Raw genomic sequence first — 144179 nt, 5'->3', positions numbered from 1 at the left:
TCCCTCTGGAATGTATCAGCTTGTTTACAACCATAGATCCTCAGCGGTCAACATATCAGTACAAAACAAAAGATAACGGCAGCATATCCATACGAGCGTCCACCAGACAAACATAGTAATGTACAAAAAATGGTACAAAAATTTAACATTTTGGCTACATCCTAGCCTTTCTCAAGCATAGTAAGTAGTAACTATTGAGAATATTTATAGTGCTTCATGTTCCACCCACAAACATTAAAAACCAATCAGGTGCCTCAGAATGTTAGGTTCCAACTATTCATTAAAACATCTCCAATAAAACCTGACCTATTAGTAATAAGTATCAAACAACCAACATGTGTGAACTAAATAAGTGATTACCTCATAAGGTCATAGGTGTTCTCCACATGGTAAATGGCGGGCAATGGAATCCACACAACATGCACATCGGGTTCATCTCAGCATCTGTCCGATCCCCCTGCGCATGTCAGCATGTGATCACTATCACTTACGTTGTAGGCACTCAATGTCAGCTCATCATGTCTTTAATATTAGCCACATGACCTACCTGGGACTCTGCTGAATAGTAAGCATCTACATCTCCATGGAGATCGATCCACAGTGCCGCGTTGAATCGCCTGCGCAACATATGACCTCCAAGCATCACATAATCATCTCAAAGCTTGTTAGTTAAAGAAGCTCACTCTCTACCCCTGGAGATCAATCACATCATCCAGCGCAACACTCGCAAAGCCCATCAGCCCGTCACGCTATTAGCTCCCACGATCATGGCACAATGTAATATTGTTCAATCACGATCTATATAGTGGGGAATATTTTACTAAGATCATTACAACTACCTCTTACTCGTGCATGATGTGGGTCCAGCGTCAATTAAAACATTCCCATAAAATCAATGTATACCCCATACTGATGAATGATAACTAGAGACTTATTCTATACCACTTACATTGAATTCTATGTTCAACCCATGGGGTTGTAATAATCTTAGAGTTACCTTAATTCTTTTTTTCATTGAATAATTTCCCTGTCCCCTTGTTAGGGCAAAACCCCCAATGTCGGATGAGCAGTGGACTCCAAATTAGAAGTATGGATATGGATATCCATAGAGAAAAACCAACACAGGCATAGGTCTGTGTATCAAGTGTTTCTAAACTTTATTTTAAAAAAGCAGCGGTTAATAAAGCAATTTTCTGGATCATTTCCAACTGAAGACGTAGTCAAACATTTACGTCATTAACTCATTAAAAAACACAATCTGAAATGAGCATCTTCTTTGCTATACGCCTAAAATGTCTCCTTAATATTAACTGTGGGTGCTAGCCACATACTAGTACTCCTGACGCTTGTTAAGATTCCTTTCTAACAAGCGTTGGTGGGGCAAGGAATGACCTTGAAGTTACAGTAACTTTCCACAAGAAGCTCACAGTTCATTACACAAAAAATGGCAGTATGAAATACAAGCATGAAGGCTCAGGACACAACATGGAGTCTTAACCCTCACAATTCCCCCATTTTGAGATATTCACTCACCACAGGTGTCAGATACACATACTTTAGCCAAACATTCCCCTTGCTGCTGGTTTCCCAGATTCTGCATATCTGCACCTGTGTGAGGGATCATCTCAACATGTCTCATAGTCTTTTCTACCTTTGTTCCTGTTACACACTCTGCTCAAGCACATCAATGTGAGCTTAATGACAATGTAATTGAGTGCAACAATCAACAAAATCTGTATTATCCCCTGTACTATACCCATAAGCCACCCACCAACATTTTTAAACCAGTTTGCTGGATTCAAGAAAGAGAAGGTATCTGCCTACCAAGAGTCCTTGTCAGCACTATGTGCATCCAGCCATTTATCTCTCATTTCTTTCATCTTTTCGATACCTGCTCTTACTTGAAGGTTACCTTGTGGATCTATATAATGACATCAAGCAGATCCTATTATTTGACACATTCCTCCTTCCTTAGCAGAAAGATAGTCTAAAACTAGAGTATGCTGTTTAGTAACTATGATTAACTTAGATTGTACATCATTAGTTTGGTTTACAAGGCCTAACACATCCCATATTTGGTCATCTAGCTAGTTATAGGAGTTACACTTAAAACTTTCATTTTCTGGTCTTCAGATAGATAAGAAGTCTCTACAATTTATGTCAGCAAGTTCTAACCACGGTACCGGAATTGCTAAATAAGGCATAGTCTTTGAACTCACAGGACTGTGAGTATTGATCCAACAGTTTTTATAACTGTCCGCATCTTTCATATATTTTTTTTTTAACACGACCTGATTGCCTAATAAGGGCATTGTCCCAGTCACTTTATAGGTTCACATGTAGAGCTTGAATGCTCAGACCCAGGAGTAGCAGTGCAAGGATCTCCATCCTCAGGGTTGGGCACCTTTTTTGCAATGTGAGGCGTGAATCCAGTTAGGCTTTCCTTACACATTTACAGAGGATGCTGTTTTCAACAGGACTTGGAAGGAACCATCAAATCTGGGCTCAAAGGTTTTCCTCACATGCCTCTTTATCACCACCCAATCTCCAGGCTCAAGACTGTGTGTGCCTTCTACTGAATCAGGGTCTGGAATGGAAGCAAACACTTGTTAATAAGTGTGATCTAACCTTTCAGTAAGGGCCTTCATGTAACTGACTATACTATCAGTTTGCAACTGCAACTGTTGAAGAAAATACAATCCTAGCCTTGGAGCACTGCCAAACAATACCTCAAAGGGGGACAACCCTGTCTTCTTGTATGGGGTTGGTCTTATGGAATATAAGACTAGAGGCAAACATTCTGTCCATGGTCTACCTGTTTCCTGCATGGCTTTCTGAATTTTCAGATTTATTTGCCCCGTTCAAGCGTTTGACACTGCCACTCTTTTGTGGGTGGTAGCCGTATGGAAGGCTTGGGTCACCCCTAAGGCAAAATGGCACAATAGAAAACGGATCCATCCCCCATTGACTTTCAATGGTGTTCAAGACGGATCAGTTTTGGCTATGTTAAAGATAATGCAAACTGATCCGTTCTGAACAGATGCATGCGGTTGTATTATCTGAACGATGGTTCATGATGGATCCGCACCAAACGCAAGTGTAAAAGTAGCCTAAACGGTTGATCATAGTTTGGGATTCCTAATGCCGGTGCAGACTATTGCCAATTTCAGAGTGAAAAAGGACTCGATTGCATGTTCCATCAGACAAAAAGGTTCTGATGACAGGCAAACATGCAAAGGCTGTATAAGCATAGATGCATGCCTTATTTAGGGTCTGCAGTACGAGGCCAGACCCAAAAACATCCTGAGTGGTTTTGGTCCATGAGGGAGTTTTATGTCCTTCACTGCTTGTTTTCTCTACTCAGTAAGGTGCCTTGCACCCTCTGAGAGACAATGTCCCAGAAATGTGACCCTTGATTGGCAATATTGCAGCTTGTCACAGGAAACTTTGCAACCACTTTCTGGAAGAAATAACAATGACAGCGTGGCTTCCTTACAGCTTTTCCAGTTTTCTGCACACAGGAGTAGATCATCAACATATTGAAGTAACACAACATCATCAGGAATTGACAAACCAGATAAAAACTGACTGGAGAGCCTGCGTATACATAGTAGGCAAACTCTTTTGCTTCCTGGGGTAAAACTGTCCAGGCATATTGATTAGCTTTAAATGTAAACGCAAACAGATATTGACAATCAGAATGTAGGGGAACACTGAAAAATGCATTTGCTAGGTCTATCACAGTGAAACGTGTTGCAGTTGGTGGCACCTGGGACAACAAAGTGTGCGGGTTTGGCACAATGGGAGTCTGCAGCATCGTGACTTTATTGACCTCCCTAAGATCATGAACCATCCTGTATGTTACTGGTTGTCCCTTTGCTGGCTTCACCTGTAAGGCCACTGCTTGTTCTTGGGCATGACTCAGGGGGTACTGTTTAACACGGGTTGGTTGGCAACCTGGTTTGAGATGAACCATGAAAAGGGTAACATTAAGTTTCCCAATGTCCAACTTTGTGGATGCCCACAACTTGTTCGGCACCACCTGTAACTCCTCACAATCCTTGTAATGTAAATGGCATCTTGTCTCTTGGCTCTAGGTACAAAGCCATAACTTGACACAGAACCTCATTCAAGGCTCATATAGCTACCCATGTTGTACCGTCCTCATTGAAATGTATATGTGCCCCTAGAGCTTGCAACACATCAGTGCCCAACAAATTATAGGGAATATTTTCTTTGACTAACAATTGTGTTACAACTGTGCTATCTTTAATTCTCAATTATGGCACTGTTTCTTGAACAAAAATTGTCTCCCCTGTGAAACCTGCTGCAGGTACATAATCTCCACTCATCTGCCATGATTGAACATGTTTTGGATTTATCACTGTTTTGGCTGCCCCCGTGTCCACCAAGAAAGGCACTTGTTTATTCCCAACTTGTACTGGTATTTGAATTTGACACCCTTGTGTAGCTATACTCATGGCAGATAAGGACACGGGGTTGCCAGTCTCCTATTGTGAACCAGCAGAGACAGAGTTAACGTCTGAGGTTCCCTGGGTCTGTTGATTCTCCTGCTGCTAGGGAGGAGCACGGCAGTTTCTCCTAATGTGTCCTGGCTTTCCACAGCTGTAACATTTGAAATCATTCCTCCTCTGCCTTCCCTGTACCTGCAGACTTGGCCATGTTTTCTTTGGCGGGTCTGGAGTTAGACATGTCCAATTCCAGACCCTTGGCAGCAGTAACAAGTTGAGGCAGTGGTGTCACCCTCCACTCAGGCTTACAGGCTTTGAGTTTAGCCTGCAAGGCTGGTCTCAGTCCTTCCATGAAGGCAGACGTGAGAAGTTCTTCTCCCATTTGCCCCGTGGCATCCCACCCCATGTCAGTCTAAACAAACAGTTCTTAGTCTTGACTCAAAGGAGACTACATCCTCTGTAGCCTCCTGCACTACGTACTTCAGGCTCCGTGAACTCTCATCCTCCTTTGTCCTGGCCCATCTACAAAATGTCCTGCTGTACTCTCTCCCTGACTGTTCTGTCTTCTCCCCATCCCTCCAAGCCACATTTGGGTCATTTTTCACTCTGTCGCCATCTAGGGTATTCTTAACCGAGCTATACTGTGCCTCCCCTAACTTCAGTGCTACCAAGTCATTTAATAAGTCTGCCCATGTTGCTCTGTAAGTGGCCTGTATCTGTTAGTAACATTCGGGATGTGGGCATGGTTCACGTCAGTGGGTCAAGTATCCTTGGCAGTAGTCCCAGTTGGTCCTTAGGACTCCATGGAACATACTGTATAAATTGCTGTTGAAAATAATGGGGAGCCTGAGGAGGTAGTGCTGCCTGTTGGCCGTGTTGGCCATCTCCACCACCAGCTCCATCGGTGGCGGCAGGCGCCTGAGGGACCTGTGGTATCATTCCTGTTCTCAATAGCACTGGATATAATCAAGTGCTGTATCTGGGGGCACCACCCACTCTGCAGGTTTCAGTCCAATCTGGATTCTGATTCCCGCAGGTCCTGCATATCCATCCCTCCGGTCCCCGTGCAGGGGCCGTGGGAGAGGCATGCACCCTTGAAGGATTTTTAGGTGGTGGACCTCCAGATTTAACCTTTTCAGTTTCCTCTTCAGGGAGTTTGTAGTACAACTTTCCCCTGTAAACTTGTGGCTTCCAACCTTCGGTTTCTATCTCTCTTGCTACCTTAATCTAGATGTTAACGACACATCGCATACTATCTTCACATGTATGATCTTTAATCCACCCACTGTCCCAAACCTCTAAATCGAGGTTTCCATGTTTCATACCTGCTTTTTCCAACCCTTTGTCAACTTTCTTTAACGCATCTTTACCACCTGTCTTTCCTACCAGTTGTTTAGCTGTTGTTTAGTTGTTTAGCTTCGGGAATGCTGTTCTGATTACCCATTGTATATTACTCAATATGTACTATTTTCTCCAAAATAGGCTTCCCCACCCTGTCCTTCCAGGTGTACCTTCTGTGTCAAAGCCTCTCTGAGCTTCTAGCCCCTTCCCCTAGTTTCCTGCCAGATTCTACACACACAATAAACAATGACAAATACGTAAACAGTTACTCCCAGAACAATCGTAAGAAATTCCCAGCTAAAATTATGGTTTAAATCCATCCACCACTCATGTGGTTATCTGCTAGCCCTTTATCAGGGTCACAGATTCTTAAACATAAATTAGGCATGATTGTAAAATTAACTTATACTCTGCCGTACCCTCGAACAAGACAAATGCCACACAGGGAGGTACAGACTACTTGTAAGAAAAAGCTCTTACCTCAGCGCTGATTTTCGTCTGTTTGTCCCGGTATGGCACGTCCAGGCGTCGGGGGTTTCAGCAGGAAGGCATGCATGCTGGTATTTGTAGTCCCTGGATTGAATGGATTCAACCACACATATATAAACCAAAAGGGGCCCAGCATGCATGTGGGACCTACACTTCCTGAATTTCATGGTCGCTGTTATGGCACTTAACAGGTGAGTTTAGCGTTAGGACCCGTCTTATATAGATCGCCTTGGCGTGCGGCAGACGGGCTCAAAGGATGTGCACCTGCGCATTGGGATGTGTTGACCCCCCCTCTTTTTTGTTTGGGGGTCTCAGCAGGAAGGACGTGCCCCACGTGTCGGGCCCCAGTTTCTGTTAGGGCAAAAAAAACATTGTCGGATGAGTGGTGGACTCCAAATTAGAAGTTATAGATATTCATAGAGAAAAACCAAGACAGGCATAGGTCTGTGTATCAAGTGTTTCTAAACGTTATAAAAAAAAAAAGCAGTGGTTAATAAAGCAATTTTCTGGATCATTTCCAACTGAAGACGTAGTATGAAATACAGTATGAAATACAAACATGGAGGCTGAGGACACAACATGGAGTCTCAACCCTCACACACCTCCTCTCCTCACTGAATCAATTACACCAAACCTCATTTGGTTGATCGAATGGCCACACTCTACAAAATGTTTTGCAACTGGTTTGTCTAACATCTTTTATCTAATGGTGCTTTTATGTTTATTGATTCGCTCCCTAATTTCCATAGTGGTCTCACCAACGTATATAAGGCTACAAGGGCATTGAATCATGTATATTACATCCCTAGATCTACATGTATAGTAACCTCTGACGTTATATGTCTAGCCAGTGTATGGGTGTACAAAAGTGTCCCCTTTAATCAAGTTCCCACAATTGCAACACCCTAGACACGGGAAATTGCCCATTTTTGGCGGAGCTGTCTCTCAATTTGTGTGCCACCTATGTCAGTTTTAACCAATTTATCACGTAGACTGGTATTCTTTTTGTATGCCATAAGGGGAGGTACCTCAAACTCACATATCCCTGGTAGGCCTTTTTGTAGAATGTGCCATTCTTTTCTCAAAAATCTTACCACTGTATATGCCAAATGATGACACAAAGGGAATCCTACTTATCTCATTGCTGTTAGATGTCTGTCGTAGAGTGACCTCTCTACTTATCGCTGATATCCTATCTCGAGATCTTCCCAATAATCTGCAGGGATACCCACGTTTAGAGAATCTGTTACTCATCTCCTCCACCCTATTGTCAAAATTATTGTCATTGGAGACCGCTCTTCTAACCCTCAACAATTGGCTCCACAGTAATGACTCAATCATACATTGAGTAGCCTGTAGATGGAAAGCAGGCACATTTAAATTGGAGTTTATACACTCCCAGGCATATCTATATATACAAACTGAAAAGAATGGCGTGGTATTAAACAGACAGGAAGTGCTCAAACCCACATGCAGTTGTGCATATATATACAGGGGAACAAATCCTGCTCTTGTGGCCCGTTGCTAAGGTCCACAAGTGCAGGATTTGCTCCCCTGTATATATATGCACAACTGCATGTGGGTTTGAGCACTTTCTGCCTGTTTAACCTCCTCAGGACCGCCGCACGCAGGGATGCATCTTTGCGGCAGCCCTGTAATTCCTCCTGGAAGCACCGGCGCGTCATCTCGCGAGACGCGAGATTTCGGTCAGAGCCGGCCCTCGCATGCACATTGCGGGCCAGCAAAAGTTAAAGGACTATTTCGTCACCAGCCTGCCAGTCAATGATCATCGCTGGCAGGCTGGTGATTTAAAAAAAACAAATCACAAGCCATATAACACCTTATATTTATAAATATAAGGTGTTAAATGGCTGCTGTGCTCCTCTGCTGGTTCTTTTCGTCGGTTGGTTCCAGCAGAGGAGCACAGTTCACAGTTAGTACACCAAACAGCACACTTAGCCCCCAGATCACCCCCCATCACCCCAATTAACCCCTTGATCGCCCCTGTCAATCACCTAGTGAAAGGGAAAAAAGTGATCAGTGTAAACCGTCACTTTTTTTCCCCACTAGTATTGACGGTTAGGTTTAGGATAGTTTAAGCACAAGGTAAAAGAGAAGCTCCAGCACCCGAATAGATGTGATAAAAAATCCCGGTCTTTATTTGTCACCAAAAATACGTGTAAATTCAGCAAACAGTGAACTGACTCCCATTTTATCCCCAAGATCTACGCGTTTCGAACGATGTTGTTCTTAGTCAGATCATGACTAAGAACAACATCATTCGAAACGCGTAGATCTTGGGGATAAAGTGGGAGTCAGTTCACTGTTTGCTGTATTCACCTGTATTTTTGGTGACAAATAAAGACCGGGATTTTTTATCACATCTATTCGGGTGCTGGAGCTTCTCTTTTACCTTGTGCATTATCTTTGAGGACTGGCTTGGGTCCGCCCCGTGCACCGATACACAGGATGAGAAGGTGAGCTGGCTGTAATCCTTTTTCTCGTTGGGATAGTTTAGGCCCCTTTGTTAGGCAGTTAGCGTCGGTTAGCACCCAGCCCACTGCACCGCAGTCACTGATTCGCTGATTAGCGTATCACTAATCAGCATTTGTACTGTACTGTACTGTATATAGTATCTGTAAGTGATCAGAACTGATCACAGTCAGATCTATAATAGTATTAGTGTCACCTTAGCTCGCCCTCCACCCAAAACGCAGTGTTTGCCCGATCAGGCCTGATCGGTCGCCCACACGTGCGTTCACCAATGCCCGCCCCGCCGCAGTGACAAAAAATTTATTTATTTTGATCAGACAGGTTTGCTTTTTTTCTTGGGTAGTCTCAGGGAATTCCCCCTAAATTTAGTAGTCCAAATGGCAAATAAGGAGTATTCTTCTGAAGAGGCCTACAGGCTTCTGACCCAGTCACATGAGGAATGGGAACCCTCATCTGACGAATCCAGCGGGTCAGAATACGAACCTGTAGAAAGCAGTAGCAGTCTGACCCAAAGTTCGGACGACCCGGCCCAGTGTTGCTAGACCACAGGTTGCGCAGGATCCGCTTCAAGGGCAGCAGAGTGGGGCTGGCGCTGTCGAATTACGAGGTGAGGCATACACCAGCAGCGCAGCCCATCCTGGACCTAGTACCAGCACTGCCGTACAACATGGTGAAGTGGCGAGCACCAGAAGGGCAGTTGAAGCTGGTACCGTGGCACGTGCATTAGTTCCCCCGTCGCAGCCACCGCACAGACAGGCCCGTACAGCCCCTAGAGTCCCTGAGGTGCTGGCAAACCCTGATTGGCAGCCCTCAACTTCAGCTGCACCAGTAGTTCCCCCTTTCGCCGCCCAGTCTGGAGTTCGGGTTGAGACAGCTCAGATCGGTTCGGCACTGGGGTTTTTGAGCTGTTCTTGACTGCGGAGCTGTTGGACTTAGTTGTGGCAGAAACAAATCGATATGCCACTCAATTTATAGCCGCCAACCCGGGAAGCTTTTATGCCCAGTCTTTCCGGTGGAAACCCATCCAAGTTTCCGAAATTAAAACTTTTCTGGGCCTTCTCCTCAACATGGGCCTAACAAAAAAGCATGAATTGCGGTCATATTGGTCCACAAACCCAATTCATCACATGCCCATGTTCTCTGCTGCCATGTCCAGGACACGATTTGAGACCATCCTGCGTTTCCTGCACTTTAGCGACAACAGCACCTCCCGTCCCAGAGTCCACCCAGCTTTTGACTGGCACCACTAAATTCGGCCCCTCATAGACCACTTTAACACCAAATTTGCAGATTTGTATACCCCTGAGCAAAACATCTGCGTAGACGAGTCCCTTATACATTTTACCGGGCGCCTTGGCTTCAAACAATACATCCCAAGCAAGCGCGCCGGTATGGGGTCAAATTGTATAAGCTCTGTGAAAGGGCCACAGGCTATACCCACACATTTCGGATCTATGAGGTTAAAGATCAGACCCTGGAACCCCGGTTGCCCTGACTACCCGGGGAGCAGTGGGAAGACAGTCTGGGACTTGGTGTCACCCTTATTTGGCAAGGGGTACCATCTTTATGTGGACAATTTTTACACAAGTGTGCCCCTCTTCAGGCATTTGTTCCTAGAACAGATTGGCTGCTGTGGCACCACGCGACCTAGTCGCCGGGGCTTCCCCCAATGGCTCGTTACCACCCATCTTGCAAGTGGGGAAAGGGCTGCCTTGTGTAACGAAGAACTGCTCGTGGTGAAATGGAGAGACAAGCGTGACGTTTACATGCTCTCCTCCATTCACGCAGACACGACAATCCAAATTGAACGAGCAACCAGTGTCATTGAAAAGCCCCTCTGTGTCCACGACTATAATTCGCTCATGGGAGGGGTGGACTTCAATGACCAGATGTTGGCTCCCTATTTACTTTCCCGCAGAACCAGACGCTGGTATAAGAAGGTGTCTGTATATTTGATTCGATTGGCTGTATATAATAGTTTTGTTCTCTACAGTAAGGCTGGGAGAACAAGATCCTTCCTCAAATTTCAGGAAGAGATCATCGAGAACCTCCTGTATCCAGGAGGTTCCATGGCCCCAACCACCAGTGTAGTGAGCCGTCTACACGAGCGACATTTCGTTGCCGGTACCTCAAACCAACCGCCACCCTGAAAAAAATGTGTCTGTAGCAGAAGTGGAATAAGGCTTGACACCCGCTATTTCTGTCCTGACTGCCCTTACCACCCTGCCCTATGCTTAGGGGAGTGTTTCCGGAAGTACCACACACAGGTACACTTAGCATAGGGATTGCATCTCACAGGACAGGCACACAGGGCTATTAGGGCCCATTCACACATAGTTGCTGCAAACCTCTCCTTTCACCTGGGACAAAGTGCATAATGTACTTCGCCATATCTCTGGGCGATTTGCGCTTTGCACATTGTCCCATGGGGAAGGAGAGGTTTGTCCTATAAAAGGCAAAAAAAGCAAAACAAAAAAATAATCACCGGTAAGCAAAAAAGTTAATGTTCTGTTTCCAAAGTTCATAAAAGTTAATGTTCTGTTCAAATGTTATTATAAAGTTCATGTTAATAAATTTATTGCGTTGCGGCCTGGTTTTATCTTTTTTGTTTAGTTTTTTTTACCTTCAAGGTGGACCAACCGATCGACCAGCTGCAGCACTGATGTGCATTCTGACAGAAGCATTGCGCTGCTGTCAGATTACACAAAAGTCGGTGTATGCGGCGCTGCAAGACGAGATTTCTCCTCTGCAGTAAAAAATATATATTTGCCGAGGCTTATGAGCTGAGGGGGCGGTGGTGTTCATATGCTTTGACAAACACTTTGTATATAAAAAACAAAACAAAAAAACCCGGCAATGATTTATTCATCCACATCGATCGATGTGAATGGAGAAATCGCGTTTGCCAGGGCATACGAGCTAAGTGGGTATGGATGTTGGGCGGAGCTCCTATGTCCTGGCAGACACCTTTCCCCTCCTTTTTTTTTTGGCAGAGATTTTTTCATCCACATTGATCGATGCGAATGAAGAAATCTGTGCCGTTCAGTTTTTCTTTCAGCCCAGAGGCTGAACGGAAAAAATAAATCTCATGACCTGTATGCTCAATATAAGGAGAGTAGCAGAAACTCCTAATGCTGGCCATACATGTAATGATTGCGGAGACCCTCAAATGCCAGGGCAGTACAAACACCCCACAAATGACCCCATTTTGGAAAGAAGACACCCTAATGTCTTCGCTGATGGGCATAGTGAGTTCATAGAAGTTTTTATTTTTTGTCACCAAGTTAGCGGAAAATGTATTTTTTTTTTCTTACAAAGTCTCATATTCCACTAACTTGTGACAAGAAATAAAAACTTCCATGAACTCACTATGCCCATCACGAAATACCTTGGGGTGTCTTCTTTCAAAAATGGGGTCACATGTGGGGTATTTATACTGCCCTGGCATTTTAGGGGCCCTAATGCATGAGAAGAAGTCTGGAATCCAAATGTCTAAAAATGCCCTCCTAAAAGGAATTTGTGCCCCTTCGCGCACCTAGGCTGCAAAAAAGTGTCACACATGTGGTATCGCCATACTCAGGAGAAGTTGGGCAATTTGTTTTGGGGTGTCTTTTTACATATACCCATGCTGGGTGAGAGAAATATCTCTCTAAAAGTCAACTTTTCACATTTTTTTATACAAAGTTGTCATTTTAGAAAGATATTTCTCTCACCCAGCATGGGTATATGTAAAAATACACCCCAAAACACGTTGCCCTACTTCTTCTGAGTACGGTGATACCACATGTGTGACACTTTTTTGCAGCCTAGGCGGGCAAAGGGGCACAAATTCTAAAGAGCACCTTTAGGATTTCACAGGGCATTTTTTACACATTTGGATTTCAAACTACTTCTCACGCATTAGGGCCCCTAAAATGCCAAGGCAGTATAAATACCCCACAAGTGACCCCATTTTGGAAAGAAGACACCCCAAGGTATTTCGTGATGGGCATAGTGAGTTCATGAAAGTTTTTATTTTTTTGTCACAAGTTAGTGGAATATGAGACTTTATAAGAAAAAAAAAATCATCATCTTCCGCTAACTTGTGACAAAAAAATAAAAACTTCTATGAACTCACTATGCCCATCAGCGAATACCTTAGGGTGTCTTCTTTCCAAAATGGGGTCACTTGTAGGGTAGTTATACTACCCTGGCATTTTAGGGGCCCTAATGCGTGAGAAGTAGTTTGAAATCCAAATGTGTAAAAAATGCCCTGTTAAATCCTAAAGGTGCTCTTTAGAATTTGTGCCCCATTTCGTTATGTGTGTAGTGAGTTCATGGAAGTTTTCATTTTTTGTCAGAAGTTAGTGGAATATGAGACTTTGTAAGAAAAAAATAAAATAAAATAAAAATCATAATTTTCCACTAATTTGTGACAAAAAATAAAAGGTTCTATGAACTCACTATGCCCATCAGTGAATACCTTAGGGTGTCTACTTTCCGAAATGGGGTCATTTGTTTCTACTGTCTGGGCATTGTAGAACCTCAGGAAACATGACAGGTGCTCAGAAAGTCAGAGCTGCTTCAAAATGCGGAAATTCACATTTTTGTACCATAGTTTGTAAATGCTATAACTTTTACCCAAACCATTTTTTTTTTTTACCCAAACCATTTTTTTTAATCAAAGACATGTAGAACAATAAATTTTGAGAAAAATTTATATAGAAATTTATTTTTTTTGGGAAAAATTTTACAACTGAAAGTGAAAAATGTCAATATTTAGCAAAAAAAATAAATCTGTAAATTTCGATTAATAACAAAAAAAAGTTAAAATGTCAGCAGCAATGAAATACCACCAAATGAGAGCTCTATTAGTGAGACAAAAAGGAGGTAAAATTCATTTGGGTGGTAAGTTGTATGACCGAGCAATAAACTGTGAAAGTAGTGTAGTGCAGAATTGTAAAAAGTGGTCTGGTCATTAAGGGTGTTTAAGCTAGGGGAGCTGAGGTGGTTAATACCACGCCATTCTTTTCAGTTTGAACATCTATAAGTAATCAGTAGGCAAACGGTGTATATAGAGAGGCTTTCCATGGCGACTGACACACCCCTGCTTAGTATTGGTCGGACCCTGGTCAGGTGACTCGCCCCCTCCCTCTGACGTAGATGGCGTTCACTCGTCAGCATGTCCTCAAGCCTTGGGGGCGGAGCTGGGGAGGGACGCCGCTGTGTCCGTGGCAGGTGAGCGATTCATCTGACTTTGCGCCTGCGCAGTTGCTGCAGGGGAACGCCGTCTTCATGCCGATTCCATGTATAGGTCAGCTGTGTGAGAGCAGCTGGGCCTCTCTTGTTTTTAACCCTTCACTCGCTGTATGCACTGGCACTTTATATTATCTATGTATATATAGATTGATATCATGTATTAAAAAAAATATGTATGATTGTAATCATGGAAACACTGTAATTATTCAATGTAATTATGCACGCACTATATTGATTGTGTTATATTTGTCTTTGTAAACTTATGTTGTAACCACTTGGGACTTTGAATGGTTAACTGTTCACCCCTATCACATGACTTGATTCGGGTATATATACCCATGTGTGACACTATTGTAATGCTTGACAAAGGCCCCATTGTGTGGGCTGAAACATTGCCAGGGAATAAATGGGTCATCACCTTTCACCACAGTTGGAGTGCTGTCTTTTCTTTGGATACACTATACTTGAGGAAAGGTTGTCCACCTTTCCATAGGATTTGCACCCAAACCTATTTTTCACTGTGCTGCTGTTATTTATTTTTATTCTCAATAGTCACTATTTATTATGCTTGAGAAAGGCTAGTATGTAGCCAAAATGTTGTGTTTTTGTACATTACTCATGGATGTCTGGTGTATAAAGGACCCTCGTATGGATATGCTGCCGTCATCTTTTGGTTTTTACTGATCTGTTGACCGCTTAGGATCTATGCTTGTGGACGAGCTGATGCATTCCTGAGGGAGTCTGTGTGGTACTGGTGCTGCTCTACATTGCTGTTATTGTACCTTGTGGATCCGAGGACTGAGCACGGGTGACCCAATAGTCATTATGATGGAGGATACCCCAGGACTCAGTAAGACTAAAGAGACTATGAACATGAATATGTACTTATACACTGATTAAGATATAAACAGATTGATTAATGATGAAAGTGATGTGACCTTTTTAAGAACACCCTCAATAGATCTGTTGGAAAATAAATTTAAACAAGAAGCTAAGAGACTCACCACAATTGAGTTACACCTGAAAACGTTGATTGAATACTATGAAATGCAATCACATTTACACCCCAATCTCTTCCCTAATAATGAAGTTTCAATTTTGAAAAGAACTTGAACTAGTCAGCAATAAATACTCGTTTGAAATAATGTTGCTAAACATAGAGTATCTACATAAAGAAGCTGATGCCATTAAGCATGTTATTTCAACACTAGATGCCCAGATACAGGAGCTACTCGAAGCTGATGAGTTGACCACTCATAAAGAGAGAAAGGCATAATACGTACAACGCCACAAAGCAGAAGTGGAAAGGACGAAACGTGACAAATGACATAGAGCAGGGATGGCCAACCTGAGGCTCTCCAGCTGTTGCAAAACTACAACTCCCAGCATGCAAAGACTGCCTACAGCTATAAGCCTACAACAGAGCATGGTGGGAATTGTAGTTTTACAGCAGCTGGACAGCCACAGGTTGGCCATCCCTGAAATTGAGATTTGGAAGATTATCAGACTGGTAAGGTCTATAATTGGCAAAATCAACAGATACAAGGGAGACCCAAGAAGAGAAAAGGAAAGAGATTTGACAAAGCAATTTTGGATTCACCACATGTGATTTGGAATCTACAGATGAATCGAGTAAATCGTCTTTTTTAGGCACAACCAAAATGAGAGGAAGAGGAAATAGACGGGGCGGCAGGAAACACCAGAGGTCCCAGAAAAAAGTGAGACCGAGATGCAATCCGAGGAATTGAATCAGCTAGTAGTGAATATCTCCTCCATGGAGTGGACTATGGACCAGATTAAAGTTCTAAGTCGTGAATTAACATTTTGCCCTACAAAACCATATGATTGATTTGAGGTTGAACTAGATCTACAACGATTCTTTAGAAGAATACGACTAAGGGTTTATTCTTAAAAGACAGACCTATAAGTACAAAATTGAATAATAATGAAACTAATAAAGATATGCTATGTTTAAAGGATTTAGATCTGAAAAAAAACAAAAACTTTTCTCCTCCACATAATAACTACGTGATAGAATCATATGTGGAGATAGTCTCTAAACAGATTGGGAAATTAAGGGAACAATGTAGGGAGGAACACAAATATAATATGTCCAAACAGGAAAGAAATGCGTTAAAATCTTTGGAAGAGAATAATAGGATTACGATAAAACCCGCTGACAAAAGGGGAGCAGTGGTAGTTATGGACTCTGACAAATACATCAATGAGATACATAGACAACTCGAGGATGAGGAATTCTACAAGGTATTAAAGGCGGATCTGAAATTTGAGATAATGAATATCTTGAAAGAGATATTAGATAAAGCTGTGGATGAGCTATGGCATACAAAAAGAATACCAGTCTACGTGATAAATTGGTTAAAACTGACATAGGTGGCACACAAATTGAGAGACAGTGATACCTAGCTCCGCGAAAAATGGGCAACTTCACGTGTCTGCGGTGTTTCAATTGTGGGAACCTGATTAAAGGGGACACTTTTGTACACCCATACACTAGATATACATATAACATCAAAGGTCACTATACGTGTAGATCTAGGGATGTAATATACATGATTCAATGCCCTTGTAGCCTTATATACGTTGGTGAGACCACTATGGAAATTAGGGAGCAAATCAATAAACATAAATGCACTATTAGAAAAAAGATGTTAGGCAAACTAGTTGCAAAACATTTTGTAGAGTGTGGCCATTTGATCGACCGATTGAGGTTCCGTGTATTTGTTTCGGAGGGGACATTGAGGAGAGGAGGGGACAGGGAAATTAATCTACGAAAAAAAGAATTAAGGTGGATTTTTACTCTAAGATCATTGTGACGAGACCAATCTCGCTACATTGCGTTGGAGATGCCTGGTTGCCCGCCTGCTTCTTTTAGACTATGGCCCTATGTTGAAATGCTAGATTTTCCCCTGCAAAGACTATGTGAAAGAATTTGGCTCCATGGCAATTGAACTGTATTTGTGTAGCCTGAGTGCCATTCACCTAATATTTATGTGCTCAGACCTGGGCTATCTGGGGATATGTTAAATGTCTATGTTTTATGCAATAGCTGCACAGTTAAATATTCTTATGTCTTTTATTGTCTTTAGCTACCATGTGGCTAATGGAGTTTTGCCTCTGCCCTTGGAGATAAATTGGGTTACTTCCCAATTGTCTCCAGGACAGAAGACATTGTGTAAAACTGTATTTTCCTGCCCTTGATAATTACATTAACCTATTGTGTAAGGTAATTGTATCACAGGCAGAGGGGAGGATTTTGTATGGGAGTGTTTTACTGTATTGTACGTGTTTATTGGTTGTTTTTACAAAACCCTGTTGGTGGTACTAATGTGTATATAAGAACAACAAACCCACAGCTCTGGCTGTCCACTGCTTTACCCTCAACACAGAGCTTGGTCTCGTTCTTGGGGAATTGTATGCTGTCCAGTCCGACTGCTAGGAGTGTAAACCTTTCATATGGTTTTTCCTATTTGGCTGTATGCAGCATTCATATGGTCTCCAGTTCGGGAGATTGGTGTCTTTAGTAGCTGCCTGTGCATCTGGAATGGGAATATCTCTTAAACGGCTTTTATCCCCTTTTATGCCCGGGGTGCCGTTACAATCATTACAACCCCATGTGTTGAACACAGAATTCAATGTAAGTGGTATAGAATAAGTCTCTAGTTATCATTTATCATTATGGAGTATACATTGATTTTATGGGAATGTTTTAATTGTGTTTTTGTTTTTGGTTATAGATGGATAAGTAGCGGACGCTGGACCCATATCATGCACGAGTAAGTGGTAGTTGTAATGATCTTAGTAAAATATTCCCCACTATATAGATCATGATTGATCAATATTACATTGTGCCATGATCGTGGGACCTAATAGCACGACAGGATGATGGGCTTTGTGAGTGTTGCGCTGGATGATGAGATTGATCTCCAGGGGTAGAGAGTAAGCTTCTCTAGCTGACAAGCTTTGAGATGATTATGTGATGCTTGGAGGTCATATGATGCGCAGACGATTCAATGCGGCGCTGTGGATCGATCTCTATGGAGATGTAGATACTTACTATCCAGCAGAGTCCCAGGTAGATCATGTGACTAATATTAATCACATGATGAGCTGACGTTGAGCGTCTACAACGGAAGTGATAGTGATCACATGCTGACATGCGCAGGGGGATTGGACAGACGCTGAGATGTCATGTTCTGTGGATTCCATTGCCCGCCATTTACCACGTGGAGAACACCTATGACCTTATGAGGTAATCACTTATTTAGTTCACATGTATGTTGGTTGAGTGATACTTATTACTAATAGATCAGGTTTCATTGGAGATGTTTTAATGAATAGTTAGAACCTAACATTCTGAGGCACCTTGTTTTTTAATGTTTGTGGGTGGAACATGAAGCACTATAAATATTCTGAATAATTACTACTTACTATGCTTGAGAAAGGCTAGGATGTATCCAAAATGTTACATTTTTGTATGCTTTTTTGTACATTACCCATGGATGTCTGGTGAATAAAGGACCCTCGTATGGATATGCTGCAGTCATCTTTTGGTTTTTACCAATATACAGTGATGTCACTGGCCTAGGAAGAGGCTGGCGCTCTTCTAACAGCTGATCAGGGACTTCCGGGTGTTGCACTCCAGAAGATCTGATAATGATGACTAGTGTTGAGTGAATCGAGCTTCGGATCACAGATCTCAAGCCATTTTGTTCAAACACCGTTTTAATGCTATAACGTACAGCATTAAAATCTATTGCCTCCATGGAGGCAAAATTCGTTCCACCTGAAGTCATGCGAGACTTCAGTGAATGAATTCAGTGTTCATTTCTGCATCTTTAAAAACAGGAATCTGAAGTCGGGTTTGGTATCGAGGTACCAGCTGGTACAAAACACAACTTCGGGTCCTAATTTTAAATGTTTTAAAAATGCAGAAATTAATACCAAATTCATTCACAAATTAGAAACAAATTTTGCCTCCGTGGAAGGCAAACATTTTAAAACTAAGTGTTTGAATGAATCGACTTCAGATCGCCTACTAATGACCAATCCTGAGGCTACATCATTAATATCATTTCCTGGATAACCCCTTTATTGCAACCACTAACCTAGTAGAAATGATTAATTCCATGTCAAAGTTGTCCATAGCCTTAAAAAAGGACCTTTCACCGTAATAACAATCCTGCAGCATCTAATCTTATGGCTCTATGTTGTGCCATTCCTTTATTATATCTATTACAAGTTATGAATGAATTGCTGGCAGTCTGCAGTAAGGGTACAGAGGGGTGGTAACAAGTTTGGGGTGTGTACCTGCACAGTCTAAAAATGGCAGCACTGATTGGCTAGAGTGAGTCTGTGCAGGTACACACCCCCAACTGGTTACAACTCCTTTGTACCCTTACTGCAGACTTCTAGCAATTCATTAATAACTTCTAGTAGAAATAATAAAGGGATGGCTCAACATAGAGCAGTGTTCCCCAACCAGTGTGCCTCAGCTGTTGCAAAACTACAACTCCCAGCATGCCCGCACAGCCAAAGGCTGTCCAGGCATGCTGGGAGTTGTAGTTTTGCAACAGCTGGAGGCACGGCACACTGGTTGGGAAACACTGACATAGAGCCATCAGAATAGTTGATCCAGAATTGTTATTACATGGGGAATGCATGAAGCTATTATAACAGGCATGTCAGGAGCGGTGACAGGTCCTCTTCAAAGGGACACTGCAATATTCATAAAAAAATTGCCAGTTTTGTTTTTTATTTGACAGTACTATACCATTGAAAATGAAAAAGAAAATATTGTCCTTCTTTAGCAGTCAGCACAGGAAGATAAAAACTATACGGATAGGGACCCATTGTTTAGTGTACAACTGCTGTAAGGAAAATATGTTAGCTGCTAACACAATAGTAGATTAGTAGAACAGATATAGCAGTATGGCAGTACTATTCTTCCCTTAAAGGGATACTGTCATCAGATTTGTGCCCTATAAGCTAAACATATGGCCATGTCGGTGCTAATAACATGAATCCTAAACTGCCCTTATTAAACCTGCTTGTGGCTCTATTAGCCCAAAAAACAGGTTTTTATAAGCTGTCACTCACCTACCTAAGGTGCCCAAGGGGTTTTACGTTAATCCATGGTCCCCGTCCGGACCCCTCGCCGTCTGGTGCCCAGCACCGCCTTCCTCACCTCAGCGCAGCCTCCTCAATCCACCCGTCCCTCTGCCAGATCCGGCGCCTGCGCACTAGGCTCAGCCTTATGCGCCGCGGACTCCTGGCAGCGGCTTCGTTGAGCGAAGTGCGCATGCGCATCAGGCCGGCACATGCACACTTCGCTCAACGAAGCCGCTGCCAGGAGTCCGCGGCGCATCAGGCTCAGCCTAGTGCGCAGGCGCCGGATCTGGCAGAGGGACGGGTGGATTGAGGAGGCGGCGCTGAGGTGAGAAAGGCGGCGCTGGGCACCAGACGGCGAGGGGTCCGGGCAGGCACCATGGATTAACGTAAAACCCCTTGGGCACCTTAAGTAGGCGAGTGACAGCTTATAGAAACCTGTTTTTGGGGCTAATAGAGCCACAAGCAGGTTTAATAAGTGCAGTTTAGGATTCATGTTATTAGCACCGACATGGCCATATGTTTAGCTTATAGGGCACAAATCTGAAAACAGAATCCCTTTAATAGGCCCAGATAAAGATGCCCACAGAAGAGTATTGCACTATTCAGTGTCACTCATGCTCCTTCCCTCTCTGGCCACAGAGAAAGGCCTCACTGAGAAAGTCAAGGAAGGCTGTTTGCTGGGCCAAAGTTCCAAACAAAGGAAAGAAAGGAAGTAGAAAACATGGAGCGACTTCAAAACATTATATCCAGAAAACCATCCATAAGTTTTCTTGCTAAAAAAAAACAACCCATAGAATATTTACATTTAAGCTGCTACCCACTCCTCCTTTTCTCGCCACTCGGGAAAATTGGGGTGAGTAGGGAAAAGTCGCAGATTTTGCCACAAAAATCCTGTGTGACAAAATCTGCAACTTTTTGCCAAAAAGGGTGTATATGTGATAATAAATGACCCTCAAAATGTTCATTGTTCTTACTATAAGGTATTGAGAATTATGTGGTTTGTATCACTTAGGGTACTTTCACACTAGCGGCAGAACGGATCCGACAGGCTGTTCACCCTGTCGGATCCGTCCTGCCGCTATTTCTCCGTGCCGCTGGACTGCCGCTCCGTTGACTATAATGGGGACGGGGCGGAGCTCCGGCGCAGTACGACAGTGCACGGCGAGAGGCCGCCGGACTAAAAGTACTGCATGTCCGACTTTTTAGTCCGGCGGCCTCTCACCGCGCACTGCCGTGCTGCGCTGGAGCTCCGCCCCGTCCCCATTATAGTCAACGGAGCGGCAGTCCGGCGGCATGGCAAAATAGCGGCAGGACGGATCCGACATGGTGAACAGCCTGTCGGATCCGTCCTGCCGCTAGTGTGAAAGTAGCCTTTGTTCAGGTCAATCTTTTCTGCTGTGATCCACTTCCACAGTAGAATAAGGACCCTTTCACACGGGCGAGATTTCCTCGCGGGTGCAATGCGTGAGGTGAGGTGCATTGCACCCGCACTGAATCCGGACCCATTCATTTCTTTGGGGCTGTGCACATGAGCAGTGATTTTCACGCACCACTTGTGCGTTGAGTGAAAATCGCAAGCATCCGCAAGCAAGTGTGGATGCGGTGCGATTTTCACGCATGGTTGCTAGGAGACAATCGGAATGGAGACCCGGTCATCATTATTTTCCCTTATAATATGGTTATAAGGGAAAATAATAGCATTCCTAATACAGAATGCATAGTACAATAGGGCTGAAGGGGTTAAAAAAATATTTTTCTCTTCTGTCTTCACCCGTGAGGAAAATTACCTTTGATGATGTCACTGCGTTCATCACATGGTCCATCACATGATGCTGCACCATGGTGATGGATCATGTGATGAGCACAGTGACATCATTAAAGGTCCTTTACCCAGCTCCTGAAGAAAGAAGACAGAAGAGAAGTCGGGCTGCGCGAACAAGTGCATTAAGGTGAGTTAATATTTATTTATTTAATTTAATTTATTTTATTTATTTAACCCCTCCAGCCCTATTGTACTAAGCATTCTGTATTAGGAATAACCATGTTATAAGGGAAAATAATACAATCTACACAACACCGATCCTAAACCCGAACTTCTGTGAAGAAGTCCAGGTACGGGTCTAGGCACCAAACATGTTGATTTTTCTCACACGCGTGCAAAACGCATTAAAATGTTTTGCACTCACTCTGAAAAATCACGCATTTTCCCGCAACGCATCTGGACCTAATCCGGACACGCTTGTCTGCAAGGGGCCTAACTTTGGTATTTGATTTTTAAAGTGGAAAAAACTGAACTCGGTTTTGGTTCCAAAGTAACAGTCAGAACTGAAGCCAAGTTCGGATCCAAGTTTAAAAAGTGGTTTTCCATTTTAAAAATCAAATACCAAAGTTATTCAATGAAGTCTTCGCTTCATTGGAGGCCATGCATTTTAATGATGTATGGACACGGATCTCGGTGCAGTATTAATCCGAAGTTTTGAGCAAAGTGCATTCAGATCTAGGATCCGAAGCTCGCTTCGCACATCACTACCCTACAGGGTTCAAAGGGTTAATATAAAACCGGTGCTTTAAACAATAGTTCATTTTCTGGTGACTCATTCACTTTTAGACAACAGAGATTAAAAAATGTACTTCAAAACTTGGCAAACTAAAAGTATTTCAAAATGTATGAACAGGCAGTGTAAATCACCAAAAACTTCAATGGAGAGAAACACACCAGAGGACCTTCATCTCTGTCCAGACTGTTCCATTAGGTGTGTAGTAGCACTGAAGATAATACAGTCCTGATCAAAAGTTTAAGACCACTTGAAAAATTGCAAAAAAATCTTATTTAGCATGGCTGGATGTTAACAAGGTTCCAAGTAGAGCTTCAACATGCAACAAGAAGAAATGGGAGGGAGACAAAACATTTTTTGAGCATTCAATTTAATGAAAACAAAGAATAAACTGAAACAGGCTGTTTTTCAGCTGATCACAAGTTTAGGACCACACCTCCAAAAAAAAACTAACCCCCCCAAAACAGAAATCCAACTTCCAAACATGAACTCAGTGAGGCTACTTTCACACTAGCGTTCGGGCGGATCCGTTCTGAACGGATCCGCTCATAATAATGCAGACGGAGGCTCCGTTCAGAACGGATCCGTCTGCATTATTTTTAGCATAGAACAGCTAAGTGTGAAAATAGCCTAGTACGGATCCGTCCAGACTTTCAATGTAAAGTCAATGGGGGACGGATCCGCTTGAAGATTGAGCCACATTGTGGCATCTTCAAACGGATCCGTCCCCATTGACTTACATTGAAAGTCTGGACGGATCCGCACGGATCCGCACGCCTCCGCACGGCCAGGCGGACACCCGAACGCTGCAAGCAGCGTTCAGCTGTCCGCCTGTCCGTGCGGAGGTGAGCGGAGCGGAGGCTGAACGCCGCCAGACTGATGCAGTCTGAGCGGATCCGCCTCCATTCAGACTGCATCAGGGCTGGACGGCTGCGTTCGGGTCCGCTCGTGAGCTCCTTCAAACGGAGCTCACGAGCGGAAACCCGAACGCTAGTGTGAAAGTAGCCTTATGAGTAGCTCCACCGTTATTGTTTATCACTTCAAAAATTTGTTTCGGCATGCTTGATGCAAGCGTTTCCATGAGGTGAGTGGGAACATTTCTCCAAGTGGTAAAGACAGCCGCACGAAGGCCATCTACTGTCTGGAACTGTTGTCCATTTTTGTAAACGTCCCTTGCCATCCATCCCCAAAGGTTCTCAATTGGATTTAGGTCAGGGGAACACACAGGATGGGCCAAAAGAGTGATGTTATTCTCCTGGAAGAAGTCCCTTGTCCTGCGGGCATTGTGTACTGTAGCGTTGTCCTGTTGAAAAACCCAGTCGTTACCACACAGACGAGGGCCCTCAGTCATGAGGAATGCTCTCTGCAACATCTGGACATAGTCAGCGGCCGTTTGACGCCCCTGCCTTTCCTGAAGCTCCATTGTTCCACTGAAGGAAAAAGCACCCTAGACCATTATGGCGCCCCCTCCACTGTGGCGCGTAGAAAACATCTTAGGTGGGATCTGCTTGTCATGCCAGTAACGTTGGAAACCATCAGGACCATCAAGGTTACATTTTTTCTCATCAGAGAATAAAACTTTCTTCCACCTTTGAATGTCCAATGTTTGGTGCTCTCTTGCAAAGTCCAATTGAGCAGTATCGTCTAGTGTCTTGACGGACAGCCAATTGGATCCTCTGGCTCAGTGCTGATGAAATTTTTGGGGGTCTTCCACTTGACTTTTTTGTTCCATAACCCTCAGGATCATTTAAGACATTCCAAATGACTGTCTAAGGCCTCATGCACACGACAGTTTTTTTTCACGGTCCGCAAAAACGGGGTCCGTGGGTCCGTGATCCGTGACCGTTTTTTCGTCCGTGGGTCTTCCTTGATTTTTGGAGGATCCACGGACATGAAAAAAAGTTGTTTTGGTGTCCGCCTGGCCGTGCGGAGCCAAACGGATCCGTCCTGAATTACAATGCAAGTCAATGGGGACGGATCCGTTTGATGTTGACACAATATGGTGCCATTTCAAACGGATCCGTCCCCATTGACTTTCAATGTAAAGTCTGGAGTTCTTTTATACCATCGGATTGGAGTTTTCTCCAATCCGATGGTATATTTTAACTTGAAGCGTCCCCATCACCATGGGAACGCCTCTATGTTAGAATATACTGTCGGATATGAGCTACTTCGTGAACCTCAGATCCGACAGTATATTCTAACACAGAGGCGTTCCCATGGTGATGGGGACGCTTCAGGTTAGAATACACTACAAACTTTGTACAAGACTGCCCCCTGCTGCCTGGCAGCACCCGATCTCTTACTGGGGGATATGATAGCACAATTAACCCTTTTAGGTGCGGCACCTAAAGGGGTTAATTGTACTATCATATTCCCCTGTAAGAGATCAGGGCTGCCAGGCAGCAGGGGGCAGCCCCCCCCCCCTCCCCAGTTTGAATATCGTTGGTGGCACAGTGTGCCCCCACCATCGCCCCCCCTCCCTCCCTCTATTGTATTAAATCGTTGGTGGCCCAGTGTGCCAACCACCATCGGCCCCCCCCTCCCTCCCTCTATTGTATTAAATCGTTGGTGGCACAGTGTGCCAACCACCATCGGCCCCCCTCCCTCCCTCTATTGTATTAAATCGTTGGTGGCACAGTGTGCCAACCACCATCGGCCCCCCTCCCTCCCTCTATTGTATTAAATCGTTGGTGGCACAGTGTGCCAACCACCATCGCCCCCCCTCCCTCTATAGCAGTAACATTGGTGGCAGTGTGCGGTCTCAACAGTAGAAGATTCATAGTTACCTGCTTGCTGCTGCGATGTCTGTGTCCGGCCGGGAGCTCCTCCTACTGGTAAGTGAAAGGTCTGTGCGGCGCATTGCTAAAGAACTGTCACTTACCAGTAGGAGGAGCTCCCGGCCGTTCACAGACATCGCAGCAGCAAGCAGGTAAGTATGAATCTTCTACTGTTGAGACCGCACACTGCCACCAATGTTACTGCTATAGAGGGAGGGGGGGGGCGATGGTGGTTGGCACACTGTGCCACCAACGATTTAATACAATAGAGGGAGGGAGGGGGGCCGATGGTGGTTGGCACACTGTGCCACCAACGATTTAATACAATAGAGGGAGGGAGGGGGGGCGATGGTGGGGGCACACTGTGCCACCAACGATATTCAAACTGGGGAGGGGGGGGTCTGCCCCCTGCTGCCTGGCAGCCCTGATCTCTTACAGGGGAATATGATAGTACAATTAACCCCTTTAGGTGCCGCACCTGAAGGGGTTAATTGTGCTATCATATCCCCCTGTAAGAGATCGGGTGCTGCCAGGCAGCAGGGGGCAGTCTTGTACAAAGTTTGCAGTGTATTCTAACTAGAAGCGTCCCCATCACCATGGGAACGCTTCTGTGTTAGAATATACTGTCGGAAATGAGTTTTCACGAAGTGAAAACTTAGATCAGAAAAAGCTTTTATGCAGACGGATCTTCGGATCCGTCTGTATGAAAGCAACCTACGGCCACGGATCACGGACACGGATGCCAATCTTGTGTGCATCCGTGTTCTTTCACGGACCCATTGACTTGAATGGGTCCGTGAACCGTTGTCCGTCAAAAAAATAGGACAGGTCATATTTTTTTGACGGACAGGATACACGGATCACGGCCTCGGCTGCAAAACGGTGCATTTTCCGATTTTTCCACGGACCCATTTAAAGTCAATGGGTCCGCGAAAAAAAACGGAAAACGGCACAACGGCCACGGATGCACACAACGGTCGTGTGCATGAGGCCTTACTGTGTCCCACCTCAGCAGCGATGGTGCACTGTGAGAGACCCTGCTTATGCAGTTCAACAACCCGACCACGTTCAAAAAGGGAGAGTTTTTTGCCTTTGCCATCACAACGTGTGACTACCTGACAGAAAATGACAATGAATCCACATCTTTGCACAGATTTGGCCTTTTAAGGGCATGTGGTCCTAAACTTTGGATCAGCTGAAAAACAGCCTGTTTCAGTTTAATCGTTATTTTCAATTAATTGAATGCTCAAAAAAATGTTTTGTCTCACTCTCATTTCTTCTTGTTGCATGTTGAAGCTCTACTTGGAACCTTGTTAAGATCCAACAATGTAAAATAAGATTTTTTGCCATTTTTCAAGTGGTCTTAAACTTTTGATCAGGACTGTATATATTGGGTCATTTATCAAACTGGTATAAGGTAGAACTGGCTTAGATGCCCATAGCAACCAATCAGATTCCACCTTTCATTTTTGACAGATCCTTTGGAAAATGAAAGGAGAAATCTGATTGGTTGCTATGGGCATCTAAGCCAGTTCTGCTTTACACTAGTTTGATAAATGACTCCATGGGCAAGATTTATCATTAGCTCGTCAGAATAATGGAGTGAAAAAGTCTAAAATTTTTGCGCAATAGCTTAAACTTTTATTGGCTCTGCACTATGCTCGCCAGTTTTCTAAAAGTGGGCGTGTTTTCTTATGTAAATGAATCTGTAGACAGATTTACTATCGTGGCAATTTAACCACCTCCAGGACCGCCTAACGCAGGATCGCGTTCCGGAGGCGGCAGCTCTGCGCACAGTCACGCATATACGCGTCATCTCGCGAGACGCGAGATTTCCTGCGAACGCGTGCACACAGGCGCGCGCGTTCACAGGATCGGAAGGTAAGCGAGTGGATCTCCAGCCTGCCAGCGGCGATCGTTCGCTGGCAAGCTGTAGATGCGATTTTTTTTTTAACCCCTAACAGGTATATTAGACGCTGTTTTGATAACAGCGTCTAATATACCTGCTACCTGGTCCTCTGGTGGTTCCCTTTTGCTTGGATCGACCACCAGAGCACACAGGCAGCTCAGTAATAAGTAGCACCAGACACCACTACACTACCCCCCCCCCTGTCACTTATTAACCCCTGATCACCCCATATAGACTCCCTGATCACCCCCCTGTCATTGATCACCCCCCTGTCATTGATCACCCCCCTGTAAGGCTCCATTCAGACGTCCGTATGATTTTTACAGATCCACGGATACATGGATCGGATCCGCAAAACACATACGGACATCTGAATGGAGCCTTACAGGGGGGTGATTAATGACAGGGGGGTGATCACCCATATAGACTCCCTGATCACCCCCCTGTCATTGATCACCCCCCTATTAGGCTCCATTCAGAGGTCCGTATGTGTTTTGCGGATGTCCGTATGTGTTTTGCGGATCCGATCCGTGGATCCGTAAAACACATACGGATGTCTGAATGGAGCCTTACAGGGGGGTGATCAATGACAGGGTGGTGATCAGGGAGTCTATATGGGGTGATCACCCCCCTGTCATTGATCACCCCCCTGTAAGGCTCCATTCAGACATCCGTATGTGTTTTGCGGATCCGATCCATGGATCCGTTGATCCGTAAAACACATACGGACGTCTGAATGGAGCCTTACATGGGGGTGATCATCAATATAGACTCCCTGATCACCCCTCTGTCATTGATCACCCCCCTGTAAGGCTCCATTCAGACGTCCGTATGATTTTTACGGATCCACGGATACATGGATCGGATCCGCAAAACACATACGGACGTCTGAATGGAGCCTTACCGGGGGGTGATCAATGACAGGGGGTGATCAGGGAGTCTATATGGGGTGATCACCCCCTTGTCATTGATCACCCCCCTGTAAGGCTCCATTCAGACGTCCGTATGTGTTTTTGCGGATCCGATCCATGTATCCGTGGATCCGTAAAAATCATACGGACGTCTGAATGGAGCCTTACAGGGGGGGTGATCAATGACAGAGGGGTGTAAGGCTCCATTCAGACATTTTTTTGGCCCAAGTTAGCGGAAATAGTTTTTTTCTTTTTTTTTTCTTACAAAGTCTCATATTCCACTAACTTGTGTCAAAAAAAAAAATCTCACATGAACTCACCATACCCCTCACGGAATCCAAATGCGTAAAATTTTTTAGACATTTATATTCCAGACTTCTTCTCACGCTTTAGGGCTCCTAAAATGCCAGGGCAGTATAAATACCCCACCTGTGACCCCATTTCGGAAAGAAGACACCCCAAGGTATTCCGTGAGGGGCATATTGAGTCCATGAAAGATTTAAATTTTTGTCCCAAGTTAGCGGAAAGGGAGACTTTGTGAGAAAATACAAAAAAAATCAATTTCCGCTAACTTGTGCCAAAAAAAAATAATTCTATGAACTCGCCATGCCCCTCATTGAATACCTTGGGGTGTCTTCTTTCCAAAATGGGGTCACATGTGGGGTATTTTTACTGCCCTGGCATTTTAGGGGCCCGAAAGCGTGAGAAGAAGTCTGGGATCCAAATGCCTAAAAATGCCCTCATAAAAGGAATTTGGGCCCCTTTGCCCACCTAGGCTGCAAAAAAGTGTCACACATGTGGTATCGCCGTACTCAGGAGAAGTTGGGCAATGTGTTTTGGGGTGTCATTTTACATATACCCATGCTGGGTGAGATAAATATCATGCCAACTTTGTATAAAAAAATGGGAAAAGTTGTCTTTTGCCGAGATATTTCTCTCACCCAGCATGGGTATATGTAAAAAGACACACCAAAACACATTGCCCAACTTCTCCTGAGTACGGTGATACCAGATGTGTGACACTTTTTTGCAGTCTAGGTGGGCAAAGGGGCCCACATTCAAAAGAGCACCTTTAGGATTTCACAGGTCATTTTTTACACATTTTGATTTCAAACTACTTACCACACATTAGGGCCCCTAGAATGCCAGGGCAGTATAACTACCCCACAAGTGACCCCATTTTGGAAAGAAGACACCCCAAGGTATTCCGTGAGGGGCATGGCGAGTTCCTAGAATTTTATTTTTTTGTCACAAGTTAGCGGAAAATGATTTTTTTTTTTTCTTACAAAGTTTTTTTTTCCGCCCTATAAGACTTATAGGGCGAAAAGAAAAACTTTGTAAGAAAAAAAAATATATCATTTTCCGCTAACTTGTGACAAAAAATAGACCAGTTTCTGAGGTCTCCGAGGGTCAATACGAGGGGTGGACAAAAGGAACTTGCCACAAAAAAAAATGATGACCCAGAGTTGTTGGAGCTAGACCCACAAAAAGCTTCTAGATACTCAGAAGTGGAAGATGGTATAATGGGAGAAGTTATCCCTAACGACAACTCCTCTCCGCTAGAAGAAATATTGCTAGCGGTTAAACAAAATGGGGATTTAATACAGGCTGTTACAACCCAACTTGGGTTTATCCAAGTTGATGTGGGGCTAATAAAAGATGATTTCTCAAAAATGAGAGACAGAGTTAACAACATAGAGAGCTCTGTTACCCTGATGCAGAATGAATCCCAAAAAATAAAAACTGAAGTCTCCACACTTAAATCAGAGTATAACCTTCTGAAGAAAAAGGTGGCGGACCTTGAGGATAGGTCACGAAGATACAACGTGAGAATAATAGGGATCCCAGAGGGTGCGGAAGAGAAGAACTCAACCCAATTCATACAGAAGCTAATCCTTGAAAATTTTGGGAAGGACTCGTTTTCCCCCTTTTTTATGATAGAAAGAGCTCATCGGGTCCCAGGGGGTAAACCAATTCCAGGGAGACAACCGCGGACATTTCTTGTTAAGTTATTGGCCACAGGGGATAAAGATATCCTTTTAAGAAGAGCGAGGGAATGTCCACCGGTTGTATATAATGGGAACAGACTGGCTTTCTTTCCAGATTTTTCAAAAGACATACAAGAAAAGAGACGCACATTTATGATTGCCAAAAAGAGGCTAAGAGAAAGGGATATTAAATATTCTCTTATATTCCCAGCAAAACTACGGATTATCTTCAACGATAAAACACTATTTTTCGATACTTCGGAAGAAGTTACGGATTGGCTTGATTGAAATAATCTTTGATTTAATGTCCTTTAGGATGTGTTGGGAATTGTAATTACTAGAAGGGGTTTATACCCCTAAATTTCCTTTTCTTTACTTCAGAATGGGGGCGGCCGAGTGGGGGGGAGTGTGGGAGGGATGGTCATAGGAGAGAAATCTACTACAATATGTGGTGGATTATCTGTACGGGGGGTAGGGGTTCGGGGTAGGGGGGGTGGGGGGTTGTGATTGGGCTGTGGTGCGTCAAAATGTATCCTTGTTTTTTTTTCTTTCTTTTTCCTCTTTTCCCCATCTAACCACTGTTGATAATGCTGACTAGAATTGTTACCTGGAATATACGTGGTTTGGGGGATAGAGGTAAGAGACAAGCAGTTTTTGATTTTACTCGGGTCCACCTACCTGCAATAGTATGTTTGTTGGAGACCCACCTCACTGAAGAGACCTCTAGGGTGGTCAACAGGGGATGGGCTGCGCATACGTATCATTCTACTTTCTCTAATCACTCGAGAGGTGTTACCGTCTTGATACATAGACTTATTGATTTTGTTTGTATGGCATCCTCTGTTGATCAACAGGGGAGATTTATATTTTTATACTGTAGGTTAAGGGGGGAAATATGCATTCTCGCCTTTGTCTACATTCCACCGCCATTTTCTTTCTCGGTTCTTAATTCTTTGGTATTGTTCATGGAGAAATGGCCTGAGTGCCCAACACTGATCATTGGCGATTTCAACTGTGTCATGGATCCTTTACGTGATAGGGTCTCTACGAGCAACAGGAGTGATAGCCCGGTTCAGGGGTCTCCCCTGGCACGGTTTTGCCTCGAGGCTGGTTTTGAAGATGTTTGGGACTATTTAGGACAGGGGAAAAGGGTTTTTTCATGTTTTAGTAAAGCAGGTAAATCAATGTCTAGAATAGATCTTGCACTGATAAGTAGTAAACATGTGAAATTGGTAAATCGAATGAAATACGAAACGAGGTCAATATCGGACCATTCTCCGCTATTACTAGAACTCTGTTTAACTCAGGAAAGATACACACAAAAACCTCCCTTTAGATTAAATCCTTATTGGTTATCAGTTATAAAGACACATGAAATAATCCAAAACGAAATTGGCCTCTTTTGGGATAATAACTATGGCTCAGCAAAAATTCAAGTTGTATGGGATACCTTTAAGGCGTACATGAGGGGATTGCTGGTTAGTAACATCGCAAATCTTAGAAAGGAGTACGGGAAAAAACAAAAAAATCTAGAAGAACGTGCAGCACTGGCGACAGAATCCTTTTATATGAATAAGACGAAGGAGAATAGGGAAAATATGCAAAGAACCACGCAAATATACTCTAATTTTTTATTGGATGAGGCCCAACAGAGCCTTTTTTATAAGGGGCAAAAATACTTTACGGAGTCAGGGCGACCTGGTAAACTTTTGTCCAGAGTAATATCAAGTCAACAATCCAAAAAATTTATAGATAAGGTTCGATTGAGTGATGGCAAGATGGTCACTGGACAGGGTCCGGTAGAGAAGGCCTTTGTTGACTATTTCCTGGAATTGTATAAGGCTGAAACTAACATCACAGACGATAAGATAGATCTCTATCTTGACAGGATTACCTTCCCCTCTATTACTGAGACGCAAAAGAAAGCACTCGAATTGGAGGTCTCAATTCAGGAACTCGAGGGAGCTATTAAATTATGTTCGGCCAACTCTACTCCTGGTTCAGATGGGCTTCCATACAAATTTTATAGTAAATATAGGGAGTGTATTCTCCCCAGACTGCTGGAGGTCTTTTCTGAAGCAATGGAGTATGGGAAGTTGCCAGATTCAATGATGGAAGCTGTAATAATATTAATTCCAAAAAAAGGCAAGGACCCCCTAGATCTAGAATCTTATAGACCAATCTCACTTCTTAATGCAGATGTAAAGCTTCTTGCGAGGGTCTTGGCTACAAGGCTTTCTAGGGTCATTTCCTCCATTGTCCACCCGGATCAGAGTGGCTTTATTCAGAACAAGGGTACACATCATAATTTACATCGGCTCTTTTCTAATATTCAGGCCCCTGGGGGGACTGCTCGCTCCATCCTGTCATTGGATGCCTCTAAGGCCTTTGACAGGGTGGAGTGGCGCTTCCTCTGGAAGGTTCTGGCAAGGATGGGCTTTGGAGAAAGGTTCATAGGTACTCTTAAGCTACTATATGGATCTCCAAGGGCAAAATTGAGTCTCAATGGAATTTTGAGTAGCAGTATTGATTTAAATAGGGGCACGCGGCAGGGCTGTCCATTATCCCCATTGTTATTTGATATTTATATCGAACCCCTTGCGATGGCCATTAGACAGGATGATCAGCTTAAAGGATTTGGTACGCTAGGAACACAAGACCGCATCTCATTATATGCGGATGATGTTCTTTTCTTTATAGATCATACAGAATCTACTCTCCCTAGGATTATTCAAATGGTTAAAGCATTTGGTGAGGTGTCTGGTTTTCTTATAAACTGGGCTAAGACCAGTTTGATGCCAGTGGACCCCCTGCCACGGGAGGAGGCCTCTGTGACACAGTTGAATATCGTTGATACCTTTCAATACTTGGGTTTGATTATATCACCTCGGGTTGAAAACTTTATACAACTTAATTTGATCCCCATAATGGTAAGCAGTAGAGCTAAAATAGGGATCTGGCTGAGACTCCCGCTATCTAGAGCCGATCGAGTCTCATTAGTTAAAATGGTGATACTACCACAATTCTTATATGTGCTCAGGAATACACCTATTTGGATACAAGATAAATATTTTAAACTTATGGAAAGGATAATTAATGATTTAATATGGGGAAGGAAGCGAGTTCGAATAAAGCTGGAATATTTGTATAAATCAGTGGAGTGCGGGGGTTTAAACCTCCCTTACTTTAAAGGGTACTTTATTGCAGCCCAGCTATTGAGGTGCTACGAATCAGAGAACAGTGCACTGTTGGGGAAGTTGGTAACTAGCCACGCCCATAATAATATTTTTACCTTGTTGGAATCCGGGCTATTGAAGGGTTATGAGCGAGGCTATAGAGAGACTATAAAATTACTCCTGAAAGTGTGGGCTACAACTAGGACATGGTTGAAGATTAAGGGTTCATTTACATTCACGCCTCTTTGGCATAATGTGCACTTACAAAGGCTGGATGATATTGCAGCCGACACATTTTGGCAGAAGAATAAAATTTTATACATTTCACAGGTAGTTAAGGATAGAGATATTAAACCATTTATAGAGATGACACATAATATAAAAAAAATTTCATGGTTTAGGTATCTTCAATTGCGTTCGGTACTATCTAGTCTGGATGACAAACTGGTGTTGAATATAGATAATTCATCTTTTTTGAATGATTGGGTAGGGGGTACAATGTCTAGAATAAAAATTTCATATATATATAAGCTATTACTTAAGGCACGGTTTAATGATACATATTCACCAGGACAAAGAGCGTGGGAGCTGGATTGTCCGAACTTACAAATAGAAGGTTGGGAGAATATTTTGGGGAATTTAGGTTCACTGTCACAGAACTTCAACCACGTTCTAGTACAATTCTACATTTGTCATAGATTATACAGACGTGGACAAAATTGTTGGTACCCTTTGGTCAATGAAAGAAAAAGTCACAATGGTCACAGAAATAACTTTAATCTGACAAAAGTAATAATAAATTAAAATTCTATAAATGTTAACCAATGAAAGTCAGACATTGTTTTTCAACCATGCTTCAACAGAATTATGTAAAAAAATAAACTCATGAAACAGGCATGGACAAAAATGATGGTACCCCTAACTTAATATTTTGTTGCGCAACCTTTTGAGGCAATCACTGCAATCAAACGCTTCCTGTAACTGTCAATGAGACATCTGCACCTCTCAGCAGGTATTTTGGCCCACTCCTCATGAGCAAACTGCTCCAGTTGTGTCCGGTTTGAAGGGTGCCTTTTCCAGACTGCATGTTTCAGCTCCTTCCAAAGATGCTCAATAGGATTGAGGTCAGGGCTCATAGAAGGCCACTTTAGAATAGTCCAATTTTTTCCTCTTAGCCATTCTTGGGTGTTTTTAGCGGTGTGTTTTGGGTCATTGTCCTGTTGCAAGACCCATGACCTGCGACTGAGACCAAGCTTTCTGACACTGGCTAGTACATTTCTCTCTAGAATTCCTTGATAGTCTTGAGATTTCATTGTACCCTGCACAGATTCAAGACACCCTGTGCCAGACGCAGCAAAGCAGCCCCAGAACATAACAGAGCCTCCTCCATGTTTCACAGTAGGGACAGTGTTCTTTTCTTGATATGCTTCATTTTTTCGTCTGTGAACATACAGCTGATGTGCCTTGGCAAAAACTTCGATTTTTGTCTCATCTGTCCACAGGACATTCTCCCAGAAGCTTTGTGGCTTGTCAACATGTAGTTTGGCATATTCCAGTCTTGCTTTTTTATGATTCGTTTTCAACAATGGTGTCCTCCTTGGTCGTCTCCCATGTAGTCCACTTTGGCTCAAACAACGACGGATGGTGCGATCTGACACTGATGTTCCTTGAGCATGAAGTTCACCTTGAATCTCTTTAGAAGTCTTTCTAGGCTCTTTTGTTACCATTCGGATTATCCGTCTCTTAGATTTGTCATCAATTTTCCTCCTGCGGCCACGTCCAGGGAGGTTGGCTACAGTCCCATGGATCTTAAACTTATGAATAATATGTGCAACTGTACTCACAGGAACATCTAGTTGCTTGGAGATGGTCTTATAGCCTTTACCTTTAACATGCTTGTCTATAATTTTCTTTCTGATCTCTTGAGACAGCTCTTTCCTTTGCTTCCTCTGGTCCATGTCGAGTGTGGTACACACCATATCACCAAACAACACAGTGATTACCTGGAGCCATATATATAGGCCCAATGGCTGATTACAAGGTTGTAGACACCTGTGATGCTAATTAGTGGACACACCTTGAATTAACATGTCCCTTTGGTCACATTATGTTCTGTGTTTTCTAGGGGTACCATCATTTTTGTCCATGCCTGTTTCATGAGTTTATTTTTTTACATAATTCTGTTGAAGCATGGTTGAAAAACAATGTCTGACTTTCATTGGTTAACATTTATAGAATTTTAATTTATTATTACTTTTGTCAGATTAAAGTTATTTCTGTGACCATTGTGACTTTTTCTTTCATTGACCAAAGGGTACCAACAATTTTGTCCACGTCTGTATATTACTCCACTCTGGATGAATAAATGTGGATTAAGAGACACGTCAAACTGCCCCAAATGTGACACTGTAGGAGCGGATTTTCTCCATATGATATGGACTTGTCCAGAAATTATAAATTATTGGAACACTATTAATAGTTGTATTAAGTATAAACTAAAAATTCGAATCCCTTTTGAACCACAAGTATTTGTGCTTAATGATCTTTCCAAATTAAATAATCACAAGTATCAAAAGATTTTCCTGAGCAGAATATTGATGCTGGCTAGAGTCTTGGTCAGTCGGACCTGGTTTGCTCGATTTACTTCAGATATAAATACATGGATAAATTTAGTTGTTAAGGTAAAAAACTATGAGAAAATTTTGTACAAACAGAGGGAAGCTGAGGACAAGTGGATTAAGATATGGGGTGGCTGGAGGACGGATTAGTTGAGGTCAAATTGTTTTATTTTTTTTTTTTTTTTTTTTTTTTGGGGTTGTTTTTTGACGCACCACAGGTAGGGGGGGGAGGGGGGATTGGGGGGGGGGGAACTGTATCTTCTTTTTCTAATCTGTAATGTTTTGCTATATTATTTAATAAAGACAATTTAAATTTTAAAAAAAACTTGTGACAAAAAATAAAAAATTCTAGGAACTTGCCATGCCCCTCACGGAATACCTTGGGGTGTCTTCTTTCCAAAATGGGGTCACTTGTGGGGTAGTTATACTGCCCTGACATTCTAGGGGCCCTAATGTGTGGTAAGTAGTTTGAAATCAAAATGTGTAAAAAATGACCTGTGAAATCCTAAAGGTGCTCTTTGGAATGTGGGCCCCTTTGCCCACCTAGGCTGCAAAAAAGTGTCACACATCTGGTATCGCCGTACTCAGGAGTAGTTGGGCAATGTGTTTTGGTGTGTCTGGGCACCTCCTCAAAAACCTAGGTGCGTCTTAAGGGCCGGTGCGGCCCTTAAGACTCACCTAGGTTTTTGAGGAGGAAAATAAGAAAAAAAATATTTTGAACCAAAAGGTGTGCTTTTGGTGGGTTTTGAACTAATTGTGGTCTGTGGGTGGCACTGTTATGGGGGATCTGTGGATGGCACTGTTATGGGGGATCTGTGGATGGCACTGTTATGGGGGATCTGTGGATGGCACTGTTATGGGGGATCTGTGGATGGCACTGTTATGGGGGATCTGTGGATGGCACTGTTATGGGGGATCTGTGGGTGACACTTATGGGGAATCTGTGGGTGACACTTATGGGGGATCTGTGGGTGACACTTATGGGGGATCTGTGGGTGACACTTATGGGGGATCTGTGGGTGACACTTATGGGGGATCTGTGGGTGACACTTATGGGGGATCTGTGGGTGACACTTATGGGGGATCTGTGGGTGACACTTATGGGGGATCTGTGGGTGACACTTATGGGGGATCTGTGGGTGACACTTATGGGGGATCTGTGGGTGACACTTATAGGGGATCTGTGGGTGGCTCTTATGGGGGATCTGTGTATGACAGTTATGTCATCCACAGATCCCCTCCATAAGTGTCCCTGTAGTAGTGAATGACCCTCAATACACGGGCTAGGGGCCAGCATCTGCTTTTATAATGACAGCGGGGTCCGTGCAGTGACTATTCTACTACACGGGCCCCACTCACTGTATAATCGTATCTCTAATAGTTAATGGTTACCGTATGTATATAATCGCATAAGGAGCTCTGTGTATTACCGGTACTTACAACTACAAGCGCTCGCCGAGAGGAGGGAGGAGGCAGGAGGCAGGCCGGGAGGACAGGCGCTGGCAGCGTGAGTCATACGTCATGCGCCCACGCCGCCTGCTTCATTCATAAAGTGGGCGGCGCAGGCGCGTGACGTATGACTCACACTGCCAGCGCCCATCCTCCCAGCCTGCCTCCTCCCTCCTCTCGGCGAGCGCTTGTAGTTGTAAGTACCAGTAATACACAGCGCTCCTTATGCGATTTATTATCACTTCCTGCAGGGGCCGCCTGCAGGAAGTGATAATAAAAGGTGAAGGCTGGCGGGCCTTGTGTTTGACACCCGTGCCTTAGTGTGTCTACTTTCCGAAATGGGGTCATTTGTGGGGTGTTTGTACTGTCTGGCCATTGTAGAACCTCAGGAAACATGACAGGTGCTTAGAAAGTCAGAGCTGCTTCAAAAAGCGGAAATTCACATTTTTGTACCATAGTTTGTAAACGCTATAACTTTTACCCAAACCATTTTTTTTTTTACCCAAACATTTTTTTTTATCAAAGACATGTAGAACAATAAATTTAGAGAAAAATTGATATATGGATGTCGTTTTAAAAAAAAAAAATGTCAGCAGCAATGAAATACCACCAAATGAGAGCTCTATTAGTGAGAAGAAAAGGAGGTAAAATTCATTTGGTTGGTAAGTTGCATGACCGAGCGATAAACGGTGAAAGTAGTGTAGTGCAGAAGTGTAAAAAGTGGCCTGGTCATTAAGGGTGTTTCAGCTAGGGGGGCTGAGGTGCTTAAAAAGTCACAAAAAAAAAGGCGCAATTTCACTCCAGTGTGGACCATGCTTATCTTATGGGACTTTTTAAAAGAACATGCGACTTTTTCGTACAGACGTGCGACTTTTGTAAAGCCACTTACCGTCAAACCACATTTATCACAGTCTTAAAGGGCTGATCATAAATCTGACTTAGCTAAAACTGACTTTAGCCATATGTGAAAGTGGAGTGAGCTGTCATAATGATAAATCAGCCTTATTATGTTTGCATCTTTTCTCTTTTTTTTCACACAATAATAAACAATATAAAACTATAAATTTAACATTTATAAATTCTATATTAGGGCACAGAAGAAGAAACCAATTGAAGACCACTTATCACATATTATATGTGTTTTGTAAAATATAACGGCGGGGTGTAGTAGCATTGTGCCAACTCAAAAATGCGCGGTAAGATTTGTACTTTCCATAAAAAGCAGCTGTTGAACATCATATAACGATATGTAAAACACAAACTGGGAACAATGCAGAAATACCAATCCGTAGTTTCAGGTGCTGTACAGCATATGCTGTGAAGATACGAGATGTGCAGCACCTGAAACTATGGGTACTGGAAGCCTGTGCTAGCATTTCTCCTGCGGTGTTGCTATCAGTGTGTGAAGAGTGGGAGAAGAGGGTTGCATTAAGGTGTAGAATGGAGATTGCAAGACAGCCCCACTCAACTGACATCATTGTCTGACCATACAAATGCTCTATTTGATAAATGGGCAAAAAATATTATAGACACACTTCACAATTTTGATGAAATCCATTCCTGAAGAACAAAAGCTGGTTTAGTTCCAAAGGAGGGAATAACTGCACATTAATGCCTATGGATTTAGAATCAGATGTAATAAAAACTCCTGTAGGCCCAATATGGAGGTACTGCGATACTTTTGTCCATATAGTGTATCTTATGAGAGAAAAATGTTTCTTTCTCCCCATTATCAACAAATATTCCCTGCTAAATCTTTCTTTAGAGACAAGACAGACTGTCAAATTACTGAATTATCACTTTATGTGTTGCCCATATAATGCTATGGCAAGGGGAGAGGGAAGAAGAACAGAAAGACACACATATAGACATGCTGCCTACAGTCATCTATGGAGAAGTGAGGAGTAAGCTGCTAGAGGATATAAAAGGCATTTTTCTCTGATAAGTTATATTACAGTGTTTCTTATATTCACCTGTACTATTGATATGTATTAAGGCAATTTGCCTGGATTTGTGGGAGGGGCTGAGTTCCGCCTCCAGCCTATTTAAAGCACTCCCCTTACCTGGCTCCTGCACCGTCTGAGGTCTGAGCTTTTGGAGAGAGTCATGCCTTTCTAGGATCATGCATAAGAATACGACTGCACAGGAGCTCCGCTCCATTTACTAACCCAGCAGCAAGCCACCACAGGTGTATTGTGTTCAGTATGTAATTACCACCCATTCCAGTCCTCATTCAGTCCACTAACCTGCAAACTCACACACATCTATGCCCCTTTTTCTTGATAAGCTAGTACCATGATCTGGAAGTTATACGCTTGTACACATGCCCATCGGTTGCTCAATGTAACATGTCACACTGCAATACACCCTTCCTTTTTCCATGGACTTCACCACTCGGCATGCGCCGCTGACACAGGGCCCCTCTGCCTCCGGTCCCGGATCCTCCGCCCTCCTGTCACGCTGCCGATGGCGGCCGGCCGCGTCTCCATGGCTGGTCTGCGAACGCGCGGCCCGGCGTTACTGCGCATGCGCGGTGGATTCCGTCAGCACATGCGCAGTGTCCCGACAGGCGTCCGCCGCCGCAGCTAGTACAGGGAGCCGCCGGCGGCTCTGTCCGGCCTCCCGGCTAGCCGGCGGAGCTCCGGAGCCGGCGATCAGCCGACCTACCCCCACCCACATAGGCAGCATGGTTCGTGGGGGCATGCAATTTATGGTTGCTTCCAGGAACCACTTCATATTAAAGCTTACCGCCATCAGGTCAAGCAGCTCTCATGGGGGACCGCATACCCAGCTGACTTGCACCCCAGTTGTCAGGCCAGGTCCTGGTATAAGGAAAAAATAAAAAATAAACCCGCCATATAGTCCTCGTGGTTACACGTTCCACGTCGGGAATTTACAAACAAAAAAAAAGCCACATAATCCTCGTGGTCACACGTTCTACTTCGGAATACAAAAAAAAAAAACGCCATATAGTCCTCACGGTCACACGTTCCACAACGGTAATTCAAGCCACGGCACAGGCCTCATTTCGCACGTCATCCGCCGGTCACCCGCACAGGCATGGCATTGTTTCATACTCACGTTATGATCCTCTCAAGGTCATGCTGCTGTTCGTACCACAGTCCACTCTCGTCATACTACTTTCTGTCTACCCCCTTTTGGCGGTCAAGCTTAGACATATTTGCGCTACACGTGTGTCCTGTGACTTTTTCTTGCTACCAGGTACGTACACCTGCTCGTAAACAATTGTTCTCCTTACATTTCGGATGGTCCAGTTAGGGTTAGTGTGCTGGCATTAGGGGCACAGTAAACCCACTAGGTTACCCCCTCTTGGCTTCGCCATCAGTTAGTGGTCCCGCGAGGCCAACACCCCGCCTCAAACGTTCAGAGGCAGCCGCCCATCGAGCCACACGTTAGTAAGCTGCCTCGCATGTTGCATAGAGAGGGCCTCACCTGTCACTCCCTTCCCCTAGTTCTGTCTTACAGTCACCGAGAGGCCTCACACTCCTGCCACTACGACAAGTGGCCTCATTAACCCCTCGCGCTAACACATAGATAGAGCCTCTCAAGCCGCTTGGCAATTAGCAGGGCCTCATCTGTCACCATGCAAGTATAATATTTTCGCCGTCCGGCCTAGCTAGCTTGCCAACACAATCCTTTGTTTCCCAACACTAATCAACTGTTTTGTTTTAGTATGTCTCTGGAAGGGGTAGAGAACTTCTCCCTACCTGGCACCCCTGCTAGATCCGTCACTTCAGCCCAGGGAGACGGTCTAGCCAGTCCAGCATCCATCAGATCCTGGACAATCCCGCGCATAACAACGGAGTTGAGGAGACGGCAAATCCCCTTCCCCGCCACGGCAAGGAAAGCAGAGCTTTTCCGGCTACTGCGCACGTCAACTAATAACGTGGATGCAGGGGAAGGACCTAGCCAGTCCAGTGCATCTGGCCAGTCCTCTCTAATGACATCCATGACCAAGGTCAACGCCAGGTTGGAGAGGCTGGAGTCGGTCACCACGACATTCTCCTTGGCAGGGCCACCACCGGCGGCGTCACCGGCACCATCCGGATTGCCAGTGATCACGCCAACCGTTAACCTGGATGACCAAGAAGTCAGCCCGGCGCACATGATACCGGAGCACATAAAAAGAGATATCCTGGAAGGTAAGGATGTAAACCTGGCTTCCCTTCTGATTGCCTCCCAGGATGTGGTCGAGAACAAAACCTATGCCTACGACGATGTTTCAGTTGTGGTCAAGTCCAGGGATGCCCCCCTTAATAGGAAACTGACTATTCCCGAATTTGTTTTGGCCTTTGGCATCTATAGGGATGTCATCTGTGCGGTCTACCCCAACAGAAGGGAGGAGTTCGACCTCTACATGCACAAACTGGTAGACCTGGGCAACAAATAGGGGGGGTCAGCCTTCTATGATTATCATAGATCTTTTTCGGCGAAAGTGGCGGGCGCCTTCTCCCAGTACGGAGTCCGCTCCAACTGGGCAAGGATCGACACCGTCATATTTTGCCGACACTTCGCAGGCCTGAGGACACCAGCCTGTGCATACTGCGCCTCCACAGCCCACACCACCAATTTCTGTCCAAACACGGCAGACATACATGCCCTCTCGCAAGGGGCCGGTCCCTTTGGGGTTTCGGACAAATCAGCCCGGGACAAACTGGGATGGCCAATCAAGTTTCTGGGCAAATCCCAGATTTGCAACAATTTCAACGAGGGGTCCTGCAATTACAGCGGGTGTAGATTACTGCATATATGTACCAAATGTTTCAGGGCACATGCCAAGTCCATGTGTCCGAATAAAATGTTTGCAAAGCCGTATCTAACGACCATCAATATGCCAGTTTTCACCACGTTCATGTCACAACACCCATCCAGGCATCTCACAGATTTCCTCGTTTCAGGGTTGACAGAAGGCTTCCACACGGGTATCCTGCACATGCCAACTGGCACCCTGGAATGTCCCAATCTTCAATCCGCCCCCCAACACAACCCCACTGCAATTGACGCCCTCATAACCCAAGAAGTAACAGAGGGCTTCGTGTTAGGGCCTTTCAAAACTTCCCCTTTCGCCACATGGCGCACCAACCCCATTGGCATCGTCACTGGGAAATCTTCCCTGAAACAGAGGCTCATCGTCGACTTGTCGGCACCCCATGGTTCAGCCAACCCCAGTCTCAACTCCCTCATTCCCTCTGAGGAATTCCCCCTGCAATACACCACCATAGATCACGCCATCAACGCCATCATACAAGCGGGGGTTGGAGCATGGCTCAGCAAAACTGACATCGCCAACGCCTTCAAATTACTACCAATACACCCTACACTGTGGCACCTTCACGGCATCAAGTGGTCCGGAGACTACTATTTTTTCTCCCGGTTGACGTTTGGATCCAAGAGTAGCCCGGCCATTTTTGACACATTTGCAGAAGCATTATGCTGGTTGCTTTTAAACATAGCAAGGTGCCGATGGTATTACATTACCTTGATGATTTCCTTCTGGTGGAAGAAAACACTTCCCCCCCTCCAGCCTCAGAGCCACCATCAAGCTGTTCAAGGAACTTGGGGTACCCATCTTCACCAAGAAAACAGAGGGGCCAGACACAGTCATCACCTTCTTGGGTATTCAGTTGGATTCAGCCACAATGCAAGCCAGTTTGCCATCCGGGAAGATTCAGGACATTCTCGCCCACATAGACAACTACCTTCAACTCGGCACCTGCAACCGCAAAGAACTACAGTCCCTGCTGGGCTCCCTGAACTTTGCCATGCTTATCATACCTCAGGGTCGTTCATTTATATCACGACTTCTGCACCTCTTCCCTTTTTTCCTACATGACTCGCACAGGTTGTCCCTGGATGCCCACGCTACGGCAGATCTGGGCATGTGGAAGAGATTTCTATCCACCTGGAATGGCAGGAGCATGTTCCTCCCCCAGCTATCGGACTCTTCCCCCTCTGTCTGGTCAGATGCGGCATCTTCCACAGACTTCGCGGCCATTTTTGGGAACGATTGGCTGTGGGGCAGCTGGCCTTCTGCAGTCCAGGATCTGGAAGGATTTTCCACTACCTCAGCTCTCTTCGAGATCTATCCCATCGTGGCGGCTGCCGTGGCGTGGGGTCATTTATGGGCAAACATGTCGGTCCGGTGCTATTCAGACAACCAGGCGACCTATCAGATCATCAACAAAGTTCCTGCGGAAACTCACTTGGTTGGCAGCTGGCAACAATTTTTTCTTACATTGCTTCCATGTCCCAGGGGTGTGCAATACGGCAGCTGACAATCTGTCTCGCTTCAAATTTCAGGCATTTCATCAGGCTCTCCCGTCAGCGACGCCCACGGCCACCATCACTCCATCGTTTCCACAGCTCATTCTGGACTAGAAGTCATCATGCGGCATAGCCAGACTTTGTCCTGATTAGCACTATCAGACAATACGCATAGAACATACAACAGAGCGTTCACACTATTCAACAGGTTCCTATTGGAACACAACATCACGCACCCTTTTGTCATGACTTCTCTTCTGGGGTTTGCTTCTTTCTGCCACCTTAAACTCAAAATGTCATACAACACCATCAAACTATATCTCACCGGCATTCAACACCATATGCTAATCTTACACCCCAATAACATCAGTTTCATGGCCTCGCACCAAATCAAAACCATACTCAGAGGTATTCAGAAAGCGGAACCCGCACGTTCAGCCCAGAGGCTACCCATAAACAATCATATTTTCAAGGCATTATCCGACTTACTAGACGCCAAGCCTTTTGAAGCAGATACCAACTCCATCATCAAAACAGCAATTTACTTGGCCTTCTACAGATTCCCCAGAGGCCCGGGGAATTCACTACAACCTCCACGACCCAAACCACACTTTGTCTCCTTTTCTCCCACTTGGCGAAACACATGGATCATTACATCCTGACCTTACCTCACTCCAAGAACAGTCAGCATATACCCGTCAACATTCCGTATTACCCCACGCACAACAGATGGTGTCCAGTCAGGGTTCTGGATGCTTACATGCAACGTCACAAGTTTCTACCCTCTCAACCGCTACTTCAACTACATGGTTCGGTACTCACCACCACCACCTTCATGACTCATGTCAGGTCATCGCTCACACAACTGGGCCTCAACGCAGCCAACTACTTAGGGCACTCCTTTTGCATAGGAGCCGCGTCCACAGCCTCCAGTGCCAACATCCCTACTCATGTCATCAAAAAATTAGGGCGCTGGAAATCATCCGCTTACTCGCGATACATTCCCAATCCAGTACAAGAGTTAAGAGATGCTTTCCAAAACATGTTGGGTTGAGCTATTCATGTATTAATTGGCTACAATAAACTGGTTACTTCAATTTTTCCCCTCTTCTTTCTCAGGCCTACCTCATCCTCGGTTTCGGCACACCACAACCGACTGCGCTTATTCCCTGCTTTCCTAGGGCTCTTCACTGTACTATTGTAAGCGCCTAACACAAGTATTAAGGCAATTTGCCTGGATTTGTGGGAGGGGCTGAGTTCCGCCTCCAGCCTATTTAAAGCACTCCCCTTAGGCTACTTTCACACTAGCGTTCGATCGGATCCGTTCTGAACGGATCTGCTCATATTAATGCAGACGGTGGCTCCGTTCAGAACGGATCCGTCTGCATTATAACTTAGAAAAATTTTCTAAGTGTGAAAGTAGCCTGAGCGGATCCGTTCAGACTTTACATTGAAAGACAATGGGGGACGGATCCGCTTGAAGATTGAGCCATATGGTGTCATCTTCAAGCGGATCCGTCCCCATTGACTTACATTGTAAGTCGGAACGGATCCGCTCGCCTCCGCACGGCCAGGCGGACACCTGAACGCTGCTTGCAGCGTTCAGGTGTCTGCTCACTGAGCGGAGCGGAGGCTGAGCGCTGGCAGGCGGATGCATTCTCAGTGGATCCGCCTCCACTGAGAATGCATTAGGGCCAGACGGCTGCGTTCAGGGCCGCTTGTGAGCCCCTTCAAACGGAGCTCACGAGCGGACACCTGAACACAGGTGTGAAAGGAGCCTTACCTGGCTCCTGCACCGTCTGAGGTCTGAGCTTTTGACCCTCCCACCACTCCACTCATTCACACTCATTTCTTCCATATCTTTTTCCTTGGGTAGGCCCTCTTCTTTCTCAGGCCTACCTCATCCTCGGTTTCGGCACACCACAACCGACTGCGCTTATTTCCCTGCTTTCCTAGGGCTCTTCACTGTACTATTGTAAGCGCCTAACACAAATATATAAAGTTTGTTGAAAGTCTTGTAACCATTTAGGCAGATGTAGCAACCACTTAACTTGCTGATATATTCACTTACTGGTGAAATTTGAATATCGTGCAAAAGTTAATTTATTTCAGTAATGCAACATAAAAGGAGTTGCATTAATGCAGCTTAAAATTAGAATATTGTGAAAAGGCTCAAAGTGTCCCACTCTAGTCAGCTAATCCATACCCCCTCAGCAAACCTGAGATTGTGACTTTGGGGTTTTCATAAGCTGTAAGCCATAATCATCCAAATTATAACAAATAAAGGCTTGAAAGATCTCACTTTGCATGTAATGAGTCATTAGTTTCACCTTTTAAGTTGCATTACTGAAATAAATGAACTTTGCACGATATTCTAATTTTTCGAGCTTCACCTGTGTTTATTCCACTGCTCCCTTATGATGCATGTAAACAACATAGCTTTTATGTCTAATATCATGCACATAGTCACAGTATTCAATAGTCCATGGGACTTGGTACAGCATTAGCCTCTATGGGTCATGTGACCACACTGACGTGATGTCAAGAGGATCTTTAGCCAAAAACTATATGGCTGACAGCTTTGAACAGCAGAAATAAATTACTTATTACCGCATTTATTTTCGGGACTCCTGTATTAAAGACCCATTATCAGGATAGGTCATCAATATCTAACTGTTGGGTGTCTGACACCCGGCACCCAGACTGATCAGCTGTTTGAAGAGGCCACTGCGCTCCAGCTAACCAAGTACAGCACTGTACATTGTATAATGGCAATCCTTGGTATTGCAGCTCAAGCCCATTCACTTGAAGAGGAGCGAGCTGCACACAGGTCATGTGACCAATGAACGTGATGTCAGTGGCCCAGGAAGATGGAGCAGAGCTCACCGCTGCGCCACAGCCTCTTTAAACAGCTGCTTGTCGGGGGCTCTGGGAGTTGGACCACAACTGATCAGATATTGATTACCTCTCCGGAAGATAGGTCATCAAGATATGAATCCTGGAAAACCCCTTTAACTCATTTCTGCCTCAGAGAACACATTAATGGGTGCGCGCAAGAAGAACCTCAGAAACTGGAGACTGCTTTCCATAATTTATTACAAAATAACAAGATGTGTTTTCCTACTGTCTACTCAGACATTCATCACTGGTTTACTGCATTAAGTGGTGACAATTACATCAAAACATAATACTATAAATCACTATGTCACCGATAAATAAACCTTTATGATATCTCATAAATACCTAAATATGTGTATTCCCCTATCAAAAATACAATAGTTCATATATTAGTACATGACAAAAATATCCTGGACAAGTAAATATTATCCAGGCACACTGTCCCTTTACAGATGATTTATTAGTGATCAATAATGGAGATTCCTGACCTACAGAACTAAACACCAACCTTGTGTCTGGTTTGCAAAAACTGCCCGTGTTTGATCTACGGGTAAATTCATCCAGCTGTAGTTTAGTTCATTTTCCACATCATTTTCATTCTTCTTATTTAGATTATAAACACTTAATGACAAAAAAGTAACACACCCAGATAGATATCAGATTGATCCAAAACTCGGCATGCAGTTATTTCTCGGGCAAATACGTACAGTACATTATTACAGGTGTGGTCTGCTTAGACACTGGCTTGTCACGAGAGGGCATAAAAGTGCTTCCCCTGATGCTCTATAAAAAGGCTTTCAGAGGCCACTTTTGGGTAGTGTACCTCTTGGTGAAAAATGCTAGACATGCTTCTACGACACACTCAAAGACACTTTGTGCAGTTGACCGACTTTGAGAGGGTGGCATCATTGGACTGAGAGAAGCAGGATGTTTGATTCAACGAATTTCCCTCTATCTAGGCCATTGTGACCTAGCTGTTAGGAGAAGTGGTTATATGAGGGTATGCACACATGGCAAACAGGCTTCAGAGAGAACAGCTCCCAGTTTCACTGTCCACCATCCAGACACAGGTGGCACTTTGAATGCACACCGCTGTCTCTTCCCTGGACCATTTCCAGGCGCTTAGGATGGGGAGCTATCATATATGACAGTTGGTCACCCCAACTGGCATTTTTTAGCAGGATAATGCTTGCACACACAGCAAGGGTTTCTCAGGACTGTCTCTCCCAGATTGTAACACTTCCTCTGCCTGACCGGTCACCAGCTTGGAGGCCGGCTTTGGCAGCCCATGAGTGCAGGACCTACAGGCCCAGCTGCAACATCTGTGGGCAAATGTGCCGCAGGATACCATAGAGAATCTCTATGCCTACATGCCCAACCATAGCTCTTCTTGTATCCAGGCTCGAGGCTGCCCAACAGGCCTGACACCCTCTTGGTGCGTTATTTTTTTTTGTCAATGAGTATATAAACTTTAAAAGTGTTCAATGATAATACCGTATTATGTAACTGTCTTTTCATAATAAGTAAATAAACATATCAGGACATTTATTGGAAGAAGGGGGAAAATGTCAAAATCTGTGGGCATATATAGCTAACATAAAATCTTGATGAAAACAATAGGTTTTTATGATGATACGTTCCCTTTTAATATAATCCGCCAGTACCTAGTTTCTATATACCGCCAGTACCTAGCAGGCTAGTTTCACACATATCATTAAGGCCTTTTTCACAGATCTGTGCTATGTGTGTTCTTCACAGACAGCACATGGATCCATCAGTGGTTTTCTAGTGACTGTGGCTGTCTGTGGAAAAACAATGGAAACGCACTACTTAGGTGTGTGATGCGGACCAAACATGCTCATTGAAGTCTATGAGGGACATTTATCAAGACTGGCGTTCCCATATGTTAGTCTTGGCCGGAGTGAGATGCACCTAATTTATTAATCTTTTTCAATTAGGAGCATCTTTGGCAGTCCATGCTCCAGACACTGAAATCTACGCCAGATAGGGGCTGGCTTATAGTTCAGCTATAACCACGGCAGTCTCCGGAGTAAGGTATAGTAAATCTGGTGAGCCGTGCTAAGCCCCCCTTTTCTCGCAACTTTAGAAAAGTGGCAAGAAGCTTCAAAAGTAAAAAATGATTGCACATATATGACGTGAACCATAATTTTAGATTTTCTTACACCACTATTTAGGCATAACGACAAATGGGTCCTTGAAAACCACTTAGAGAATACTGACGGCATTCAAGTTCTGTCATTGGTAGGAGATGCGCTAGAGATCCCTTTGTCAGCCTAGCAGTGCACACAGAATACAGATGACACACAGAAGGCAAAAATGGACCCATGGACCAAACACAGACCCTTCAAGGACATCTTAAAACAGATGAAACACTGACCGTCTTGTCACGGACATCATCACTGTCAGGGATGTGTGAAAAGAGGCCTTGCCCGGTTTTCAGTGATGTTTTATGCTTTATATTTTTGGAGGTTTTTTTTCCCCTCAAAAATACTGTGTCCAAATGTTACTCAAGTTTATAGCAACATAATTGACAAAGTTTACGTACATTTGTTTGCTGTTTTTTAGCACAATACAGCATGCTATAGGTATGGCAGTTTTTCTCCACAGGCTTCTCTATGTGACTTTCTAAATGGCAGGAGAAATGCATGTACAAAATAAACAGTACTAGCAAAAATGTATGGTTCTTTTCACATGCACTTGAAAACACACAAATTATTAATGTTTGTGAAGTAGTCATTTTAACGGAGGAACCAAGGTTAACTGATATACTGTGTAACAGTGTGTATCAGTTTTGCCTTAAAGGGGTCTTCCAACCCCTATAATGAACCCTCCAATGCCTGGGCCCCTCGTATACATTACACTTACCTGCTCCCCGGCACCCGCATCGCTCCGGATGCCTGCATGACCACCACTACATCATCCTGTCGTGCAGATCAAAACATCTGGAGATGTAGGGAGCAGCCAATAGCAGTCTGCCCCCCCCCAGCGTCACCCGCGATGCTAGGGATGCTCGTCCTTGTCACGGCCTGCTATTGGCTACTCCCCCCTTTTGCCGGATGTTTTGACCCGCACAACGAGGAGGTGCGAGGTAGCCTTGCAGGGATCTGAAGCGACACAGGTGTCGGGGAGCAGGTAATTATGATGTATACAGGGGTCATTATAGGGGTTGGATAACTCCTCTAACCTGTTAACAACCTGCCTTCTTTTGTCCGAGTTCAATAAAAACCCTGGCAGCCCCTGTGAATGTGTAAAATAACAAAAGAAGAGATATGTCCCCTTTTTTCCATGCCGCTTCCATCGATGAGCTCCAGTACTTCCCTCTGCTGTTTGTTTCCCTGGCTGCAGCGGTGATGTTCTGTACACACAGGTCACTGTGCACCAATCATTGGCCTCACCGATACAAGGGATGTGATCATGTGACTGCTGACGTCAATGATTGGCTGTAGTGGTGACCTGTGTGTGCACAACGTCACAGCTTCCAGGAAAACAAACAGCAGTGGGCAGAACCACAGCTCATCGCTGTAACAGCAGGGAAAAAGGGGTATCTCTTATTTTGTTATTTTTGTCCCATTTACAAGGGTTGCCTAACTTTTTATTGAACTTTTTTTTTCTGTCAATGCAGCTGTATTATGGCTTTTTTTTTTTGCAGGAAAAGTTGTATGGCAGCATTTTGGGGTATATATCATTTATAAACTTTTTGTGGGGAGGGTAATTCCACAATTTTTTGCTTTGATTTTTGTGTTTCATTTTTACAGCTTTCACAGCTTTGTGTGGTTTAATGAACATGTTAAGTTAATTATGCTGGTTAGTACAATTACAGTGGTTCAAATATGTTTTCCTACTATTGCACAATAGAAACACAAAAATGAGTCCTTTGATTTTTTTGCTGTACATGTTCCTTTTTTCCATCAATGGAGCTGTGTGAGGGTTTATATTTTTTGTAGGATAAGTTGACCTTTCACTGGTATCAGTTTGGGGTACATATTACTTTTTGATTGCTTTTTATTCCATTTTTGAGTGGTGAGGTGATCAATTACAGAATTGCTGCAGAGTTTAATAGGCATGTTTACATGGCAGACCTCTGGGTCACTGTTAGGGCTCATGCACACAAATACAATAGTATTGGGCCGCAAAAAACACGGATGACGTCCAGCTGGACCCTAATAGAACCTGTACTATCCTTGTCTGTAATGCAGACAATAATAGGACATGTTCTATCCTTTTGTGGAATGGACATACGGAAACGGAATGCACACTGAGTAACTTCCGTTTTTTTGCGGACCTATTGAAATGAATGGTTCTGTATATGGTCAGCAGAAAGAAAATACGTTCATCTGCATGAGCCCTTAGGCCACCCAAGTGCCACAGCAACCATCAGCACCCCACCTCAACCAATGACATGACAGAGGAAGCACCAGCCCTCCATCTAGCCACTTATAGGCCGCAGTTGCTATTGAACGTGGCATCTAAGGGGTTAAAATGCTATAATCGGAAGGATTGAAGTAATCTCCAATCTCAGCAGTTGCAGCAAAAGCCCTGCTCCTGATCTCACGGGTGCAATTATAGTGCCTGCGAGATCACCATGCTGAAGAGATATATCACAGTGCAGGAATTAGCACCTAACCATGACATAACATTTTCATCATACAGGAAGGGGTTAAATAGCTGCTGTATTGTTTATAGGAATCACCAAATATCACAAGATTCTGATAAAAAATGGTAACTTATACAGTTTTTTCCTCATACATCTAGTTTTAGTGCGTTACGACACGTAGTTACCACTATGGTAAGTACAGTGGAGGAAATAATTATTTGACCCCTCACTGATTTTGTAAGTTTGTCCAATGACAAAGAAATGAAAAGTCTCAGAACAGTATCATTTCAATGGTAGGTTTATTGTAACAGTGGCAGATAGCACATCAAAAGGAAAATCGAAAAAATAACTTTAAATAAAAGATAGCAACTGATTTGCATTTCATTGAGTGAAATAAGTATTTGAACCCCTACCAACCATTAAGAGTTCTGGCTCCCACAGAGTGGTTAGACACTTCTACTCAATTAGTCACCCTCATTAAGGACACCTGTCTTAACTAGTCACCTGTATAAAAGACACCTGTCCACAGAATCAATCAATCAAGCAGACTCCAAACTCTCCAACATGGGAAAGACCAAAGAGCTGTCCAAGGATGTCAGAGACAAAATTGTAGACCTGCACAAGGCTGGAATGGGCTACAAAACCATTAGCAAGAAGCTGGGAGAGAAGGTGACAACTGTTGGTGCGATTGTTCGAAAATGGAAGGAGCACAAAATGACCATCAATCGACCTCGCTCTGGGGCTCCACGCAAGATCTCACCTCGTGGGGTGTCAATGGTTCTGAGAAAGGTGAAAAAGCATCCTAGAACTACACGGGAGGAGTTAGTTAATGACCTCAAATTAGCAGGGACCACAGTCACCAAGAAAACCATTGGAAACACATTACACCGCAATGGATTAAAATCCTGCAGGGCTCGCAAGGTCCCCCTGCTCAGGAAGGCACATGTGCAGGCCCGTCTGAAGTTTGCCAATGAACACCTGAATGATTCAGAGAGTGACTGGGAGAAGGTGCTGTGGTCTGATGAGACCAAAATAGAGCTCTTTGGCATTAACTCAACTCGCTGTGTTTGGAGGAAGAAAAATGCTGCCTATGACCCCCAAAACACCGTCCCCACCGTCAAGCATGGGGGTGGAAACATTTTGCTTTGGGGGTGTTTTTCTGCTAAGGGCACAGGACAACTTATTCGCATAAACGGGAAAATGGACGGAGCCATGTATCGTGAAATCCTGAGCGACAACCTCCTTCCCTCTGCCAGGAAACTGAAAATGGGTCGTGGATGGGTGTTCCAGCACGACAATGACCCAAAACATACAGCAAAGGCAACAAAGGAGTGGCTCAAGAAGAAGCACATTAAGGTCATGGAGTGGCCTAGTCAGTCTCCGGACCTTAATCCAATCGAAAACCTATGGAGGGAGCTCAAGCTCAGAGACAGCCTCGAAACCTTAGGGATTTAGAGATGATCTGCAAAGAGGAGTGGACCAACATTCCTCCTAAAATGTGCGCAAACTTGGTCATCAATTACAAGAAACGTTTGACCTCTGTGCTTGCAAACAAGGGTTTTTCCACCAAGTATTAAGTCTTTTTTTGTTAGAGGGTTCAAATACTTATTTCACTCAATGAAATGCAAATCAGTTGCTATCTTTTATTTAAAGTTATTTTTTCGATTTTCCTTTTGATGTGCTATCTGCCACTGTTACAATAAACCTACCATTGAAATGATACTGTTCTGAGACTTTTCATTTCTTTGTCATTGGACAAACTTACAAAATCAGTGAGGGGTCAAATAATTATTTCCTCCACTGTATATGTTCATTTTAGTATCTGACCAAAGTTCATGGGTTCACACCCAACCAGGATTATGCCTATAGAGGCATTTTATACGTTCTGATAGTTCTCCCAGAGCATGTCCGCAATATACCTTTGTTATTGATATGAATGATTTCATCATACAGTATTCGGTCAGTATTCGGCGCAGGTGCGGTGAGGGAAAGACGCTTGCAGGCTGCCAGCTTCCTCACTGCGCCTGAACCGAATACTGAATGGTGCAAGATTTCACCAGAGCACAGGGCTGGCAGACAGATGCGAGCGCTGCCTGGCCCTGTCAATCAGGACTTGGAGGGAGGCGACAAAGGTGCGAGAACGGAGCCTCTAGGAGCAAGAACAACGCCCCCCCCCCCCCTAGAGGCTAATTAGCATATTATAAAAGTTAGATTTCTGCAGTAACGGGGGCATAGATAAAAGTAGGAATTAGGCTAGTTAGGTTTAGCTGACATTAGCGCATCGCTAGTAGCAGCTAGCTTAATAGGGTTAAATCTCGTGACAGAATCCCTTTAAGAAAATGGAAGGAACCATCTTATTAAAACAAATACTCTTCAGATTACCCAACAAATATAGTGCAATTCTGTAGAAAATCACATTGTGATTTATAAACCATCTTTTTGTATCTAAAATATATAACTGTAGTGTTAGTGTAACTTGGAAGCCTGTGACAAGACTCCATAAGGTTTCCAATACATATTAGGTAGTCACTGTCCATGAACAGGACCACAGTTCCCCTGCTGCTACCCTAGTGGTGAGGCTGTAACAGTAGTCCAGTCCGTACTAGAAAACCCAGCTATATAGCATGTAGCTTACACGTACTAAATGTTATCTGTCTTTGTAGGAGGACGAGTTGCTGTATAGTCTCATGGCCCTTCGGCAAATAAGCCAAAACCAATATATCTGTGGGGCCATGATGGTGGCAATTGTAATGTTGCAATGCAGAGGAATGTTGAAAGGCACTTTGTAGAGTGGGATCCCAAACTGCTTCCCGTAGGCGTGGTACATGAAAGGGAACAGCAGGATACGGCAGGCAAAAAATGTGAGCAGGACAAAAGCACCGTTCACTTTGTGCAATAAGGAGTTCTGCAGATTTATCTGTTGGGAAAAACAGTGCACTGTATTAGTATGGATGCCAATGTGATACCAGTCACAATGAACTACTTGTTTATGGGGTCACTCTTCCTACAAGTTTATAGCATATTCATTTTACGGAATAAATAAAGGAGTATATTCTGGGACTTTACTACTGATGAACTTTTTTAGGTCACCTATAACAAATTGGTGGAAGTCCAATTCCCGGCACTCTCACTAATCAGCAGATTGAAAAGGCTGCGGCACGGCCACAAGCACTGCAGCCTCTTCACTGATTAGCAGGCACAGCGCTGTGCATTGTGCCGTGGCTGTGCCCGGTATTGCAGCTCAGTCCCATATTCATATGAGCTGCAGTCCCAGGCAGCCACAACACAACGTATGGTGCTGTGCTTGGTACACAATGAAGAGGCCTCAGAGTCAAACCCACACCAATACACAATAATCGGAACGTCCTTCTCCATGATAGAAATGCCTATTCTTGTCCACAAATACGGACAAGAATAGGACATGATCTATCTTTTTTGCTGGGCCATGGAACAGAAGCGCAGATGCAGACAGCACACAGTGTGCTGTCCACATCTTTTGCGGCCCCATTGAAATTAATGGGTTTGCACCCGATCCGAAAAATTGCGGAACTGACGCAGACAGTAAAATATGGTGGTGGGAATGGGCCCTTTGATCACATAATCCCTGATCAGACTCTCTGGATTCCACAGTCAGTTTCTCTATTCAGTCCTATGAGACTGGCATCGAGTGAAGTCATTTTCTTCCCTGCAATGGTCACAGATATCAAAGAAGGACTTGGACAATTAATGTGAGCACCCACTAATGACTGACCACATGCCGTAGAGAGCTCATGTGTATATCTTTCATGTCACTGGAGTAGAGAGGAGCGTCAAGGCAAGCATTTACTAATGATGCTCTGTGTAAATGGTACTGTTATGGAGGGCAGTGCATGGCTGTCATTGTTATGGAGGCACAGTGTGACTGTTACTGTTATGGGGGAAACTGTGAGGCTGTAGCGCTAGCTCTCTGGCAGGCTGCTCCGGCAGAGAACAACCTATTGGAGTTCTTTGGGTCTGGCACTGCCAGATACTGCTGCCTGCCCACCGGACCCCATTTATTATAAGGGGTCCAGCAGACATACGGCCGCAACTGGCAAATATGCAGGGATTTGGCGGTCAAAAACGCTGCATCCAACAGTTTCTGTCCAGCCTATTCCCGGCATTCTATGTCGGAGTTCACAGCAGCAGATGTGAATAAAGCCTTAGTTTTCTATTCTAAGTAACTTAAAAGGGGTTATCCCAAGAGCTTATCACCTATCCCACTGCTGGGATCCGCAACGGTCACAAGAACTGGGGACCTGTGCTCCACAAGACTGACAGAGATAGCTAAGCACTGTATTCAGCTATTTCTTTGGCAGTCCCTTAAAGATGAATGTACGGTCAGCATGCATGCTCCAGCAGTACCCCAATGATTTAGGAGGACACAGAACCGCCGTTCCCATGGTCATTGGGGGTCTAAATGGTTGGATCCCCACCAATCACTCATATTTTAAATCTTGGAATAACCCCTTTAAGGAAGCAACCTAGACAATTTTTTCACTTATGTCTATGCAGCCCATGACTGGTAGTATCATTGGTGCGCTTTAAATCCCTGTGTCATGGACCATTTCCTCAGGACCTGCACTAGGTATAACACAGTGCCTCCAGCCAAGCTAGGAACGCATCCACCTACCCAATACTGCGGCCAGACCTGCTAAAAGGAAGCATACTTATCTGATCCCCACCAATGGGTCTGGCATCTTCGCTAACCATCCTTGGCTGTCTTGTTCATCTCTACAGCTGTCAACATTCTCTTTGACACCGCTGCAAATCACTGGCCGCAGTAATGTGAAGAATTAACCTGACACAAGGGCCGGTTACCACTGCAACCAGTGATTAGCTGCAGCGGTGTCAAAGCAGATGTGGACAGCGGGGGACCAGTGAAGGTAGCCAAGACCCATCGGTAGAGGGCCAGATAAGTATGCTTTCCTTTTGCAGGTCTGGCCAGGGAAGGGGATTGCCAAAACTCCCCAAAAGGTGGCCAACCCCTTTAATGTCCTGGACAACCTGTTTAATTGTCTTTCCAGTTTTTACAAAAGTGACAAGAGGAAGTGCAGTCATATTGATTCTAAGAGGAGGTCATGCAGTATATGCATTACTGTAGATCACTGCAAAGAGACAAAATGATGTGCCTAAACTTTATAGCAATGCTTTTATATAAATAACTCACTGAAGCCTGACACATACCTGTATAAAAATTTTGCCCAGTGATACAAATGGAGTGCTCATTTCTGCTACTAAGAGACAGCCGACATAAAAATCTCCAATATCGCCTCTTATAAACTGCAAAATAAAAGGAAAAGAGTAAGGGCTTGTTCACACAACCATGTAAAGCCTGTGCTGTGGACCGCAAATTTGCGGTCCGCAATGCACGGGCACCGACCGTGGCCCAGCCGCATGGAGATTGCGGACCCATTCACTTGAATGGGTCCGCGATCCGTCCATTCGGCAAAAAGATAGAACTTGCGCTATCTTTTTGCGCTGCAGAGGCACGGAACGGAACCCCAGGAAGCACTCCGTTCCATACCGCTCCGCATCTCCGAATTTGCGGACCCATTGAAGTGAAGTGATGCGGAATGCACACGAAACGGTGCCCGTGTATTGCGGATCCGCAAATCCGGTCCGCAATATGGCAACGGACAGCACGTGTGAATGAGCCCTAAGAATGTTAAAATCAGCATATCCTAGCGAGAAGACCTTGCAGGAAGAAGTGCATGGTATGACGGCACATGCTGATACAAGTATTATGCTGAACTTGGTGTACCGTAATTAATGCAGCTGACATGTACATGGTGACCTGGAAACCTGTTATTACATCAGATGTATTCAGGTGCAAACGCTACCATTACTACTACTGACTACAGCGGAGTTAAATGTTAAAAAATCAGGTTTCTGTGATGTAAAAAAATGAGACAAAGAAATCATTTCAGAACTTTTTCCACCTTTAATGTGACCTATAAACTGTACAACTCAATTGAAAAACAAACTGAAATCTTTTAGGTAAAGGGAAGAAAAAATATAAAAATCAAATAATATGGTTGCATAAGTGTATTTGTTGAAGCACCTTTTCATTTTATTACAGCACTCAGTCTATTTGGGTATGAGTCTATGAGCATGGCACATTTTGACTTGGCAAGAGTTGCATACTCTTCTTTGCAAAAACACTCAAAATCTGTCCGATTGCGAGGGCATCTCCTGTGCACAGCCCTCTTCACATCACCCCACAGATTTTCAACAATTCCACAACTTTAATCTTCTTCTGGTGAAACCATTCCTTTGTTGATTTGGATGTATGCTTTGGGTCGTTGTCATGCTGAAAGATGAAGTTCCTCTTCATGTTCAGCTTTCTAGCAGAAGCTTGAAGGTTTTGTGCCAATATTGACTGGTATTTGGAACTGTTCATAATTCCCTCTAGCTTAACTAAGGCCCCAGTTCAAACTAAAGAAAAGCACCCCCAAAGCATGATGCTGCCACCACCATGCTTCATTGTGGGTATGGTGATCTTTTGGTGATGTGCAATGTTGTTTTTGCACCAAACATATCTTTTGGAATTATGGCCAAAAAGTTCAACCTTGGTTTCATCAGACCATAACGCCTTTTCCCACATGCTTTTGGGAGACTAGGGATGTGACCTGGCTTGGATGTTTTTCTTCGTAAGAAAAGGCTTTCATCTTGCCACTCTACCCCCATAGCCCAGACATATGAAGAATACGGGAGATTGTTGTCACATGTACCACACAGCCAGTACTTGCCAGATATTCCTGTAGCTCCTTTAATGTTGCTGTAAGCCTCTTGGTAGCCTCCCAGACCAGTTTTCTTCTCGTCTTTTCATCAATTTTGGAGGGACGTCCAGTTCTTGGTAATGTCACTGTTGTGCCATATTTTCTCCACTTGATGATGACTGTCTTCACTGTGTTCCATGGTATATCTAATGCCTTGGAAATTCTTTTGTACCCTTCTCCTGACTGATACCTTTTACCAAAGAGATCCCTCTGAAGCTTTGGAAGCTCTCTGTGGACCATGGCTTTTGCTGTGGGATGCGACTAAGAACATTTCAGGAAAGACCAACTAGAGCAGCTGAACTTAATTTGGGGTTAATTAGAGGCACTGTAAATGATGGCAGGTGTATGCTGACTCCTATGTAACATGATTTTGATTGTGATTGCTTAATTCTGAACACAGCTACATCCCCAGTTATACCACATTATTTTAGTTTTTTTTGTTTTCTTCCCTCCACCTAAAAGATTTCAGTTTGTTTTTCAAATGAATGGTACAGTTTATAGGTCACATTAAAGGTGACAAAAAGTTCTGAAATGATTTATCATTTGTCTCATTTTTTTTACAGCACAGAAACCTGACATTTAAACAGGGGTGTGTAGACTTTTTATATCCACTGTTTATACAGCAGTGTCCTTATATGCAAATTTATAAAACATTACGTATCCAAGAATAGCTACACCTATGTACACTAATCTCACTAGCATGTAGTGTAAGAAGCACGATTAACCCTTTAATGACCAGTCTATTTTGGGCCTTAAAGGGGTATTTCAGAATTTTTTTTAAAAAAGGGCCCCAAATACAGTGAAAAAAAATAACAAAGCTTAGGGTAGGTTCATATCTGTTGGACAAACTCCAGCAGAGGAAGAGACTACTGGAGTTTATTGTATCCAGCATAGGCAGATACCACTGCACACCATTGGACCCCATTGACTATAAGGGCATCCGATGGCTTTCTTGCATAAATGCAGGCTTTCGGCTGGAAAAATACTAGCAGCATTTGTACAGCCTAAAGCCGGCATTTATACCGGAAAGCAGCTGGATCCCCATTGGATCTCATTATAGTCAAAGGGTATCCGGTGGTTTACTGCATCCGGCTATGCTAAATGCGGTAAACTCCGGGAGTCTGTTTCTCTGCTGGTACAGCCTACTGGATTTGCACCGCAGATATGAACCTACCCTTATACTCACCTAGCGGATCGCCACTACTGCTGGTCTGCACTCCTCCCGACACAGCAGGAAATGGCTGTCACCACTGGCTGAGGTGAACCATCACTGGGCTAACTGGTATTCACTGCCATTTTCTGCCGGGAGAGAGGAGCAGAAAATGGTGCTCAGTGGAGACCCGGCACCAATGGAATGGCAGCAGTGAGGGATCAGTGAGGTATGAGGTTTGATATTTTTTACTGCATTTGTAGCCCATTACAAACCCCACCCTGTAATAACCCTTTCGCTGCCAGGATTTGTTTGGACATTTTGCTCCTCTGGTAGCCAGAACATGTTTCACAGTTTTGACATGTACAAATACAGCCTAAATTATGAAATAAATAAAAAATCTGATAAACCTGCCATACCCATATATTTTCTGAAAGCAGACTCCCGGCACATTGTCAAAATGTCACTCAGCACTTTATACACACAGACAACTTTATGCAATTCTGTGTAAAAATGTCATTTTTCAGAACAAATTCATAAAAGTTGATAGGGTAAAACTGTGACCACGCCAAAGGTTTATATGGACAACACCTCTACAAAATAAAATGTTAACATGTGCAGAGTTCACACATATAACTTAGGCCAAATTTGACATGCACATATCTTCATAAAATCACCAGAACTGAAAAGACCCCAAAATCTGGATTTAAAGGGACACTGACAGGCCCAATTAGCATATTTAGGTATATATATGTCAGTACAGGTCTTCTAAAGTCTATAAAAATCATCTAAGTATCCCCCCTGTCCACCTTATAAATACCGAAATATAAAGTTTTATAACCTGCTTGTCCTGTCATCAATCTGCCCAAGGGGCGGCGTTTCATGTCAAAATGCACCCAGCCAGCCGCTCCCAACTGCCGTTCTGAAGCCCCGCCCAGCTCATCAATATTCACTTAGCTGGGCGGCGGCTACAACTCTCCCGACTCACGATCCTGCGCATGGCCCATTCAATCCTCTGGGCACGTCCTCCATCCAATCTTCAGCGCATGCGCCCGGCCGGGGTCACATCGCGCCTGCGTACAGAGCGCTGCAGCCTCTGCTTTATGCGCATGTGCCGGGCACTTGAGTCGGGAGAGTTGTAGCCGCCGCCCAGCTAAGTGAATATTGATGAGCTGGGCGGGGCTTCAGAACGGCAATTGGGAGCGGCTGGCTGGGCGCATTTTGACATGAAACGCCGCCCCTTGGGAAGATTGGTGACCAGACAAGCAGGTTATAAAACTTTATATTTCGGTATTTATAAGGTGGACAGGGGGGCTACTTAGATGATTTTAATAGACTTTAGAAGACCTGTACTGACATATATATACCTAAATATGCTTATTGGGCCTGTCAGTGTCCCTTTAAGATGGAAATTTAAAAAAAGTAACAACCCGTAAAATACAGGGATTATAGTCCTGGAAAACCTATATAGGTATATCCTGAAAGCAGAGTACTTCCTACTGTACAGTACATAAAACATTCAGCCCCACTGCTGGCCCACTTACCAGTCCAATTGGCACAAGGATGGTCAGGATGGATATGTGATGAACAAGCATTAGAAACTCTTTCTGCAGAAGGCTGTTCATTGCAGCGGAGAAGTGATCTTTCCCATTTAAGACTTTGCTGTCTCTACACTTATACCAATGGCGAAGATACATAGCATACATGTCATACACCATGTATGGGATTATTAACCATAAATACGCTGTAGCCAGCCAGTGTCTGTGGGGAAAGATATAGCATTAGTATACCTAGTTTAATGCTTTGCAGCATATTGTATGCCATTACCACTTTGCTTTCCTATAAATGAATATTATATTATTATTATACCATATTATAATATCTTGCAGTTCTCTGGACAAAATCTAATTGCTGGATTATCAGAAGTTCTTGATATTTTGAATAAAGGCACTGTACGTTATCATTTTAATGGCATTCCATTTCCTGCACCCTTGTGTCTTACAGGGTCGCGTAACTTCTTGGTGTGATGTCTAATATTCTACATTTATTGATACATTTTCATTATGTATTTCTTCTTGCGGTAAAATAACTCCCTGGAACAATGGGGGTCACTTATCAAACTGGTGTAAAGTAGACCTGGCTTAGTCGCCCATAGCAACCAATCAGATTCCATCTTTCATTTTGGACATCTCCTTCGCAAAATAAAAGGAGGAATCTGATTGGTTGCTATGGGCACCTAAGCCAGTTCTACTTTACACCAGTTTGATAAATGACCCCCAATATCTCAAGAAATCAAGTAACTATAACCTGTAATATTATTGCTCTCCAGAAATAAAAACAAGGCCCCTCTTGAACTCTTTTAGTGAATTCACCATCACCACCTCCCATAGTCTCACTGCTCTTACTGTAAAGTGTCCTCTTCTATGTTGATGTAGAAACCTTCTTCCCTCCAGACGTAGAGGATGTCCCCTTGTCACAGTCCAGCGTATAAAGCTACTTTCACACTGGTGTTTCTGGGTTCCGCCTGTGACATCCGTTTCAGGGCTCTCAAAACCGCCCAAAATGGATCAGTTCAGCCCCAATGCATTCTGAATGGATAAGGATCCGTTCAGAATGCATCAGTTTGGCTGTGTTTGGGCTCTGTTGCGTTTTTTAGATGGTCACTAAAACGCAGCTCGCAGCGTTTTGGTGACCATCTGACGATGTGGAGCCAAACGGATCCATCATGACTTACAATGTAAGTCAATGGGGACCGATCCGTTTTTCACTGACACAATATGGTTCAATTGAAAACGGATCGCACCAAACGCTAGTGTGAAAGTAGCCTAAACAAACCTCTGTATTGACCTTTAATATATTTACATATTCAATGACCGCAAGAGGAGACTTGAAAACTAATAAGTATTGATTTGCAAAGTATATAAAAAAAAAGTAGTATAATACATAAATGTAATGAAAAAGCTTTAACTTCTCAAACCAGAAAAACCCTATTTTTAAGTGTAACTGCCATTTTTTATTGAATGTGTAAGGCAATTGAGAAAGATTTTTTTCAATACAATTTATTTATTGATTTGACATGTTTTAATGAAAAAACTGATCCCCAAAGTTGAATTTTGGCAGTGTGATGCATGTCCTCATTCTTCAGAGCAGTACTGAATAGTGAAGAGGTGCCGCACTCGCTGCACTGATCTCCCCTCACTGTCTCCCTCATATATTCAATTGCCCTACACATTTAACAAAAAACAAAATGGCAGTCAAAGGCTTTTTCCCCATCTCAGACATTGGGGGCATATCGCTAGGACATGTCTGATGTCCCACCTCTGGGACATGCACCTATACTTTCAACAGAGTCCATAAAGTGCCAAGGGCGCCCAGCGCAAGCGTGGCCGCCCTCCATTCATTACTATGGGAGCGCTAAAAATAGCCGAGTGTATTTTCAGAAGTCCCGTTGAAATGATTGGGAGGCACACCACGCACCGCTCCATTTATTTCTATGGGGCTGAAGGAAATAACCGAGCCAGTGCTCAGCTATTTTCAGCATTCTCATAGGAATAAATGGACATGCAGTGTGCCCTCCAGGACTTAGCGGGCATTGGGACCCGCACCTATCAGACATTGGGGGTATAGCCTAGCGATATGCCCCCAATGTCTGAAATGGGAATACAGTATTTTTTACTGTACAAAATAATGCAATAAAATTTGAACAAAGATGGCTGAAACAGACACCTCGTAGAACATTTGTTCTCTCTACTCTTTTCTGAATTTCTCTAGGCCACTGTTTGGTTATGGCAGTGTTGGCACTACCAGGAATAATGCAGGACCAATGATGTCTGAAACTGTCATAAGATGCTGGTTAGAAAACAATTCTAACATCCAAAATGAGACATGAAAATAACCCTCTACCCTCTCTACCTGAAACAAGGCGCCTCTGCATGATTTTGTGGCCTACATTCTTTTAAAGCTGACTATGACACATACATTATTTAGTTACAGTACATTCCATCTCAGGAAACACCTTGGCCAGGTATCTATTCCATTGTGCGTATCCATCTAATAGTCATATTAAAGGGGTTGTCCAGGACTATAAAAAACCATGTCTGCTACCTTCCACAAACAATGTCACCCCTGTCCATGGGGTTGTGTCTGGTTTTGCAGCTCCGCTCTATTTGAGTTAATGAGCCAGAGCTATAATAACACATACAACCTATGGGCAGGGGTGGTGCTGTTTTTGGAAGAAAGCAGCCATGTGTTCCTAATCCTGGGCAACCCTTTTAAAACGGAAAAAATAAATAAATAAGAAACTCCAGAAAATGTCACTTTTTATTGTCGATTTTGAATGTCTCTAAAGTATAGTTGGCACCAGCCCAGGTGCCTCCAATGCACTCTAAGCCTATAGTGACCTAACTGTAGTGTTAAGGCGTATTCCAGGAAAAAGAGGGTCCTACAAACCCACCTTAATTACACATAACTAGCCTGTAAAAGAAATCTTGTAATATACTTACCTCTCCAAAGTTACTTGGAACAACCTCTTCATAAACCCAGTCAAGCAACGCTCCTCTTCTGCCAACGTCCCATCCTTTGCCTGGGCTATGGACGTTTACACTGCCTGGCCCTGCCACTCAAAGTGCAGAGGGCACGGCAGTTGCAGGGAGAACGGAGCCTCTCGGTGTAACAGCAAGGCCCACGTTGCTCCTAGAGGCTCATTTGCATAAATTTAAAGTACATTTTTCTCTGAAATGCCAGCACATATGGGGATGGGAAGAGGATTGATAGCTTCTACTGAACAGCGCACATGTCTCAGGTCAGCCTGTTTTACTGCTATAAATCTGCTGGTAGAAGACCTTTCAAGGGTTCTCCAGGAATCGTTTAAAAAGACCACCAGCAATCTGTCCTAGAATATGAGCAACAGCAGAGCAGTCTAGGGGGTGAGGGGGCTCTACAATAGATGGTAATCATGTGATCCTGCCTATGATATGCCATCATTGCTGGGCAGCCTGACAGGAACACTCACTCATATGTAGTACAGATGTAGTAGAGTTAACACACATGCTTTATGAGAAGTGTTACCTAAACTAAATGCGTTAAGCAAACACCTTCAATTGCTTTTCAATGGCTTTTGTTTCAAGATAACGCGATGAGTTAAGAAATTTGAGTGAGGGGTTTGAGTGTTAACCCTGCTACATCTGTATATGCAAGTGCCAGAGTGTAGTGTGTAGTACTGCCCCTCACCACCCTAGGCAGCTCTGCAAGTGGAGGTAACCAGTCCTGCTCACGTTCTAGAACAGGTTGCTGTCAGCCATTTTAAATTATTCCTGGAGAACCCCTTTAAGTAAACAATGGCAAGAAAATGTTAATTGACTTTTTCAATGGCTTTTGTGAGGTGAGATGTGATATCACAAGTTGATTTGACGGATCCGTCTTCAAATGCTTTCAGTTCACTTGCGTTTTTTTTCCAGATCCGGCATGTAATTCCGGCAAGTGGACTACACGCCGGATCTGGACAACGCAAGTGTGAAAGAGGCCTTAAAGGGGTTTTCCATGTTCAGGGGCCTTTCAGCTAGTCCCCCAATGTCCATATACTTGCTGAAGTAAGCATACATACCTCCCCCCCCCCCCCCCCCCCCCCCCATTGCTGGGTGCCACCTCCTTCGGTCCCTCTCTGCCACTGGTGCATTCCAGTTCCACGTGTAAACATCTGGTTTGACAGAGGTCATATGTGCTACTGCAGACAATGACTGGTAGCAGTAGTGACGTGTTCCCTGTGCATCACATGAACCATTAATGCGACGCAGACACATCACTGGCTGCAGGATAATCTATGACCCCTATCAAACTGGATGCTGACACGCAGGAAAAGAGTGTGGTAGTGGCAGTGGGAGACCGAAGGAGATGAAGCCCAGCTATGGAGGGCACATAATTGTGGTTCCCTCTGGAGATCCGCAAAGTGGCTGGGTCAGGCTCAAAGGCCTCCGAACGTGGACAACCCCTTGAATTTGATATAAATATTAAAATGATAAATTAATCTGCACACATGAAAGGTTATGTGTCCCTGTTCTCTTGCACTTACCTGCCATACTTCACATCTTTGCAGGAGGTTATAACAATTATCCCAGACACAGCAGCAATAACTCCATGAATAGAGGAAACAATTCTGAAAACAAAAAATAAAAGAAATGCTGAAATATGTCTATCCTGTGGCTAAGTTGTACTAGGTTCTAAGGGGTCACAATAAGGAACCACTAACAGCCTATGGGATCATGCTGATTTCACAAAGAAGCATATGGAGGTCTTTCTGTGGCTTCCTTCAGAATGACACCTGAATGTGGTTGCCATACATTGCCAGTGTACCTGTGGCTCCTTGGCACTGAAGTGTCAGGACAAGCTCAGATCATTCCTAGTACACTCTACAACTACATTGTACTACTTAAAACCTACAAATTCAGCTGTGCCGATAACATCAATACACTCTGCACCCGCTCCCAACACAGAAAGCCATGATATGGTATGGGAAATTGTTTAGTGGGGTCCTCATGCTGTAGAGCTGCTTTAGCGGTCCCTGTGCCTACCAGTGTATTAGCGGTATTACTATGGTTACTGTTGGATTTCATTCCCTGACTATAAAATCACCGGCTGTGAAGAGTCTAAGACTAATTCTGAAGTTAGGCTACTTTCACACTAGCGTTCGATCGGATCCGTTCTGAACGGATCCGATCATATTAATGCAGACGGAGGCTCCGTTCAGAACGGATCCGTCTGCATTATATTGGCAAAAAAAAAGTGTGAAATTTGCCTGAGCGGATCCGTCCAGACTTACAAGTCAAATGGGGGACGGATCCGCTTGAAGATTGAGCCATTTTGTGGCATCTTCAAACGGATCCGTCCCCATTGACTTACATTGTAAGTCTGGATGGATCCGCACGCCTCCGCACGGCCAGGCGGACACCCGAACGCTGCAAGCAGCGTTCAGGTGTCCGCCTGCTGAGTGGAGCGGAGGCTGAACGCCGCCAGACTGATGCAGTCTGAGCGGATCCGCATCCATTCAGACTACATCAGGGCTGGACGGAAGCGTTCGGGTCCGCTCGTGAGCTCCTTCAAACGGAGCTCACGAGCGGACAGCCGAACGCTAGTGTGAAACTAGCCTTAAAGGGGTTCACCCATCTCATACATTGGTGGCATATCGCTAGGATAAGCAGCAAACTCAGGTTTTTTCAGAAGTCCCATAGAAATGAATGCGAAGAGCAGCCAGCGCTATATTAACTTCTATGGGATTGATGGAAATGGCCAAGTCAGCTCGACTATTTTCAGCAGTCCCATAGAAATGAATGCGAAGAGCAGCCAGCGCTATATTAACTTCTATGAAATTGATGGAAATGGCCAAGTCAGCTCGACTATTTTCAGCAGTCCCATAGAAATTAAATTAATGGAGGGCGGCCGTGGCATGCGCAGTCCTTCTCTTTGCGGGCTCTGTATTCCACCTTCTACACCTCCGGGACCCGCATCTATCAGATATTGTTGCGATATACCCCCAATGTATGAGATGGACCATACCGTACAGCACAGCGGGACGTGACTTGCCACCCAGCGCCGTACTATTACGGCGCGCTGATCGAGTGGGTGCAGGAGCTGCGCCTGCCCGATCAGCGGTGGGGTCCGGCAGTCACTGATAGCTGGACCCCTGCTGTATAAACCGGCATCGGTGAAAACACTGATACTGGCGCATTAACCCTTGATGTGCCGCGGTCAGGGCTGACCGTGGCACGCGCGATGTCCGTGCGGGGATCAGAGCAGCCATCGGGTCCCCGCGCTGCTGTGACGGGGACCCGATGGCAGAGAAGGCAGCCCAATGCCTTCCTTAGGCATCATGGCTGCCTTCCATGTAACCCTGTGAGATCCAGCCCCCTGGATCTCTAAGGAAGCAGGCTGTTAGTGTATTACTCTGGTAATACACTTACAGCCAATACATTACAATACAGAAGTACCGTATTGTGATGCATTGTAAAGGGCATCAGACCCCCAAAAGTTGAAGTCCTAGAGTGGGACAAAAAAAAAAGTGGAAAAAAAAAGTTAACGTTTGCATTTATACAAGCAGGCAAATAATGCGAGTTTGTGAGCGTTCACGTGTTAGATTTTTAAGTGTGTGCTTGTATTAAGTGTGTGACTAGATTACGTGACTTGAGATTCAAGGACTTTAGGAGGGGACTACAGTTAGATTCTTATCACTGCACTAGATTGTATTTTTCTCTTTTATTGCGTAATCCCCCCTTAGTATGTGTTCCATTATTGACAGCTCAGTCCAGTGCACATCTTGTCTGATGCATGCAGTCCTGGAATAGCCGTTTGAGGGTGCATATCTTTGTTCAAAATGTGAGCAAATTGCCCGTTTGGAATCGCACATCGAGTATCTAACAGAGCGAATTTCAACACTGAGAAGCGTTGACAATTTGGAAAAGAGTTTGCTGCTCACTGAGCAGGCACTCTATGGGGTAGATGTGGGGTAGGGTGGTAGCGAGGAGGCTCAGGAAAGTGAGGCTGCAAACTGGGTAACAGTTAGAAAGCGGGGTAGAGGGAAGAGTGCCAGGGAGGCTAGCCCTGATCTGACACACCCCAACAAGTTTGCACGTTTGGCAGATAAGGGGGGATGTCGGTTCAGGGAGAGCACTGCTGCAGCCAGACACTTCCTCTGCCAGTCAGGGGAATGTCCGCTCCAGTAAGCAGGGGACATGGAGAGCAGGCCAGGCCAGACAGGTGCTGGTAGTGGGGGACTCAATTATTTGGGGTACAGATAGACCGGGATCGTCAAATGGTAGGTTGTCTTCCTGGCGCCTCGAGTTCGACACATCGCAAATCTGGTTGACAGATTACTGGAAGGGGCTGGAGAAGATCCAGCGGCCAAGTTAAAGGCAGGTGGAGCGTCCTTAAAAATTATTAATTCCGAAATACTACTGGTACCACAAGCCACACAAGAAAGGCAGCGGAAGATTAGGGAGGTTAACAAGTGGCTTAAGAACTGGTGTAGTAAGGAGGGGTTTGGGTTCCTGGAGAACTGGGCCAACTTCTCTGTTGGCTACAGGCTCTATCGTAGGGGTGGGCTGCACCTCAATGGGGAAGGGGCAGTTGTGTTGGGGGAGAAGATGGCTAGAAGGTTGGAGGAGTGTTTAAACTAGGGACTGGGGGGGGAGGGAAATTACATTATAGGAGGGGAAGATAGTGCGGATAGAGACCGGGGGCAGGGTAATGGGACTGGGGGAGGAATGGAAGGAGGGACTAGAACAGTTCAGAAGGAAAAGTGTAGCGTAAAAAATATACATAAACCTCTTAAATGTATGTATACTAATACCAGAAGCCTGACTAATAAAACTGGGGAACTGCAATTAGTGATGTGTGAGGAGGACTATGACATAGTCGGAATAACAGAGACATGGCGGGATGATAGCTATGACTGGGCGGTTTATGTACAGAGTTACAGTCTGTTTAGAAAGGATCACCAAAACCGGAGAGGGGGAGGGTTCGGCCTTTATATAAAGTCCTGTCTAAGGCTCCATTCACACATCCGCAATTCCATTCCGCATTTTGCGGAACGGAATTGCGGACCCATACATTTCTATGGGGCCGCACGAAGTGCGGCCCCGATCCGGAATTGCGGACCAGCACTTCCGGGTCCGCAATTCCGATCCTGAAAAAAATAGAACATGTCCTATTCTTGTCCGCAATAGCGGACAAGAATAGGCATATTCTCTTAGTGCCGGCAATGTGCGGTCCGCAAAATGCTGAATGCACATTGCCGCTGTCCGTGTTTTGCGGATCCGCAAAACACACGCGGATGTGTGAATGGACCCTACAGCCCACAGTCCGAGAAGATATAAGTGAGGGACATGAACATGTGGAGTCACTGTGGGTAGAAATACATGGAGGCAAAAGCAATAATAAAATATTAATTCGGAGTTTACTATAAACCACCTAATATACCAAAGTCCACAGAAAATCTACTACTAAACGAGATAAACGAGGCGGCAAATCATAATGAGGTGGTTATTATGGGGGACTTCAACTACCCAGGTATAGACTGGGAAACTGAAACTTGTATATCTAATAAGGGTCCATTCACACGTCCGTTGTTTCTTTCCTGATCTGTTCCTTTTTTTGCGGAACAGATCTGGACCCATTCATTTTCAATGGGTCCTGAAAAAAATCGGACAGCACAATGTCTGACTTTTTTTCAGGACCCATTGAAAATGAATGGGTCCAGATCTGGTCCAGATCTGTTCCGCAAAAAACGGAACAGATCAGGAAAGAAACAACGGACGTGTGAATGGACCCTAAAGGAGACAGGTTCTTGGCAATAACCAAAGACAATTACCTCTCCCAAATGGTTAAGGACCCGACTAGAGAGGCAGCCATACTGGGCTTAGTATTAACCAATAGACCTGACAGAACAGATGTGCAGGTCCGGGGACACCTGGGAAATAGTGACCATAAAGTAATAACCTTCCAGTTATCATGCAAAAGAGTGTTTCTTAGGGGGAGGAACAAAAAATACCAAACTTCAAAAAAGCTAAATGTAGCTAAGAGAGGCCATAGTCCTAACTAACTTGGACAAAGTCCTCAAAAATAAAAATACAGCCACAAAATGGGATATTTTTAAAAGCATCCTAAAATCTAATTGTGATTGGTACATACCTTATGGGAATAAAAGGTTAAGTAACAGGAAGAAACCAATGTGGATAAATAGAACTGTAAAGAAAGCAACAAATGCCCCAAAAAAAGCATTTAAATCACTAAAACAGGAGGGTAGCGAGGAAGCACTGAAAAACTGTAAGGAAAAGAATTGAGCTCTATAGTGCCGGCCAGCTTGAAGTCAAGGTAACCATGCCCCCTAACCGTCCCCTCTTGCCTGAGAGTGACAGCCTGCAGTGCAGCCGTGATTCCCCAAGTCTTGCGCATGCGCACTGTGCCACTGAAACCCAGCTAACAGCGACAGCAGGAGATGGGATAGTGCATTACTACAGAGCACACCGCGCATGCGCGAGACTAGTTGTCTTTTTTCTAAAGTGAATAACCCTAAAGTTGATAATCTTTCAGGGTACTGTATCCAACCATTCCAGTTATTACTTTAGTTGCCCTCCTCTGAACCCTCTCCAGCTCTGCTATGTCTGCCTTGTTCACAGGAGCCCAGAACTGTACACAGTACTCCATGTGTGGTCTGACTAGTGATTTGTGGTAGGACTATGTTCTCATCATGGGCATCTATGCCCCTTTTGATGCAACCCATTATCTTATTGGCCTTGCCAGCAGCTGCCTGACACTGGTTTTTACAGCTGAGCATACTTTCACACTGGCGTTTTGGCTTTCCGTTTGTGAGATCCGTTTCAGGGCTCTCACAAGCGGTCCAAAACGGATCAGTTTTGCCCTAATGCATTCTGAATGGAAAAGGATCCGCTCAGAATGCATCAGTTTGCCTCCGATCAGTCTCCATTCCGTAAATAGGATACAGCGGCTCACTGCTACTTCGTATGGATAGGTGCTCCATTCCGCTCTGGCCTGCAGCGTTTTGCCGTCCGCTTGACGAAACTGAGCCAAACTGATCCGTCCTGACACACAATGTAAGTCAATGGGGACAGATCCGTTTTCTCTGACACAATCTGGCACAATAGAAAACGGATCCGTCTCCCATTGACTTTCAATGGAGTTCATGACGGATACGTCTTGGCTATGTTACAGATAATACAAACGGATCCGTTCATGATGGATGCATGTGATTGTATTATTGTAAAACTCGAGTGTGAAAGTAGCCTTAGTTTGCTGTTTACTAAATTCCTAGGTCCTTTGCCATGTCAGTGTTACCGAGTGTTTTACCATTTAGTATGTACACACTCAGTGTTAGGCCGAATGCACACGGCCGTTGTTCACGGCCGTGAGCGGTCCGTGGAACCGCGGCCTGGATTCCTCCTGAGAGCAGTATAGATCATACCAGTGTATCACTGTATTGCGGCGGCAGCAGGGAGCGCACGGGGTCATAGCAACCCATGACGCCGTGCGCTCCTGCTCTCAGGAGGAATCCAGGCCGCGGTTCCACGGACCGCTCACGGCCGTGAACAACGGCCGTGTGCATTCGGCCTTAAACCTCATCTGCCACTTATCTGCCCAAGCCTCCAATCTATCCAGATCCCTGTGTAGCATTATACTGTCCTCTTCCATGTTAATTACTTTACACAGTTTAGTGTAATTTGCATGCTGCAGTTTGCTCTCCGGTATGAGAACAGAACAGAATGCATTTTGGAGCATTCCATTCTGTTCAGTTACGTTTTGTCCCCATTGACAATTAATGGGGACAAAACGGAAGCTTTTTTTTCCGGTATTGAGCCCCTATGACGGATCTCAATACAGAAAAAACATTAATGCTAGTGTGAAAGTAGCCTTACAAGGTCATATTGATAACATGTTTATATACGGTGAATGAATGAACAGTGAGTTAGCATGTAAAGTCAAGAAAGTCCTACTCACAGTCACAAGTTCCTACTGCCCTTCTAACAAGGCTCAAGACCAATGCAATTCAAATATAGTTTGACCTTACAATGACTACCCATATCTGTGCGTTATCATGGCAGCAACAGCCTGAAAGACCAGATAACAGTCCAGGAGCAAAGACATTCTTTAGCAACGTGGAAGCATGATCTACTACACTACAAATCACAACTGAGACCACCCATACACAGCATGCAGGGCCATCTCCAAATAAAGTGTTCTCTAGGCTAGGTTTCAAAGCTACCTACGCAGCATAGGAAAATCTAAAAACGTACAGTAAAATGAGGTCTGAATACATGGAGCAGCTGTAGCGGCTAGGCTTGCAGATATTTTTGCCTTGCAAATGCCCTGATTAAAGAACATAGAACTTCTAGCCTGCACAAGCACATTGACAATGCTTCCTTTTTGTGCAGCTCATGCTTTTATTTGGTTGCAATGAGCAATTTGATCTCCATTTTATAAGCAAATTTATAATAATGAGATTTTCCTATTCAAGTCTAGGATAGGAATACCCATCGGAATGTAGTGCCAGAGGTGTCTAGTGTTTAGGGATTCTGTCACCAGTTTTTGACCCCCCATTCAAAAATATGGTTCTGTGCATGGAGCTCTTGTGATTCCTAATGTGGTCTTATAACCTAAATCTGTAGGCTCATTTTGTGTAAAAAACGTTTTATCTAACCTGTCATTCATCTCACTAAGGTGCCCAGGGGGATGCTCATGTCTTCCAGATGCCGCCCGCACCCGCCGCCGTTCGTGCCCAGCTCCTCCTTTGCTGTCATCAGCGCCGCCTCAGAATCCTTTGCTACGCCTCCGGCTCTCCCTCACTCCCCCCTTCTTCTTCAGGTCATCGGGAGGTTGAGCGAAGTGCTGGCGCATGCGCACTTCGCTCCATGAAGCCGAACGGAGAAGTCCGCACGGGCGCATCAGGCACAGGCCTGTGCGCATGCACGGGATGTTAGAGAAGAAGGAGGGGGGAGTGAGGGAGAGCCGGAGGCGTGGCAAAGGATTCTGAGGCGGCGCTGATGACAGCAAAGAAGGAGCTGGGCACGAAAGGCGGCGGGTGCGGGCAGCATCTGGAAGACATGAGCATCCCCTTGGGTACCTTAGTGAGATGAATGACAGGTTAGATAAAACGTTTTTTACACAAAATGAGCCTACAGATTTAGGTTATAAGACCACATTAGGAATCACAAGAGCTCCATGCACATAACCATTTTTTTGAATGGGGGGGTCAAAAACTGGTGACAGAATCCCTTTAAGAGAACCTGTCACCATGAAATAGAGTGCAATCTGCAGGCAGCATGTTATAGAGCAGGAGGAGCTGAGCAGATTGATAAATGGGGGTCATTTACTAACCAGAAATACGACTTCATTAGGCGTATTTTTGGCCCAGATTGTAGTACAAAGGTCTTTTGCTCCGCAATCTGCGACTTCTCCCCACTTACGCCAGGTCTAAAAAAGTGGGCGTGGGTGGGGAAGGGGATGGGCCGGCAGGCCCGTATGATTTACCATTTTCTACTCCACGTTTATACGTAGACAATGGTCTAAATGTAAGAGCTAGGAAGCTGTCTTACATTTAGAAGCAGCGGTGGATCCACTGAAGCTATGGAGAGGCCGGCGCCTCTACATAACTCTGGCAGATCCACCGCCAGCTATAGGGGATATTAAGACCAGCTTCTAAAACGCCAGTATTAAAAAATAACACCCATAGTAATGTGGGAAAATCAAGAAACAACTTAAGTGACCACGCAAATTTTTTCATCATCGCTTTCCAAGAGCTATAACTTAGTTTTTTCACGAATGTACATTTTTGCAGGGGGGTCATTTACTATGCTGAAATACGCCTAAGTTAGGTGTATTTCAGGCACAGATGACGGCGCAGCGGTTAGTTGTGCCGCTATCTGCGACTTTTCCCCGCTCACACCAGGTCTAAAATTGTGGGAGTGGCGTGGGCGGGGCAGGCCTGTTTTAGGTGTAGAAAATGGACTAAATGTAAGAAAGCTTGGAAGCTGTCTTACATTTAGAACTGGCGCTGGATGCGCCAAAGTTATGGAGAGGCCTGCGCCACTTCATAACTTCGACAGATTCACTGCCAGCGATGGGGCTTTATTAAGACCGAAGTCTAAAATGCCGGTCTTAAAGGAGTTGTCCGGGTTCAGAGCTGAACCCAGACATACCCTTATTTTCACCCAGGCAGCCCCCCTGAAGTTGGCATCGGAGCATCTCATGCTTCGATGTGCTCCCTTGCCCTGCGCTCTGATAGGTGGGCTTTACCGCTGCCCTAGCCATTTTACTGGGCCTCCAGGCAGCCCCATGGAGAGCCCGGTTCGTCACCGGAACTCCTAAAAATTTATTTGCCCTGCGCGATTTATAGCAGGGCAAAGGAGAGCATCGGAGCATGAACTGCTCTGAACCTGGACAACCCCTTTAATAAATTTATACCATGTGCACCATTTGGGGTACATATAATCATTGATTAAAGCGAACTGTCTAGCCTAAACCCCCTTTGCATACATTCGTAAAAAAGGTGTATTTGTGGTCACTAAGGGGTAAAACCTCTGTTCTTTCCACACTTAGGAGTCATGTGGGCAGTCTTACACACTGACGGCAGCTATCTCTCTTTCCTTCAGTTAGTTGTCACTGAGTAGGACTGGCCACATTACTCTTAGGCCTCTTTCACACTACCGTTTTTCTTTTCCGTTTTCCGACCGTTTTTTGCGCTCTGTATACGGAACCATTCATTTCAATGGTTCCGCAAAAAAACGGAATGTACTCCGTATGCATTCCGTTTCCATATTTCCGATTTTCCAATCAGTTGAAAGATAGAACATGTCCTATTATTGCAAATCACGTTCCGTGGCTCCATTCAAATCAATGGGTCCGCAAAAAAAAAAACGAACACATACGGAAATGTATCCATATGTCTTCCGTATCCGTTCCGTTTTTTCGGAACTATCCATTGAACATGTTATGCCCAGCCCAATTTTTTCTATGTAATTACTGTATACTGTATATGGCATACGGAAAAACGGAACGGAAACACAACGGACCGCAAAACACTGAAATAGCCATACGGTAGTGTGAAAGAGGCCTTAAGCAAAGAAAGGGCAGTGGGTTATAATATGCCTGCAGATTGCACTGCATTTTCATAGTGACAGGTTCACTTTAGAGGGAAGTGTCACCAGAAAATACTGTTTAAATCCCATTTTTATGTTAATGTTTTTATTTTTTTATTTTAGGTGATTTTTGTTTTAAAGAGGTTGTGCAGGGGTTCTATATTGATGACCTCTCCACACAGCTGAATGGCAGGGTGTTCCAGGAGTCGGACCCCCTCCTGAGGATAGGCCATCGATATAAAAATCCCAGAACCCCCACTTATTTTATTATAATTGAATAATTTCCAGCTATGCAAGGGGAGATACTATTCAGGCGCTGTTCTGCGAGAAAGTACATTTCCTGACAACTGTACTCCCGTGAAAACTTCTTCTTAAAAAAAAAATTCAAAACGAGTATTCAGCTTCAAGTAAAGAAATAATATTTGGTCATTTTTAGAAAAGCGGGGCGATCATCATCAGTACTAGTGCCTGTATATCTCCTACAGGGTGTTTTTTAACCCAGTCTGCCAAGACACAGACATAACAGAATACAAGATTTACCAGATTGGCAGAAGAGGGCAGCTGTAGAACTAGAGAGTTTTCTGGCCAGTAGAGCCAAGTATGAAAAGTACAGAACGTTGCTTATTGCTATAAACAACTTTGATGGGTATCTGAGAAGGGAATTTATTTTAAAAGGGTTCTCTGGGACTGCAAATTACATAGGTGTTCTCAATTTCAACACTCAGTACTTTTTCCCTGTGGATAAGTAGCCGCTGAAGGGGTCTGACCGAGACTCTCTCGGCACTGAAAACACGTAACCATTGGCCAAGCGTGTATGTGTATGGGGGAGTCAGAAAAGATAGTTAAGCTTCTGACTGATACCTATGGATGGTGTGTGGCTGATCTCCCGTTGGTGCCTTCCTTACTTTCACACTTGCGTTAGGAGCGGATCCCTCTGGTGTCTGCACAGACGGATCCGCTCCTATAATGCAAACGCTTGCATCCGTTCAGAACGGATCCGTTTGCATAACTTTATTTCAGATCTGATTTTTCACTTCGGAAAACTCAGATCCGACAGTATATTCTAAACACAGAAGCGTTCCCATGGTGATGGGGAAGCTTCAAGTTAGAATATACTGAGAACTGTGTACATGACTGCCCCCTGCTGCCTGGCAGATGCTGCCAGGCAGCAGGGGGCAGACCCCCCCCCCCCCCCCCTCCTGTATTTAACTTATTGGTGGCCAGTGCGGCCCCCCCCTCCCTCCCCAGTATTAATTGTAACCAGTGCGGCCCCCCTCCCTCTATATTCATCGGTGGCCAGTGCGGATTCCCAGTATTAAATATGGCCAGTGCGGCCCCCCTCCCTCTATATTCATTGGTGGCCGGCCAGTGCGGATTCCAAGTATTGTGACCAGTGCGGCCTCCCTTTTCCCCCCCCCCCCCTAATTAAAATCACCCCCCCCCCCCCCCCATCATTGGTGGCAGCGGAGAGTACCGATCGGAGTCCCAGTTTAAATCGCTGGGGCTCCGATCGGTTACCATGGCAGCCAAGACTCTATTGCAGTCTTGGCTGCCATGGTTACTTAGCAATAAATACAAGCATTATACTTACCTGAAGAGCTGCGATGTCTGTGTCCGGCCGGGAGCTCCTCCTACTGGTAAGTGAAAGGTCTGTGCGGCGCATTGCCTATAGCACAGACCTGTCACTTACCAGTAGGAGGAGCGCCCGGCCGGTCAGACATCGCAGCTCTTCAGGTAAGTATAAGGTTTGTATTTATTGCTAAGTAACCATGGCAGCCAAGACTGCAATAGCGTCTTGGTTGCCATGGTAACCGATCGGAGCCCCAGCGATTTAAACTGGGACTCCGATCGGTACTCTCCGTTGCCACCAATGATGGGGGAGGGTGATTTTTATTAGGGGGGGGGGGAGAGGGGAGGCCGCACTGGTCATAATACTTGGAATCCGCACTGGCCACCAATAAATATAGAGGGAGGGGGAGGCCGCACTGGTCATATTTAATACTGGGGAGGGAGGGAGGGGGAGGCCGCACTGGTCATATTTAATACTGGGAATCCGCACTGGCCACCGATGAATATAGAGGGAGGGGGGCCGCACTGGCTACAATTAATACTGGGGAGGGAGGGGGGGCCGCACTGGCCACCAATAAGTTAATTACAGGAGGAGGGGGGGGTCTGCCCCCTGCTGCCTGGCAGCATCTGGGGGCAGTCATGTACACAGTTCTCAGTATATTCTAACATGAAGCGCCCCCATGGTGATGGGGACGCTTCAAGTTAAAATATACCATCGGAATGGAGAAAACTCCGATCTGATGGTATATTAATAGGGACTCCTGACTTTACATTGAAAGTCAATGGGGGACGGATCCGTTTGAAATTGCACCATATTGTGTCAACGTCAAACGGATCCGTCCCCATTGACTTGCATTGTAAGTCTGGATGGGTCCGTTTGGCTCCGCACGGCCAGGCGGACACGAAAACGCTGCAAGCTGCGTTCGGGTGTCCGCCTGCTGAGCGGAGGCCAAACTGATGCATTCTGAGAGGATCCGCATCCACTCAGAATGCATTGGGGCTGTACGGATCCGTTCGGGGCCGCTAGTGAGAGCCTTCAAACGGAACTCACAAGCGGAGCCCCGAACGCTAGTTTGTACTATCAAGCCATACAGCCTGCTGCCCAAATAACAGTACCATACATTGGTCAAATAACAATGCTATACAGTGCTCCACCACTATATACTACACATATGCTTAAATATTATCAACAGACACAAAGTAGCCTAATAACAGTGCCAAAAGGCCTTAATAAAACTGCTGTAAGAATTTAGATGAATATTTATATGGTGATCTTGGGCCTCAGCCAGCAATTCATCTATGGCTATTCCTTTAGTATGAGGGTGACTAACACACGGGTCATGCGTCATATAGGCATATTAAAGTGGCACCCTTATTGTCAATTACAGTCTACACTGGATTGTGTTCCTTTAGGTATCACTGGAGCTGATGAATTTCCCAGGAAGGTCACACATGCCTTAGGCCCCTTTCACACGAGCGAGTTTTCCACGCGGGTGGAATGCGTGACGCGAACGCATAGCACCCGCACTGAATCCTGACCCATTTATTTTAATGGGTCTGTGTACATGAGGGTTTATTTTCATGCATCAGTTCTGCGTTGTGTGAAAAAAAAGCAGCATGTTCTGTATTCTGCATTTTTCACGCAGCCCTGGCCCCATAGAAGTGAATGGGGCTTCAGTGAAAAACGCATTGCATCCGCAAGCAAGTCCAGGGTGCGATGCGTTTTTCACTGATGGTTGCTAAGAGATGTTGTTTGTAAACCTTCAGTTTTTTATCAAAACGCATGAAAACACATTACACAGGCGTGGTTTGGAGGCCAGCGTTGGAATATACCGTAACTGTTAACAGTAATGACAAAGTACAGTGGTCTAATAAAACATGCCAACACTGTAACCAGGAATGCACAAGAACAGCAGAGGATTAATAAGGCGAGCCGTACTCCTTTTATTTTTACATTGTAAGCTTTTTGTAAAAAAATAAAAATAAATAAACTCATGGGGTTGGACAACCCCTTTACCTTCCAAAATGTAGCTCTACCGTATCTGTTTTACAGACCGCAAATTGTGGATCTGCAAAATACGGATGCGGTCTGAGTTGCATCATCAATCTTTGCGGACTCATCAACTTCATGGTCTGCATTTTTCACCCCAGAATAGGACATGTTCAATCTTTTACGGAACAGACATATGGATGCAGAAAGTACACAGATAATCTGTGTGCTTTCCGCATTCATATGTCCGTTCCACAAAAAGATAGAGAACATGTCCTATACTTGGCCAATCAATGAAAAGTGCGACAAAAAGTCTAGGTGTATACCCAGCCTAACAGAATGCTGATCCCAGAATTAATTAATGTAGCTCAGGGATGCTCAACTTGCGACCCTCACTACAACTCCCAGCATGCCTGGACAGCCTACAGGTATCAGCCTACAGCAGGGCATGGTGGGAGTTGTAGTTTTACAACAGCTGGAGGGCCACAGGTAGAGCATCCCTGGTAGCTGATAGCCAGGCAGTGATGGGTGGAATGTGACAAGTTTGTACGCTATAAATCTGGCACAAAAGTGGTAAATTCTGATAAAACTGCTGTTTTGCTTCATAAATCATAATTCTAGTCTATGGGTCAATGGCTGGCTTCAGCGGTGACATGGCCACAAGAAGCATGTCACCGATGGAGCCAGTTATTGGCTGCAGCGGAGCAGATGACCATACATACCCATGCCGGAGCGGTGGGGAGCAGATCAGTATGAATCTTCTGTTTAGAGAGGCAGGTTGCTAAAAACGTATTTGGGGAGATTTATCAAAACTGGTGCAAAAGAAAATTGGCTTAGTAGCCCATATCAACCAATCAGATTCCATCTTTCAGGTTTTAAGAGTTAAAGATGCACCAAATGTATCAAACACTGTGTGACTAAAACCCAAATACTTACTTCAGAAATCCCACCTGGCTACTTAAAGGGTCATCAATATCAGATCGGCGGGGATCCAACTATTGGTACCCTCACCAAACAGCTGTTTGAAGGGGCTGTGCAAGCGCTGTCTCCTCTTCGATGTTTGCTTGGCGGCGGTGCAGAGTGATTACAGCCTCTTCTCCCATGCACTTGAATGGGATGAACAGCTGTATTAAGGCCTCATGCACACGACAGTTGTTTTTCGCGGCCTCCGTTCTGTTCTTTTTTGCGGATAGGATGGGGACCCATTGATTTCAATGGGTCAGCAAAAAAAACGCTGATAGTTCATCCGTTTGTGTTCCGTGTCCGTTGCCCGTGTTTCCCTTCAGCAAAAAAAATTGTGCATGTCCTACTTTTTTCACATTTGCGGACAGGGATAGGTATTTATTATAAGGGATCTGTGGGGGAAAAAACGGATTCTCCCCCAAAAAACGGATGCCACCTCCCTTTTTTTTTTGCGGACGCATGAGGCCTTACCCTGCATCACCACTACAATATCAGGACACTGCACAACCCCTTCCGGATCCGTCTAATAAAGTCTATAGTAAAATACTAATAACTCATTTCCATAGTTTTAGGCTTCTTATGTGGCAGTGCCCTTTTTCCAATGTTTTGACATTATCTTCTCCACAGAGGTAACACAATGATCGATTCATATCTGCATAGTGAACAAAGGAAGCAAATGAAAAGTGCTGCTCTGGCTTCTTTTACTGCATGGCTCATTTACATGGCAGCCTTTATGTAACAGTAACCCTGCTGATCAGATTCATAGTCTGGTGGGAAAAGCTTCAAATTCAACGAGTTAGATCTCTGCTCCCTCGGGGCTTATGAATCTAATGGGCGGTCTCACTCAATGACTGACAGTATTCCCTGTGTGAAAATGCCTGGATCCTGTCGCCTGTCGCCTCTTTGTTTACCTGGCAGCAGTGACGACGTGTCAGTCTACACATGTGACTGCTGAAGCCAACCACTGGCCACGGTGTGAGGCTGCTTTTGTCCAAATGTTTGGGACAAGACACTACAACGATTGTCATCACATTGGTTAGTCCCCCAGTGCCAGGCTGCAGACAAGTATACAGACACTTCCTTTTATTCTAGTTCCTCCTCATCTCACTCCTGACAGACAATCCCTTAAGGCCTCTTTCACACGACCGTATGGCTTTTTCAGTGTTTTGCGGTCCGTTTTTCACGGATCCATTGTACAGTTTTTTTTTTGTTTCCGTTCTGTTTCTGTTCCGTTTTTCTGTATGGCATACACAGTATACAGTAATTACATAGAAAAAATTTGGCTGGGCAATAGATGGTTCCGCAAAAACGGAATGGATACGGAAGACATACGGATGCATTTCCGTATGTGTTAAAATTCTTTGCTGACCCATTGACTTGAATGGAGCCACAGAACGTGATTTGTGGGCAATAATAGGACATGTTCTATCTTTCAACGGTACAGGAAAAACGGAAACGGAATGCATACGGAGTACATTCCGTTTTTTTTGCAGAACCATTGAAATGAATAGTTCAGTATACGAACCGTATACAGAACGCAAAAAAAACGGCCCGTAAACAAAAAAAAAAAAAAAAAAAAACGTTGTGTGAAAGAGGCCTTAATGTGAGAGCTGAAAGTTTAGCACCCGCGACCCCCGGCTATTGGCATATTTTACCAGGTGGGAACATCGGGTGACATGCATTTCACCTGCAGCATCCACTAGTGCTCATATATTGTATTACATAGCACCCATTCGGACAAATGGCCATCCAGGTAATATATGCCGGACGCTTTCCACTTTGGCATATCGAGAAGGACGTGAGCTGCGGACCACCCTTTACGACAGCCATATGCTATTACAGGATATACAGAGACAGCTTGTCCCTTCAATGAATATATCAGAAAGCTGTTTGATAAAGAAGGCCCTAATATAACCGTATAGTTACTGCAGCCATTTGAGCAATCTGATTCTAACCTGCATGGACGTATTAGTTCTCCATGTTTGCCAAGCAGACCTGATAGCCGAATACTGACTGCTCGAAACAACAGCTTGTTGATTATTCTAGAGTTGTTTCCATACCAAAATTTTGATTCGGTTTTGATACCATAAAAAAGTATTGCAATACTCGATACCACGCGAAAAAAATAAAACACCAAAAAAGACGCGTCCATTCCGCATTTTATGGAACGCCCGGCCCATAATTCAACAGTTCTATCTTATTTTTTGGGGGGGCAAGGTGACTAAAAAATTGCATCCCTTGTCCTATTCACTCTAATAGATCTCTATCAGGGTTATTAGGACCTCACACTCTCTCTGCTGCCCTGTGCATAGTGCACACAGCAGCAGGGAGATTACCATGGAAGCCAGGGCTTGGGGATCCGATCAGAAGCTGCCACTGTACCACCAATGAGAAGGGGAGGGGACCCTGTGGCCACTGCCACCAATGATTTTATTACTGGGGGGAGAGGGCACACTGCGCCACCAATGATAATTAACCTTTAATACAGATACAGGAGGCGGGTTAATTATCATTGGGGGCACAGTGGCCAGGCACCTGCTATGCTTGACTGGGGAGGACACTCAGGAGGAGGAGGCTGCTGCCGTTCGCCGAGCTCACTAGCTCAGACGGCGCAGCAGTGTATTCCCTCCCCTGTCCCGCCTCCTGCTTTAATTAATAGCGGCACATTCAGTGGTGGCAGTGGTGCGTGCAGCTTCAGAGCCCGCTCACTTCATTGGGCTTAGCGAGGCTGCGTCATAGGAGGGAGGGCCGTAAGAGGAGAGTCCAGTATCGAACAAAAAATTTACATCCTGATACCGAATAAATACTGGAAACAACAAACTAAATTCTGACTACAAAACCATTAAAGGCACCTGTCAGCAGATTTGTACCTATGAAACCAGCTGACCTGTTACATGTGCGCTTGGCAGCTGAAGGCATCTGTGTTGGTCCCATGTTCATACGTGTCCGCATTGCTGAGAAAAATGAAGTTTTCACAAATGCAAATGAGCCTCTAGGACCAACAGGGGTGTTGCCCTTGCTCCTAGAGGCTCAGCTCTCTCTGCAACTACTGCACCCTCTCCACTTTGATTGACAGGCAGGCAGGCATGATCACGGTTTCACTGTCTGGCCCTGTGGAACCCCCCTCCATATACATGCATGCTCAACTTGACACAACATGGATGTGTCCTCAGTAGGAAAAAGGAAAGTAGCTGCTGCCAGACTTCAGGCAGCATCTTATTTCCTGGAGAACAAAAGGATTAGGCATCTGAAATCCAACGTGCACAGGAGATGGTCAGCTAGTCCTGCCGAAAAATGTAATGTGCATGGCCAGCAATGGATTTTCCCATCTCATAATTTATGGCATATTGTGATGATATACCGCAAATATCAGATAGGGGTGGATCCCACCTCTGGAACCTGCTCCTATCTCCAGAACGGCCCCAAAGTGAAGGAGGGAAGCAGGGCTGTGGAGTCGGTAGATAAATGCTCCGACTCCGACTCCTCAGTTTTTTGTACTTCCGACTCCCGACTCCTCTGTATTTAATATGCGAATGTATTTTATACATTCCTTGAAGGAAAGAAAGAAGTTCTTCTAAGCTCTTCTAGCACAGAGAGGTAGTTGGGCAGAAGCTGCTGCCTTCTCCTTTGTGTGCTGATCTTCTGCTGAAGATAGGGCAGTGGGAGGATCCAGGAAGGGACATTTATTTTAAAACATGATTTCCCTAGTAAAATCCCATAGTCATGTTTAAAGTTTAAGATAACATTCTGAGTTTACACGTTTTATAGCCTTAGCTGAATGACAGCAGTTTTTCCAATGGTTTACAGCTTCAGTCTTGTACTATTGACTATCCATTCCCGTCACTTATACAAGTGTCTCTTGTCCTGCAAAACACATATTTACTTAATCCCTTATCAGTGAGAGGCTAGGTAAACCATGGGCATTGTGTTCCCTGTAACATCAGAACACAACACAATGGAAAGTATATGTATTGCCACTCCTAATTGTGCATTGCGTGCCATATAGTGAAGCATATGAAAAGCATGCTTCTTCACATCACTGAACGCGTTTGTTTTGCGGTTATGTGAGGCACTGCATGCATTGGCCTTTATTCTTACAGTAGAGAAGTCATTAATTATAACTGTTTATGAATTCGGACATTTAAACTTGCTTTTTTTTTTTTATTCCAATTTAAATTTAGTAGGAGTCGGAGTCGGTTCATTTTTTGCCGACTCCGACTCCAGGTACCCAAAATTGGCTCCGACTCCGACTCCTCGACTCCACAGCCCTGGAGGGAAGACTGCGCATGCACAGCGTCCTCTCCACTTACTGCTATAGCTTACTACTACTGCTGAGCCAGGGCATGGCTATTTGCAGAACTCCGCTATTTGCGCAAGCTGCGCTCCATTTACTTTGGGGGTCCTGTTCTGGAGATAGGAGCGGATCCCAGAGCTGAGACCTGCACCTATCATATATTTTTGGCATATCCTAGTGATATGCCATAAATGCTTAGGTGGCACAACCCCTGCAAGAGTCCTAATTTCTTAAATAATGTATGTTACAGTTCTGTTAATTGCACTTTGTGCCTAGAAAACATCACTATTTGCTAGCTTTATCTTCTCCATATAAATGCACATATATACCAATGACGTAAAGCTCAGCCACACAAAGTGACATATCAGGTGACAATTCCCAGTGACAAAGGCACTGGATCTAGCTTTAACCTTCATATTTTCCTGCATTCAAGCTTGGCATCTATGGGAAAGGAAGTACAATTGTCTTCAGCAATGTACGACACAAATACATTGTGACTGATAGTCCTGTGAGTTAGCCTTCTGCCTCGTTCTCTGCGTATCTGCTCCTAACACATCTCTAATGGCCCACTGAAGTCTATTGGTAACCTGTCTTTTTGGTCTGCTTACCTAAACATCTGCCCTACTTCTTGAAATCCTCATGGATATACTGGATGTGCAGTCTACCCTGCTTTTTCTTGCATATGTGTGTTGCATAATGTTTTAGAGTCACAGTTTTAGATATTGATGACCTGTCCTTCGTATAATTCATTGCTATCAGATCAGTGAATATCCAACGCACACCCGCCATTCAGCTGTCCTCAGCAGTTGCCGGCGCCGTTCATAACAGTGGACTGCACCGTCCACTGTGTACTGGCTTACTGTCACTTGACCAACTGATGGCTGGGGGTGCTGGGTGTCAGATCCTCCCCAATCTGATACTGATAACCTAATTTAAGATTGGAGTGGTTCCCTCTACTTGTAGAGTTGCCTAAAGGGGCACATTACACTGCTCTACAGTAGATGGTAATGATGTGATCCTGCCTATGATATGCCATCATGGCTGAGCAGCCTGACATACGCCAGAGTGTAATTTTGTAGTGAGGCCCCTTGACCCGCTAGGCAGCTCTTCAAGTGGAGGCAACCAGTCCTGCTCACATTCTAGGAAAAGTTGCTGGTGGCCATTTTAAATCCTTCCCGGAGGACCCCTTTAAGAGATGGCACCAAGAAACACTATGGGAAGAAGACAAGCTAGTGTAGGCAGTACATTGCTCTAGCCATTTTTCTGCTAGGAAACCTTGGGTCCTGGAATTAATGTCAATGCTTCTTTGACATGTACCACCTACCTAAACATTGCTGCGGACAAGTAAACCCTTCATCAGCAGTAGCATCTTTGAGCAGGACAATGGGTTGCTTAGGAATGGTTTGAGGAAATAATAAAGAGGTCAAGGTTTTGATGTGGCCTCTAAATTCTCCAGATCTCAATCTGATTAAGCATCTGTGGGATGTGCTAGAAAAACACGTCTGATCCATGGAGGCCACACTTCACAAGTTACAGGATTTAAAGTATCTGCTGCTAATGTTAGTGCCAGATAGCACAGGATGCCTTCAGAGGTCTTGTAGAGTTCATGTCTTCATGGGTCAGAGCTATTTTGGTGTATGAGGGTGACCTACACAATATTAGGCTAATTTAACACAAGCACTTAGTTTCCGACAGGCTGTTCTGGCAGGGAGCAGCCGGCAGGATCTCTGTATTTGGCAGTGCCGGAAGCTTGTCTTCATCGCCGTCCGGCCCCATTAACTTTAATAGGGACTGGGAGAGATCTGGCCGCAATCCGGCAAATACGCTGAGAATTGCTTCGCACAGTGGTTCTCTTCCGGCTGATTCTCGGCATATTTGCCGGGTTGCGGATTGATGTCTGCCGGTCCTCATTATACTTAATGGGGCTGGAGGGTGAGGTTTAAGCTTCTGGCAATGCCGGAAAGCAGAGAGATCCGGCAGGCTGATCAAAACGCGTCAGCAAAATGTTCACTGTGAGTAGCACAAATGCATTGCTGTTCCAAAATTGATGGGGCACAGGATTAGGCATCTTCCTTGCTCTTATGGCTGTATGTCGAAGAGATTTAACAGCAGGGTACGTTCTACTGACTCCTGTCCCAGAAACGTACGTGTCAGTGTACTCAGAACATCTATAACACTTCGGACACCAGGCTCAATGTGACAGCTTCCCTCTAAAGGGTTTATGAGCTAATCGAACACAAATCCCATCCAGAACAGCCCACCTTGGTGAACTAAAAGTGCTGATTAAGGGTATGTCCACACATTTTGAAAATCCACCTACAAAATTCTTTTTTGCACAGTGTGACGCATTTTTGATGCAGTTTGTCAACCTTTTTAACCAATGGGTGTTTACTTCAGTTTAAAACTGCATTTTCAGCTTGTGATTTTTGTACGCCCAAAAACGTGCAGAAAACACGTGGACACATACTGAGCAGTTTTTTTTTTTTTTTACACTTTTCATTCATTTCATTGGGAGATTCAGAGCAGATTCCACCCCAAAATTAGGCATGCTGGCAGTTTTTTCCACATGCTTTTCCAAGTGCTGCCTCCTATTGAAATGAATGGGAGACCGTTTGAGGCATTTTGGGAGCATTTCTGGATGATTTTGAGGCGGAAACACAATCCCATTGGTCCCAATGCTCTGCTTACATCAGTTTATTGCCAGGAAGGGACAATTGTCTGCTCAGCAGTGTAAAGGGCCCTTAGATTTGTGGTCCGCAAATCATGGATCGGCAAAATATGGATGCGGTCCATGCGCCCTCTGCATTTTTTTTAGCAGAACCATTGACTTCAATGGGTCTGTGGTCTGTATTTTGTGGACATATTCTATCTATTTGCAGAACAGACAGTAAGATGGGGAAAGTACACAGTTAATAAAGATGGAGACATACTTGCCCTCATATGTAAGTCTGTATCATACCCATTATGATTTTTGTGTTATGTATCAATATACGTCTACATATTACAACTACCAATAAAAAGTGGTCACGTTTCTTCAGGCTCCACTGACTTCAATAGAGAAAATACGGTACAAGTGTACACCGCAAAATAGCATTGACCAACATAACTTCTGTATATGACACAGTTGTATAAAGAGGTGTGCTGTGCGATGATATTATTATCCAAAAGCCCCATATCACAGCTCCATATCACAGCTCCATATCCCAGCCCCATATCACAGCTTGATATCACAGCTCCATATCACAGCTCCATATCACAGCCCCATATCACAGCTCCATATCACAGCTCCATATCACAGCTCCATATCACAGCTCCATATCACAGCTCCATATCACAGCTCCATATCACAGCTTCATATCACAGCTCCATATCACAGCTCCATATCACAGCTTCATATCACAGCTCCATATCACAGCCCCATATCACAGCTCCATATCCCAGCCCCATATCACAGCCTCATATCACAGCCCCATATCACAGCTCCATAACACAGCTCCATATCACAGCTCCATATCCCAGCCCCATATCACAGCTTGATATCACAGCTCCATATCACAGCCCCATATCACAGCTCCATATCACAGCTCCATATCACAGCCCCATATCACAGCCCCATATCACAGCCCCATATCACAGCTCCATATCACAGCTCCATATCACAGCTTCATATCACAGCCCCATATCCCAGCTCCATATCCCAGCCCCATATCACAGCTCCATATCACAGCCCCATATCACAGCCCTGTACGTTCAATCATTTAAAAAAAAAAAAAAACGTTCAGATGGGTAATGAGTCCCAGATAATTACGGTCAATCCTCCATCTTCCCTCCTTCAAAATCCACGACTAGGGTCTGGTGCCAAGTTGGTGGAAGCATACCACCTGTCTTCTACTGACTGGCCAGTGCCACTGAGGAAAAGATAAGTTATCTCGAAACGCGCCTGGGCGGAATACCTGTGTGTAAAACAAGTACACAATATACATGGCCATGTATTAAATTTTACCATCAATAAAGTTATTTTCCCTTTACTTACGAAGCGCATAGACGGACGAAATCTCACGAGAATTGGGACGAGATCCCGAAAGACGCTGCAAACCGAAACCAACGAGGTTGGAGCGTGGTGGAGCTGTGGGACGCCACTGAAAGTATCACTACAAGTAAAAAAGCTTCACCTAATCAGCGCAATGTACCGTGAGTACTAAATGTGTACATTATATCCCCTTTAGACTGGTGAACTTACCAACCTTAAAAGTTTGGGACTACGTAGAAACTGTGTCCCCTTATACAGAGACCAGAAGCTCTACATGTATGGACTGACTATATGTCAATTACTACCGGAATTCTACCTATGCAAACATGTCTCTACACAAATAGAGAATTTGAATAGTATTCCTGCTATAGTGTGAATAATTGATGTGTTTTTACATTTTTAGTGAAAAGTTTTATTAACGATGTACATGAACAGGGTGTATACTGCTTAGGCATACTGCGGTTTTATTGTATAATACATTTGTATGGTTCCACATATCCTCAATATGTTTTCAGTGCCAGGTTAATTCTCCAATAATAATTGTAACATACAGCTGAAACTCGAAAAATTTGAATATCGTGCAAACCTCATTTATTTCAGTAATGCAACTTAAAAGGTGACACTAACATATGAGAGAGACTCATTACATGCAAAGCAAGATATTCCAAGCCTTTATTTGTTATAATTTGGATGATTATGGCTTACAGCTTATGAAACCCCAAAGTCACAATCTCAGGTACCCTTTGGTCAGGGGGTATGGATTATAGCTGACTAGAGTGGGACACTGAGCCTAGAATATTGAACCTTTTCACAATATTCTAATTTTAAGTTGCATTAATGTTTCATCTGTAAACTGCCCCTATTCCTCAACAGAATCCCATAAGTGTCTGATATACATACATCTACTACAGTTATACTTAAAGTCTAACTAATCTTTCAACAAACTCTGCATTAACCAGTAGTACAGTGTGTGTACACGAGGAATAACACTATTTCTGCCACTATATGACTTGTATCTGGCATTTTTAGCAGATTTCCTCTGTGCATCCTGAATTACTAGTTTGAAGTTCTCCCAGAGATAAGTGGAGGAGACTAGCTGCCATCTATTGCACAAAGAAAGTAAAGGAGAATCTGCTTCCCAAGCTTCTCTTAGGCTTTCACACATCTGGTGTGAAACTCCGGCATGGCCATTCCAGCAGTCAAGCGAAGGAATGGCCTGACAAAATTGCAGCATGCAGTGGTTTGTGTCCAGCCAGTTCTGCTTGTATGCCGGAATGCGTCCAGATTTTGCCAGACCCCATTATACTTAAAAGGACTGGTGGACATTCCGTCCCCATCCAGCAACGCCGGATCCTGGCAATTCCAGCAGGCTGTTCTGTGCTGGAACAGCCTGCCGGAATCCAAACTGTAGGTGTGAAAGTAGCTTTACTTGCTAAGAAGCAGCCCCAAGATCATGGAGGACATTACAGAGAGGTCACAACGTGTGTATATATGTGACTATAGCACTTGTGCTCCTATGTAATGGTGCAGTCTCTTTAGTGTCTCTCTTTGCATCCCATCTTACTCATTCTGCTGCTCACTCCTCCCCTCCCCTCTCCATATACTTGTATTGACATGTGTAATACAATTCTCCTGAGAAGCTGCTCTGCCTTGAGACTGAATTCAAAGCATTTTATTTTCAAGGTGAAAAGCAATTAGCAAGGAGGAGGGAGAGGTAAACAGCTGATAACATGAGAACTAGACATTTCTCACTGATAAAACATATTGCAAATTTTCTTGTGGTCATTTGTACTATTGATTTACGTAAAGTCATGTGAAAGTACAGTGACTCCGTAAAGGAATTATGATGGGCAAATGTCAGACCCCTCCAGGAGCAGGTGTAAAGAGGACTTGTTACCATGAAATTATGGCGATCTGTAGACAGCATGTTATAGAGCAGGAGAAGCTGAGCAGACTGATATAGTTTTACAGAATAAGGGCTCATGCCTACAAATGTAAGGGCCCCGTGCCCATGCTGCGGACCGCAAATTGCGGTCCGCAATGCACGGGCACCGATTGTGGGGCAGCCGCATGCGGATCACAGACCCATTGGGGTCCGCGATCCGCATCCGACGGTTCGAATTGCAAAATAGTAGTGCATACACTACTTTTTTGCGGTGCGGAGGCACGGCCAGAAACACTACGGAAGCACTCTGTAGTGCTTCCGTGGGGTTCCGATCCATGCCTCCGTTCCACATCTCCGTGATTGTGGACCCATTGAAGTGAATGGGTCCGCGATCCGTGGTGCACAAGGCCGAAGCCCATGTATTGCGGACCCCCTGTATGTGGGCTACAATACAGCCACGGTGGGGCAACGGCCGTGTGCATGAGCTCTGAGAATCAGTAAAACTTGTCATTTATTCATAAACCTCAGCTTTTTTCAGTCATGTGGGTGGTGATCCTGCTCAGTGACTGATAGCCTTCCAGTATCGCTGTGCACATAGATATAGGACTCAGTAGGACCACCTACTGGACTCCTGAGCCTAGAATGACCAGTTTGCCAGGTTCACTTTAATATTACTGTACGAGCTAGAAAATAGGCTACTAGAGATACATCAGCAGAGGACAGCCCATAAAGTTACGAAGGCATCAGCAGAAAATTGCTATGTATATTGTCACGCGCAGATAAAAGTGTTTTTTCTACGGGAGTTTTTATCACTTGTTTAATAAAGGCCATCATTTTTATTAGGAAGCTGGAATTTGTTCCTCTTTTTTTGATTTAATTATGGTGATGCCACACAGGGAATAGTCATGCAGATCACATGACCTATTTCAGGCGTATATGTGATGTAACTGCTTCTATGCTGCTACAACAGCTTACTTTCTCCGACATCAGTCTCCTCAATACAAGGATCCGATAGTTATCTAAGTGGCTATACATGTGGGGACAGGTATGTCGCATTGTTCTGCCATCTGTTGGTGTCACGATCAGTGTGGGGGAAAAACTCCACACTAAACACAGGAGGGACGGGGAACAGTAACTGGGCCTGGAAACTAGGGAAGGAACAGGTCACCTCCTCAACAACCCTAATCCGGGCCCTAACTACCTATCAAATATGAATTGACCTTGAAGGTAGGAATATTCATATGCTGGATACCTAGGCCCTTATATCCCTATAAGGCCCTGGAATGAGGTTAGGACCAGAGACAACCCATTCCTCCCCAGATGGACGAATGGAAGTCTCTGTCTAAGGCCCAGATACAAACAACAGGGAATATAACAAACACAAAACAATAACTCCAGATAAGCCAGATTTTTGTAATAAGTGAATACCGCGATCGGATGAATCGCCCCTTCCAACCAATGACGCCATTCCTAAAAAGCAAATTTAATGGCCAGCAACTCTCTCTTACCCACATCATAATTTTTCTCAGCGGAGAATAGTTTTTTCGAGAAAAATGCACATGGTCACCATTTACCAGGTAATGGGCCCTGTAACAAAACTGCTCCTACCTCCACCTCGGATGCGTCCACTTCCATAATAAACGGTTGTGACACATCTGACTGCACCATTATGGGAGCCGAAGAGAAGCATTCCTTAATCGCAGAAAAGGCTTGCAACGCCGAATCAGACCATACAGAGACATTTGTCCCTTTCTTAGTCATGTCCGTTAAGGGTTTTACTATTGTCGAATAACTCTTAATACATTTTCGGTAATATTTGGTGAATCCTAAAAACCGAGCCCTTTCTTCAAACTCTCGGCAATATATTCTCTCATGGCCTGCCTTTTAGGTTCAGAAAGATTATACAACCTAGATTTAGGCAATTTAGCCCCGGGAATAAGCTTGACAACTAAATAATCACACCCACTCTCTGGCTCTTGTCCCCAGAGGAGTGTGGACGCAACTTAAAGTACCATTTGCACGCTCACCAGAACCGAATAAAATTATCACTCCCATCCGGGAGAGCAACTTTAGGTTCAGAACAGGTCAGGTAACCACTACTAGGATCAGCCAACAGTGGTCTCTGCATCTGTGAGACGGTCGTGCGGAGGTCATCCACCTCCAGAGACAGCCCCTGTAGCTGTCTGGTCAGTGCAGCGATAACATCCATGGCTGAACTGATACAGACAACAAAATGACGGTTATTTGGCGGTTTATAATGTCACGATCAGTGTGGGTGGGGGATAAACTCCACACTAAACACAGGATGTAAGGGGAACAGTAATTGGGCCTGAAAACTAGGGAAGGAACAGGTCACCTCCTAAACAACCCTAATCCAGGCCCTAACTACCTATCAATATGAATAGACCTTGAAGGTAGGAATATTCATATGCTGTATACCTTGGCCCTTATATCCCTATAAGGCCCTAGAATGAGGTTAGGACCAGAGACAACCCATTCCTCCCCAGATGGACGAATGGAAGTCTCTGTCTCAGGCCCATATACAAACAACAGGGAATATAACAAACACAAAACAATAAGAAAAGACAAGACTTATCTGAAAGTAGAAAACTGGCAACTCCAGAAGCACCACAGAGTACAACCGACCAGCTAGTTAGAAGGCAAGAAGAAAATCTATAAACCGCACCTCCAAGAGTGAGAAGCGGCTACTTATGGGAAAGGCAAATCACCAACAAGCAAGACTTGAAGCAAGGGGTGTGGCATTCACCAAAACACAGACACAATAAGATCCACAGGGAACTTGTCAATTTAACCCACGAGTTGCCAGTCTCTCCGATCTCTTGGTACCTGCCACGGAAACATCCGTGACAGTTGGCATTCCTGTCGCATTTTAGTATATAATGTTCTTAATGTCATTAACAGAGTATTGCCGTCAGTGTACTATATGCTTATTGGATCTTACCCCTAATTAAAAATTACATACATGTACACCACCTGCCACAGAATCACCTACATCACTGTGACAGCCATGTCTGTGCAATCACGCTGGTGCCTGACCAGCTGGGATCAGAGAGGAAGCCAATCCTGATTGTTTAACCCCTTAGATATCACAGAGAGGAGAGACCATGACATCTAAGAGGTTTGACACAGTGGTTGGTACCAATGAAAACATCAACTCATCCTACACAAAAGAAAAACGTCACACAGCTTCAGCGGTGAAAAAATAAAACCGCTCACCCTTTTCAAGTTGTCTATACAGTTGGATCTGGTGTTGGGGAAGACTGTATTTTTATTTTAACTAAGCAACATTTCCATTCAATAAGGGAACAACGCTGGATGACACCCTCTCTCGGAGATCTAATGATGTCACCCTTTAATAAAAGGGCTATGTTTAATTTGAGGGGAAGGGGGATTTTTTGTAACAGTCTAGAATGAATAACTAAGATATACAGGTGGTGTATATGAATGACCATGATGTACAGGCGGTGTATATAAATGAACCTGATGTACAGGCGATGTCTATGAATGACCATTACAGACAGTGTATATAAATGAACATGATGTACAGGCGATGTCTATGAATGACCATGACATATAGGCAGTGTATATAAATGAACATGATGTACAGGCGATGTCTATGAATGACCATGACATACAGGCAGTGTAAATAAATGAACATGATGTACAGGCGATGTCTATGAATGACTATGACATACAGGAGGTGTATATGAATGAACAAGATGTACAGGCAGTGTAGTGTATATGAATAAAAGTGCCATATAGGCGGTGTATTTGAATGACCGTGACATACAGGAGGCGTATATCAATGAACGTGACGTACAGGTGGCGTCTTATTAATAACACATTACAGTAACATAAATCTATTTAATAGGATACAATAACATATAGTTTAAAAAATATAAATTCATAAAAAAGGATCACAAATTCATTGTCTTAATGTTGCATGCGTGAGCTCCGCATGTTAATGCGATAAAAAAAAAAAAAAAAAAGATGGCATCTATGAATGAATGACCGTACAGGTGGTGTATATGAATGAATGTGACAGGCGGTGTATATGAATTAACGTAACGTACAGGCGGTGTATATGAATGTGACATACAGGCGGTGTATATGAATGAACATGACCTACAAGCAGTGGATATAAATGAACCTGATGTACAGGCGATGTCTATGAATGACCATGACATACAGGCAGTATATATAAATGAACATGATGTACAGGCGATGTCTACGAATGACCATGACATACAGGAGGTGTATATAAATGAACATGATGTACAGGAGATGTCTATGAATGGCCATGACATACAGGAGGTGTATATAAATGAACATGATGTACAGGCAGTGTAGTGTATATGAATAAACGTGCCATACAGGCGGTGTATTTGAATGACAGTGACATTCAAGAGGCGTATATGAATGAACGTGAAGTACAGGTGGCATCTAGGAATGAACGTGACGTACAGGTGAGGTCTTATTAATAACACATTACAGTAACATAAATCTATTTAATAGGATACAATAACATATAGTTTAAAAAATATAAATTCATAAAAAAGGATCACTAATTCATTGTCTTAATGTTGCATGCGTGAGCTCCGCATGTTAATGCGATAAAAAAAAAAAAAAAAAAGATGGCATCTATGAATGAATGACCGTACAGGTGGTGTATATGAATGAATGTGACAGGCGGTGTATATGAATTAACGTAACGTACAGGCGGTGTATATGAATGTGACATACAGGCGGTGTATATGAATGAACATGACCTACAAGCAGTGTATATAAATGAACCTGATGTACAGGCGATGTCTATGAATGACCATGACATACAAGCAGTGTATATAAATGAACATGATGTACAGGCGATGTCTATGAATGGCCATGACATACAGGAGGTGTATATAAATGAACATGATGTACAGGCAGTGTAGTGTATATGAATAAACGTGCCATACAGGCGGTGTATTTGAATGACAGTGACATTCAAGAGGCGTATATGAATGAACGTGAAGTACAGGTGGCATCTAGGAATGAACGTGACGTACAGGTGGCGTCTTATTAATAACACATTACAGTAACATAAATCTATTTAATAGGATACAATAACATATAGTTAAAAAAAATATAAATTCATAAAAAAGGATCACTAATTCATTGTCTTAATGTTGCATGCGTGAGCTCCGCATGTTAATGCAATAAAAATAAGACGGCATCTATGAATGAATGACCGTACAGGTGGTGCATATGAATGAATGTGACGTACAGGCGGTGAATATGAATTAACGGGACGTACAGGCGGTGTACATGAATGAATGTGATGTACAGGCGGCATACATGAATGAATGTGACATAAAGGTGGCATACATGAATGAACTTGACGTACAGGCACATTTATTCATATACACCGCCTGTACGTCAAGTTCATTCATGTATGCTGCCAGTACATCACATTCATTCATATACACTGCCTGTTACATCAACCTCATTCATATACACCGCCTGTATGTTACCTTCATTCATATACACCGCCTGTATGTCACATTCATTCATATACACCGCCTGTATGTTACATTTATTCATATACAGCGGTGTATATGAATTAATGTGATGTACAGGCGGTGTATATGAATGAATGTGACATACAGGCGGTGTATATGAATGAACGTGACATACAGGTGGTGTATATGAATGAATGTGACATACAGGAGGTGTATATGAATGAACGTGACGTACAGGCGGTGTATATGAATTAACGTAACGTACAGGCGGTGTATATGAATGAACGTAACGTACAGGCGGTGTATATGAATGAATGTGACATACAGGCAGTGTATATGAATGAACGTGACGTACAGGCGGTGTATATGAATGAAGGTGACGTACAGGCGGTGTATATGAATGAATGTGATGTACAGGCGGTGTATATGAATGAACGTGACGTACAGGCGGTGTATATGAATGAACGTGACGTACAGGCGGTGTATATGAATGAACGTGACATACAGGTGGTGTATATGAATGAATGTGACATACAGGTGGTGTATATGAATGAACGTGACGTAAAGGCGGTGTATATGAATGAATGTGATGTACAGGCGGTGTATATGAATGAACATAACGTACAGGCGGTGTATATGAATGAACGTGGTGTACAGGCGGTGTATATGAATGAATGTGACGTACAGGCAGTGTATATGAATGAACGTAACGTACAGACGGTGTATATGAATGAACGTGACGTACAGGCGGCATACATGAATGAACTTGACGTACAGGCGGTGTATATGAATGAACGTAATGTACAGGCGGTGTATATGAATGAACGTAATGTACAGGTGGTGTATATGAATGAATGTGACATACAGGCGGTGTATATGAATGAACGTGATGTACAGGCGGTGCATATTAATAAATGTGACATATAGGCGGTGTATATGAATGAATGTGACATACAGGTGGCATACATTAATGAATGTGACATACAGGCGGTGTATATGAATGAACGTGATGTACTGGCGTGTATATGAATGAACGTGACATACAGGTGGTGTATATGAATGAACGTGACGTACAGGCGGTGTATATGAATGAACGTAACGTACAGGCGGTGTATATGAATGAATGTAACGTACAGGCGGTGTATATGAATGAATGTGACATACCGCCTGTACGTTACGTTCATTCATATACACCGCCTGTACGTCAAGTTCATTCATGTATGCCGCCTGTATGTCACATTCATTTATATACACCGCCTGTATGTCATATTCATTCATATATGCCGCCTGTATGTCACATTCATTCATATACACCGCCTGTATGTCACATTCATTCATATACACCGCCTGTACGTCACGTTTATTCATATACACCGCCTGTATGTCACATTCATTCATATACACCGCCTGTATGTCACGTTCATTCATGTATGCCGCCTGTACGTCACCACCTGAACGTGACATACAGGTGGTGTATATGAATGAAGGTGACGTACAGGCGGTGTATATGAATGAACGTGACGTACAGGCGGTGTATATGAATGAACGTCACGTACAGGCGGTGTATATGAATGAATGTGACGTACAGGCGGTGTATATGAATGAATGTGACGTACAGGCGGTGTATATGAATGAACGTGATGTACAGGCGGTGTATATGAATGAACGTGATGTACAGGCGGTGTATATGAATGAACGTGATGTACAGGCGGCATACCTGAATGAACGTGACGTACAGGTGGTGTATATGAATTAACGTGACGTACAGGCGGTGTATATGAATGAATGTGACATACAGGCAGTGTATATGAATGAATGTGACATACAGGCGGCATATATGAATGAATGTGACATACAGGCGGCATACATGAATGAACTTGACGTACAGGCGGTGTATATGAATGAACGTAACATACAGGCGGTGTATATGAATGAATGTGACGTATAGGCGGTGCATATGAATGAATGTGACGTACAGGCGGTGTATATGAATTAACGGGACGTACAGGCGGTGTACATGAATGAATGTGATGTACAGGTGGCATACATGAATGAATGTGACATAAAGGTGGCATACATGAATGAACTTGACGTACAGGCACATTTATTCATATACACCGCCTGTACGTCAAGTTCATTCATGTATGCTGCCAGTACATCACATTCATTCATATACACTGCCTGTTACATCAACTTCATTCATATACACCGCCTGTATGTTACCTTCATTCATATACACCGCCTGTACGTCACGTTCATTCATATACACCGCCTGTACGTCACCTTCATTCATATACACCACCTGTATGTCACGTTCATTCATGTATGCCGCCTGTACGTCACCACCTGAACGTGACATACAGGTGGTGTATATGAATGAAGGTGACGTACAGGCGGTGTATATGAATGAACGTGACGTACAGGCGGTGTATATGAATGAATGTGACATACAGGCCGTGTATATGAATGAATGTGACATACAGGCGGTGTATATGAATGAATGTGACATACAGGCGGTGTATATGAATGAACGTCACGTACAGGCGGTGTATATGAATGAATGTGACGTACAGGCGGTGTATATGAATGAATGTGACATACAGGCGGTGTATATGAATGAATGTGACATACAGGCGGTGTATATGAATGAATGTGACATACAGGCGGTGTATATGAATGAATGTGACATACAGGCGGTGTATATGAATGAATGTGACATACAGGCGGTGTATATGAATGAATGTGACATACAGGCGGTGTATATGAATGAACGTGACATACAGGAGGTGTATATGAATGAACGTGACGTACAGGCGGTGTATATGAACTAACGTAACGTACAGGCGGTGTATATGAATGAACGTGACGTACATGCGGTGTATATGAATGAACGTGACGTACAGGCGGTGTACATGAATGAACGTAACGTACAGGCAGTGTATATGAATGAATGTGACGTACAGGCGGCATACATGAATGAACTTGACGTACAGGCAGTGTACACGGATGAACGTGATGTACAGGCGGTGTATATGAATGAATGACATACAGGCGGTGTATATGAATGAATGTGACATACAGGCGGTGTATATGAATGAATGTGACATACAGGCGGTGTATATGAATGAACGTCACGTACAGGCGGTGTATATGAATGAACGTCACGTACAGGCGGTGTATATGAATGAATGTGACATACAGGCGGTGTATATGAATGAATGTGACATACAGGCGGTGTATATGAATGAATGTGACATACAGGCGGTGTATATAAATGAATGTGACATACAGGCGGCATACATGAATGAACTTGACGTACAGGCGGTGTATATGAATGAACGTAACGTACAGGTGGTGTATATGAATGAATGTGACGTACAGGCGGTGTTTATGAATGAACGTGATGTACAGGCGGTGTATATGAATGAACGTGATGTACAGGCGGTGTATATGAATGAACGTGATGTACAGGCGGCATACCTGAATGAACGTGACGTACAGGCGGTGTATATGAATGAACGTGACGTACAGGCGGTGTATATGAATGAATGTGACATACAGGCGGTGTATATGAATGAATGTGACATACAGGCGGCATATATGAATGAATGTGACATACAGGCGGCATACATGAATGAACTTGACGTACAGGCGGTGTATATGAATGAACGTAACATACAGGCGGTGTACATGAATGAATGTGACATACAGGCGGTGTATATGAATGAATGTGACGTACAGGCGGTGTATATGAATGAACGTAACGTACAGGCGGTGTATATGAATGAATGTGACGTACAGGTGGTGTATATGAATGAATGTGGCGTACAGGCGGTGTATATGAATGAATGTGACATACAGGCGGCATACATGAATGAACTTGACGTACAGGCAGTGTATATGAATGAACGTGACGTACAGGCGGTGTATATGAATGAATGTGACATACAGGCGGTGTATATGAATGAATGTGACATACAGGCGGTGTATATGAATGAATGTGACGTACAGGCGGCATACATGAATGAACTTGACGTACAGGCGGTGGTGTACGCGGATGAACATTCTGAGTTATGTGGGTATGTGTGCAGCGCTGTGTCCTGGGAAATGAAGCAGGATGAGCAGCAGTGTGACAGGCCCTCCTCCATCTCTTCCATGTCCCAGCTGAATAACATTACAAGCTCCAGATGTGTAGCCACTGGGGAGACAGATGTTTTGTCACAGTCCCTTACCTGGAGCTGAAGAGCGAGTATTCCGCCTCTACCCACCCCGGCAGGACCCTGCGGGCACAGCGGATACATAGCTGGTAAAGTCCGGGGAAGAAGAGGAACCCGGCAGCCAAGACGTGCCACATCGTGCCCACTATCACCTCGACTAATGCCCAAGTCCGGGAGCCGCCTGCCAACACTAAAGCCCGCCCATATTACGTCACTAGCGTCTAACACCGCTCATTTGGCACGCCCCAAAGATGTGATTGGCCAACCTCCGGCCTCAGTCACGAAGGCCACGCCCTCTCGCCGAATTCACTGTGATCCGAAGCATCGTTTCACGGCGCTGGGGAATGGAAGTAGTTAATGATGGTAAAGGGCTTCAGGCTGTAGTCTGGAGGCTTTATACAGAGGCGAGAGCTATACCGCCACACATGAACTCGGTGTAATCCAGTGTAGCGTGCGTCACATTCTGTAGGGTAGAGGGATTATGCAGGAGTAGTGGGTTCGCTTCAGGGTAGAAACTATAGCCCCAAGAATGACAAGCCCCATAATCTGCACATGATCAGATTTTTAAGCACCTAGCTCCAGTCTGTGGTATGTGGGAAGGACATAAAAGACTCAAAACAAATATTGTTTAGCCACATAAAACCTGAAAAATCCGATCAAGTTGCATAGCATAATTGTGTGATGCCTACAGTTTGTCGAGGTTCCAGTTATTGCCACTTGGGCAGAATCCTTGAACTGAGAGACCTTGGTCATCACTCTGGCAGATCACTGTGGGCCTAGGCTGAGATGCACTCTTCAACGCTACGTGTCCCAGTGTTTGGAAGAACAAAGACTAACTGAAATGACAGCAAGAGGTGCAACGAGGTGAACGTCTGCATGGATGGATCATCTGGTTAGAAGAATGCCTTGTAGTGATGTATTCTGTACTGCAAGTGAAATGGGGCGTCACATCACAAGTCGTCGGTGGCAAATACTGTCTACACAAACCATCAGAAGGTGTGTAAGGCTGAGTTCTCATCAGCGTTCAGCCTTTCCGTTCTCCTGCTCCTATACGGACCCTATAGACTATAATGGGGTCCGTTAGGAAGATTTTTGAAGTGGAGACAAACGTCCTGCGCGCACAACTTTTATAGCCGCTTCAAAAATCTTCCTCTGAGCGGAAACCTAACAAACTCCATTATAGTCTATGGGGTCCTTAGGTTCCGTCGGGCTCAGTTATGTGCCGAATCCGTCCTTTCCTACAACGGAGCAGGAGAACGGAAAGGCGGAACTCAGCCTTAGGCCTATTGCACACGACTGTATGGCTTTTTCAGTATTTTGCGGTCCGCACAAAACAGTTCCGCAAAAAATACGGATGACGCCCGTGTGCATTCCGTTTTTTGCAGAACGGAACAGCAGCTGGCCCCTGATAGAACAGCACTATCCTTGTCCGTTATACAGACAATAATAGCATATGTTCTATCTTTGAACGGAACGGAAATACTGAAAAGGAAGGCATACGGAGCACCTTCCGTTTTTTTTTTTTTGCGGATCCATTGAAATGAATGGTTCCGTATACGGAACGCCAAAAAACGAACGTAAACGGGGGAAAAAACAGTCCTTAGTGCGTGTATGTCTGTGTGGTGCTCATCTTCAGTACTAACTATACCAAGATATTTAGAATATTTTCTTACCGTTTGTATTATAATTGGCATATCATTACCGTGTCCATCCACCCCGTGATCTCTGTATTTCCACAGCCTTTCCTTCTTGGTGTTGCAGTTTCAATGCTGAGGAGCGTACATATATCTGAGACATTGGTGGCCCGTCTCCAGAAGAGAGCTGAGAGCCGGCCATGTGGGCTTGTTTAGCAATGTTGTGTGAAAACAAAGCCGGCAGAGAAATAATACCGTGCGGCTTGTCTGCGACAAGGATTGAATAACAGCGCGGCTAATCTTTATGCAGATCAGCCATGCATGAGCTTGTGGGCATAGACTCCGTCCTCACACCTTGGTTTTGGAGGAGCTGTTTTTATTTTATTTTTTTACTATATATCACGCACTTGGATATGTCTAACCATTGGCTATCATTGTCACAGAGAGTGCATACCCTCTTGTATTTATAGCAGGCTTTGATTAATATGCTGGATGTTAACGCAGTGCCCATCGGCCCCCCATTGACTGTGCAGCGTTTTTTGTCCAGTGAACACTTGGATATTTGCTGGGTAGCTGCCAGCTCTCTGCCAGACCTCATTATAGTCGATGGGTCCGACAGGTATTGCGTTAACATCCGGCAATGCTTGCCAACACGGTGCCGGGAGGTACGCCATTTGCATGCCAGACTAGGCAAATGGTGTGCATGGAATAGGAATTTTCCTCCTTAGCCAGAATCAATGTTGCTCCTGATAAAATGTGGCATGAAACGTGTTGAGGACACACATAGGAGGGACACAAGGACAGGGACTTAGAAATAAGAGGTCTCTGTAGTACACAGGCTGATACTGTGTCTGTGTAGAGCTGTACAAGCGTATGACACCGACCCTGAGGGGTGTCTTGAGCCTGCACTGAAATCTGTGCTGGTGTATGTATAAGGCCTCTTTCACACTTGCGTTGTCCGGATCCGGCGTGTACTCCACTTGCCGGAATTACACGCCGGATCCGGAAAAACGCAAGTGTACTGAAAGCATTTGAAGACGGATCCGTCTTCAAAATGCTTTCAGTGTTACTATGGCAGCCAGGACGCTATTAAAGTCCTGGTTGCCATAGTAGTAGTGGGGAGCGGGGGAGCGGTATACTTACAGTCCGCACGGCTCCCGGGGCGCTCCAGAATGACGTCAGAGCGCCCCATGCGCATGGATGACGTGCCATGCGATCACATGATCCATGCGCTTGGGGCGCCCTGACGTCACTCTGGAGCGCCCCGGGAGCCGCACGGATGGTAAGTATACGGCTCCCCGCTCCCCACTACACTTTACCATGGCTGCCAGGACTTTAGCGTCCCGGCAGCCATGGAATCGGCAATGCACCGAAACGACGTTTAGCTTAAGGCCGGATCCGGATCAATGCCTTTCAATGGGCATTAATTCCGGATCCGGCCTTGCGGCAAGTCTTCAGGATTTTTGGCCGGAGCAAAAAGCGCAGCATGCGGCGGTATTTTCTCCGGCCAAAAAACGTTCCGTTCCGGAACTGAAGACATCCTGATGCATCCTGAACGGATTTCACTCCATTCAGAATGCATGGGGATAATCCTGATCAGGATTCTTCAGGCATAGAGCCCCGACGACGGAACTCTATGCCGGAAGACAAGAATGCAGGTGTGAAAGAGCCCTAAGTGGCATTTATCACTGCTTATTAGCACTAGCCATACCTCCTTGTACACTTATTGGGAATATTGCTCCTATACAGTGATTTATCTAATCAGGGTGTTGTGTATACATGAGGCTATCTGGTGATATCACTGCGTATTCATAGAGGTGTGTGCAGGTCAAACAATCGATACAGGCCTCTCACCTCTGACTGATACACCCTGTTGCCTGATTTGATGTTGGACTGAGTGGGCTAAGGCCCCAGTTTTATGATACCACTTACCAATAAGTATATTTCTTGTTTTCTTTTAACATTCAATGCAGGCTTGGTTTACTATAAGAAAAATATCCCAAGCTCTGAACATCTCAACACTTTTCAATCCATCATCCGAAAATGAAGGGAGTATGGCAGAACTGCAAACCTATCAAGACTTGGCCGTTCACTGGCAGCCCAGACAAGAAAACATTAATTAGAGAAGCAGCCAAGAGGTTCATGGTCATTCTGGAGGAGCTGCAGGGTCAGTGGGGGGGGGGGGGGGGGGGGTGAAGGTTAAGAGGTTGGCAAACTGTTTGGTTCGTCTGGCCAGGATGTGAGGGGTAGGGTGACTGGGTGGTGGGTTGGTTGGGGTGGGCAGATGGTATCTCGGTCGACGCTGTGGTGTGCTCTCTCTCTTTCCCCCCTCCTCAACACGCCTTGGCAGTGGGCGTTGAAGGCTCTACTAAGGTGCTTGATAATAAATGAATAAAATCTTGACATGGAACATACGTGGAATGGCCTAGACTACCATGCTTACTGCTCGGCATATTCCCGGGGCGTTAGTGTCTATGTCTATAGAAATATGGATTATACTCCAATCGCCCATAGAATCGACAAAGAGGGAAGATTTTTCTTTTTGCATTGTTATGTTCCTCCCCCCCCCCCCTTTTCCATGTGTGTCATGTCATTTTTGGCAGATTTCATTAGTTAATTAGAACATAAGAGCACGATGCCCAGTTTTGGTAATCAGTGATTTTAATGATGTCATGGATTTGGAGGAGAACAGATACTCTAAGGATCACCCTAATAAAGTAGATAAGGGGAAACTAACACCGTTAAGTAGGGTCTCCCGAGAAATGGCATTGACAGACATTTGGCGATACGGGAACAAAAAAGCATTTTTTTGTTTTAGCCGGGCAAATACTGTTATGTCCAGAATAGATTTAGCCTTGGCTAACTTTGATCTCCTAGATTGTGTAACAAAAATGAAATATGAAATCCATACGATATCTGACCACTCTCCAATAGTGGTTACAATAGAAATGGGGAATATTATTAAGAAAACAGGAGTTTTAGATTAAATCCCCATTGGATTAAGCTGGTTAAGGACCAGGAAAATATAACAAGAGAGATCCAAGAATTTTGCCTATTGAACGCCCCTTCAGAACCTATTCATATAGCATGGGACTCTCTCAAAGCGTTCCTGTGTGGGGTGTACATAGCCAAGATTAATTGGAAAAAGAAAGAATTTGCCATAAAAGAATAAGCCCGTAAGAAAAGGGTCCAGAGCCTACAGGGAGACTTACCTCAAAGTATAGGAGTTACTGTGCAATCACAGTTTGAAGAGGCAACATTGGAGTATAAAAAATTTTTACTTGAAAAAGCACAACATAGGGTCTTCTTCACAGGAGCTAAATATTTCTCGCAGGCAGGGAAACTAGGAAATCTTTTGTCATCTTTGATCCAAAATCAAAAAAATATTAATAGAATAAAAAATATTAAACTGGCAAATGGAAAGATTATCACCCAAGAGACTAGTGCAATCTATTATCCGTAGAGCCTTTTTGAATACGCAGGTTGAGCAGGGGGGTGGTTCCCGCCCATCCTGTCATTAGACGCCGAAAAGGCGTTTGATAGGGTGGAGTGGGAATACCTCTGGAAGGTAATGTATAGGATGAATATGGGCCAATTTTTCATTAAATGGGTCCAGATCCTATACAATCACCCCAAAGCTAAAATTAATATTAACCCCTTAGGGGCACATGACGTACCGTTACGGCATGTTTCCCGAGTCCTTAAGGACCCATGACGTACCGGTACGTCATGGGTTTAAAATGCGATTGCGGCGCAGCGGGGGTTAATCGGAACAGGATGCCCGCTGAAATCATTCAGCGGGCATCCAGTCACAACGCCGGGGGGGGTCATGTGACCCCCGCGTATCGGCGATCACAGAAAACCGCAGGTCAATTCAGACCTGCGGTTTGCTGCGTTTCCGGTCCATTCGGGTCTCCAGTGACCCGATGAACCGGAAAAAGACTGTGATCGGTGGTGTGATTACACACCACCAATCACAGTCCGTGCATTTGGGAGAGGCGGTGCTGGCCGTGGTGCTGATGCCTGCTGTCCAGGGTGCTGATTGGTGCGGGGAGAGAGGCGCGAGATTCAAACTTCCTGCGCTCCTCTCTCCCCTCCTCTTCCTGTTCAGCACCTGCACCGTGCAGCACAGTCCTCACCAGGCTCCTGCGATCCCCCCATCAGCACCCATCACCCTCCAGGTAGGTTAGGGTCAGTGAGGGAGAGGCACCGTTAGGCAGGGATAGAAGGGAAAAGTTAGTTAGGAAAAAAACAAAAAAAACTTTTATCTAAAAGACCCTAGACCCCCCCTGCCACGTGCTGCCCATGGGTCTAGTGCAAAAACCCAGTGTCGGGCAATACTGGAGTGGGGACGTCCTCTACCAGACCCCGCTCTACAGTATGGTCATGACACGTCCCCTGTTTAAGGCCATCCGGAAATGTCTGCATTATTCAGATAATGCAGCATGTCCTCCCCCCGAGGTGATCCTGCCCATGACCGTCTGTATAAGATACGGCCGGTCATCGATCACTTCGGGGACAGATTTGCGCAGGCCTACGTACCTGGAAGGGAGGTCGCAGTTGATGAGTCTCTCATTGCGTTCAAGGGGAGACTCAGTTTCCGCCAATACATTCCCACTAAGCCAGCGAGGTATGGCGTGAAGCTATACAAAATTTATGAGAGTACCTCAGGGTACCTCATGTGTACGAGGGCCGAGATTCCCGTATTCAACCCCCAGAATGTCCCCCCACTCTGGGTGTTAGCGGGAAACTCGTGTGGGACCTTATGTACCCACTGCTAGATAAGGGGTTACCACTTGTACGTGGATAACTTTTATACTAGCATTCCCTTGTTCCAGTCCCTTGCCGCCAGATCCACGTTCGCTTGTGGGACCGTGCGGAAAAATCAGCCTCCCTGCCCACCCCCTCCAGGTACCTATCCCCAGGGGTGAGACCTGTGCCCTTACCAGTGGAAACCTGTTGCTGGTCAGGTATAAGGACAAGAAGGATGTCCTTGTACTGTCCACAATCCACGGTAACAGCACCACCCCCATCTCTGTCAGAGGTACTGCGGCAACGGTCCTCAAGCCCGATTGTATCGTCGATTGGCAGCACAGAGACATTCCTCCAATTCTATGAAGCAGTCCTCAAGGACCTGATTTTTTCCGACCGAGAAAGAGCAGGCCGGAGTACCTTGGGAATTGGAGGCGCCCGGATCGTCCCTGGCCAACATTTTCCAGGTGTGGTCCCCCATACTGGAAAGAAGGGACGGACCCAAAAAAGATGCAGAATGTGTCACAAGAGGGGGATACGGAAGGACACCACCACTCAGTACTAAATTTTTATAATCCCCAACAGTCCCCTAGAGAACATAAAAAACTATGGCTCTCAGACTTTGGAGACACGGAACCATTTTTTTCCCCAAAAAATATTCGTTTTAGTGCAGGCATCCTCAAACTGCGGCCCTCCAGATGTTGTAAAACTATAACTCCCAGCATGCCCAGACAACCTACAGCCATCAGCAGGGACATGGTGGGAATTGTAGTTTTACAACATCTGGAGGGCCGCAGTTTGAGGATGCCTGCTTAGTGTCTCCAAAGTCTGAGAGCCATACATATTGGGCATCGCCGCATCCGTAAAAATATTCTCAATAAAAATAACATGTAACCCCCGGATGAACAGCGTTAAAAATATAAAATAAGAACGGTGCCAAAATTTCCATTTGAATCCTTTTTTTCCGGTAATAAAGCAAGGGTTAACAGCCAAACAAAACTAAATATTTATTGCCCTGATTCTGTAGTTTGCAGAAACACCCCATATGTGGTCGTAAATGGCTATATAGCCACACGGCGGGGCATAGAACGAAGGGAGCGCAATATGGTTTCTGGAATTTTGATGGACTGGTTTATTTACACCATGTCCCATTAGAAGCCCCCCCTGTTGTAGCCTAGACTAGAAACTCCCAAAAAGTGACCCCATCTAAGAAACTACACCCCTCAAGGTATTTAAAAGTCACTTTACAAACTTTGTTAACCCTTTAGGTGTTCCACAAAACGAAATAGCGAATGTAGAAACAATTTTAGAATTCAAAATTTTTGTTACCTTGCCTCAAAAAAGTGTAATATAGAGCAACCAAAAATCATATTTACCCTAAAATAGTCCCAAAACAACAACTACCTTATCCCGTAGTTTCCTAGATGGGGTCACTTTTATGGAGTTTCTACTCTAGGGGTGCAGCAGGGAGCTTGAAAGGGTACATGGTGTAAATAAACCAGTCCAGCAAAATCTGCCTTCCAAAAAACATATGGCGTTCCGCTTCTTCTATGTCCTGTCGTTTAGCCAAATAGTAGTTTACGACCACATATGGGGTGATTCTGCAAACTACAGAATCAGGGCAACCCATATTGAGTTTTGTTTGGCTGTTAACCTATTTTTTCCAGTAATAAAGTAAGGGTTAAAATGGAAAATTTTCAAAAAAAATAGAAATTCCAAAATTGTTTCTCCATCTGCCATTAACTCTTGTGGAACACCTAAAGGGTTAACAAAGTTTGTAAACCCAGTTTTCAATAACTTGAGGGGTGTACTTTCTTAGATGGAATCACTTTTTTGGAATTTCTATTCTAGGGGTGCAACAGGGGGCTTCAAATGGGACATGGTATAAACAAAACCAGTCCTGCCAAATCTGCCTTCCAAAACCCATATGGCGTTCCCCTCTTTCTACGTGCTCCCGTTTGGCCAAACAGTAGTTTAGGACCACATATGGGGTGTTTTTGCAAACTACAGAATCAGGGCAACCCATATTGAGTTTTTTCTTTTTTGGCAGTTAACCCTTACTTTATTACGGGAAAAAATGGGTTAAAATGGAAAATTTTCAAAAAAATTTAAATTCCAAAATTGTTTCTCCATCTGCCATTAACTCTTGTGGAACACCTAAAGGGTTAACAAAGTTTGTAAACCCAGTTTTCAATACCTTGAGGGGTGTACTTTCTTAGATGGAGTCACTTTTTTGGAATTTCTATTCTAGGGGTGCAACGGGGGGCTTGAAATGGGACATGGTATAAACAAAACCAGTCCTGCAAAATCTGCCTTCCAAAACCCATATGGCGTTCCCCTCCTTCTATGTCCTCCCGTTTGGCCAAACAGTAGTTTACGACCACATATGGGGTGTTTCTGCAAACTACAGAATCAGAGCAACCCATATTGAGTTTTGTTTGGCAGTTAACCCTTGCTTTGTTCCTGGAAAAAATTGATTATATTGGAAAATTTTCAAAAAAATATAAATTCTTAAATTTGATGTCCATTTGCCATGAAGTCTTGTGGAAGACCTAAAGGGTTCACAAAGTTTGTAAATTCAGTTTTGAATACCTTGAGGGGTGTAGTTTCTAGAATGGAAACATTTTTGGGTGGTTTCTATTACATAAGCCTCATAAAGTGACTTCAGACCTGAACTGGTCCATAAAAAGTGGGATTTGGAAAATTTCTGAAAAATTTCAAAATTTGCTTCTAAACTTCTAAGCTATGTAACATCCCCAAAAAATTAAATATCATTCCCAAAATGATACAAACATGAAGTAGACATATGGAGAATGTAAAGTCATCACAATTTTTGGGGGTATTACTATGTATTACAGAAGTAGAGAAACTGAAACTTTGAAATTTGCTAATTTTAAAAAATTTGGGGTAAATTAGGCATTTTTTAATGCAAAAAAATTAACTTTTTTGACCCAATTGTAGCAGTGTCGTGAAGTACAATATGTGACGAAAAAGCAATCTCAGAACGGCCTGGGTAAGTAAAAGCGTTTTAAAGTTATCAGCACTTAAAGTGACACTGGTCAGATTTCCAAAAAACGGCCAAGTCCTTAAGGTGAAATAGGGCTGAGGGTTAATAGGAGTATGGTCTGAACAAATAGAGTTGTATAGAGGAACAAGACAGGGATGTCCCCTCTCTCCTTTATTGTTTGCAGTATTTATAGAACCACTGGCAGCTAAAATTAGATCGGATGAGGGGATCTCCGGTTTTGGTATGAAGGGGACCTCTGACAAGATAAGTATGTATGCAGATGACATCCTTATTTTTTTGGAGAACCCAACATTACAGCTGTCTCATCTTATGGAACTAATAAATAACTTTAGTGATATCTCGGGATATAAAGTTAATTGGGCAAAGTCAGTATTATTACCACTTGATCAGGAAAAAACGCTGAATTCCCCGGGAATAAGGGTATTAAAAACAACAGAATCTATGGAATACTTGGGTATAAAGTTGAGTGTAAGCATATTAGACTTTGTGAGATTGAATGTTACTCCCCTGCTGACTAGATGTAAAAGTAAAATCGGCATCTGGCAGAAGCTATCAATTGGGCAGGCGGATAGAATTGCCTTAATAAAAATGGTTTTGCACCCCAGATTTTGTATATTCTAGCGGCTTGTCCAGTCTGGATAGAGGATCGTTTCTTTAATCATTTGGAACGATTGTTGAATGACTTAATCTGGGGAAGAAAAAGGGTAAAACTCAAACAAAAATATCTCTGGTTAACGGAAGAGGATGGAGGATTATCGGTTCCTTTTTTTCAGGGATATTACTTAGCCTCCTAAGTGCAATGGATAAAATCAGGGGGAAACAATATAATAGACTACTTGGAACGGGGCTTTAGTGGCCCTAAATATGGTATATTCAATATACTCGAGACGGAATTAATCAAAAACAAAGGGAAAAAATGCCTAATATGGCGAATGGTTGACCTTTCGTGGGGTAAGATAAAAAAATATTAGGAATCTCGAACACCCCATACCTCTCACCGTTGTGGTGTAATAGTAACATTGTAGAGTTTCAACTAATCACAGATTTTAAACACTGGGTAAACAACGGTATAATATATGTATCACAGTTAGTAAAGACTGGGATAATAAGAGCACTTACAGAACTATGTCCTGGTGAAAATATAGACTTAATGAGTCAATACCGCTATTATCAATTAAAACACGCATTTGATGCTACACAAAATAGGAAATATTTTACCACAATAAAACAAGAGTTTATAGATTTCTGTCACCAACACACTACAACACCGGTGACCATCTCTCAAGTTTATAGGATAATAAGGAAGGGAATGGGGAAAATACTAAAATGTAAGTGAGGAAAAATTGGTAAAGGATATTGGACTAAACACAATTGAATGGGGGAATATATATATAAATGGGGGAATATATATAAAAAAGACAACGATTTCTAGTAATTTTAGGATTATTTGTCTCAATATTATTCATAGAATACATTTGACCCCAATATTGCTAAGTAAGATTTATAAGGAACGAGAACCAAAATGCTGGAGATACAGTGAAGAGTCTCCCAATTATATTCACATGATATGGACCTGTTCAAGTATGCAATCGTATTGGCAAGAGGTTTTTGGAGCTCTAAGTGCAGAGTCTTTCATATCCCTTCCATATATACCGGAAGTGGCTCTCCTTGGTTGTTTCCTGTCGCCAATTAGGGATAGAGAGAAGAAAAGAGTTTGGATAAGAGGCCTTATGGCGGCAAAAGTGATTATAGCAAGAGAATGGGGATCAAAAAGAGTACCGAATATTAGGCAATGGAAAAATCTTCTTGCATTGATTGAGAGGTATGAGGAATATGTGGTACGTCCTGAATGAGTATTATCTTTGTCCTCGGGTGGGGTGGGGGGGAGAGAGGGACCGGAGTGGCTATCGGCGAAGTTTACCGAGATGACCATCGGGGGGGGGGGGGGGGGAGAGGGAGATAGGTGATAAGGATGGATAGACAGAAGACGATCCGAGACAAAAGTAATATGGAAGCGATTGGGAAGTTGTGAAACCCCCCTAAAACAGTGTAGATTCTGCACTAGATTTGTATGTTTCTGTCTGTTCAATGTGTTATAATTCTTTACATCTGTAATGTTGGCAGATCGTGCATTGGTGTACTCGGACTCAGCACTGTTACATTTTATTCCAATTTTGTATTGTAAGAAAAAACTTAATAAACAAACTTTAAAAAAATATATATATATTTGAAAACCATGTATCATTTTCTTTTCACTTTACACGTAGTTGTTACTTTTATTGGTCTATCACATAAAATCCCAATATAATAAATGTAAGTTTGTGGGTGTAATGTGAAAAAATGTGGAAAAGTTCAAGGGGTATGAATACTTTTTCAAGGCACTGTGTAATGGGTTGAGGCACATACGTACATTATAAATATAGTGGAAGCTCTCCATTGAGCCCATATTTGTTTTGGTAGTGCCCATTGCTGGTCTGTGCCTTGTTCCTCCCTCTAATGTGCTATGGATGCAGACACAATTGAGTGCAAGGGCCCCAGAAATGGGGTGAATTGACCCGGTGACCTGAGGGGCCTGGAGCAAGTGCTCCAACTGCACCAATGATGATACAGTCCTGCCTCTGGCACCTCTGCAACCAATCAATGGCCACTGGATGAACTCTGGATCGCATAGCCAGAAACTGCTATATAGGCACTGTTGACATTTGTTGTATTCCAGTTAAGAATCAATTGTGCACCTGGGATTACCGGTGGGACAAGGGTACCATTGGTTGCCTGCCCCACCATTCTGGCACTTTTCTGTGACCTTGGCGGTGTGATGACATTATCGCGCCCCTGCAATGTTACAGAAGAGCAGACCCGGCTACAAGAAGCCAGGCCTGCATTGCTGCCTAATGAGACTGGGGACGGATAAGTATAATACAGTGTGTATGTACTGTATTCAGGGGGCACAGAGAAGAGGCACTAAATATAAAGAGGGCACAGACAAGAGGCACTAATGCAGCAGGCACCAGATTAGCCGATGCAAGAGGATGGAAGTGGTGGTGGCCCTGATGAGCTGTTCTGTCACAGTGTACTCCCTCAGGCCATCACTCCTTGGGGTTCGGTGCAGTGAAAGGACGAGGCAGATGGATAAGAACAACAAATGTTTTTCTTTACTGAGTGCAAGTTTCTAATCGCCAGGAGTTTGTTTCCAATAACCAGGTCATGTCTTAGTACTGTAGAACCAAACAAGAAAGAGGCCTCATTTATAAGATCATAGTCGAGGGCAAGCAAGAAAACCAACTATATAAACCTAAAGTGTCGTTCAACAAACAACAAATGGATGCCCAATATATTAAAAATATATATTTTATTTCATAATAATAGACAATACATGATTATTAGAATATTAGGGATAACAAAAAAGAAATTTGAAGAGTCAGCAGAAAAACTCCGGATGCCGCAGTCCCCCAGCCGGTGTCTCTATAACCCACCACAAGATGGAACACATGTAGGGCATGTATAAAGTACGCAATGTGGTGATTCACAGAAAGAAAGGGGTTATGTGATATGCAAACCCTAGAAAATAATACTACCTGTGATCACCTGAGTGCATAGCCGCAGGATGAGGCTCAAGCGCTGGATCCTAATATATCACAGATAAGGACATGGACAAAAAATAATGCCCATATGGGATACTCAAAATACATAAATAAATGAGACCCCATACGCCAGACTTACTAGAGAGCTGTAAGCAAAAAACTCAACCATAGGTATCAGATGGAAAATCACAACATACCATGAGACATGATGGAGGGCAGAGACAACAGGCACAGGACAGGCAAAGGACCGCGACGTGCGTTTCGCCTCAGCTTCATCAGGAGGGTTTGCATATCACATAACCCCTTCCTTTCTGTGAATCACCACATTGTGTACTTTATACATGCCCTACATGTGTTCCATCTTGTGGTGGGTTATAGAGACACCGGCCGGGGGACTGCAGCATCCGGAGTTTTTCTGCTGACTCTTCAAATTAATTTTTTGTTATCCCTAATATTCTAATAATCATGTATTGTCTATTATTATGAAATAAAATACATATTTTTAATATATTGAGCATCCATTTGTTGTTTGTTGAACGACACTTTAGGTTTATACATGTCTTAGTACTGCCTAATTTTTCTTCAGCATCCCCTCAATTCTTTTGTGTTCTGAGCTATATTGCGTAAAAAAATGCAAGCCCAAAAACTTGCTCTAGGCAGAGATTCGGAGTGTCTGAAGCACTGGAGATGCCGAATGCAGTGATTACCTGTGGATTCACTTGCAGAACAACTAGAGCTCCTTTCCTTCACTGGATTTCTTTCTTGGAAATTAAAGGCAACACAGATCATTTTAAAGCAACTTTTCTACAGGTTATACCTCTAGCTATACAGCCAAGTGTCCAACTTGCTTTCCCTACTGCCCCATTTTGTTTTAAAAATAGTTTTTATTGGTTTTAAACAACAATAAGGTACATAAGTTGTTTGCCCAACCAGGTACTGCCCCATTTTGAAGCTGTCTGATATCCGGTTGCCTAAATCCTTCTCTTCTGAAGTTGTTGCTAACACAGTGCTGTCAATACTATACTCAGACTGGGGGTTCCTTCTCCCCAAGTGAATTATTTTACTTTTGGAAACACTGAACTACCATTGTTTGGACCATTTATCCAGAAAAGTTAAATCTTTTTCCATGTTATAAACCCATTCAGAAATGTCAACCCTGTTATACACTTTTGTGTCATTGGCAAACAGGCAAACCTTACATACTAATCCTTCTCGTAAGTCACCTACAAAAATATTAAAAACAATAGGACCCAGGACAGATACTTGAGGTATACCACAGAATGCACCCCATTAACAACAACACTCATTATGTAGTGTACAAAATTGCAAATACCCTATCTGGGGTATTACACTAAATCTAAAGGGGGCACAGACAAGAAACACTATATATAAAAGGACACAGACAAGAGGCACTATATAAAAATGGGGGCACCGACAAGAGGCACTATATATAAATGGGGGCACCGACAAGAGACACTATATATAAAAGTACACAGACAAGAGACACTATATATTAAGGAGACACTGACAAGAGGCACTATATACAGCGGAAAAGACAAGAGGCGCTATACTGTATATAAATGAGGCATAGACAAGAGGCACTATATATAAATGGGGCACAGGCAAGAGACACTATATATGAGTTTCACAGAGTGTGGCAATTTTTTTTCCAGGCGACATAGTACATGGTTGTATTCATGGTTGTATATGTGGTAGCATATATGTTGTGTTGGTTAAGCAAGAAGCTGAAGACATCGTCTCAGCAAAATCTGCAAATCATCATAGAGGTCTGAACTGGATGGTGAATAACTCTTGGAGAGACATCACCTGTAAGCAGGGCCGGCGCTACCATAAGGACGACTAAGCGGCTGCCTTAGGGCGCACCCTGGGGGAGGGAGGAAAAATTTACCTTTTTTTTTTTTTTTTAAATCACTTACTTGTGAGTTGCTTGCGCCGTGCGGCCCCGGCCCTCACTCACAGAGCGGCACGGGCACGGCAACACGGTCACGGGGTCAGGCCAGGGGGGTGTGACTGGCAAGTGGCGCAGCGGCGGCGGGGACATTGAGGGGGTGAAATGTTACATGGGGAGAAATGTGAAATGGAGGGCTAATGGCTGACATAGGGGCATGATGGCTTACATGGGGGGCTGATGGCTGACATGGGGGGCTAATGTCTGACATGGGGGGCTAATGGCTGACATAGGGGCATAATGGCTTACATGGGGGGCTGATGGCTGACATGGGGGGCTAATGGCTGACATGGGGGCATGATGGCTGACATGAGGGGCTCATGGATGGTGGCTGATGTCTTATCTGAGGCATTGGGGGTCTGATTAACATTGGGGGTCTGATTGTTGGTCTTTTTATCCTCCTCTAAATGTAGCTTCGCTTGTGTTGGCAAAAATCATTGCATCGGCCCTGCCTGTAAGTCACTTAATGCAAATTTTTGTTCTGCCACTGATGTGTATCTGTACTGTGCTTCATTCTGGGGCTGTATTTGTGTAACATGCTTAGTTCTAGTGCTGTATATATGTACTGAGGTTAACTATTGCACTGTATTTATGGTATGAGCTTGGTTCTGGTGCGGCATTAGACTTAGAAGTTTGCTTCTGGAACTGTATTTATGGTATGAGCTTGGTTCTGGTACAGTATTTGACTTATGGGCTTGGTTTTGGTGTTGTGTTTATGTACTGAGCCTGGATCTGGTGCTGTATTTATGTGCAATGCTTATTTCTAGTGTTGCATTTATATACTGTTCTTGCTTCTGGCACTGAATTTGTTTGTTATTCTTGGATCTGATGCTATGCCCAGTAAAAAAGCAGCATTCTGAACAGTTCTTATTGTAGTCAATGGAGTCTCTTTAGCTCAGTTTGTTTTTGTTATGTACTGAATCAGGGACATCTGATATTTGAATTGTTCTTTCATAGTTTCATTGGATTGTGAGATTGGCTGAGTGATGGATATGCCCCAAGGAATAAGCTTTGGGCGAAAAGTACGTTGGGGTGACAATACTGCTGTCCCTTGGATCCTTTGGTCTGGTATACTTGCTTTATTTTGTATTTTGCTGTGGATATTGGCAAAAATATTGTCTTTTTTAGTAAGACCTCCCTACAGTTGTTTCTGTTATACCATTTGGGTTGATATGTTATGCTACAATAGTCAAGGCAATTAACCACAGTAACAATAATATAGTTAGCAGTGGGGAAGGGGGGAGGGCATCCTTCTACAATGTAATATCTGATCCATTAGACCATTATTAGGATCTCAGGGACATGTTTGGTGACATGTGGAGTTCATCCAGGACTGTGGATTTTTAATATAGTAAGAAAAGACCGGCACTCACTGTAGCTTGAAGAAAAGGAAATCTTTATTGTCACATATAATCCGTGACGCGTTGCGACTCACATCTGGAGCCTTCCTCAGACGTATAGGATATGGTACAAACAGAGATAAGCACACAACATTTAAGTAACCCGCCCAGGCGGAAATGACATCATAATACCATGGTGACGATATCAACAAAACAATTAAACAATTAAGGTGTAGCAGGTGAAGAAAATGAAGAGAGGATCCCAGCCGCAATCAATTGCAATTCAAATAGTAAGTATTCCATAATGGCAGTGATAGGGTTAAATGAAGTTTCAAAATAATGATGCCGCTGGGATGTCTTCAAGTTTTCTAAAAGTAAAGAGAAAACAAATTATTTGATACATTGGTTTGCAACCATGGTACATGTTATTCTATACAAAAGGGTTATACAACAAAAAATATATATATATCTCACGTGAGATATTTTCTTCACCTGCTACACCTTAATTGTTTAATTGTTTTGTTGATATCGTCACCATGGTATTATGATGTCATTTCCGCCTGGGCGGGTTACTTAAATGCTGTGTGCTTATCTCTGTTTGTACCATATCCTATACGTCTGAGGAAGGCTCCAGATGTGAGTCGCAACGCGTCACGGATTATATGTGACAATAAAGATTTCCTTTTCTTCAAGCTACAGTGAGTGCCGGTCTTTTCTTACTATATTTATGAGATCGTGATCTCGGACGCGAGCACCACGCCATTTGTTACGGAGTGCCAGCTGATCATCATTTTCATTGTGGATTTTTAATGTGATTATTATCATTTTTTTTATTGATCATGTTCTAATAAAGATGTACTATTTATGCATACTGTGTGACATTGTGTTTGTTGGTGTTAGCATGCTGTTACACAGTTAATATTTACATTAATGTAGATGGGAAGTTATATAGTTTATTATTTGAACCATTTCTCATGGATATTTCTATGGTTAGTTATATGCTGCCATCTAGTGGCCTTTTTTTTTTTGTAATACACTTGTTTCTTCTATGTCCCCTTCCCTGAGATCTATGACTCATTTCCTTTGTTTGCAATGCTCCACCCTTTTTCTGGAGTACAGCACTTCCTGTATCATATTCTTCATGGTACGCTAAAGGAAGTATCATCTTTTGACCGCATAATACTGAGATCCATTCATTCTGCTGTATCCTGTTGTCTGATGTACAGAATAAAGCAACTTTGTGCATGAACACGGTATTGGTGAGTTCAGCTATCTGATGAGGATTGTCCGCAGTAATTATATCTGCTTATGCAGGCCAGGCATAGAGGTCTTACAAGGGATAAATCTCTATCATAACAATCAGAGTCAGAATAGTTAGCAATTGTGAGTCCACACAGAACAGTAATTATTATAGGTGTTATATTGTTCTGTTCCTATAACAGAGCAGAAAAATGAAGAGTGTTAAAGGGGTTGTCTCACTTCAGCAAGTGACACTTATCATGTAGAGAAAGTTAATACAAGGCACTTACTAATGTATTGTTATTATCCATATTGCTTCCTTTGCTGGCTGGATTCAATTTGTCTATCACATTATACACTGCTTGTTTCCATGGTTACGACCAGTGGTGGTAAAAATACATTAGTAAGTGGCTTGCATTATCTTTCTCTACATAATAAGTGCTATTTTCGGAAGTGACACAACCCTTTTAACAGTCTTGTGAATCAAGACTAACAGTAAAACCTGTAATTAAGTTATGCAGGTAGTGAGTGTTTGTGAGTAGGTACAGTATGTGTGTAAATGTTTATTATATCTATAGTACAAACTTGCCATCTCACTTGGAACATCCTGGAGGTTACCGAAAAAAGGAGAGACTCCCCAAACTCCCACTGGAGTTGGCTAATCCTCCATACAGCACGAGGACATGTCATCAGAAGGATTGGGGGCGGGGGGGGGGGGGCGAGATATACAAAAGGGTGTGAGGTTTTATGAAAAGGGGCATGTCCACACCTGGAAAAAAAAAATTGCGGTATGCAAAGCGTGCCACTCTCACCTAACGAGAGGTCAAAAAGGCTGTGGGCATGTTCAACTGCTCTGATACCCAGGGAATGTGGAATACTAGAGTACAATGCTTCAACATCGATGCTAGCTAGCATGCTGTCATCCTCGATATGAATCCCTTGCAATTGTTTTAGCAAGTACGTGGTGTCTCGGGTATATGAGGGGAGTGCCGTAACAAAAGGGGCCAGAACCCGATCAACATAAATCCCCACATTTTGGCAGAGATTCCCTACTCCAGATACAATGGGACGCCCTTTAAGAGGGTGGGTCCCCTTGTGTAGCTTGGGAAGACAGTAGAACGTTGCCATAAAGGGATGGGTAGGTAGCAGAAACGTATATTCATTGTCTGTAATAATCCGTGACAAGCTTCATCCAGAATGATCTTCAATTGCATTCTGTACTCCTCAGAGGGGTCACGTGCCAAAACTTTGTATGTGGAAGAGTCCCTCAACACAGACTCACACATAGCTCTATATTGACCATGGTCCATAACCACCGTATTGCCTCCTTTATCTGAGGGTTTAATAACTATCGAATGATCACTTTCTAAGTCAGAAATAACAGTGGCATGGGCCCGGTCAAGGTTAGAACAATAAGAAGGATGTAGACCCTCAATCTTTTGCGAAACCAAGCTGAGGAAAACATCCACACACGACAGTTCGCCAGAACTACGTGGCATTTTATTGCTTTTAAGCTTTAAGTTAGTAAACTGACCCAAACCCTCTTGCTGCTTAAATTCCCTATCGAGACCGTGCAGTAAACATACGTCCGAGAGGATGTCTAAAGGAATGCCTAGCTGGCAGCACTGTTTTTTCTCTTGCAGTTTATAAAATTTGTGCCAGCAGAGCTTGCGAACAAAGAGATTAAGGTCCTTGATAATGTCAAACTGATTGAAATTGGGGGTCGGTACAAAAGAGAGGCCGAGGTGAATAACCTCGGTCTCAACCGTACTAAGAGAGCGGGGACGCTCCTTGCGGGGCAAGTACCTCGTATAGGCAGGTAGGGTAATTTAGTCCCTGCCCCTTCACCAGGGTGTACTAGGGATTTCTTGTTCCTGTCTCCTGCCTTTGCTGAGGTTTTTACGTTGGCATCATCTCCGTATGGTAACACATCACCCTAATCTATCATACGGGAGGCTGCATCCATCCAAGTTATAAAGTAATTCATGGCACTCAGGATTGATATGAATGAAATAAACTGTTTTTTATTTGAATTTTATATACATGGATCCATCGATTTCTTACATCTCTATTTCTAGTGTGGATCGGACATTCCGATCTTTCTTGATCAGATTTTCCGATTATTTCGGATTCTCCGATCTTTTGGATCGGATGTTGCAATTTTTTTAAAATGAAACGTTGAATGTCACGGTATAGTCATGTGACATTATTATAGTCACATGATCGGATCTCCGCTACTACAATTGCGCATGCGGACAGCATGATAATGAGGTTGCTCAAAACATCGCGAGATCAGCCTCTGCATAAATACCGGACATGCGCATGTTACTTAGCGCAACTGCCACTTTTCTTCAGTCAGGACTACTTGGAGGTATGTACATGATACTAGTATCTATATGCTTTATATTCGATTTGTCCTCTATATATGTGCTGCAAATACTCCATTATCTGGACCCATTATTGCTGCGATACTTTGAAGTTAAATAGAAGGATAGTCAATTGATATATCACATGGAGCATGGCCCATATATAGATGCATCAAATTTTGGTTGATTTAACCTCTTGTGATCTGTATACATATTGTTTTTTTTTATTAATCTCAGTAGAGGTTTATCTGATATTTTCCTGTTTTCCACCTTTATTACAGAGGTCATAATCCAGTTATAAAAACCTTTTGAAAACTGTTTGATAAATTTAGATAGGCTTTGATTTTCCCTGATGCTCTTCGATTATTTCCTGATAACCCTAAAGCTTTTTCATGGCTGTTCATGTTTTTGATCTCATATTTCGCTACCTTTATAGTTATGTCTGCGATGATTGTCCCATGATCAGAATATGTATAATTTCTTTATACATGTATGCAGACTACAGTATAATATAGTACATTGTGTATATATATGTATATATTTATAGATTTGCCTCTATATGGTTATGTTTTTGTTTATGTATCTTATTGTCATATATTGATTTGATGTCATTATAATTAACAGGCCGTGAACAAGGTCCGGGAGGACCGAAACGTTGGCCTAAATAACTGATAACCACCAGTGGCAATTCAAATAAAAAACTGTTTATTTCATTCATATCAATCCTGAGTGCCCTGAATTACTTTATAACATTGATTTGGATTCAACTTCCATCATTGAGCACCGAACCAATACTACATTTAGTAGAGTGCCAGCCAATGGACTTCGAATTGTTTGGAAATGGCCTTATAACCCTTCCCAGATTGATTGGCAGCAACAATTGCTTCTCTGAGATCATTGCCGATGTCATTCCTCCTTGACTTTGCGTTAATACACACCTGAACGCTCCAGACCAGCATACTGCCAAAATGTCTGCTTTTATAAATGTGGTCACACTTTCTGATGATCAGTTATCCAGTGGCATTAGATCAGTAGCGCCTGCATGCCACTTACCCTCTTAATTCCTATGGAAGCATTAAGGGTGTACTTAATTTTTTACATACAACTTCTGCATTTTGGCCTAGTTTTTTCTTCAATGTTTTTTATTAGGCTTTTTTAACACATACATGTAAGCATAGTAAAATTACAATGATCCCATATGTGTCAATAACAGTACAATAAAGGAATATAACAGAATAACAGGAAAAACAGAATGACCGTATTAGAGCAGTGTAGTGTAACTGCTGGTATACATTCAGTGCCACAATGATCTCATATATGGTAACCGAGGCTGAAAATGGAACCTGTTAGAGTACCGTAATTCAAAAGAGGGACAGGAAAGAGAAACAAACAAAATTGGCCACAGAAGTATACTTGAAACAATATCACTGCCAGTGTACATTCACAGTCTCACTATAAAGTGGCTCTAACCTGGCGAGAAAGCTTTATGTGACGGCCATGGGCTCCAAACTCTTTCAAATTTGGGATAATTGGATTGGCCAATAGCTATCAATTTTTCGTAGGAGCATGTGGTATTATTTATTTCTGAGATGACCTCTCCTAAAGATGGTGTTATCTGGCTCTTCCAATGTCTCATCACTATGATTTTGGAGATGATAAGGATTTTACATATTAAAGGGAGTCTGTCACCAGTGATGGCCAGTTCGCCGTGTTCGCCTGCGAACACATGCGGGCTGCCATCTTAACTCACAAGTCCGGCGAGGCACAGGTAAGCCCTTACCTGTGGCTGTACCGCGAGCCGGTTTCAAACAAATGCGGTCAGCGGGAGCAGGCATTTCCGAGAACAGCCGCCGGGGGCCTTCATTGGGCTGTTCTCAGAACTGCCTGCTCCCGCTGACCGCATTTGTTTCAGACCGGAGATTTCACGCTGGAGGTAACCAGGGAGCTGTTTGCTGTGTATCGGACTTTATGCCCCTGTAATTGCTCATATGGCCCCTGTAATTGCCCACTGGCACAGGTAGGTTAGGTCCTGTGCCACTATGAGAGAGCTTGACGAGGTGCACGGGCTCCGGTATGTTCTTGATATAAGAATATATTGGCGAAAGTCTCATTTTTTATATCAGTGTGAGGGTTTAGCCATATATTGTCAATTGCATTTACCAGTGTAGTGCACCAATGTTTATAATGTTTTGTTCTATATAATCCATCACATCCGCACATTAGGCTATCCTGTTTTGGATGTCTTTGTGGTACATGTGGTCCGTTGTAGGCATCCTCCATTGTATGCATTTTTGCTGGGGATTGCTGTTAGCAATGGATCATATGTACAGTATCTGCTCCCCCAGTTAGAAATGCGCAACAGTATTTGGGGCTTTGAGCATTTTCTGCTTCTTAAGACCTGTGTAGGATGTTTTTGTGGTACATGTGATCCGTTGCTGGCATTCTCCATTGTATGCATTTTTGCTGGGGATTACTGTTAGCAACGGTTCATGCATAACAGCATTTGGGGCTTTGAGCATTTTTCTGCCCTTCTGTCCATGTGCAAACATCTCAATTAACTGTCCTGTCCCACCTGATGGATGTGTCAGGAGTCAAAGTTCGGCGCTATGCAAAAAAAAATGGCGTGTGTGAATATCGCCATATGTTTACATGTTTGGTGAATCGCAAATGAGCAAAGTTCGCCGCGAAACGACGACCTGGGCGAACCACAAGGCCATCCCTTGGGGGTGGCCTTGTGGTTTGGGGATCTTAAAACTGGCTGTGCTGTTTGTTAACAGAAGGTACCTCTCTGTCTCAAGCCACAGGAGAGACCTGAATGAAAAACTGAAAAGGCACAGGGGATTTCTATAGCTAGTAAACAGTTTTGTGGCAGTCTGTAGCCTCCAGTTCATAGAAAACCCAAAGCTTGCAATGACACCACCAGAAAATGAAAAAAGAACACCTAAGGATTTAAGATAAAAGGCCTCTTTTACAATATGGCAACACTGGAGGAACTTACGTGTAGTGATCAAAGTTGCAAGATCCTTACTTTACCTACAGATGCTCTGCAGAATTTATGTCTGGCATTACTGTTGTTTTTTGTCTGACAGCACTGTTTTTAATCTTCTCTGTTAGAGGACTGTTGATTGGTTGAGAAATACCACCCAGTATTAATGTGACCCACTCTCAACATATACCATACTACGGAACACAAAATAAAGGCTGCACCACCTTGGCTGTGTGATTATTGAGCTGAGATTTACAAAGTATAAACTGCTAGGAGTGTTTGGTCAATCACATTAAGTTTTCCAGCTGTTCTTTTTCATTTTCTGATAGTGTAGCAGATTCCAGGACAAAAATGCCTAAATTGTAAAAAGCCATGTGTCGAATACATCCTGTTTTGGTGCAATTAGAAGGACGCTTTTAGAGCACCCTACCTTTATGCTCCTTGGTCTCCTGAGTCATCAAAGAGGTTGTCTCATCTTTCTGTTACTAAGGCGAGATGAGACACAGTCCCGACCATCGGCCAGCCAGGAACAGAAGAACGCTCCGGCACTCGCTCTTTCAGTAGCTCCCATTGAGTTCATGAGAGCTACGGGAACAGCATAGCACAGCTAGTTACACTATTTCTGGGGAACAGCATAACTTGCTGTGCTACGCTGTTTCCGTAGCTCTCATGAACCGCAATGTTTGCTACTGAAACAGCGAGTGACGGGACACTAGCTGGTGGTCGGTAGCGGTGAGCAAATCGAGCTTTGGATCGAAGATCCGAAGTCAGTTCGTTTCTAAACTTCGTTTAAACGCTGTATGTAGTCAGGCAAGACTTTGGTGAATAACTTCGGGCTTCGATTTTACAACTTTAAAAACATTTTAAAACATGAATCTGAAGTTGGCTTTGGTACTCAGGGAACCAGCCGGTATCGAAGCCGACTACAGATTCTAGTTTTAAAATGTTTTTAAAGTTGTAGAATCAAATACCGAAGTTATTCACCAAAGTCTCACACGACTTCAGGCTTAACTAATTTTGTCTCGCCACAGCACATACATTTTAATGCTGTATGGAGACAGGTCTCCATACAGCATTAGAATGAAGTTTAGGAAGAAATCAACTTCAGATCTTTGATCCGAAGCTCGATTTTCTCACCCCTAGTGGTCGGAACTATGTCTTATCTCGCCTTAGTGACGCAAGACGAGACAACCCTTGATGATTTATGATTTTTTTTTAAGCCATTGTATCGGTTGTCTGAGATTTTTTTATAACCTTGTACAACCCCTTTAAGCCAACCCATTCTTTGAAGGAAGCTACCAAGGAAACCAACTGATATCTTCAAGGAAAGCTGCATGTGGATGCTCATTCCTTATTCAGATTAAAGCTTTATGCACACGGACGTATTTTATATCTATGTGCTATATAATTTTTTTGCTGACTCACACACACTGACTTATTTATTCCAATGGGGCCTTGCACACATCCGTATTTTCAGCAGATCCATGTGGCATATTATAGAAAATGTCCTATTCTGGTCTGCACTGCGGACAAGAATAATCATTTCTATTGATTATAGTGAGAAAAATGAGTTGCGCAGACAGAAAATATCCATATTTATCTAATCTGTGGTTTACGGACACAGTTGTGTACATGAGGCCAAATACTGTAGATGGCCAGAGCCTTGCAGGGCTTCTTACTCACATGGCTCAAGTAGGGACCACAAAGACAACTGCTTTAAAGAAGCACAAACTCAGCTAAAATAAGCAATAGTATGTAACCACAAAGTGTGATCGGGTTTTGTTAAAGTTTCATTGGTTATTATCATGGTTATTCTGAGCAGAAAAAAAAAAAGGAACTGCTACATTTTTACTTTTACATTCTTCAGTTTTTCTACAGAAAAGTATAAAGCTTCTAGTTACTGCTTGAAAGGAGTCTGTCAGCAGTTCTGACCATGCTAAACTGCTGACAGCACTAGGTAGGGGTTGGGGAGAGCAGTACAAACATAACTTTTGTGGAGCATTACTTATCAGGAGTAATGTGAATATGAACTTTTATTCTGCTAAATTCTCCTCCACTAAGTTCTCAGGAGGTGGAGCTTCATTATGAAGTGCTATCTGCTCTGAGGTGCTTCACAGCTCCTCCCCTCTTCTCTGCGAGACAGCTGTAGCATCCAACCAGTAGATCAGTACATCTGTCGCTTAGAGCAATGGGGAGAAGCTGTGACACGGCTCAATGCAGAGAACACATTACAGCGAAGCTCTGCCTCCTGGGCATGTGCAGGAGCAGAACTTGACAGATTTAAAGTTCATATTCACACTATTCCTGATAAAGGACGTTCCACAAAAGGTGTGTTTATTCTGCTCTCCTCAGCCCAGTGCTTTCAGCAGTCTAGCATGGTCAATGTTGCAGACAGATTCTCTTTAAAAGGATTACCACCACCACAATGATCAGCTGATCACTTTGGGTCTGGTTCCTGACGCCTCTGGTTACCAACTGAATTTGCCAAAAAACCCAGAGGTATTTTGTTTCTGGTCATAGAGAGGGTTCTGGGTTCAGAAGTGGTTTCTATGTGCAATATTTACACCCTGCTGATAAATAGACGTGAATGTGGTTGCTTGTATTTAGATGCAGGGTCCCATGGTTGAAGAGTCCTGCGTAGGATTGCATACAATGTGGTAACAAGCCAGTGTCTCTCATTACATTTGGAATGTGAAGTCCAAGGAGTTCTCATCCCACACACTCAGTATGTGAATGTATTGTCATGTTCCTTTTTAGTACAAGGATTACTAGATTTTAATTAGTTATTTTATCATCTCTGCCGTTCAGAGACTTCTTTATCCTTAAAGGGATTGTCTCACTATAGCAAATAGCATTTATCATGTAGAGAAAGTTAAGCACGGCCACCACTGATGGATTGCAGGGTGGTCGTAACCATGGGAACAAGCAGTGTATAATGTGATGGAAAAATTAATCCAGCAAAGGAAGCAATATGGATAATAACAATATATTAGTAAATGGCTTGTATTAACTTACTCTACATAATAAATGATATTTGCTAAAGTGAGACAACCCCTTTAAAGGGACATTTCAATCAATTTTTATCCTCACACATTAGCAGCTTGATACTATTCTATTCATACTTAATTCTATGTATATATTTTTTTTTTTTTTTACAAATAATGGATATCATTTCTTTTAATGTCACTTTATGTATTTTACTTCCTATCCTGGCTTTTAGGTCCCTTGTTTAGACTTTTAGCTTGGCAAACAGTCTCACTTGACTTTCTCAGTAGGATCATCACTGCGGCCAGATAGGGAATAGGGTGACTGCATTAAAGTATCACACATTATTCTGATAAGTGCAATAAGGCCTGCCTTATTATCATCCCAACTCTACATCAACTATCAATAATGAGGATTACCCGGCAGATAACATTTCTCCCCTCACAGCAGCAGTAAACTGACAGTGGGTTCCATAGCTATATAGGTTGTGCTGCTCCTTTACGTCGGGTGGGCACGGGCGGCACTCCACTAACCCCCCTGCCTCTTTGGTGGTCCAAACTGGTCCTTGTAGCGGGTATGATCATCAGAGTCCTCTTCTCCCTCCTCCCTGGCAGGTCGTGGCCTGGGCTTGCCAGCTATGCCTCCCCCTTTTGCCCTTAGAACTCACTTCCCCGGCTATTAAAGGGCCAGTGTGTGCACATGGGCGTCTGCATGGGGGGGCGAGAGCCCCCCCCCCCTGGAAATCGGGGCACAGGGAGATGAACGCTTCCATTGTGGAAGCGCTCATCTCCATAGGACAGCGATACAGATGACTGTGCTGAGGCAGGGGAGGGAGAGGCGTGTCCCTTTCCCTTCCTCTGATAGGCTGCAGGCACTAGGCCGGCAGCCTATCAGAGGTCGGCGGAGGAGGAGCGATGACGTCATCGCGCTGCCTGAGCCATACAGCCGGAAGAGGCCTGCATCGCATTGCTGCCAAGGAGGTAAGTATAAGTGTTTATTTTTTGGGTTGTGAACAATACTGGTGGCTACTGGCACATAATGGGGGTCTCTGGCTACTGGCACATAATGGGGGCTCTGGCTACTGGCACATAATGGGGGTCTCTGGCTACTGGCACATAATGGGGGTCTCTGGCTACTGGCACATAATGGGGAGCTCTGGCTACTGGCACATAATGGGGGGCTCTAACTACTGGCACATAATGGGGTCTCTGGCTACTGGAACATAATGGGGGGCTCTGGCTATTGGCACATAATGGGGGCTCTGGCTACTGGCACATAATGGGGGGCTCGAGATACTGTCACATAATGGGGGTCTCTGGCTACTGGCACATAATGGGGGTCTCTGGCTACTGGCACATAATGGGGGTCTTTGGCTACTGGCACATAATGGGGGGCTGTCATTACTGACACATAATGGGGGGCTGTCATTACTGACACATAATGGGGGGCTGTCATTACTGGCACATAATGGGGGGCTGTCATTACTGGCACATAATGGGGGCTGTCATTACTGGCACATAATGGGGGCTGTCATTACTGGCACATAATGGGGGGCTGTCATTACTGGCACATAATGGGGGGCTGTCATTACTGGCACATAATGGGGGGCTGTCATTACTGCCACATAATGGGGCTGTCATTACTGGCACAATATTGGGGGCACTATAGGGGCATCTACTGAGGCCACAAAGAAGGGGTGTTTTATATGGGGGGTTCTGTACAGTAGAATTTTATACTGGGACACATTATGGTGGGTACTATGAGGAAGGGGGAGAGGAGTACTATGGGGTCATCTACGTGGGCACTAAGGGGTATTTTATACTTGCAAATTATGAGGGACACTGAGGGCATCTACTGGGGCATTTTATACTGGTACATTATGGGAGGCACTAGGAGTAAGGGGGGAGAGGAGCACTATGGAGGCCTTTACTGGGGGCACTATATAGGGGTATTTTATACTGGCACATTATGGGGCACTATGAGGACATTAGCTCAACTGGGGGCATTACAAGGGAGTATTTTTTGCACTGTCACAATATAAGGAGAATTATTTCTCCTGGGGGGCATTATGGTGGGCTTTATTACTCCCACATGGTATGACCCCCTAGTAGCAGCACCAGCCTCTCCCTGCTCTGCTATTCCTCTGCCCCTCCAAATCCTTATTATGAAATCTTTCTCACTAGGATAAAACACATCAGCTCCGCTGAGCCCCCGGCCAAGTGTGAAAGTGGCGTCCGAGATCCCCAAGGGCCAAGCCAAGTAATTGTACGTTTTCATGTGAAATATGTTTATGTTATACACATCTAGCCTACACTGCGCCACACAATATACAGTATACCTGCTACACTGCGTAGTCTGTTCTATAAGCACCATTGTTTTGTGGCGGCGGACAGAAAATAATCTGGAAGCGCCCCTCCCGAGACCAGGCTCTGGATCCGCCACTGTACAGCTCCTGCGTTATTATACTTTGTGATAATGAATATGCCCCTCCCCTTCATTACATTCTCAGAAACAAGCAGAGCATGGATGTCAATAAAACTATGCCCCCGCAAAATTTCTGCGGACGCCCATGTGTGTGCATCCTAATTTTTACCATATTTTTGATGATGAAAGAACATTGTATTAAATCATTGCTGTGTGCACAGTTCCCTAATTCACATTATGCTGTAACTAACATTTTGGAATAGCTAGATTATTACTAATGCCATAAACAAGATACAGCTCACAGGGTGTCACAGTCACAATTATCTCTTATCATGGGTTACAGCCTCAAAGTGTTCATCTCTGGCATTCTTCACATACTCTTCTGCACAGATATGAGTCCTATTTGCCATGAATGTGATTAATGCAGAGATGCTGTTTTGTCTCCTATGCCAGTGGACAAATTCCTTTATCTGTTAGTTAGCTCTTCACAAGACCTAGTGTTTCCATGTCCGTTTTCCTTTTCAACTTGAATTCCAGTAGTGGGGATATGATCCATAATACATTTCTAAGAATTGTATTTATTATTAATGTGCACAAAATTATAGGCGTAGCCCAAAATGTATTACAGTACTTGAATATCGACCTTTATTAACAACTCTCTAGCCTGAAAAAATTAAATAGGTTTCTTTTTATCCCTAAAACCATTAAAGAAAAGTCCTACATTTGTCATGGCAGCAAAAAGGGCTAACTAAAGTCAAAAGTTTGGAATTTTCCACGGTTCTGATTTCTAATGTTTGCCAGGAACATGTCAAGAATGATAGACTAGATCCAGAGACCCAGTCGTTATCTACATGGTTGAGGAGAGAATCTGTATTAGCGGTCATCACTGGAATTTCCTCTACAAGCGAGAGTGTCTGGGTATATTTCTACCTATGGACATCTCTCCCATTCCCTCCATTTGGAACTATGTTCTATAATGGCACCACATGTATACCATGTGCTAACAGTTCTGTACACACACCTGATATACCCATGAATGTTATAATGTAATAAAACATCCTGATCATGTGATCAGGATGTTTTATTACATTTCATTTGCATTTTGGCTCATAATATAAAATAATGTAGTACAGATGTAGCAATTTTTAACTTGTCACACCCAGATCAGCTCTGTCAGTGTAAAATGTGCAAACAAAAGTGTAAAAGTCCACCAGCCTCTTGGGGGACATATTACCTGCCAAAAAAAACTACCACGCTAACCAAAACATTCACCATAGCTGCCCTGTTAACCTAAGACTATACATAAAACAAAACAACCATTACAAAATTTGGAACAATTCAAATAATTTTAATTAGTGTCAATGTGTAAATTTAAATAACAAAGAACAGTAGCTTGATTTTATTCAAATTTTCTTTCACATTTGCCCCAATGAAAACTAAAATATATAAAAATTATAATAAATGGAATGGGAGCAGTTTTGCAGTAACCAATTCATTCATGCATAAGAGATGGAGCTGTGTCGTTCGGGCACTGATCAGATATTGAAGGCCTATCTAGGGATAGAACTGATTAACTTTTGTATGATAGTAAATGGACGTACTAGGTAAATACTGTTTACTGCCTAAATAAAGTAAGTTTTAACGTACTTTATTTAGGCAGTAAACACTATCTAGTGAAAAGGGCCATCAGTTCAAAAATACTGGGCAACCCATTTAAGGGATTTGTATGATCAAATGGCAAACACAGTCATGCGCATGAGTCCTAAGCAAAAAAATTGTAATCTTTCTATGTTGGTATGCACAATCACAGAGTGTCATATAATAGTGTGGAAAGCTATCAGCAATAATATCACAGAATTTAAAACTATCCAGCTTAAAATTTTACTTTTACTAGATAATATTTAAACAGAGGATTAATTCAAAGTATTTCATGATATTATATTATAACAAAAGCCAGACTGAAGGTAAATCAAGACCCACCGTTAGCATCTAGGCAGTAGGTCACTTTGTCGATAGAAGGTAAGAGATATGGCACCTACAGTTAGAAGATTCCCTTATAAAGGTAGATATATTTCAGGTGAGGTCAGGAGGAATTATTATCCCTATACACTACGTGCAGAATTATTAGGCAAATTAGTATTTTGACCACATCATCCTCTTTATGCATGTTGTCTTACTCCAAGCTGTATAGGCTCGAAAGCCTACTACCAATTAAGCATATTAGGTGATGTGCTTCTCTGTAATGAGAAGGGGTGTGGTCTAATGACATCAACACCCTATATCAGGTGTGCATAATTATTAGGCAACTTCCTTTCCTTTGGCAAAATGGGTCAAAAGAAAGACTTGACAGGCTCAGAAAAGGAAAAAATAGTGAGATATCTTGCAGAGGGATGCAGCACTCTTAAAATTGCAAAGCTTCTGAAGCATGATCATCGAACAATCAAGCGTTTCATTCAAAATAGTCAACAGGGTCGCAAGAAGCGTGTGGAAAAACCAAGGCGCAAAATAACTGCCCATGAACTGAGAAAAGTCAAGCGTGCAGCTGCCAAGATGCCACTTGCCACCAGTTTGGCCATATTTCAGAGCTGCAACATCACTGGAGTGCCCAAAAGCACAAGGTGTGCAATACTCAGAGACATGGCCAAGGTAAGAAAGGCTGAAAGACGACCACCACTGAACAAGACACACAAGCTGAAACGTCAAGACTGGGCCAAGAAATATCTCAAGACTGATTTTTCAAAGGTTTTATGGACTGATGAAATGAGAGTGAGTCTTGATGGGCCAGATGGCTGGATTGGTAAAGGGCAGAGAGCTCCAGTCCGACTCAGATGCCAGCAAGGTGGAGGTGGAGTACTGGTTTGGGCTGGTATCATCAAAGATGAGCTTGTGGGGCCTTTTTGGGTTGAGGATGGAGTCAAGCTCAACTCCCAGTCCTACTGCCAGTTTCTGGAAGACACCTTCTTCAAGCAGTGGTACAGGAAGAAGTCTGCAAGGTAAGAAAAACATGATTTTCATGCAGGACAATGCCTCATCGCGTCCAAGTACTCCACAACGTGGCTGGCAAGAAAGGGTATAAAAGAAGAAAATCTAATGACATGGCCTCCTTGTTCACCTGATCTGAACCCCATTGAGAACCTGTGGTCCATCATCAAATGTGAGATTTACAAGGAGGGAAAACAGTACACCTCTCTGAACAGTGTCTGGGAGGCTGTGGTTGCTGCTGCACGCAATGTTGATGGTGAACAGATCAAAACACTGACAGAATCCATGGATGGCAGGCTTTTGAGTGTCCTTGCAAAGAAAGGTGGCTATATTGGTCACTGATTTGTTTTTGAATGTCAGAAATGTATATTTGTGAATGTTGAGATGTTATATTGGTTTCACTGGTAAAAATAAATAATTGAAATGGGTATATATTTGTTTTTTGTTAAGTTGCCTAATAATTATGTACAGTAATAGTCACCTGCACACACAGATATCCCCCTAAAATAGCTAAAACTAAAAACAAACTAAAAACTACTTCCAAAAATATTCAGCTTTGATATTAATGAGTTTTTTGGGTTCATTGAGAACATGGTTGTTGTTCAATAATAAAATTAATCCTCAAAAATACAACTTTCCTAATAATTCTGCACTCCCTGTAGATGCCCTACGGTGTCTACCCCTGCCTACAGGCAGAGCACCCGCCCCGAAAGGGGCGACCCCACCTCTTGGTGGCTAAACCCTTTTTCTTACCCTCACGTGACCTTAAGATGCTTCCTCACAGTGGGCTAATTGACTTCCCATTGGTTGTTTGAGGGCAGAGATGATTGTCCTAGATGGTATATAAAGAGAGATTGTTCCGACAGGTTTCCCCAAGTAAAAATCCTTGGTTCATCAGGGGACCTTGCTGTTTAAATTCCCATAGCCGAAAGATGGTGGCTATATGCTGGCGATGATAAAGGCTGATGATATGCAACCTCTATGTGTTAGAGCAGAGTTTAAATAGCGGGGACTTTTGGCGCCAAGTTGTTGGTAACGCCCCCTCTGATTCACAGATGATTGATATATTGTGTAACCAATCATTATGGGTGTAACATAATGCCGATGTTATCATTGGTGTTAAACCTAGGTATCGTGATAATGAGGTACCTGTTATCCCCCCGCTACCAGTTCCTTCGATGCACGCCCATAGTGTGATGGATGTTTGCATCACATCCGGTCACGTGATCAGGAGTTCAGTCCTCACGTGATCACTGCTTCCTGTCTATGGAACGCAAGCTATAGCCGTTGGTTATCTGGTTGTGGAACGCATCACATATGTGTTAGTTTGTTCCCAATCGGATCACTGGTCTTAGCTTTACATAGACAGTTTCTATTGTTAGTATGAACTAATACTCTGCAATTAGATATCAATTAGAGAAATTAAATTGGAATATATATGTTTAATTAGATCTTGACTTGATAAAGAAATAAAGAGATATATGAGACATATGAACCAATTCCGGTTCTGATATAATCTGGATTCCTGGTCATACTTTTAGGTCTATCGATCCCATGTCAGTGGTTAAATAACTAGAGACATTGCTGGGCATGAGGGAGGAGTTAATTTAGATAAAGCATGTATAGGAGATTTGCTCATTAGGTCCCTGAGGGTAAGTTGTTCTTAGTCTATGGATCCACTGGGCTTCTTTTCTCAGTATTCTATTGTCCCAGTCCCCACCCCTGAGTGATTGTCTAACAACCTCAACCACTTGAAACTTTAGTGTTTTGGCATCCCCACCATGATATTCATTAACATGGCGTGCTATTGGTTTGTCCCTTTTGTTCCTAACATCACCCAGGTGTTCGCACACCCTCCGCCTAAATTCACGTTTGGTTTTCCGAATGTAATTTAATGGGCAGTCACAGGAACACATATACATTACTCCTTAAGTACGGCAGTTGGCAAAATCATAATTTTGATATATTGTGCCCGTGCTACTGCTAGTAAAGGAGTTGGATTTTAATATATATGGACAGCATACACAGTTATTTCCACATTTGAACGTTCCTGGAGGTCTATTCCCAAGCCAGGTGGGGTCACTAGGTGGTTTCTTGTAATGGCTGTGTATCAGCCTATCCCGTAGTGACCTACCACGTCTGTAGGTGATGGCGGGGGTGGTCGGTAGGAATTCAGCTATGTCAGGATCAGAGAGTAAGATACCCCAGGTATTGTTCAGGATATCCCTCACCCTCTGACTCTGTTTGCCATAGGTACCAATAATTCTCGTTACAGTGTCAGTCTGATAGCGAGGGGCATTTGTCGCAAGTAGAGAGTGACGATCTCTCTGATTAGCATGTTGAAAGGCCTCCCTTAATACCTGATCCGGGTATCCTCGCTGTAAGAATCTACCCCGTAGATCTGCAGACTGTTTGTAAAATGCTGAATGGGATGAGCAATTTCAGTGAATTAAGATGATTAATCCTAGACAAAGCCTCCAATCATCTTAATTCACTGATTGAATCTGCTTTGAACTATAAAGCAGATCCAGAGTTTGGTCGACGTGAGAGCACACTCAGGACTAACATTGAAAGATACCAGACAATCCTAAAAGATCGCAAACATAAACAATTTATTTGTGATCTAGGGGAATTTCGTGATAAACGGGCTTTTAATATTCTGCAAACAAATCCCCAGGAATCCATACAAACCGACATATCCTCCACTAACCCTGAATCTTCTGACACGGAAAGAGGGGTACCACCCTTTCGGGACGAGGCAACAGTAGGGGAAGGGGTAGAAATAGGAAATGGCCACCAAAGTCAAACCGGGGATATCCACGGGCCCCCTATCGGAATCAGTAACAGGGGTAGTAGACCAACCATCTTTACTACAAGCATGCTCCTCCTCCTCCTCTTCAATACCTTCTGGCTCTCAAATCCCATTGCCAACTCAGAATACTTTTTTAGAATTGACAAGTGGGGGAAACCAGTTCCCATATCAATTAAGAGACAGGGAACAAGCTCCCTCACAACGAGTAAACAGAACAAAATAATGCCTCCTCAGAATCAAATCATTAATCTTACGGACAAATTACTAACAGAGCATTCGTTCCTGCGACAAACTTCAACTCTTTTGAGTGGGTTAAAGATATTAACCTTTTTGTCCGTAAGCTTAAATGGCGTAAGTTCTTTAAAACTCATGATGAGGAGAAATGTAACAAACTCGGCATCTCTAGATCTGATCTAGAGGGGGTACAGATTTTGAATTCCTTATTAGTAGGGATGAGCGAACTCGAACTGTATAGTTCGGGTTCGTACCGAATTTTGGGGTGTCCGTGACACGGACCCGAACCCGGACATTTTCGTAAAAGTCCGGGTTCGGGTTCGGTGTTCGTCGCTTTCTTCGCGCTTTTGTGACGCTTTCTTGGCGCTTTTTGAAAGGCTGCAAAGCAGCCAATCAACAAGCGTCATACTACTTGCCCCAAGAGGCCATCACAGCCATGCCTACTATTGGCATGGCTGTGATTGGCCAGAGCACCATGTGACCCAGCCTCTATTTAAGCTGGAGTCACATAGCGCCGCCCGTCACTCTGCTCTGATTAGCGTAGGGAGAGGTTGCGGCTGCGACAGTAGGGCGAGATTAGGCAGATTAACTCCTCCAAAGGACTTGATTAACTGATCGATCTGCAGCTGTGGATCATTGAGCTGCTGATCCTCAATTGCTCACTGTTTTTAGGCTGCACAGACCGTTTGTCAGTCTCATTTTTCTGGGGTGATCGGCGGCCATTTTGTGTCTTGTGGTGCGCCAGCACAAGCTGCGACCAAGTGCATTTAACCCTCAATGGTGTGGTTGTTTTTTGGCTAAAGCCTACATCAGGGTGAAGCTGTCACACCAAGTGCATTTAACCAGCAATAGTCTGTTCATTTTTTGGCCATATACAAAATCAGGGGCAAGCTGCGCCTGTCACCAAGTGCATTTAACCCTCAATGGTGTGGTTGTTTTTTGGCTAAAGCCTACATCAGGGTGAAGCTGTCACACCAAGTGCATTTAACCAGCAATAGTCTGTTCATTTTTTGGCCATATACAAAATCAGGGGCAAGCTGCGCCTGTCACCAAGTGCATTTAACCCTCAATGGTGTGGTTGTTTTTTGGCTAAAGCCTACATCAGGGTGAAGCTGTCACACCAAGTGCATTTAACCAGCAATAGTCTGTTCATTTTTTGGCCATATACAAAATCAGGGGCAAGCTGCGCCTGTCACCAAGTGCATTTAACCCTCAATGGTGTGGTTGTTTTTTGGCTAAAGCCTACATCAGGGTGAAGCTGTCACACCAAGTGCATTTAACCAGCAATAGTCTGTTCATTTTTTGGCCATATCCCAGTCTAATTCTGTCACTAAATCCATACCGGTCACCCAGCGCCTAAATACTAGGCCTCAAATTTATATCCAGCTAAATCTGTCCCTAGTGCTGTAGCTGGGCGAGTTATTTAGTGTCCGTTCAAGCACATTTCTTGTTCTGGGTTGAAATACAATTCCCAATTTAGCAATTTCATAATTTAGTGGTTCCTGCTATATCAGAGCTCTTTGAAATCTATCCCAAAAAGGGTATATAATATTGAAGGTGCACATAGGGTCATTCAGAGTAACTTCACACACACCCGCTACTGTGTATTTCCAAGTCTAATTCTGTCACTAAATCCATACCGGTGACCCAGCGCCTAAATACTAGGCCTCAAATTTAATTCCCTCTAAATCTCTCGTTACCCACCGCTGTACTGTTGTTGCTGGGCAAGATATTTAGTGTCCGTCAAAGCACATTTTTTGTTCTGGGTTGAAGTACAATTCCCAATTTAGCAATTTCATAATTTAGTGGTTTCTGCTATATCAGAGCTATTTGAAATCTATCCCAAAAAGGGTATATAATATTGAAGGTGCACATAGGGTCATTCAGAATAACTTCACACACACCCGCTACTGTGTATTTCCAAGTCTAATTCTGTCACTAAACCCATACCTGTCACCCAGCGCCTAAATACTAGGCCTCAAATTTAAATCCCTCTAAATCTCTCGTTACCGTTGTCCTGTTGTAGCTGGGAAAGTTATTTAGTGCCCGTCAAAGCACATTTTTTGTTCTGGGTTGAAGTACAATTCCCAATTTAGCAATTTCATAATTTAGTGGTTCCTGCTATATCAGAGCTATTTGAAATCTATCCCAAAAAGGGTATATAATATTGAAGGTGCACATAGGGTCATTCAGAATAACTTCACACACACCCGCTACTGTGTATTTCCAAGTCTAATTCTGTCACTAAATCCATACCGGTGACCCAGCGCCTAAATACTAGGCCTCAAATTTAATTCCCTCTAAATCTCTCGTTACCCACCGCTGTACTGTTGTTGCTGGGCAAGATATTTAGTGTCCGTCAAAGCACATTTTTTGTTCTGGGTTGAAGTACAATTCCCAATTTAGCAATTTCATAATTTAGTGGTTTCTGCTATATCAGAGCTATTTGAAATCTATCCCTAAAAGGGTATATAATATTGAAGGTGCACATAGGGTCATTCAGAATAACTTCACACACACCCGCTACTGTGTATTTCCAAGTCTAATTCTGTCACTAAACCCATACCTGTCACCCAGCGCCTAAATACTAGGCCTCAAATTTATATCCAGCTAAATCTGTCCCTAGTGCTGTAGCTGGGCGAGTTATTTAGTGTCCGTTCAAGCACATTTCTTGTTCTGGGTTGAAATACAATTCCCAATTTAGCAATTTCATAATTTAGTGGTTCCTGCTATATCAGAGCTCTTTGAAATCTATCCCAAAAAGGGTATATAATATTGAAGGTGCACATAGGGTCATTCAGAGTAACTTCACACACACCCGCTACTGTGTATTTCCAAGTCTAATTCTGTCACTAAATCCATACCGGTGACCCAGCGCCTAAATACTAGGCCTCAAATTTAATTCCCTCTAAATCTCTCGTTACCCACCGCTGTACTGTTGTTGCTGGGCAAGATATTTAGTGTCCGTCAAAGCACATTTTTTGTTCTGGGTTGAAGTACAATTCCCAATTTAGCAATTTCATAATTTAGTGGTTTCTGCTATATCAGAGCTATTTGAAATCTATCCCAAAAAGGGTATATAATATTGAAGGTGCACATAGGGTCATTCAGAATAACTTCACACACACCCGCTACTGTGTATTTCCAAGTCTAATTCTGTCACTAAACCCATACCTGTCACCCAGCGCCTAAATACTAGGCCTCAAATTTAAATCCCTCTAAATCTCTCGTTACCGTTGTCCTGTTGTAGCTGGGAAAGTTATTTAGTGCCCGTCAAAGCACATTTTTTGTTCTGGGTTGAAGTACAATTCCCAATTTAGCAATTTCATAATTTAGTGGTTCCTGCTATATCAGAGCTATTTGAAATCTATCCCAAAAAGGGTATATAATATTGAAGGTGCACATAGGGTCATTCAGAATAACTTCACACACACCCGCTACTGTGTATTTCCAAGTCTAATTCTGTCACTAAATCCATACCGGTGACCCAGCGCCTAAATACTAGGCCTCAAATTTAATTCCCTCTAAATCTCTCGTTACCCACCGGTGTACTGTTGTTGCTGGGCAAGATATTTAGTGTCCGTCAAAGCACATTTTTTGTTCTGGGTTGAAGTACAATTCCCAATTTAGCAATTTCATAATTTAGTGGTTTCTGCTATATCAGAGCTATTTGAAATCTATCCCTAAAAGGGTATATAATATTGAAGGTGCACATAGGGTCATTCAGAATAACTTCACACACACCCGCTACTGTGTATTTCCAAGTCTAATTCTGTCACTAAACCCATACCTGTCACCCAGCGCCTAAATACTAGGCCTCAAATTTAAATCCCTCTAAATCTCTCGTTACCGTTGTCCTGTTGTAGCTGGGAAAGTTATTTAGTGCCCGTCAAAGCACATTTTTTGTTCTGGGTTGAAGTACAATTCCCAATTTAGCAATTTCATAATTTAGTGGTTCCTGCTATATCAGAGCTATTTGAAATCTATCCCAAAAAGGGTATATAATATTGAAGGTGCACATTGGGTCATTCAGAATAACTTCACACACACGCTTCTGTGCATTTCCAAGTCTAATTCTGTCACTAAATCCATACCGGTGACCCAGCGCCTAAATACTAGGCCTCAAATTTAATTCCCTCTAAATCTCTCGTTACCCACCGCTGTACTGTTGTTGCTGGGCAAGATATTTAGTGTCCGTCAAAGCACATTTTTTGTTCTGGGTTGAAGTACAATTCCCAATTTAGCAATTTCATAATTTAGTGGTTTCTGCTATATCAGAGCTATTTGAAATCTATCCCTAAAAGGGTATATAATATTGAAGGTGCACATAGGGTCATTCAGAATAACTTCACACACACCCGCTACTGTGTATTTCCAAGTCTAATTCTGTCACTAAATCCATACCGGTGACCCAGCGCCTAAATACTAGGCCTCAAATTTAATTCCCTCTAAATCTCTCGTTACCCACCGTTGTACTGTTGTTGCTGGGCAAGATATTTAGTGTCCGTCAAAGCACATTTTTTGTTCTGGGTTGAAGTACAATTCCCAATTTAGCAATTTCATAATTTAGTGGTTTCTGCTATATCAGAGCTATTTGAAATCTATCCCTAAAAGGGTATATAATATTCAAGGTGCACATTGGGTCATTCAGAATAACTTCACACACACACGCTTCTGTGCATTTCCAAGTCTAATTCTGTCACTAAATCCATACCGGTCACCCAGCGCCTAAATACTAGGCCTCAAATTTATATCCCGCTGAATTTGAATACAATACATTGGGCCAAATAATATATTTGTTGTTGTGGTGAACCATAACAATGAGAAAAACATCTAGTAAGGGACGCGGACGTGGACATGGTCGTGGTGGTGTTAGTGGACCCTCTGGTGCTGGGAGAGGACGTGGCCGTTCTGCCACATCCACACGTCCTAGTGTACCAACTACCTCAGGTCCCAGTAGCCGCCAGAATTTACAGCGATATATGGTGGGGCCCAATGCCGTTCTAAGGATGGTAAGGCCTGAGCAGGTACAGGCATTAGTCAATTGGGTGGCCGACAGTGGATCCAGCACGTTCACATTATCTCCCACCCAGTCTTCTGCAGAAAGCGCACAGATGGCGCCTGAAAACCAACCCCATCAGTCTGTCACATCACCCCCATGCATACCAGGGAAACTGTCTCAGCCTCAAGTTATGCAGCAGTCTCTTATGCTGTTTGAAGACTCCGCTGGCAGGGTTTCCCAAGGGCATCCACCTAGCCCTTCCCCAGCGGTGAAAGACATAGAATGCACTGACGCACAACCACTTATGTTTCCTGATGATGAGGACATGGGAATACCACCTCAGCATGTCTCTGATGATGACGAAACACAGGTGCCAACTGCTGCGTCTTTCTGCAGTGTGCAGACTGAACAGGAGGTCAGGGATCAAGACTGGGTGGAAGACGATGCAGGGGACGATGAGGTCCTAGACCCCACATGGAATGAAGGTCGTGCCACTGACTTTCACAGTTCGGAGGAAGAGGCAGTGGTGAGACCGAGCCAACAGCGTAGCAAAAGAGGGAGCAGTGGGCAAAAGCAGAACACCCGCCGCCAAGAGACTCCGCCTGCTACTGACCGCCGCCATCTGGGACCGAGCACCCCAAAGGCAGCTTCAAGGAGTTCCCTGGCATGGCACTTCTTCAAACAATGTGCTGACGACAAGACCCGAGTGGTTTGCACGCTGTGCCATCAGAGCCTGAAGCGAGGCATTAACGTTCTGAACCTGAGCACAACCTGCATGACCAGGCACCTGCATGCAAAGCATGAACTGCAGTGGAGTAAACACCTTAAAACCAAGGAAGTCACTCAGGCTCCCCCTGCTACCTCTTCTGCTGCTGCCGCCTCGGCCTATTCTGCTGCTGCCGCCTCGGCCTCTTCCTCCGCCTCTGGAGGAACGTTGGCACCTGCCGCCCAGCAAACAGGGGATGTACCACCAACACCACCACCACCACCTCCGTCACCAAGCGTCTCAACCATGTCACACGCCAGCGTTCAGCTCTCCATCTCACAAACATTTGATAGAAAGCGTAAATTCCCACCTAGCCACCCTCGATCCCTGGCCCTGAATGCCAGCATTTCTAAACTACTGGCCTATGAAATGCTGTCATTTAGGCTGGTGGACACAGACAGCTTCAAACAGCTCATGTCGCTTGCTGTCCCACAGTATGTTGTTCCCAGCCGGCACTACTTCTCCAAGAGAGCCGTGCCTTCCCTGCACAACCAAGTATCCGATAAAATCAAGTGTGCACTGCGCAACGCCATCTGTAGCAAGGTCCACCTAACCACAGATACGTGGACCAGTAAGCACGGCCAGGGACGCTATATCTCCCTAACTGCACACTGGGTAAATGTAGTGGCAGCTGGGCCCCAGGCGGAGAGCTGTTTGGCGCACGTCCTTCCGCCGCCAAGGATCGCAGGGCAACATTCTTTGCCTCCTGTTGCCACCTCCTCCTTCTCGGCTTCCTCCTCCTCTTCTTCCACCTGCTCATCCAGTCAGCCACACACCTTCACCACCAACTTCAGCACAGCCCGGGGTAAACGTCAGCAGGCCATTCTGAAACTCATATGTTTGGGGGACAGGCCCCACACCGCACAGGAGTTGTGGCGGGGTATAGAACAACAGACCGACGAGTGGTTGCTGCCGGTGAGCCTCAAGCCCGGCCTGGTGGTGTGTGATAATGGGCGAAATCTCGTTGCAGCTCTGGGACTAGCCAATTTGACGCACATCCCTTGCTTGGCGCATGTGCTGAATTTGGTGGTGCAGAAGTTCATTCACAACTACCCCGACATGTCAGAGCTGCTGCATAAAGTGCGGGCCGTCTGTTCGCGCTTCCGGCGTTCACATCCTGCTGCTGCTCGCCTGTCTGCGCTACAGCGTAACTTCGGCCTTCCCGCTCACCGCCTCATATGCGACGTGCCCACCAGGTGGAACTCCACCTTGCACATGCTGGACAGACTGTGCGAGCAGCAGCAGGCCATAGTGGAGTTTCAGCTGCAGCACGCACGGGTCAGTCGCACTACAGAACAGCACCACTTCACCACCAATGACTGGGCCTCCATGCGAGACCTGTGTGCCCTGTTGCGCTGTTTCGAGTACTCCACCAACATGGCCAGTGGCGATGACACCGTTATCAGCGTTACAATACCACTTCTATGTCTCCTTGAGAAAACACTTAGGGCGATGATGGAAGAGGAGGTGGCCCAGGAGGAGGAGGAGGAGGAGGAGGAAGAGGGGTCATTTTTAGCACTTTCAGGCCAGTCTCTTCGAAGTGACTCAGAGGGAGGTTTTTGGCAACAGCAGAGGCCAGGTACAAATGTGGCCAGCCAGGGCCCACTACTGGAGGACGAGGAGGACGAGGATGAGGAGGAGGTGGAGGAGGATGAGGATGAAGCATGGTCACAGCGGGGTGGCACCCAACGCAGCTCGGGTCCATCACTGGTGCGTGGCTGGGGGGAAAGGCAGGACGATGACGATACGCCTCCCACAGAGGACAGCTTGTCCTTATCCCTGGGCAGCCTGGCACACATGAGCGACTACATGCTGCAGTGCCTGCGCAACGACAGCAGAGTTGCCCACATTTTAACCTGTGCGGACTACTGGGTTGCCACCCTGCTGGATCCACGCTACAAAGACAATGTGCCCACCTTACTTCCTGCACTGGAGCGTGATAGGAAGATGCGCGAGTACAAGCGCACGTTGGTAGACACGCTACTGAGAGCATTCCCAAATGTCACAGGGGAACAAGTGGAAGCCCAAGGCCAAGGCAGAGGAGGAGCAAGAGGTCGCCAAGGCAGCTGTGTCACGGCCAGCTCCTCTGAGGGCAGGGTTAGCATGGCAGAGATGTGGAAAACTTTTGTCAACACGCCACAGCTAACTGCACCACCACCTGATACGCAACGTGTTAGCAGGAGGCAACATTTCACTAACATGGTGGAACAGTACGTGTGCACACCCCTCCACGTACTGACTGATGGTTCGGCCCCATTCAACTTCTGGGTCTCTAAATTGTCCACGTGGCCAGAGCTAGCCTTTTATGCCTTGGAGGTGCTGGCCTGCCCGGCAGCCAGCGTTTTGTCTGAACGTGTATTCAGCACGGCAGGGGGCGTCATTACAGACAAACGCAGCCGCCTGTCTACAGCCAATGTGGACAAGCTGACGTTCATAAAAATGAACCAGGCATGGATCCCACAGGACCTGTCCGTCCCTTGTCCAGATTAGACATTAACTACCTCCCCATAACCATATATTATTGGACTCCAGGGCACTTCCTCATTCAATCCTATTTTTATTTTCATTTTACCATTATATTGCGAGGCTACCCAAAGTTGAATGAACCTCTCCTCTGCCTGTGTGCTAGGCCTAAATATATGCCAATGGACTGTTGCAGTGGTGGCTGACATGAAGCCTGATTCTCTGCTATGACATGCAGACTAATTCTCTGCTGACATGAAGCCAGATTGTCTGTTACGGGACCTCTCTCCTCTGCCTGGGTGCTGGGCCTAAATTTATGACAATGGACTGTTGCAGTGGTGGCTGACGTGAAGCCTGATTCTCTGCTATGACATGCAGACTGATTCTCTGCTGACATGAAGCCAGATTGTCTGTTACGGGACCTCTCTGCTCTGCCTGTGTGCTAGGCCTAAATATATGCCAATGGACTGTTGCAGTGGTGGGTGACGTGAAGCCTCATTCTCTGCTATGACATGCAGACTGATTCTCTGCTGACATGAAGCCAGATTGTCTGTTACGGGACCTCTCTGCTCTGCCTGTGTGCTAGGCCTAAATATATGCCAATGGACTGTTGCAGTGGTGGGTGACGTGAAGCCTCATTCTCTGCTATGACATGCAGACTGATTCTCTGCTGACATGAAGCCAGATCCTCTGTTACGGGAGCTCTCTCCTCTGCCTGGGTGCTGGGCCTAAATTTATGACAATTGACTGTTGCAGTGGTGGGTGACGTGAAGCCTGATTCTCTGCTATGATATGAAGACTGATTCTCTGCTGACATGAAGCCAGATTGTCTGTTACGGGACCTTTCTCCTCTGCCTGGGTTCTGGGCCTAAATTTATGAAAATTGACTCTTACAGTGGTGGGTGACGTGAAGCCTGATTCTCTGCTATGATATGAAGACTGATTCTCTGCTGACATGAAGCCAGATTCTCTGTTACGGGACCTCTCTCCTCTGCCTGGGTGCTGGGTAGTGTTGAGCGCGAATATTCGAAAAGCAAATTTTTTTCGCGAATATCGCAACTTCGCGATTTCGCGAATATTTCGAATATAGTGCTATATATTCGTAAAAACGAATATTCGTTTTTTGTTTCCCCCCCCCCCCCCCACAAAATTACAGTACACATATAATTGATTGTTTCCCAAAGGTCCAACAGCTCAGATCTTACTCACATTGCCTAGAAAGTGATTGAGGCGCGAATCTTCGTAAGGCGATTTTATTAGCGCACATGCGAATATCGGCACGTCCCAGAACAGAGGCAAAGGGCTTTGCATTCATACATTAGTGAATTGAGTTGCGAATCTTCGTAAGGCGATTTTATTAGCGCACATGCGAATATCTACACTTGTCCCAGAACAGAGGCAAAGGGCTTTGCATTCATACATTAGTGATTGAATTGAGCTGCGAATCTTCGTAAGGCGATTTTATTAACGCAAATGCAAATATCTACACTTGTCCCCAGAACAGAGAGGCAAAGGCCTGTGCATTCATATAGTATAGCACCATATTCGCGAATACGTAGAACTTCGTAAAAGTCGATTTACGAATATTCGTATTTTTTATTTTACTTTCCACCTTACAGATTACATTGATCTGTACTCTGTCAACTACTGTCATCACCCCCCACTGTATCTCGATTGATTCCCAAAAGTCTCACATTCCCTAGAAAGTGATTGAGGTGCGAATCTTCGTAAGGCGATTTTATTAGCGCACATGCGAATATCTACACTTGTCCCAGAACAGAGGCAAAGGGCATTGCATTCATACATTAGTGATTGAATTGAGTTGCGAATCTTCGTAAGGCGATTTCATTAGCGCACATGTGAATTTTGCATAGCATATGTATTATGCGATAATTCGAATTATCGCATATGCGAAATAATAACGAATTTGAATAATCGCGAATATTTTACGAATATTCTTTCGAATATTCACAAAATTTCGCGAATTCGAATATGGGACATGCCGCTCAACACTAGTGCTGGGCCTAAATTTATGACAATGGACTGTTGCAGTGGTGGGTGACGTGAAGCCTGATTCTCTGCTATGACATGCAGACTGATTCTCTGCTGACATGAAGCCAGATTGTCTGTTACGGGACCTCTCTCCTCTGCCTGGGTGCTGGGCCTAAATATATGCCAATGGACTGTTGCAGTGGTGGCTGACGTGAAG

The 144179-nt window shown here is 44.0% G+C and overlaps 1 protein-coding gene across 1 annotated transcript; it reads right to left on the bottom strand.

Moving 5' to 3' along the window:
• Nucleotides 1–53572: 53572 nt before the first annotated feature.
• Nucleotides 53573–99566, bottom strand: TLCD3A (TLC domain containing 3A). Its single transcript, XM_044287482.1, has 5 exons — nt 99423–99566; nt 65367–65450; nt 60844–61060; nt 56555–56650; nt 53573–54266 (listed from the first exon to the last, which is right to left on the bottom strand). Exons 1-5 carry the CDS (start codon nt 99542–99544, stop codon nt 53997–53999), a joined length of 789 nt encoding a protein of 262 aa, XP_044143417.1. The 5' UTR covers nt 99545–99566; the 3' UTR covers nt 53573–53996.
• Nucleotides 99567–144179: the final 44613 nt, after the last annotated feature.

The sequence above is a fragment of the Bufo gargarizans genome, chromosome 3 (genome assembly GCF_014858855.1).
Source record: "Bufo gargarizans isolate SCDJY-AF-19 chromosome 3, ASM1485885v1, whole genome shotgun sequence".
NCBI classification, from domain to species: Eukaryota; Metazoa; Chordata; class Amphibia; order Anura; family Bufonidae; genus Bufo; species Bufo gargarizans.
This window is presented reverse-complemented; position numbering and strand designations above follow the sequence as displayed.

What these genes read in the sequence shown, in the direction of transcription:
- TLCD3A (XM_044287482.1), bottom strand. Translation starts at nt 99,544, where the DNA reads ATGTGGCACGTCTTGGCTGCCGGGTTCCTCTTCTTCCCCGGACTTTAC. An exon ending in TACTCGCTCTTCAGCTCCAG is followed by an intron (nt 65,451 to 99,422) that starts GTAAGGGACTGT and finishes TTTTGTTTTCAG; the next exon opens with AATTGTTTCCTCTATTCATG. An exon ending in AAAGATGTGAAGTATGGCAG is followed by an intron (nt 61,061 to 65,366) that starts GTAAGTGCAAGA and finishes CTTTCCCCACAG; the next exon opens with ACACTGGCTGGCTACAGCGT.